Source organism: Pelobates fuscus, chromosome 1 (genome assembly GCF_036172605.1).
Source record: "Pelobates fuscus isolate aPelFus1 chromosome 1, aPelFus1.pri, whole genome shotgun sequence".
Lineage (NCBI taxonomy): Eukaryota > Metazoa > Chordata > Amphibia > Anura > Pelobatidae > Pelobates > Pelobates fuscus.
In genome coordinates this window covers 302,339,997-302,484,175 of record NC_086317.1, presented here as the reverse complement: position 1 = coordinate 302,484,175, position 144,179 = coordinate 302,339,997, and the positions used below count along the sequence as shown (strand labels likewise).

Sequence of the window (144,179 nt, the reverse complement as noted above, 5' to 3'; positions counted from 1 at the left end):
ACATGCACAGACACTCACAGACACACACTCAGATCACTCACTCACACACACACACAGTCACTCACAGACACACACGCTGTCACTCACAGACACACACACAGACTAACTAGAGTTGAGCGGACACCTGGATGTTCGGGTCCGGCGGGTTCGACCGAACTTTGAAAAAAAGTCCGTGTTCGGGCTCGAACTTGACCCCGAACTTGACCCCGAACCTAAACCCCATTGAAGTCAATGGGGACACAAGCTTTTGGCCACAAAAATGCCTCTAAAAAATTCCTGGAAAGAGCTAGAGAGCTGCAAAAGGAAGTAAAATGGGGGTAAGAGTAGGAAACAAATGTGGATAGGGAAATCACTTAACATAACATAAAAATTAAAAATACATCTTAGCCATAAAGTAGCACTAGATGGAATCTTTGATTTTAGCTTTGGAAGAACATAAATCAAAATCTAAAGCGTGGCTGTCAGGAGGATCAACAGAATTATCCATTTGAGAGAGGGTTGGAGTGCAGGGTATTCTCTTTCATTGTTCAAACTGAGCTCAACTCCTGATGCATGGAGAAAAGGCCTTCACAAGCCTCTCCTATTGTGTACAAAGTTTATACTAAGTGACCCATAGGTTGAGGAGGCAGTGACCGTAGCGGTGTAGGTGGAAGCAGCGGTGGAGGAGGAGGATGAAGTAGCCAACACTGTTTTTTTGTTTTTGTTTTGTTTTTCTAATTGTGGTAGCCCACAAAATATTGGGACATGCAACAAAAGAAACATTTGCGGCCTACGGTGCATTTCTTGCAGTCCTGATGCATGGAGAAATGCTCAACTCCTGATGCATGGAGAAAAGGCCTTCACAAGCCTCTGCTAATGTGTACCTAGTTTATACTAAGTGACCCATAGGTTGAGGAGTCGGTGACCGTGGCGGTGGAGGAGGAAGCAGCGGGTTCGCTCAAGTCTATTATGGATCCTTTGATCGCTACAATGGATCGACGAGCGCTAGGGAACGGCCGCTCCGCTTTTGCACCCTGCTCCCTCTTATGCTGTGCTGGTGCCTCTGTGCGACCAGCGCCTCTTCATCCAAACTGCACATGTCACTCACATGACCTTGATTCCATGTGGGGTCTAGGACCTCATCATCCTCCACAACATCTCCCACCCACTCCTCAACCCTGCCCTCCTTGCCAGTATGCACACTGCAGAAAGCTACAGCAGTTGGCACCTGTGTTTTTCCAGTATGTAAAGTCTGCAAAGGACAAATGGAAATTGTTTTAGAATTTCCTCCAGGCAACAGTTTTCCCTATAAACTGACCTCTCAGTTTGACTTGTGAGGGTATTGCCCCAGAATTACAATATTGTTGAAGTACCTCTTAGCTATTGATCACTGGTTTAAATATAGTAGCTTGTTATCTGGTAGTTTCTAGTGTTCAAAATATCAATCTGTTTTCTATCACTTAGATATGTGTAACAAGTGTTGTAGGTGTGAAACAATATTACAAGTGACCGATGTAGTAAATTCGAATCAAAGTTACGCTTCGATTTGACTCTCAGAAATGAAGTGAACACCCCAAATATACTATTTAGCACCAAAAAAATAATTGACTTTTTAAAACTCCAATGTAAGCAGCAGATTAGCAGCAAAACAATTAGAATGTCTACAACTGCGCAGTAAGCGCACTATTTGACGCTTCTGTTTGACTCTCAGATATGAAGTGAAGGCCCCAAAATGTACTATTTAGCAGATTAGCAGCAAAACAAATAGAATGTTTACAACTGCGCAGTAAGCACACTATTAGACGCTTCTATTCAGGGCCATCTTTAGTGCGTGGCAAACAGGGCAGCTGCCCCGGGCCCAGTTGCTCCTGGGGGGCCACAGAGAAGCTGCCCCATGGGCCCCGTGATTTGCGCTGCCCCCATGTACCCGGTGGTGCGGCTGCACAGAGCCGCACCGGCCCGCCAACTAAGGAGGCCCTCCGGGTGGCCCATGCACTAAGGGCCACCCGGTAAGCATGTGTGAGCAGGGGCCCGGTCGGGCGCTGTGAGGCTTAAACAGCACGACCGGGCCCCTTCCTGTACCGGCTGGGAGGAAGTGAGTGCCGCGCGTCACTTCCTCACACCTGAGATAATAGCCGCGTGGGAGGAGAAAGGCAGGAGGAGGGGAGTTCCAGAGGAGAATCTCAGTATGTCTGTATGTGTGTGTCAGTATGTCTGTGTGTGTATGTCAGTATGTCTGTTTGTGTGTATGTCAGTGTCTGTGTGTGTGTATGGCAGTATGTCTGTGTGTGTGTATGTCAGTATGTCTGTGTGTGTGTGTCAGTGTGTGTGTATGTCAGTATGTCTGTGTGTGTGTGTCAGTATGTTTGTGTGTGTGTGTATGTCAGTATGTTTGTGTGTGTGTATGTCAGTATGTCTGTGTGTGTGTATGTCAGTATGTCTGTGTGTGTGTGTGTGTGTATGTCAGTGTGTGTGTGTGTGTGTCAGCATGCCTGTCGGTGTGTGTCTGTGTGTGTGTCAGTATCCCTGTGTGTGTGTCAGAATGTCTGTGTGTGTCAATACATCTGTCAGTGTATGTGTCTGCGTGTGTTTCAGTATATCTGTCAGTGTATGTGTCTGTGTGTGTTTGTATGTATGTGTGTGTGTCAGTATGTCTGAATGTATATAAGTATATATTTGTGTGTCAGTGTATGTGTGTCAGTATGTATCTGCGAATGTTTTAATATATCTGTCTGTGTGTGTATGTGTTAGAACAGTGATGGCGACACTTTTTGAGCCCGAGTGCCCAAACCGCAATACATGCCAACTTTTCTTTCCTTAAAGTGCCAACACAGTGTGTGTGAGGGGTGCTGTGTAAGTGTGTGAGGGGTGCTGTGTAAGTGTGTGAGGGGTCCTGTGTAAGTGCGTGAGGGGTCCTGTGTAAGTGTGTGAGGGGTGCTGTGTGTGTGTGTATATGAGGGGTGCTGTGTGTGTGTATGAGGGGTGCTGTGTAAGTGTATGAGGGGTGCTGTGTGTGTGGGGTGCTGTGTGTGGGGGGGTGCTATGTGTGTGTGTGGGGTGCTGTGTGTGTGTGTGAGGGGTGCTGTGTGTGTGTGTGAGGGGTGCTGTGTGTGTGTGTGTGTGAGGGGTGCTGTGTGTGTGAGGGGTGCTGTGTGTGTGTGTGTGTGTGTGTGTTTGTGAGGGGTGCTGTGTGTGTGTGTGTGTGTGTGAGGGGTGCTGTGCTGTGGGGGGTAGGGGTGCTGTGTGTGTTGTGGGGGCGCTGTGTGTGGGGGTAGGGCTGCTGTGTGTGGGGGGTAGGGATGCTGTGTGTGTGAGGGATGTATGAGGGGTGCTGTATGTGTGTGTGAGAGGGGTGCTGTGCTGTGTGGGGAGGTAGGGGTGCTGGGCGGGGGTAGGGGTGCTGTGTGTGTAATGGGGGTGCTGTGTGTGGGGGTAGGGCTGCTGTGTGTGGGGGGTAGGGATGCTGTGTGTGAGGGGTGTATGAGGGGTGCTGTATGTGTGTGTATAAGTGGTGCTGTGTGTGAGAGGGGTGCTGTGCTGTGTGGGGAGGTAGGGGTGCTGTGCTGTGTTGGGAGTTAGGGGTGCTGGGCGGGGTTAAGGGTGCTGTGCTGTGGGGGGTAGGGGAGCTGTGTGTTGTGGGGCTGCTGTGTGAGGGGGTAGGGCTGCTGTGTGTGGGGGGTAGGGGTACTGTGTGGGGGGGTAGGGGTACTGTCTGGGGGGGTAGGGGTACTGTGTGTGGGGGGTAGGGGTACTGTGTGTGGGGTAGGGGTACTGTGTGTGTGGGGGGGTAGGGGTACTGTGTGTGGGGGGGGTAGGGGTACTGTGTGGGGGGGATAGGGGTACTGTGTGGGGGGATAGGGGTACTGTTTGGGGGGATAGGGGTACTGTGTGGGTTAGGGGTACTGTGGGGGGGAGTAGGTGCACTGTGTGGGGGGGGAGTAGGTGTACTGTGTGGGGGGGAGTAGGTGTACTGTGTGGGGGGAGTAGGGGTACTGTGCGTGGGGGGTAGGGGTACTGTGGGGGGGAGGGGTACTGTTTGTGAAGGGTACTGTGTGGGGGGAGCAGGGGTGCTGTGGGGGGAAGGGGTACTGTGTGTGGGGGGGTAGGGGTACTGCTGGGGGGAAACATGTTTTAATATACTTTTTTTTTATCAGTATCTTCCCTCTCCCCCCTCCCCCCCCTCCTCCTTCTTACCTTTAATGAAGGAGGGGGGGGGGACACACAGTCATCCCTGGTGGTCCGGGGACGGCAAGCACTGCTTCCAGGTCGGGAGGCAGGGGGAGTGATCTCTGAAGCAGCTCCCCTGTCCTCCCGCGCAATGCTGTGTGGAATGTTGCCATGGTAACGCGCGGCAACGCTCCACACAGCATCGCGCGGGAGGACAGGGGAGCTGCTTCACAGATCCCCCACCATGCCTCCCGACACGGAAGCAGAGTAGGCGCCTGCCGTTTCGGCCAGGCAGGTGCCTACTCTGCATTGATGGCGAACCTTTGGCTCGCCATCACTGTGTTAGAAGGTCTGTCAGTGTGATTGGGGGTTCGCCATCACTGTGTTAGAAGGTCTGTCAGTGTGATTGGGGGTTCGCCATCACTGTGTTAGAAGGTCTGTCAGTGTGATTGGGGGTTGGGAATAATTGGGGGGGGGAAGGGGCAGGGCCTAGGGGGCCCAAGAAAATGATTTGCCCAGGGTCCTATTCATATTATAGACGGCCATGCTTCTATTTGACTCTCAGATATGAAGTGCATGCCCCAAAATGTACTATTTAGCAGATTAGCACCCAGAAAATAAGAATGTTTACCACTGCGCTGTAAGTACACTATTAGACGCTTCTATTTGACTCTAAGATATGAAGTGCACCCCACTAAAATACTATTTAGCAGTTTAGGACCCCAAAAATTTAAAGTTTTAAAACTGCAATGTGACAGCAGTATTTGACGGTTCTATTTGACTCTCAGACATGAAGTCCACCCCACTAATGTACTATTTAGCACCAAAACAAATTTACTTTTTAAAACTCCAATGTAACCGCGGTATTTGAAGCTTCTATTTGAAGTATTTGAAGCTTCTATTTGACTCTCAGATATGAAGTGCACCCCACCCCACCAATGTACTAGTTTGCTGAATTCTTTCCTAAGCTGTCCCTATCAGCGGCAGCATACTCTCCCTACACTAATAAGACCGCATGTGCGTGCGGCACTACGCGACTCCAGCTTATATATAGAGGCTGGGTCACATGCTGCACTGGCCAATCACAGCCATGCCATTAGTAGGCATGGCTGTGATGGCTTCTAAGGGCACACAGCCTTTGAAAACGCTACAGTTATATGTCCGTGTTCGGGTCCGGGGTCCAAGAAACTTTACAGTTCGGGTTTGCTCAACTCTTATCATAACCATTGCTGAAGACATCCGTCTACTCCAGTGGCTCCCAAACTTTTTAGGTTCAAGGCGCCCTTAATATTTCAATATTTTTCAGTCAAAACTATTTTCAGTTTGACAACTTACCTGGGGTCTTCTAGGATAGGGGCTGTAGTGTGTGTGTGTGTGTGTGTCAGGGGTGCAATGTGCGTGTGAGGGATGCAGTGTGTTTACAGGGGTGCATTGTGTATGTGAAGGATGTAGTTTGTGTGTGTGTGTGAGGGGTGCAGTGTTTGTTCATGAGGGGTACAGTGTGTGTGTGTGGGGGGGGCAGGTTGTGTGAGGGGTACAGTGTGTGTGGGGGGTGTAGTGTGTGTGTGTGAAGGGGTGCAGTGAGTGTGAGGGGTACAGTGTGTGTAAATGGGGGCAGTGTGTATGAGGGGGGCAATGTGTGTGTATGGGGGCTAATTTTGTGTATGAGAGGGCAGTGTGTGTATGGGGGATACTTGTGTGTATGAGGAGGCAGTGTGTGTGTGTATGGGGGGGTAGTGTGTGTGTATAGGTGAGCTATTGTGTTGTGGGGTCTGTGGGAGTAGTAGGGCAAATTAATAAATATATACTTTATTTTATTTTTTTATTAAAAATAAAAATGATGCCCCCCCCCCCCCCCCTGCTTACCTTTGTCTGGGAAGGGGGACATTTCCTGCAATTCCTGGTGGTCCTGGTGGGGAAGCCCTGGTGGTGACAGCGAACTCTGGCAGCCTTAGGAGCTGCTGGAGTTCACGCTCTCAAGATTCGGAGCGTTGCCATGGTAACCGTGGCAACGCTCCAAGCTCGCGATCCGGGTACTCTCTCCCTCCCTTCCTGCCGGCTGTCAGCAAAGTGCTAGCGGGCCAGAGAGGGAGATCTCTGATGCTATGATGATAGCACCGGGAAAATAACTTGCGGCTCCCCTGTGTGCCCGGTGTGGCACTCCAAGGCGTCACAGCACACAGTTTGGGAACTGCTGGTCTACTCTATATCCTGGGGATTATACAGCTCACGGCTGATATCATAGAGCTTGTAATAATCTCTTTTGTCAAGTCACTTTACATTTTGTTTGGATACTACGTTACAAGACTGTTTTTTTTTTTTTTTTTTTTTTTTAAATATGTTTATTGGTATCGAGTCTTGAGTTCTCATATCAAATAGATTTTCATTAAAGCAAACAGTCGCCTACGCAGAGGCTTAAGTATCGGTTCATAAAAGTGAATGCGGAATATCGCCTGCGCAGAGGCGCTTTGATCAGAACATTTGAACGTATATACACTTTGCAGGAATGCATTTGCGTATGTTACAGCACCGACTGTACATAATGGACAAATGTAACATGTTATGCTAGCTGTATGCCTAGAGATTGCTTGTCCACAGTTAATTTTAGCAAAGCCAGTGTCCGCCTACGTAGGGGCGCAAAGTTTAGCACATAGAAAGGCATACCAAGATTTATCAAAGCATAAGCATTATGGCAGGTATACATGTTTTTGGTAGCGTGCATGTCATTGCGCTCGGTCGGGTCATGCACAGCCCTTATAATTTAATGATTAACAATAAACTTTGGCCCCTGCAGGAGCTTCGTAGCGGTTTTAAGCATAACGAGTCATGCATTAGCCGCTGGCAACTTGGCAACTTAGGCAATGTGTGTATTAGCCATCCAAGAGATCCTGAATGTTTCAAAGACATATATGTTTGTGTTAATGCAGCAATCAATGATTATGTATGCAGCCACACGTATCATCATTCTTATTGCATAGACCTCGTATTTTATATGATATAGTAACTAATGATTACATGTCTAAAAATGTATAGCATGAGCATATTATAGAAGCTTTTTAGTCCTCAAGAACCATTGAACATGTAACAGAAGCTTAACGTGCATAAGGCATGATGCTGTATATAGTGCTTTTCAAGTAAGAAGTAATGTCTCTCACTGGTTTTAGGTCTCATGCACTCCATGACAGGTGCGGGGCATTTTTCAATAGCTGTCCAATGAGGGCCTTCCCTGGTTTGGCCGCGGTGCGTCTCCCATGCTGCCGAGCCTCCATCCGTCCCCCCCGGGCTGGTCCCAGCCCAGCACCTGAGTCCTCCGCTGCGCTGTGGGCACTCGGGGGTTGAAGCAGACCACTCGACTCCCCACACCTAGAGTCCATGGGCCACCCACTCCCTGCACCTCCCCATCTCAACCTCAGACCCAGTAAAGCTCGTGTCCCTGTGTCTCTCCTGTGCCGGCCACATACTTAGGGCCGGTGCACGCCGCTCCCGGCCACCGGTCCGCCGGAAGGGCTGCGCTGTCCCGCCCCACCGGGCTCGCGGCAGCAGGGACATAGCTCTCTGGGGACCCCGCAAACCCAGAAGCTGGGGCACTCACTTTTCCTGCTGGCCAGAATCCGCCGCAGGGGGTCCATCCGGCGCCCTGCATCACCGGGTTCTGCTCGGGGCTTCCTGGTCGGCCTCCCATTGTGGGCAATCTTCATAGGGCCCCTTGCCCTGACCTTTCAATATTGTCTCGGTGCCCCCTCATATGTGGGCTTCATCTCCCTTGTTTGTTTTCTTTTCAGCTGGCTGGCCTGCCAGTACTTGGCCCTTGCCAGTTTAGGCAGTCGGCGGGGGCCCCCGCTGCGGCCCGTGTCGCCGCCATGTGGCCGGGGTAACCCCCGTCGGCCATGGGGGGGGGCAGGGCCGCGCCCCGGGCCCCCCCTGCCTGAAGTGCTCGTCATGTGGCGGGGTGGTGACGCGTCTTTCCGCGGTGCCATGCTGCTTGTAACGGCCGCCTATGTTCAGGTGCTGCGTGTAGGCCGGACTCGGTGCTCTCCGCCTGCTCTCAGGCAGTAAGGTACGTGTGAGTAACAGGCGCGTACCGGAGCCTCTCCTTCGTCGGGGGGCAATTCGGATTTTGATTTTTAATCAATCTGGGGCCGTATGAAGGGTTGTTTCTTGAGGTGTAGTGCCGGAGCCCATGTAGATGGCGGCCAGTCGGCCCGGCGGCCCGGCCCCGCCCCCCGACTGTTTGTTTTTTATGTCTTCTGGGTTATCACCCCTTGCTCTGTTTTGAAGATCTGTATACTTATGAAGACCTGTTTTACCAACATCTACTTCCCTGTGTGATCCTGTTACAAGTCCTCGGGGTCTACTATACACTAAGGTGAAGAACTGAAACCCAGGCCCCTCAATATAGATAGACTTTAAACCTCAGTTTTTGGGGGTGGATGGGTGGGGGGTTTGCTACAAGGACTTTTGATGAATGATTATTGTCTATTGTTTTTAAGCACAACTTCCACTGTTTATTTACTTATTCCCCATTTGGAATATTCTTAATGATGCCAAAAGCTGCTACAAAAGTTGACTACAGTCCCTCGAATGCTTGCACATGGTTGTGGATTCCTTATTTTATATACAGAAATGTTTCTATTATATTTAACCAGCATTGCTAATCTATTTATTGTTTAAAGTTATCATATGTCCATACTGTGTATGAGAAACAACAGCAATACCTGCTCAGAGAGAAAACAGCATAATTAAAAAAGACGTGTGGGAACTATTTTCACCAGATAGTTCCCAAGAAATGAATATCAACAACAATCAAGTGTTAGAGACGATTCCCCCCCCCCCCCCCCCCCCCCCCCCCCCCCCCCGAGGCATCAGATGTCATACAAGCTGCTATGAATGCAGACTGTAGATGTGTTGTTTCATGTTTCTGTCTCAAACGTAACATAACATAATGAAACAAGTAAAGTTTAGCCACAATAAAATGAGTGTGTGGGAGTTATCTCCATATAATTTCTATATATACTGCCAATATCTTCAAGAGTGCTAAATGCATCAGGTAATCTACATAACAAGACAAGGGTGACCAATGGAGTCAAATCAGAAGACGTTCTGCAAGCCTTTCCACAGACTTTAAAATCTAGAGATAGATGGGCCAAGTGGAACACAAGACACTGAAAAGTAGATAGAGAATACAAGTTTATTTGGTAATTTAAAAAAAAAAGATGAGTATTGGTGAATACTTGCAGAGTTATTTAGAAAACCTATAAAGTGGTGATTTCAAATCTGAGTTCTAAAATACCTGGCCTGAGTAATTCTTCACCTAAGCTATATTAACATCACAGATAATATAGAATTATCATATATGCATTATACATGTCAATTTTGTCAATATTCTTCAAACATACACAGTTAAAAGTGTGGTATGAGAAGAAACCTATTGAAAATGTGGTACGACTATACAAAATAAATATGTATGATGATGATTAGACGAAAAAAGAGCAAACTAATAGATACCTTGTGATATCTAGTGCCTTGCAAAAGTTTTCACCACCCGTGACTTTTTACCTATTTTGTTGCATTACAGCCTTAACTTCAATGTTTTATTAATCTGAATTTTATGTGATGGATCAGAACACAATAGTCTAAGTTGGTGAAGTGAAATGAGAAAAATATATACATACAATTATTTTTTAGAAATAGAAAACAGAAAATTGGCATGTGCGTATGTATTCACCCCCATTGTTATGAAGTCCATAAAAAGCTCTGGTGCAAACAATTACCTTCAGAAGTCACATAATTAGTGAAATATTGTCCACCTTTGTGCAATCTAAGTGTCACATGATCTGTCATTACATATACACACCTGTTTTGAAAGGCCCCAGAGGCTGCAACACCTAAGCAAAAGACACTACTAACCAAACACTGCCATTAAGACCAAGGAACTCTCCAAACAAGTAAGGGACAATGTTGTTGAGAAGTACAAGTCAGGGTTCGGTTATAAAAAAATATCCAAATCTTTCATGATCCCCAGGAGCACCATCAAATCTATCATAACCAAATGGAAAGAACATGGCACAACAGCAAACCTGTCAAGAGACGGCCGCCTACCAAAACTCACGGACCGGGCAAGGAGGGTATTAATCAGAGAGGCAGCACAGAGACCTAAGGTAACCCTGGAGGAGCTGCAGAGTTCCACAGCAGAGACTGGAGTATCTATCATAGGACTACAAGAAGCCGTACGCTCCATAGAGCTGGGCTTTATGGCAGAGTGGCCAGAAGAAAGCCATTACTTTCAGAAAAAAACAAAATGGCACGTTTTGAGTTTGCAAAAGGGCATGTGGGAGACTCCCAAAATGTATGGAGGAAGGTGCTCTGGTCTTATGAGAATAAAATGTAACTTTTTGGCCATCAAAGAAAATGCTATGTCTGGCGCAAACCCAACACATCACATCACCCCACGAACACCATTAGGGATGTGCATGGGGAAAATATTCGGTTCGGTTCGGTATTCCTAAATTCGGGACTTCAGCATTTTCAGAACTTTGGAATTTCGTGACTTCTCTTGCAGCCGCTTAGTAGATAACTCCCTAATTCCGATATGAGCCAAATTTACTAATACAAAGTAAAAATTACTTAGTATTAAGAAATAATCTGCCCCTACTCGCTATACCGCAAGTAGGTGCATGTCTATTAAAAAAAACAAAAAAACGGGGCCCCCCTCCCGAGTCCCCACCCATGCCACGCGAGTGGGGGCTTTTAAACTAAAGGGGACCTATTGCCCCCCCCCCCGTGGCCCCCAGCCCTGAATGGAGGGTGGGGGCCCTATATCAGAAAAACGGGCCGGAGGACCTATTGTCCTCCCCCCTGGCCCCCACCCCTGAGCGGCGAATGGGGGCCCTAAAGTAAAATAAGGGGGGGACCTATTGTCCTCCCCCCTGGCCCCCACCACCGAGGTGGGTGGGGGCTCTAAATTACTTCAAGGGGGGAATCTCTTGTCCTCCATAATAACCGTCGCACTTTGAATGAAAAAAAAAACCAGAGCGCAAAAAAAAATTATCCATCTTCACCCATGGAGGGCTCCGCGCAGACTGAGCTCTGCAGGGCTGGGAAGGCTTATAAAGCCTTGCCCCACCCTGTAATTAGGCTCAGAGCACTCTGGTTGGTTGGTTTAAGCCATCCAATCAGAGTGCTCTGATAGGTAAATGAAGAGACTGACAGGTAAGTCTCTATATTTACCTGTCACAGCACTCTGATTGGTTAGCTTGAAATCCAGCCAATCAGAGTTCTCTGTGTCATTTTACACAGCGTGGGAAAGTTCTTTGGGACACATGTTTTTTTTGTTTTGTTTTTTACAGTGAGCAGCCACAGTCTGCTCACTGTTTACTAGACATACCCCTACTCGTGGTATAGCGAGTAAGGGCATAATTTACTAATACTAAGTAATCTTTACCGTGGGAATTAGGGAGTTATCTACTCATTCATTCCTGTCATTCCATTGACGTGTTGCAAATGCTTACAGCTGAATCCTGGCTATGTTTGTATACTCTTTATATAAACTTGTATACAGTGTAACATTCTTCATTCTTCCACTGGGTAGGTATATTAGTACTTCAGCAATACTGTGCTTCGGAACTTCAGCAACTTCAGAACTTTGGAAATTCGGCACTTCGGAAGTCTATGAATGTCCAAATTGCCAGAAATTCGTCTGAATTGACATTCGGAACGAAACGAATTGCACATGTCTAAACACCATCCCCACAGTGAAACATGGTAGTGGCAGCATCATGCTGTGGGGATGTTTTTCAGCAGCCACGACTGGGAAACTGGTCAGAGTTGAGGGAAAGATGGATGGTACTAAATACAGGGATATTCTTGAGCAAAACCTGTACCACTCTGTGCGTGATTTGAGGCTAGGACGGAGGTTCACCTTCCAGCAGGACAATGACCCCAAACACACTGCTAAAGCAACACTTGAGTGGTTTAAGGGGAAACATATAAATGTGTTGAAATGGCCTAGTCAAAGGCCAGACCTCAATCCAATAGAAAATCTGTGGTCAGACTTAAAGATTGCTGTTCACAAGCGCAAACCATCCAGTTGGAGCAGTTTTGCAAGGAGGAATGGGCAAAAATCCCAGTGGTAAGATGTGGCAAGCTCATAGAGACTTATCCAAAGCGACTTGGAGCTGGGATTGCCGCAAAAGGTGGCTCTACAAAGTATTGACTTTAGGGGGGTGAATAGTTATGCACATTGACCTTTTCTGTTATTTTGTCCTATTTGTTGTTTTCTTCACAATAAAAACAAAAACAAAAAAAATCTTCAAAGTTGTGGGCATGTTCTGTAAATTAAATGATGCAAATCCTCAAGCAATCCATTTTAATTCCAGGTTGTGAGGCAGCAAAACACGAAAAATGCCAAGTGGGGTGAATACTTTTGCAAGGCACTGTATATATATAAAAGCAATTTTAGGTAAGTTAATTTTTTCACAACAGATTTACTTTAGCCCTCAAAAATGGCAATGTTTTACATTGCATCGTTAAAAGGTTAAGGGGACAAGGACAATGCACCCAGACCACTTCATTGAGATGGAAGTGAAAAAAAGGGAACGTGTGGTACTATCTGTGCAGGGTTGGGGAATCCCTGCTGGTTCACTGCTGCCCATTACTCTGTTATAGTGAGTGCCTATATTGGTTTTTTTTTTTTTTATATATATATATATTCAGATGAAGTGCTCTCGGTAACTATAGTGTCCCTTTAATAATATGTGCTTGTACTGTTGGTTCATGGCAGAGGTGGATCATTGAGAGTGGGCAGGATGTAACTAGTCTTCATTAATATATTAATGTAAGATTGCAAAGAAGTTGGGAACATTATGCAATGCTACAAATCTCGAGGAGGAAGTGAGTCTATCATACTAAATTGTTATTGTGGCTACCCTGTGTCTGAGTGTTGATTTCATTTCCCATAGAATGAGTTCTGCATATCATTGATTGAGATACATATTCCAGATGTGCACAGTGTGGAATTTGATTGGAGAAGGAAATGTCACCTGGATATTATTAGAACCATATTGCACACATTCCAACATTACATTTTACCAAAACACAGCATATATCCATATTTTGAGTTCAAATCCATTCAAACAAAAATAAATCTTTTTTTTTTTTTTAAATAAACCTTTTTGACCATTTAAAATGTTGGAGATTATGGTTTTGTGTCAAATAAACGGACACTCTAGTGGCATTTATGTATTTTTTATTTTGACCTAAATAATCATCTGTATTTGTTTCATACTCAGTTTTCTTTATTTTTTTTATTTTTTTTTCAAAGTAAACAAATGTTTTTTGCAACATTCTGAATCCTCCCTGCACCCTTTTTCTTGTTATTGCAGCTGGTATGTGATGTCATCTGGAAATATTCTCTAACCCAGCTCTAGTCACAGTTTGTTACAACTGGGAGTTTAGTGAACACAGCCCTCTGATAGGGTTGCTTTCTATAGTGTAAATATAGTGTAAATTGTCAGGAATTTAAAGTGATTTTCAAATTGTAGGCCACCAGCACAGGCATCAACCTACTCAGCACTGGACTAGCAAAGGACATCCATAACTCTTGCCTGTTGTCTCACTACTGTTGTATTGTGCCAACAGACATCCCAATGCAAATCCTGCTATTTTAACCCAAAGACAAAAGGTGCGAGGATGCAGGCCATATCTTAATAGTGCTCCCATGCTAGTGCCCATAAGAATTGCTATCATCTACCGAACCCCCGGTCATTCTAGGGAACTTATTGAGCACTTTTCTTCCTGGCTATCTCACTTCCTCTCCTCTAGCACTCCTCTTATACTTGAGGATTTCAATACCCCAATTAACAACCCCAACTGCACTGATGCCTCTCGTCTGCTCCCTGTAACCTCCTCCTTTGGCCTCACACAATGGTCTAATTCAGCAACCCATAAAGCGTGAAACACTTTAAATCTCACCTTCACAAACCTCTGTACCGCTCTATTCTATCCAATATTCATTTTCCTCTATCTGACCACCATCTACTGACTTTTGACATCAGCACACCCAGGACCCAACTGACACCACCCTCGACACATCAATATTACAGAAAACTCCAATGTCTTGACCTAGAGCACTTCTCCACTAACATCCAAACTCTCCTTTTACCTATCTCAAACCCCACCTGCCCTAGATCTGCAATCTCCTTCTACAATTCCACCCTCTCCTCTCAACTAGACATCATGGCACCTCCTATACTTAGACGCAGCAAGCACCCCAAACTACAACCTTGGCACACCAAGCTGACTTGATACCTCCCAAAATGCTCCAGAACTGCTAAACACTGCTGGAGAAAGTCTTACTCTGCATCTGACTTTCTCCACTATAAATGTATGCTACGCTCCTACATTCTGTCTCTTTCCTCTTCAAAAGTAAATTACGCTACTTCAATACCCTCATAACCACACTCTCCCGCGAACCCAAACGACTATTTCACACCTTTAACTATCTTCTTTGCCCTGTTGCTCCTACTTCTCCTACCGACTTAACTGCCACAAACCTTGCAACTCACATCACTGACAAGATATCCCATCTCTCTCCTTCCCCTTACAATACTTCCCCCCCACCTCACTCCCTCTGCTGTTCTATGTTCATTCGCACCCGCTACAGTGGAAGGGGTTCCTGATCTGCTTCGGTCCTCCCACCCCACCACCTGCTCCCTTTATCCTATTCCCTCGCATCTCATTCCGTACTCTTTCTCTTCCTTTTGCTTTGCCTCTCACTAAAATTCTCAATCTCTACCTCTCCTCTGGCTTATTTCAATTACCCTTCAAACATGCAACTGTAACCCCAATTCTTAAAAAGCCCAACCTTGACCCTAACTCACCGTCCAACTACCGCCCTATCTCACACTGCCTTTTGCGTCTAAGATCCTTGAAAGACTTGTGTATGTGAGATTGACAGACTTCCTCGAGTCCAATTCTCTGCTCGACTCACTTCAGTCTCGTTTCAGCGCTCAGCGCTCAGCACTCTGTAGAAACGACACTGACCAAAGTATCAAACGATCTACTCACTGCAAAATCTCGTGGTCACTACTCTATCCTAATTCTCCTTGACCTTTCCGCTGCTTTTGATACTGTTGATCATCAACAGCTTCTTCTCATCCTCCGTAATCTCTGTCTACGAGATATTGCTCTCTCCTAGTGCTCATCCTACCTCACCCAATGCTCTTTTAGTGTTTCTTTCTCTGGCTCTACCTCTTCCTTCCAATCTCTCTCTGTTGGTGTCCCCCAAGGTTCAGTCCTTGGTCCCCTACTGTTCTCAATCTATACTGTCTCCCTTGGTAAACTCATCAGCTCCTTTGGCTTCCAATATCTCTTTTATGTGGATGACATGCAAATATATCTGTCCTCCCCTGATCTTTCCCCACCCCTCTTGACTACTGTCTCTGACTGCCTCTCTGCTATTTCTTATTGGATGGCTGCCCACTTCCTTAAGCTCAACTTGTCCAAAACAGAACTTCTGGTCTTTCCTCCCTCTAGTGTTGCTACTCCTATTTCTGTCTCCCTCCATGTTAATGGTGCTACCATCAGCTCCACCAAGCAGGCTCGCTGCCTAGGTGTTCTCTTTGACTTCCGACCTCTCCTTCACCCCTCATGTCCAGTCGATCACCAAATCCTGCCGCTTCCATCTCAAAAACATTGCCCGCATCCGCCCCTACTTAATGCCAGATACGGCTAAGGTGCTGGTCCATGCCACTGTCCTCTCTTGCCTTGACTACTGCAATCCGTTTCTCAGTGGTCTTACGTGCTTCCAACTTGCCCCTTTGAAGTCTATAATGAATGCGGCGGCGAGGCTCATCTTCCTGTCCGTCCGCACCTCCCACGCCTCACCCCTCTGTCAGTCCCTGCATTGGTTTCCCGTAAGATATAGGGATCAATTTAAAATTCTGGTTCTTGCTTTCAAATCTCTGCATAATGCTGTTCCTATCTATCTATCCACCCTAATACACAAGTACCGTATATACTCGAGTATAAGCCGACCCGAATATAAGCCGAGGCCCCTAATTTTATCCCAAAAAACTGGGAAAACTTATTGACTCGAGTATAAGACTAGGGTGAGAAATGCAGCAGCTACTGGTAAATTCCTAAATAAAATTAGATCCTAAAAAAAATTACATTAATTGAATATTTATTTACAGTGTGTGTATATAATGAATGCAGTGTGTGTGTATGAGTGCAATGTGTGTGTATGAATGCAGTGTGTGTGTGAATGCAGTGCGAGTGCAGTGTGTGTATATGAGTGCAGTGTGTGTGTGTGTGATGCAGAGCCTTGGTGGGGGGTGGGCATTTTTTATTATTTTTTAATGATTTTAATATTATATACACACATCTGCAATTTAGGTGCAAGAGGGTGACTCAGATTGATGGGAGTCTGACTCCCTTTTCTGACTCCCTGTATATAATGCAGTGTGTGTGCATTATATACACACACACTCTGTATATAATGCAGAGTGTGTGTGTGTATATATATAATGCACACACTGCATTATATACAGGGAGTCAGAAATTGGAGTCAGACTCCCATCAATCTGAGTCACCCTCTTGCACCTAAAATGAGTGTGTGTGCATATAATGCAGAGTGTATGTGTATATAATGCACACACTCTACATTATATACACACACATCTGCATTTTAGGTGCAAGAGGGTGACTCAGATTGATGAGAGTCTGACTCCCTTTTCTGACTCCCTGTATTTAATACAGAGTGTGTGCATTAAATACACACACACTCTGCATTAAATACAGGGAGTTAGAAAAGGGAGTCAGACTCCCATCAATTGGGCATTATTATTATTTTTTTATTTGAATATTTGAATACTTTTTTTAATCATTTTTTTTGTCCCCCCCTCCCTACTTCATACTTGGCCAGGGAGGGGGGCTGTACAGGGGGAGGGGAGGCTGTCTAGGTGGAGGGGGGCTGTCCAGGGGTAGGGGGGGGCTGTCCAGGTGGATGGGGGGGGCTGTCCAGGGGGAGGGGGAGCTGTGAAGGGGGGTCCGGTACTTACTGCCAGTCTCGCGGTCTGCTCCCAGTGTAAATCTCGCGGCCCGCGTGTCTCGCGAGATTTACACTGGGAGCTTAACAGAGGAGCCGTGCGGACGTGCTGGGAGCTGACCGGAGCTGCTGTAAAGGTAAGTAACAGCTTCTCCGGCCCCCAACATGTCATGGTCTGTATTATGGTAATGTAAGTTGCCATAATACAGACCTAGACTCGAGTATAAGACGAGGGGGCTTTTTGAGCACAAAAATATGTGCCAAAAAACTCGTCTTATACTCGAGTATATACGGTATGTCCCGTCTAGGCCCCTACTCTCTGCCGTCGACCCGCGTCTTTCCTCTATTTGTACTCCCACCTCTGATTCTCACATTCAAGACTTCTCTAGGGCTGCACCTTTCCTGTGGAACTCCTTTCCCTTTCCCGTTAGATGCTCACCCAGTCTCCACTCCTTCAAAAAAATCATTAAAAACTCATTTTCACAAAAGCGTATCAATAAAACTGTTAATGGCTCCATAAAAAAACCCCACACTAAGTCTTCATTGTATGCTGTTCTACCTTGTATTCTATATCTACTTCCCTAATAATTCCCTTACCTTTTGTGTCACTTTACCCTACTCCCTCTAGCATTATTATTATTATTATGTTATTATTTATATAACGCCATCAAATTCCGCAGCGCTTTACAATGGGTGGACGAACAGACATGTAGTTGTGCAAACAAAACAGGGTAGTACTAGCGCTAATTTGCAAAAAGTGAATAACGTATGAGCAGCTTTAACACCAAGTTCTTATCTTTAAGAGTGAGTTCAGTGGTAGTGTACTGGTGAAGCGCTATAAGATATTGAATTATAACAATCGTGTTTTTTCCTATTTACAATTGGTGAATAAACTTTGACATGTGAATATATGCATAAACAGTACCTTTTAGGTATATACAAAGGTGTCCTAAGATGGTAATCAGTACCTTAAAAAGAAACAGAATATACCAAACATAGTGTAAACTGTGACAAAAATAAAAATAGATTTGAATAAAGAGGGAAAATTCCCACTCACACTTTGAAGAGCTAATATTGTATAGCTTAATTTGATCGCCTGTGGGGTCCGTGAAGGCGACCCTATCCCTTCTTTTTGCTGGATATTGTTGTCTTTAAAACTCTGAAACGTTAAAACATATATATGGTGCAGTACCGTATGGTTCCAAATGTGTGTGAAAAAGAACAGATTTGTACTCACAGGCACAGAGCCATCCACATCGGCTCTGATCACGGGTATATGTGGTTAAGGACCACACACCTTCTTTAAGAGCAGGAACAATGCCACCAGTGTTTGTAGAAATATAAGTATATTTATTACATAAAACTATTTATAACAATAAAAAAACTATATATAGCAATATAAAAACACTGTGTGGGCATAAAAAAGTCCAAATAAATAAAGACCGGTATTTTCCAAGTACCAGGACGCGTTTCGCTTCAACAGCTTCTTCAACTGGATAAAAAAGTCTCTATTTCTTCTTTGGGACCTGTTCCTGCTTTTATACATCTTTAAGAGTCCAATCCTTGATTAAGAGTCCGTGATTTCGCGGGCTATCTCCATGGGAACGGTGACGCCCTGCGATTCACGTCTCGTTTTCGTGTATTTCCGGGTTTCCGCATCACTTCCGGTCACGTGTCTCTCGGCCGTTACGTAATGCGTTCCACCTTGCGGTTCACTCGGCCGATACCCGGAAGTGTGTGGTACCATTCCACAATGATGGGGGATAGATGTAGGGATAAGAAAAGCATATACATTCTTAATGGCAAAGGTTCACATGAGGAGAAAGGTTGATTTTTCCTAAATCTTATACTTAAAAAGCGGGGGATAAATATATATGATTCTAAATGCATGGGGCCATAAATATATTGCAAAGAGACCAATAGTTTTATATAGAAACATTGTAGCAGCAGGGGAAATAAATCATATACATGTATAGATAACCAGGACCATAAAGTGCATAAATTTTTTCCATAGTGAATCCTTGCTATAGACGTCCAAACGGGGCGTTAATAGAGAGATCTAATGTGGCAACTAGGCAATTAATAGAAATGTATACATAACTGGGACCATACAGTGCATTGATTTAGTCTTAAGGGATCCTGGCTATAAGCAGCAAAAACGGGCATATATAAAAATATCCTATATATAAAAATAACAATATCAGAACTACAAAGGTATACAAAGACCTAATTAAAATCTATCATAAGAACGATAACCTCCTAAAATTGAAATAAAACATATATTTATCTTAAAAAGTGGCACATCTCAAAGTCCGTGTTAAGACCATATGGGATGAGCGTGTTTAGTTTAAAAATCCATTCCATCTCGTTCTTACTCATTCTTATGTCAAAATTTCCTCCTCTCCAATCTTTTTCTAGTTTTTTAATCGCAAAGAATTGGGTGCCGGCTGTTTCACAATTGTGGTGAATTTTGTAATGGGCCGAGACACTGTGGTTCTCAAACCCTTTAGATATATTCCTTCCATGTTCTTCAATTCTTATATGCAGTGCCCTTGTGGTTTTCCCTATATATTGTAAACCACAAGGGCATACCATGCAATAAATGAGATTATTGGAATGGCAAGTCAGGAGTTCTTTAATTTTATATTTAGTTCCGTCTTTGCTAAAAAAATGATTCAAATGTCTCTTTTTGCTGGTAGTTCTTTTGCATGCTAGACAGCTTCCGCATCCAAAAAAACCCTTTTCTAAATTTAAAAATGTGTCATTAGTTTTTCTTTCTTTTAGGAAGCTGGATGTAAGTGCCGTGCGTAAATTGTTTACTCCCCTATGTATAAATCTGGGTCTTTCAGGGAGGAAGGTTTGTGCTACCGGGTCTTGAAGGAGAATGGGCCAGAATTTGGAAATGATATTTCTGACTTTATGATTTTGCGTGCTGTAATTGCATATGAAGGGGATTTCTTTAAGTTCATTGTCCTTTTTTTCTTTGTATTTTAAGAGCTTTTCCCTCTCCATTATTTTTACCTCTTTCCTAGCTTCTTCCAATTTTATTTCCTCATATCCTTTCTCTATGAATTCTTGTTTGATCTTATTTGATTGGGTCTCAAAAGTAGTGAGATCTGTGCAGTTTCTGCGAATACGCAGGAATTGCCCTCTAGGGGCGTTCTCGAGCCAAGGGGCAAAATGACAGCTTTCTCTACCTATGAAACTAATAGCTTCTACCGTTTTGAAGTGATTTCTGGTCTTAATATTACCATCTTCTATATATATTTGTAGGTCCAGAAATATAATTTCTGATTTGCTCCAGTTGTTGGTGAGTGTTATCCCCCATGTGTTGTTATTGAGATAATTTAAAAATGTCATTAAATCTTCTTCCTCTCCTTCCCAAATAAAAAAGATGTCATCAATGTACCGGCCATAGGTGACCAAGTTCTGCCTCCAGCCATGCTGGCCGTAGATGAACTCTTCCTCCCAATGGGCCATAAATAGATTTGCATAGCTGGGGGCAAACTTGGTCCCCATGGCCGTACCATTGATCTGGAGATAGAACTCTTCTCCATACCAAAAAAAGTTATTTTTTAGGATTAAATCCATACCTTCCAAAATGTAATCTATTTTAGTGCTTGTTAAATCTGAGGTATTGGTTAAGAAAAACTTAGTGGCATTACACCCGTAACTATGTGGGATATTGCTATAGAGGGCCGTAACGTCACTAGTGACTAAAAAACAGTTTGGGTTCCAAGAACATTCTTTTAAAATATTTAAAATGGAAATGGTATCTTTAATGTATGAGGTAGTTTTCTTAACGAGGGGTTGAAGGTGAATATCTACATATTGGGATAACCTACTTGATATTGAGTCTATTCCTGCTACAATGGGTCTCCCCGGAGGATTATTTACATCTTTATGAATTTTCGGTAAAAAATAAAATACAGGAATTTTTGGATATTTGATATTTAAAAAGTCGAATTCTTTTTCATTTAATATTTGTAACTCCTTTCCCTTGTTAAAAAAATTTAAAAAGTTTTGATTCATGTTATTACTGGGGTTGTGATTGAGTTTTTGATATGTGTGTGCATCTGATAGTAGTCTTTCGGCCTCTTTGCAGTATAGCTCTTTTGACATTAAGACTATCCCCCCTCCCTTATCTGCCGGCTTAATAACCAGGTCAGTATCTGATTTTAAATCTTTCAGGGCTTGTCTCTCTTGCATGGTAAGATTATAGTTAAAATTATCTTTTTTCCCCAATTTTTTAATTTCCGTCATCACCATGGTTTCAAATGTGACCATTTTTTCAGAGATCATTTGTTTTGGATAAAATGTAGATTTTTCTTTCAATCTAGTGTGTCTTATTTCCTCCTCTTGATTATATTGTCGTTCTATAGGGTTCCTAGCAAAGTATTTTTTTAGGCACACATTTCTTTTAAATTTATTTAGATCTATATAAAATTCAAACTGGTTCAGAGGTCTATTTGGGGCAAATTTTAGGCCTTTTGTTAGCACTTTTTTATGATGTTCTGTTAGAATTTTCTGGCTTAAATTGAAGATCCCCTTTATGGGATCTAATTTCTTTGTGGCCTCTCTCGTTTTTCCTTTTTGGATATGTTTTCCTCCTCTGGTTCCTCTACACTCGAATTTCTTTGTCTTTTGTAAGGTGTTGTAATGTTTGTAGTGTCTTCCCTTTTGTGTCTCTCTTTTCCCCTGCTCCTCCAAAAATCCTGATCCTCAAATTCATCTAGGGTTAGGAATCTGTTATGTATGGGTAGGGGTTCTCTCCTTTTCAGGAAATGGGCCGGTTCTTGGTATGGGGACCCATTTTCAATCTCCCTCCTTCCATTTCTTTCCTTTGGTCTCACATCTTTATAAGGAGGTCTCCTTTCGTTTCTCTCCCTCGATCTTTCTTCATATACTGATCTTTTTCTATAGTTTACTCTTTCCCATGGTTTTACATCATATGTTACTCTCCTTTCATCCCTTTCTCTCCCATAGTCAACCCTTTTTTGATATCTTTCTTTATTCTGGGCATATCGTATTCTGGGTCTGTCCCAGTTGTTTAAACGGGTTTGTTCATAATGATCATTATATCTCTGATTATATGATTTATTTTCCCTATATTTCGGATATATTCTTCTCTCTTTATCATCTCTTTGATTATCCGAATTTAGTCTCTCATTTGGGTATTCGTTTGGATTTTTTAGATTATCTCTAGTTTCTGGGTCCTTGTTTGGATGGCTATATTTGGAAAATGTTCTAACTTGGTTTAGCTTGTAGTCTCTCGTGTCTCTTAAATATTTGTTCTTTTTTATATTTATGACTTCTTTTTCTAATTTGTCTAAACTTTCTTTAATTTCCAGTGTCATACAATCAAATTGTTCTTGATTTAGTTTATTAAGAATGGCATTTTGGCTTCTCTTTATCTCTAAGTCTAGTTCTTTAAGGTATTCTTTTCTTCTTTTTATAATGAGGTTCATAGAGGTTATCGAAAAGTTTTCAAGCATACTGTTCCATTCCTCCATGAAACTCGTAACGTCTTTATCGAATGTTGGAGTTTTAAAATATCTTAAGCCTCTTGGGGTGATGCCCTCTTTTAAATATTTTTCCAATGTTGCTATTTCCCATTTTATTTTTAATTCTTTCTGTAACAATTTTTCTAAATGTTCGTCATTGTTGTATGTTATTTTTTGTCTAATTGATTGTGAATCTGACCATTTGGCTATCTCTGTCTCCATTTCCATATATGTTTTATTTCTAGTATCAAATAGTGACATATTGAATATTGCAGCAGCTAAGTACAGTAGGTAAAAAGATAAGAAGAAATTACCAAAAATAGAAGTGCAAACAAAACAGGGTAGTACTAGCGCTAATTTGCAAAAAGTGAATAACGTATGAGCAGCTTTAACACCAAGTTCTTATCTTTAAGAGTGAGTTCAGTGGTAGTGTACTGGTGAAGCGCTATAAGATATTGAATTATAACAATCGTGTTTTTTCCTATTTACAATTGGTGAATAAACTTTGACATGTGAATATATGCATAAACAGTACCTTTTAGGTATATACAAAGGTGTCCTAAGATGGTAATCAGTACCTTAAAAAGAAACAGAATATACCAAACATAGTGTAAACTGTGACAAAAATAAAAATAGATTTGAATAAAGAGGGAAAATTCCCACTCACACTTTGAAGAGCTAATATTGTATAGCTCAATTTGATCGCCTGTGGGGTCCGTGAAGGCGACCCTATCCCTTCTTTTTGCTAGATATTGTTGTCTTTAAAACTCTGAAACGTTAAAACATATATATGGTGCAGTACCGTATGGTTCCAAATGTGTGTGAAAAAGAACAGATTTGTACTCACAGACACAGAGCCATCCACATCGGCTCTGATCACGGGTATATGTGGTTAAGGACCACACACCTTCTTTAAGAGCAGGAACAATGCCACCAGTGTTTGTAGAAATATAAGTATATTTATTACATAAAACTATTTATAACAATAAAAAAACTATATATAGCAATATAAAAACACTGTGTGGGCATAAAAAAGTCCAAATAAATAAAGACCGGTATTTTCCAAGTACCAGGACGCGTTTCGCTTCAACAGCTTCTTCAACTGGATAAAAAAGTCTCTATTTCTTCTTTGGGACCTGTTCCTGCTTTTATACGTCTTTAAGAGTCCAATCCTTGATTAAGAGTCCGTGATTTCGCGGGCTATCTCCATGGGAACGGTGACGCAAATATATATAGAAGATGGTAATATTAAGACCAGAAATCACTTCAAAACGGTAGAAGCTAATAGTTTCATAGGTAGAGAAAGCTGTCATTTTGCCCCTTGGCTCGAGAACGCCCCTAGAGGGCAATTCCTGCGTATTCGCAGAAACTGCACGGATCTCACTACTTTTGAGACCCAATCAAATAAGATCAAACAAGAATTCATAGAGAAAGGATATGAGGAAATAAAATTGGAAGAAGCTAGGAAAGAGGTAAAAATAATGGAGAGGGAAAAGCTCTTAAAATACAAAGAAAAAAAGGACAATGAACTTAAAGAAATCCCCTTCATATGCAATTACAGCACGCAAAATCATAAAGTCAGAAATATCATTTCCAAATTCTGGCCCATTCTCCTTCAAGACCCGGTAGCACAAACCTTCCTCCCTGAAAGACCCAGATTTATACATAGGGGAGTAAACAATTTACGCACGGCACTTACATCCAGCTTCCTAAAAGAAAGAAAAACTAATGACACATTTTTAAATTTAGAAAAGGGTTTTTTTGGATGCGGAAGCTGTCTAGCATGCAAAAGAACTACCAGCAAAAAGAGACATTTGAATCATTTTTTTAGCAAAGACGGAACTAAATATAAAATTAAAGAACTCCTGACTTGCCATTCCAATAATCTCATTTATTGCATGGTATGCCCTTGTGGTTTACAATATATAGGGAAAACCACAAGGGCACTGCATATAAGAATTGAAGAACATGGAAGGAATATATCTAAAGGGTTTGAGAACCACAGTGTCTCGGCCCATTACAAAATTCACCACAATTGTGAAACAGCCGGCACCCAATTCTTTGCGATTAAAAAACTAGAAAAAGATTGGAGAGGAGGAAATTTTGACATAAGAATGAGTAAGAACGAGATGGAATGGATTTTTAAACTAAACACGCTCATCCCATATGGTCTTAACACGGACTTTGAGATGTGCCACTTTTTAAGATAAATATATGTTTTATTTCAATTTTAGGAGGTTATCGTTCTTATGATAGATTTTAATTAGGTCTTTGTATACCTTTGTAGTTCTGATATTGTTATTTTTATATATAGGATATTTTTATATATGCCCGTTTTTGCTGCTTATAGCCAGGATCCCTTAAGACTAAATCAATGCACTGTATGGTCCCAGTTATGTATACATTTCTATTAATTGCCTAGTTGCCACATTAGATCTCTCTATTAACGCCCCGTTTGGACGTCTATAGCAAGGATTCACTATGGAAAAAATTTATGCACTTTATGGTCCTGGTTATCTATACATGTATATGATTTATTTCCCCTGCTGCTACAATGTTTCTATATAAAACTATTGGTCTCTTTGCAATATATTTATGGCCCCATGCATTTAGAATCATATATATTTATCCCCCGCTTTTTAAGTATAAGATTTAGGAAAAATCAACCTTTCTCCTCATGTGAACCTTTGCCATTAAGAATGTATATGCTTTTCTTATCCCTACATCTATCCCCCATCATTGTGGAATGGTACCACACACTTCCGGGTATCGGCCGAGTGACCCGCAAGGTGGAACGCATTACGTAACGGCCGAGAGACACGTGACCGGAAGTGATGCGGAAACCCGGAAATACACGAAAACGAGACGTGAATCGCAGGGCGTCACCGTTCCCATGGAGATAGCCCGCGAAATCACGGACTCTTAATCAAGGATTGGACTCTTAAAGACGTATAAAAGCAGGAACAGGTCCCAAAGAAGAAATAGAGACTTTTTTATCCAGTTGAAGAAGCTGTTGAAGCGAAACGCGTCCTGGTACTTGGAAAATACCGGTCTTTATTTATTTGGACTTTTTTATGCCCACACAGTGTTTTTATATTGCTATATATAGTTTTTTTATTGTTATAAATAGTTTTATGTAATAAATATACTTATATTTCTACAAACACTGGTGGCATTGTTCCTGCTCTTAAAGAAGGTGTGTGGTCCTTAACCACATATACCCGTGATCAGAGCCGATGTGGATGGCTCTGTGTCTGTGAGTACAAATCTGTTCTTTTTCACACACATTTGGAACCATACGGTACTGCACCATATATATGTTTTAACGTTTCAGAGTTTTAAAGACAACAATATCCAGCAAAAAGAAGGGATAGGGTCGCCTTCACGGACCCCACAGACATGTAGTTGTAACCAGACAAGTTGGACACACAGGAACAGAGGGATTGAGGGCCCTGCTCAATGAGCTTACATGCTAGAGGGAGTGGGGTAAAATGACACAAAAGGTAAGGATAGTATTAGACTAGTGACAGTTGCAGAAGAGGAATCAGTCAGGAGCTATTAACAGTTTAATTGATACGCTTTTATGAAGTGGGTTTTTAATGATTTTTTGAAGGAGTAGAGACTGGGTGAGCATGTAAGCTCATTGAGCAGGGCCCTAACCCCCACTGTGCATCAAACTTGTCTGGTTAAAATGATATGTTTGTTAGTCCACCCACTGTAAAGCGCTACGGAACTTGTTGGCGCTATATGAAAATAATAATAATAAAAAAAGGGCAATTATTTCCCTGCTGCTCTCACTATCCCTCCCATGAAACCTTAGATCTACCCCTAAACTAACAGAACTCAAAACACAAGTCCAACTGTTCCAACTCATCAACTCAAGCTTAACAACCAATTATAAGATATTTTCACACTACACACTCCTGTCTGATGATTGTCTCACAATGTCTCTGTGGGGGCTTGGGTTTTGGTATCCTAACATCCTCAGACCTGGACAGCAGGGAGCTAATACCAGATGATGGGACAGGATCCTGATTTGGGACTGTCCTGTTATATCTGGGACATGTAGAGGGCATACAGTTATTCCTGCCTACATTGTGCCATTTAGATTAGATAGTGAATAGCCCTGAGTCCCTCTCTGTGCTATGGCTGAGTACATACAAAGTGCTGACTATTAGTATGTAGGTGGATGGAATGTGATTACACTGTCCCTTTAAATCATGATGCCTTCTGAAAATGAGCTAGGAGGTATGACATCATCCTTTAGGGCGTGTCAGCGCAATGAACAGTCGTCAGCCCTTCAGGCTGTAGGCGGAGCCATCGTAACTTGCAAGAATTCCTCAGGCCCCGGATGCTCATCGTCTGCTTCACTCTCATTGGCTGCATCCTTAGCGGAGGGCGTGGCTAGCATCCTTTCCCCGCCTCCCCCTGTCGCCATGGTATCTCCTCCCGCCGGGGTGATTGGCAGCGGAAGGGGGCGGGAGATGAGTCAGAGCCGGGCGTGGCGCTGGCCCGGGTGGGAGGGGCTGTGTGGCGCTCCGGGGACTCTGCCCATCCCGCTCTCCAAGGCTCTCTCCCTCCTTCCTGCTGGAGCTGCCCGGGGGAGTCCGAGCGCTGTCGGCCGCCCTCATGCTTGGTGTGGCCGGAATGGCGAACAGGTAAGAGCTGAGCGCGGTGCCTGCTGGGAGTTAGTATGTTAGGGAATATTGGCTGAGGATGATGTGAGCAGCGGTCTGTGTGCGCCCGGTGTCCCCAGCTCTGCAATGTGTGAGTGTGAGTGTGTGCTCCTGGCAGCAGCTCTCCCAGCCGGCCAGATGTGCGGAGAGGAAAGCCGCGTCTGAGTGTTCCAGTGTTGGAGTTTGGGTATAACTTTCTATGGAGATCCCCACCATTGGGTGCATGCTGTTAACCTGCTCTGTGCCAGGAGCCTGCAGCTCTGCTCACATCACTGGCACTCAGGGGGTTAACCCCCCATGTGAGCTTGGAGAATGTGCCATAGGTTTCTGTGCTGTGGGTGGCTAACCTTTGGCACATTAATGATGCTGTGCCAGCCATTCACTAATAATGGCAAACCTCTGGCATTCCAGCTGTTCCAGACTGCTGTCTGTCTGATCAGCAGAGAAGCATGGTGCAGGGCATCTGGAGTGCTAGAAGTAAGTTACCCATCACTTCACTGGTGAATAGTGTCTGGCTGAGCACCATGGGAGGTGTGGTCTGCATTACATCTGGAGTAGCAAAGGTTAGCAGTCACTGCAGTAGAGATCCACATTGATATTTATATTACAACTTGCAGGGCATTGCTCTCAATATCTATTATATTATGAGTAATTTGTTGGAAATGTAAAAATAATTAATAGAACATTCTGTGTTCAAACTTCATGGAAAGATCAGCATTATGATGTTGTGCCATAGAATTGGTATGGAGCAGACGTGGTGCCCATATAAAAGCTTGATTACAGTCTTCTCCCATAACCACAGACTTGTAAAAGTTTTAGGATTGCATTCCATGAAACTGTGAGTAATTGTATAGATTGGGTCATGCAGTGCTTTTCTGCACTTTTTTTTTTTAACGTTCAAAATGAAAGGATTTTCTCACTGACCTGAGAATGAGGGGAAAAAAAGGAAAATTCTTCAGCTCTAAGTTTGCGATGGTCTGTTTTGGCCTACAAATTGCATTTCTCTTATCAGCTCTTTACAATGTTGAGTTTAGTTATTTAAACTCAACAGGTTTATGTGTAATGGACTTGCGTTGAAAATTATACCCTGTCTAAATCATGCCTCTCAAACTCTGGCCCTTTATTTATTTCTGATGTGCAACTGCCTTTTGTTTCTCTGGCCACCTAATGTATTCAAAGCATTCTGGGAGTAATAGGTCATTAACATCTGCAGGGCAGTGTTTCTGCCCTAAATGGTGCCTAGTTGGGTGGCATCAGTCTTTTCCGGGTGCAGAATCCCAATTAATTTATAGTGCATTGCAGGGCCATGCAGCACCTGGAGCGTATTAGTGTGGTCCTGCTTTGGCCATCCTTTATTCTACAGAAATATCCATCCAGGGACCGTGCTACAACAGTTCGACATCTTACAGTGGAACAGCACCAAGGCACTACTGACCAAAATTGCTACAGTGTTTATGGTGCTAGGAGTGTTCCTTTAACTACAAGTAAAATCCTATAATCTTGATTATGCATGCAAGAAAATGCTTCTTTGATTCTATAGAGCAGTGTATGGACGTTCAAGGTAAAACAAACTTTCTTTGGTGCCCTATTTATTAGACTTGAGTAAAGGAGATATCTTCTGCAATAGTAGCAGCAAGAACTGAGATATGAAATTTACCATAGTAGAGAGGTTGTGTTGTAGAATGAATAGGTGCCTTTGAAAATGTGCTGGATGACATTTTAGCCATTATTAATTGGTAGGACATGCAGAATAGTTGCTGGATAACATAATGTTTTATTTTTCTTCCACATTTTTTAAATGCCTATAAAAATCAAATCCCATGTGAAACTCCTGAAACTTGGTGCAACAATTGAAAACTGTTGTTCCATATATTTGCAACATAAAGGTCAGATGTCATATGGTCTGGTAACATCTTAGTTTTATAGACTAGTTACCAACAGTTTTCGAACATCTTCTTCAGAACCGCTCATTCCACAGATATGCTACTTGTTGTGTAAAGTACTGCCGTGACTTAGATGTTCATTGTTCTTATCACTAGGCCACCATATTGGATTGCGTAGTATTCTTCAAAATTTTATTTTCTATGAAACTGCTTGTGAGAACAGTGTAAAATTAGAAACCTGCAGCTAGGTGTTCTACCTCTGTGTCGTTCAAAGCAACAGAGGAACAATTCCCTGAGAACACCTAATCCACAATGCACAGAGTTTTAAAAAAGAAAACAAACAGATAAACCTAATGTAAAAATGATAAAAGCGCCAAAACCAACTCAAATATTGGTAATGAAATAAACACAAAAGTTAATTTAAAAATCTGCTAATGTCCCATTAAATAAAGATGGATTCTTAGTAACTGTTATGAGAATCACAAACACATAGTGCTCTTTGTACATTTAAAAGGACACTATAGGGCACCAAAATAACTTCATCTAATTGAAGTGGTTGAAATGCACTGTCCCTGTTCCCTTAAAGGGACACTATAGGCACCCACGCCACTTTAGTTCATTAAATTAGGCTGGGTGCAGTGTCCCTATTGCACTTAGAGCTGTAATGTTAAACATGGCAGTGTTAGAGAAACTGCACTGTTTACATTACAGCACTAAGTCTGCCTCCATTGGCTGTCTGGTAACTGATTTCTTCCCCCTCCTCCCCCCCGCTCTGCATGAGGACATCCAGCACCAGCTATTTCCCCATCGGAAAGCATTGATTCAATGCTTTCATATATGGAGGCATAATGCGTGGTCTGCACTCGCCGCGCATGTGCCTTAGCACCCGCTCTTTGGAGCAGGTGGAGCCATGACCCATTTTTTTTATATATATATATATATATATATATTTATTTTTTTTTATTCTTTTTTTTTTTTTTTTTTTTTTTTTTTTTATAACCCTTTATTTACCAGGGAGGAGAGGAGGTATAGTTCCAAGAATATAGCTTTGTATTCCTGGCACTATAGTATTACCTTTTTAAAGGAATTCTATAGTGTAAGGAATACAAAGTTCTCCATCGGCGCTGAGTTGGCAATCCACTTTCTCTGACGTCATCTGAGCTGGAGGGGGGTTTAATGTGCATGATTTCCTATGGGGATTTAACTGATGCTAGATGTCTTCATGTAGAACGTGTGGACGTCCAGGGTCAGTTAGGCAACCAAAAAGTCGATTAACCACCAGGAAGTGCCTCTAGTGGCTGCAAAAACTGCAGTGATTGACATTGCAGAGCTAAGAAGGACAGAGCCACTGCACCTAGACCACTTCAATGAACTGAAGTGGTATGAATGCCTACAGCAGGGGTCAGCAACCGATAGCACTCAGGGTGCCTTTGTACGGCACTCAAGGCTACTAGAGCTAAACAGGGGGGCGTATCAGGAGTCCTTAGTGTAAACCGGGTGGTGATTGCAGGCGGTGAAGGACAATCCTCAATTTACGCATTTCAGCATTTAGAGGAAGTGATGTCAGATCACTATATCCCAGCACTGCTGAACGAAACCCCCCAATGGAATAGAGTAACCTGCAGCGGCTATTGCAGCTCCTGCCCTTCACCTGTACCTTGCTAGCCCGGTCCCTACTGGACCCCCAGGAAATCACCCACAATGCTAGATAAACATAAAGCTGCAGAAATAGCCTCTCACTTATACAAATAATAGAAACAGTCCCCACAAACACAACACTATGGACTGTCCACATACGGGGACAAACACACACATACCCAAACCAAACACACAATGTGACATGTCATCCACACACAATTCCACAAGCAGCACCTATACATAGCCCACATTCATAGGTATCATACACAATGTCACAAACTACTCGTGAACGAATTCTATACAGTGTAACAGCCCACGTAGGCACAAATACAATGCTACAAAGCAACTGCAGCACCCACAAATAACACAAGTAGAATACGCCATCATACACTTTAACAAAAACAATACCGGCACTCCAATGGACTTCAAAATCTCCATTTAGCACAGTATTACTAAAAGGTTGCCTACCCCTGGCCTATAGTGTGTCTTTAACCCTGCAATCTGCCACTAGTGATGTTTCCTGCATTAAGCAGAGTTTAACTCCATGAAATGATGTCAAGTGTCTTCAAATATTGAGTCAATACATTCCTATGGGGAGGGCGTAATGTGCACCCCTTGAATGCGCATTAGGTCCCCCCTTAGCGCTGACATTGGAAGAGAGCGACGGAGCCAGCGCCAAGGTCCCTCAGTGCTGGCTCCGACTCCTCCGTGTAAGTGTTTAAAGGGTTTTTGACCCTGTAATAGCGTCGGGCTATGTTGGTGGGGGTGGCAGAGGGACACTATAGCCTAATAAATGTTTGTATTCCTAACACTATAGTAAGTTTCTTTAAGATTACTCACATTGCTTAAAAAAATTAAAAAACACTTGGTGTCATAAGCAATGACAATTACAATGCACCATACTCTACTTCTAAACACATTCAATGCTGGAACCTCCAACTGTATCTTATAGTTAGAAAATTACATTGTCCAGATCAGACCGGGTCAATATTGCAAATGAGGAGGAGAAAGTGAAACATTATTTAATTTGTCCTCTTCTTTATGTTGACTGCAAGGTTCAAAGGGCAGAGCTTTTAGTAATAATTGACAGGGAGCAAAGATGTAGGCAACCAATTGCAGGACAAAGAGGTGTGGATTTCTACATTTTTATTTTTCACACCTCACAAATACATATTTGTAAAACGTAGGGATAACATATCCTCTTTAATTATACAGAATTTTTTTTTTTTTTTTTTTTTTGGTATATGTTAATCATGCTAAATGACTTAACGTTGATTGCTTTGATGTAACTTTGCTTTTGTTACACTAATAAATATCTAATTGCCAAGTCCTGTAAGTGCACACATTACTCTAGTATGCCCATGTGTCAAACAACGGTTTTAAAACCCTTTTAAATACTTCCCTGATTAGCGCCAATGTCCCTTGGCACTGGGTTTGGCTTCTTTTCCTCTTGACGTCAGATGTACATTAGGCCTTCCCCATAGGAAAGTATTGACTCAATGATTTTCTATGGGCTTTTTGAAGGCGCCGGACATTGGTTCAGTCAGGTCAGGCAAAGAAAGCAAATTCCTCCTACATCTGGTTTTTATGTCTAAGTAGGCTGACCTGTGATGTCACTGCCAGAAGCACATGGCTTAAGGATTCCTACACACTGCCCCTAGTGGTGCCTCCAAAGCATTAACCTCATTATGCTTTATTTTATGACATAAATCATTATAACTACTATTACAGGAAGATACCAAATTCCCCGGTGGTCCAGGGGGCACAGCAAGTTCTATTGTAAAGAGGGGACCTAGGAGTCTAATCTTACACCTCCAGCAGCAGATGCTCTCCTCTTGCGAGCAGCATTGCATTGCCTTCTGTGTGGAGCTTTGCCATGGCAACCCACAGCAACACTCTCACGGTTCGTGAGAGGAGAGATGGTGTAAGATGATACTCTCCTTGGCCCCCTGTTCATTAAATAAAATGTATATACCATGAATGGTGCACTGGCTTTGTATCTCTTGTGTTTAATTAAAAGGTGGTGTGTGCGTGCCCTATGCCTCCTGGGTTACCTATACATGGGCTAGCCCTGTATGATAGCGACATTTTGCATTAGTACTGTAGATTACGGTTTGCAATTTTAGGGTATTGTCAAAAGTGCATTTATGTTATGGAGAATAATAGCTGTGCTGAGCTATAGATGAGGAAAATAGTCTCAAACCACACCCTTTGTGAAATCACACTCATGATGTAGTTTTCATTTTTTTCCTTTCTACAGATTTGTTTCTTAGCAGCATTTCTGATTTAGGGTGTGGACTATTCTAAATGAAGACCTGATATTCTGCCATATTATATAAAACTTTTCTTAATTGCCACATCTATCCCAGCTATAATTCCAAGCTAACAATAAAGGCTCCTTGTTCTCATTTTTATGCTTCTTTCTCTAGCATTGTTCCAAAGCATATCTTGTCCATACAAGGCATGAAGTAAAGTCCCAAACAGGAAGATACAGTGAATGTGTGGAATGTCTGTGATTCTCCTACTCTTTAGGTTTTGCAATGTGTGGTGTTACACCCCCAGGAATTGAGTAGAGTAATTGACCATATGGCCGATTTAAAGCAAATGGCTGTGGAGCAAATAACTGTTATGTTTTCCTCCCTCATAGTCCACCAGGCTTACCCAGTATACAGGCCAAACAACTGCAGATTACCCAATCTGGTCTATAGAAAGTGGAAAAACTATAGCTTAACATAAAGATTCCTTGTATCTTATCAATTACTGGACACTTTCCATTTGTAATGTGTTATATTGAGGGAAACCTGTATGCATTATTGTTTAGATTGTACTTTTCATGTGGGGAAAATATATTTTCTGACCATGCTCATATGAAGGGTTAAAGCAATTTTAACATGATCAAAATTGTTTGCTGTTTTTCAGTATGGATATGAGAGGCACAGTTAACTCCTTCAATGACCATATCGCAAAGTAAGTACTTCTGTTATTGAAAGATTAATGTAATGCTATAATCATATTAGTTTTCCATGTGCGATTTTATTAACTAAATAGTAAATTAATTCACCCCCACGTGTAAAATATACACTTGTCAACCGCAAGCAAAGATATTCTCTAAAATGGGAAAAAGTATCTCAAATTTCAGAGGAAAATGGAAAAGTTGAAGTCTTAAAATGCTTTTTCTAATGACATTTTTTTTTTTTTTAAATATTGTTTTTTTTTTTTTTACATTATTATTAGACTTCTTTAGTTTTAACCCCTTAAGGATTACAAATTACCCTTAATCATCATTACAGGCTGGTTCCAGAAAACCTCATGGAATGGTTTCCTTATTAACCCCTTAAGGACCAAACTTCTGGAATAAAAGGGAATCATGATGGAATATTTCCATCATGTGTCCTTAAGGGGCTAAAGCTGCCCTGTCATTTATTTATTCCCCCTGTGTCTTAATGATTATGCTTTCTCACTTGCCACTTGCATATATTAATATTTATTATCTTTTCTTCCTTGTGCTGGGTCAGCCATTTTGGTATCTTTTGCCCATGATGCCTGCTTCTTGCCCTTCAGTGGGATCATTTTACTGATGAATTTGTGGGTAAATTTGATTGGTAACTGAAACAGAACCTTGCTTTAAGCTCCACCCATTGTCGTGTTTTATCAACCTGACTGCTATACACAAGGGAAAAGCAGTCCTATTTTACTTTATCTATTTTATTAAAACTACAATACTCAGGATAACTATAAAAAAATAATATAGTTGTTCTGCGACAGAGCCACTTTAAGCTATGCCAACTGTTCTTTATAATAAAAACAAGTAAAAAGTTGAATATTCTAGAAGAGATTGTCATGTCAAACACTGATATTTTTTTTTAAAAATGTATGATTATGTGGATGTCTCCATAGACCAAATACAAAATACATAAAAATCACTGTTTAAAGGACCACTATAGGCACCCAGACCACTTCAGCTTAATGAAGTGGTCTGGGTGCCAGGTCCATCTAGGGTTAACCCTGCCTGCTGTATGTTTACATATGGGTTAATCCAGCCTCTAGTGGCTGTCTTATTGACAGCCGCTAGAGGCGCTTCCGCGCACAGTGAGAAGACGCCAGCGTCCATAGGAAAGCATTGAGACTGCTTTCCTATGGACTGACTGAATGCGCGTGCGGCTCTTGCTGTGCATGCGCATTCGGTCGAAGAGGGAGGAGAGTCCCCAGCGCCGAGGGAGCCCGGCGCTGGAGAAAGTTAAGTGTTTAACCCCTTCCTCCCCCTAGAGCCCTGCGGGAGGGGGGCCATGAGGGTGGGGGGACCTAAAATTGCTGCCACTTGAGTTTAGCTCCACTGTGCTAAACAACCAGGAAATAATATTGCCTGTTTTCTGTTTAAGTGCCAGGGGGTGTAGCCAGGTTCATTTATAAAATTTCTATTGAAATCTGCACTTTTTGTAAAATATATAAAAATAAATAAAGTACACACTCTTCACACACATAGGTTTACATCAAGCTGAAGTGCTTTAGGGATCTGGAGTGTCCCTTTAAGTGGTTAATAATAAAGTTGTTTTTCATGCTTCATTTCAGCCTGCGTTTTTCAATCCACTTTTCTGTTTGCCAAATTTAGCCATAAGGTGAATAAATAACACATGAATGTGATGCATTTGTAGTTGGTATCATGCACCACTCTAGCATGGTTAAGAATTTTGTCTTAAATGTTTTAAAGTTTGCTGCCAGTTGTTCAGTTGTTATTCATCTGAAAGGGTTTGTTTATCTACCCCAAAGTAGCATTTGTTCTTTTATAGTCTGTCTATGTTTTGAGACAATGAGAGAAACTGTCATAAACCAAAGGTTCCAGGAGCATAAGCTATACATGTTTAAATCAGCTGTCTTAATTATGGTTTCAAGAGACCTATATTGGCAAGAGGACAATAATGCTTGACCTCATTTATTTTGGTTGGTGAATATTCTATGAATTTATAAATGCCAGTTTGGGGATAACACCAACCACTTTTAAAGAGGTCCAACTCCACTTACTCGTGTTGTTATCCAATGACAATCCTCAAAGGCAGGACAACGTGCAGACCTGTCCAGGTTGGGATGCACCGTGCAAAACAAATGGCTGCCATCAGACATCTTGGTAATGGGTGTGGTGTTATGTTTTCTTCTTCAGAATTGTCTTGACCTGCTGTTAGTTGTTAATCCTCTCAGCAGCATCTCCAGTAATCCCTTAAGGGGAGAGATCGAAACTATTCATGACATACCCATATTTTTCTAACACACACTTTGTGTGCATTGTGATTGGCTGAGATAATTAATTCTGATGATGTTCCGCCAATGAGGCTGATCAGGGGCAGGCCTAGTGCCGGTTGCAGTCCCTATATTGTCTGCTAAGCCCCACTTGCTCATATTAATCAGCCTCCACTGCTGATCCTTCTGATTGGCAAATGTTTGACTGGTGCACTGTTTACAGATGTTACAAAGTACTAATTTCTTATATTTTCTTAACTTGATTTTTTTTTTCTTTTTGGTTTTTAATGTATTCATATTTTGCAGAGACAGGTAACAAAAACAGATTAGGCGATGTAGGATACAAGTGAACTATTTTGTGTCCTGTTTGATCATGTTGGTGTTTGTCTCTTTAGCTGAAACTGAGCTTTTAGTTGCTATCCAAGAAATGTAGATGCACACATGTGTAGCTACATCTTGTTTGTAATTGGTTTTGGTTCTCTTAATTAGAAATTCACAATTTCTAACTTGCTGTAGTGTCCTGTTTCACCATTTTTATTTTTGATTTATATATTTTTTTGGTAAGGTTTCAATTTGGTGCCTCTGCAAGGGTTAATTGAAATTTAAAAGTCCTCTTCTCTGCATCTCTGGCTTTCATTGGTTGCTTCAAATCTATAGTGGCTGAATTTACTTACCTAGTGCTGTTCCTGTTTTTTCCCAGTTGGACCACACAGTGAATATCATAAATCCTTACCTTGAATGCCTTCATGGAATATGTAATTCAGGACCCCCATACAATTTCTCTTATAAAAAAAGACTGAAACCCTTTCTTGAGCTAATAGTAGCCACAGCTTATCCATGACTTCACTGACTGAATATTCGGTTTATTGCATTATTTTTGTACATATCTACTGCTATAATTATAAAAATAAGCCAGAGCAGTGGACAGGGGCTCTCTTTGTTTCATAAACTGTACAAAGAGCATGGGTTATGCTGCTTTGAGTGTCTTGATTTTTAGTAGAGTGGATACACTTATTTTTCATGCTCTTTTAAAGATAAGATTTCATCTATACATTGTGCTACCCGGTAGTAGTTTTGGTAGCAAATCTATAGACTGAGGAAAAACCTATTAAAAAAAATATATATATTTATTTTATGCAATGCAGAGGCATTGACTGACAATGTAGAACAGTAAAGCTCTCACAAGCATAACACCCACAGCGCATGCTAGATATGGAAATAACCTAGCCCACTAGGGAGTGTAGAAATGGAGGGGCGTGATGTCACTCTGTTCAGATGATTGGAACGAAGCCAGCATGACGGTGTCATTGAGGAGGTTTGCCCTGCTTGTGGATGCGTCTCCCAAGAAGGGCAAATCAAAGAAGACAGCAGGTGGGCCAGAGGATAGCCCTCTGTTACTCTTACAAAAGAGTAACATCCACGAAGCGGCACTTGAATGGAGGAAAGGTATTGAATGCATCATGTATCTATGTATTAAAGGGACACTATAGTCACCAGAACAACTACAGCTTATTGAATTTGTTCTGGTGAGTAGAATCATTACCTTCAGGCTTTTTGCTGTAAAAACTGTCTTTTCAGAGAAAATGCAGTATTTACATTACAGCCTAGGAATAACTTCACTGGCCACTCCTCGGATGGCTGTTGGAGATCCTTCCTGGGTCATGGCTGCCTAAAATGCATCCAAACATTAAGTATCTCCTCCCTCTGCATGCAGATACTGAACTTTCCTCATAGAGATTCATTGATTCAATTCATCTCTATGAGGAGATGCTGATTGGCCAGGGCTGTGTTTGAATCATGCTGGCTCTGCCCCTGATCTGCCTCCTTGTCAGTCTCAGCCAATCCTATGGGGAAGCATTGTGATTGGATCAGGCTACCACTTCTGATGTCAGCAGACTGCTTGTTTTTCTGAGTCTAACAGCATGCAGAGTTACAGCTTCAGGCTTAAATACAGTAAGATTTTTACTATATTTATGGAGGGGCTTGATGGTGGTTTTAACACTATAGGGTCAGAAATACATGTTTGTGTTCCTGACCCTATAGTGATCCTTTAAAAAAAAAAATATTGGAGCAATTAACCCCTTAAGGACGGTGGCGCCCTTTTTTAGGCGGTCCTAAACGCAGGCGGCATAGAACATTCTGACGTCCTTTGTACTTACCGGGTCCCCACCACTCCCCCGACAGCGGTCGCGATCCTGGTGCCTGCCCGATTTGGCCCTCCCCCAGTTTTAATTTGTTCTAACTGTATTTTGATATGAATAAACATATATTAAATTCAAAATACATTTAGAATGATGTTATATAAATACATACATGTATCTATATCTAAATAAAAACAATTAAAAAAAATGTTTTATATATATTTTATGTTTATATACTACAATTATTAAAATATATTTATATAATATTTTTACGTAATCAAGAAATTTTGACTAATCTGAGGGACCTGCCCGACAACCCAGGCAGAAAGTCCAGAGAATTTGGCTTGCAAGCCCTATATTTAACCCTGTAACTTTCCAGGACACCGTAAAACCTGTACATGCGGGGGTACTGTTTTACTCTGGAGACTTAGCTGAACACAAATATTAGTGTTTCAAAACAGTAAAAGATATCACAACATTTTAAAAAAAAGTTTTCACACACAAATGGTACTTTCACTGACAATATAATTGTGATCCATTGTACGATTTTAAAACACTAATATTTGTGTTCAGCAAAGTCTCCAGAGTATAACAGTACCCCTCATGTACAGGTTTTATGGTGTTTTCAAAAGTTACTGAGTCAAATATAAGGCTTGAATTTCCTTTTTTCACATTAAAAATTGCCTGATTGGTTATGTTGCCTTTGAGACCATATGGTAGCCCAGAAATAAGCCATATGTCCAGTTTTTTTTTTTTTTTTAGTAACCACTTAGTCACAAACACTGGGCAAAATTAGCGTTAAATTCGTTTTTTGCCTTTTTTCACATACAAACAAATATGAACGCTAACTTTGGCCAGTGTTTGTGACTAAGTGGCTATCAAAAAAGACTGGACATACCCCATTTGTAATACATTGGGTTGTCTACTTTTGCAAATGGTATGCCATCATGGGGGTCATTTTTATTCCTGGGCTACCATTAGATCTCAAAGGCAACATAACCAGTCTGGCACATTTCACGGTGTATAAACTATGAAATGTAATGTGCTATATTTGACCTTGTAACCTACCAAAACACCATCAAACATGTACATTGGGGTACTGTTTAACCCGCGAGACATCGCTGAATACAAATATGTGTACTTTATTGCAGTAACAGCTAACAGTATTGTGACATTCACAGTTAAAATACCATGCAGAACTAAACAATTCTTAATTTCTCATTTTTAAAAATATTTTATTCATATTAAATTATATTTAACCTCCCTGGCAGTCTGATTATGTCAGTATTTTTTAATGTTAAAGCGGTACATTCTTTTTACAATGTATTGTGTGTATTTTGTTACACCAGGGGCTCGTAGGGGCAAGGTAAGTGATATACAGTGTAATCCCAAGCCACGCTCTAGATTACCGCCAGGGAGGTTGATGTGACATAAAAACCCTGTTTCTCCTGAAGAAAATTATATACCGGTATAATAAGTGTAGGTGCACACAATATGAAAGAGGTGAATTACGCCTGAACAGACATAATATAGCGCAGATGCCAAGTTTTTTTTTTTAAATCACAATTTGTACAATTGGCTCAGTCCTTATGGGGTTAAGGCAAGTTTATCTTTATTTTTCATTACAGAGTCATTTTAAGTTAAAAATATGTATAGTAAAGGATATGCATGGTTTTGGAAATGCATATTCAAAATAATTGTGTCTCGGTCAGTGAAGCAAACATGGAAGTATTTTAGTATATTGAGTATTTCTTTACTTTTTATTTTTTATATAAAGGTAGCTTGTGTAGGTAAACCTTGTTCAGTCTAATATATTATTCACAGGTTTGAATACTGAGCAATCATTTTGATTTATGTTTCCTTATGTGTGATTTTATTGTTAAATTGTTAGTTAATGTTTTCTGGGGCACCTTTGTCCCAAAGCAGATTTAGCAGTTTGTAGACACTTATTTAAATTCTTGTAAATATAGCACTTTGTAACTGTTGCAATAATGGTATGAGGCAGTATGTTATGTTGAAGACTTTATTAGTCACCACAGTTTGATTAAAAACAGCACATAGAGAGATAATACTGTTGAGCATCACCTGCATATCACAAGGTGGACTTTGGAAATTGCTGCAGATATCAGTTACCAATGGATTTAAAAAAATAAATGTTTTAAACCCCTGTTTTAAAAAATAAAAATATAAAAAATTATAATAATGCACGGGTTGTGATCCAGAAGTAACAGTGTCTAGAAAGCTTTGTAACACACAAACGCACACAATTTAATGAAAGGTGTGGAAGAGGTAACCAGTCTGTGGTACATGTTCTCCTTTTTCGTGGGGCATGTGTACGACTAGTAGTGTATTCTGGTAGGCATGACAACCCGGGCACCCCCCTCCAAATTTCTCTTCCTGATACTCTAGCCCTCACTAATGCATACACTGACATTCACTTACAGATACAGTCATTGTCACACACACTGCTTAACCAACACATACTTTCACTGAAACATACACACTCACTCATTCACGGTTACAGACACACATATACACTAACTGACAGACACGCATTCACCAACAGACACATACACACTCACTGACCGTAATGCATACATACTCACTCAGTGTCAGACACGCACACTGGGACATACTCACTGACAGATACACACTGACACATATACAATACTCACTGACAGACACACATAAACAATCATTGACACACACACACACAATTTAAAATAAAATTAAAATTCAAGTTCAATCCACCCAACCTCCCTGCCTTTTGGATTTCTGGAGTGGAGTTTTCACTGTGGTCCAGTGGGGTTGGCTGCAGCTTGGCAGGCAGGCGCAGAGTGGAGGTGGGCGGCGAAATAAACTCTGATCCTCCTGCTCAGCTCCTTTGTGCGACTCTGTGTTGCCAGGGCCAGAGTGATGTCATATTCTGGGCTCCGGCATCACTGCGGGAGAGTGGTCACTCGCCGCCCGCAACATCAGGAGATGCCAGCCTCGGAGGGGCTCTAAGGTGGCCAGCCGGCCTGCTCTTCGGTTGTCCAGAACAAGAAGCTGGCAAGGCATCTGCCAGAGTGATTGGGGGCAGCTTTTTTTGCCGCCCCCTGAAATTGACGCCTAAGGCAAATGCCTTGTCAGCCTCGCGCTAGATACAGCACTGTGTACGACACTAATTGTTCTATTTTGCATAAATGTAACCGTGTAAAATAAAACTGCACATTATTACTTGTGATGGAGATTAAAGCTGCATGTACCCACCATTTGATCAATCTGTGCATTGTTCTCATTTTGAATGTTTATAGTTGTGGTTTTGTTTGTGGATTGGAGTTTTCTTTTTTGTATTTTGAGGATGAATCATTATAGTAAATTAAAATGATAGTACAGTTGCCTAGTTATGGCAGACTAATGCCAGTGTAAGACCTCTGGGTGTGGTATATTTAAGACCCAAAATAAATTCCAAGACTTTCCCAATGTCTATAGCAGTGTCTGCATGTTTTATGCTTAATTTTATTAAATTGATGCATGCAATAGACAGTTCACCAACCCGGACCTTTCACAAAATGAGAAATTCTGGGCAGAGTTTGAAATGTGAAGACATGAGCAGAGGCATGTACACTGATTTCCAATGGGATTACTCTACATTTAGAACTTTTGACCCCAAATCGTTCTTTATAGACCTCACTTTAACTTATGTACTAGAAACCAAGGTAAAGGCTACAGACCTCATCCGCTAAGAATCAAATTGATATTATCACTTGGTTTAGAACTAACATTACATACAGTTGGAAATGAATACCGGTATCTGTTGATGGCATTTTCTTAAATTTGGGTGGGTATGTTTAAAACAAGTGCACAGCCAATGGAAAAACAAATAATGTGACTGGTGTCTAGATTAAGCAGTTACTGCAGTCATCCTGAAATGGTTTGAAATGTAATTTTAGTTATAAACACAGGTCTCCCTTCTAATGCAAGAAAGGGACCCTGGCCAGTGGCCAGGCATCTTATCAGAAGCCCTAATTCCAGAAAGCTCACATCTCTATAGATATTGCATATACTATTATGAGAAATTTGATGGCTTTGTTAATCAAGCCAGTACATGACATTCCGCTTTCAATTTGTCTTATCTAATATGCTGCTGTCTGGCAGACCTACTTACTGTTACTGAAAGAGCACTGGATAGCCTGGCCTGGGATAGTTCCATAGACTATCTGTGACTACACAGACCTCAAGGTGTGGTAGGCTACCCCAGCATAGCACAAAATGGCCACCTCTGATGACATAATTTATTTACTAAGCTTGGTGTATCGCACAATTATTTTAGCAGATTTTACATGTTCAGTTTCCATTTAAGGTAAAGCAAGCAATGCCTGACTTAAAATGTAATGTGTAGATTTTTAGCAAGTGATGGATTTGTTGGAGAAAGCTATCCTCCAGTGTTTCACGGCTTGCATAGAAGTAACTCTTTTGGATGGCTTTGCCTTTACTGCAGATGTGTTTCAGGGAGTGTTTAATTGACTCCGTTCCAGTGGTGCAATTACTCACTTGGCCTTTACTTCTTTGTATAGTCACAAGCACTCCTACAAAGCCACAATATGAAATAGAATTAGATTATGTCCAATAAACAACAGCCTCTGTTAAAGCAATGACCCTAAAAAGTATTTTGCTTTTGATTGCAGAAAAAAAATATATAGCTTGTGTGTTTGGATTGTTTAAAGTATTTATGGAATTTTTCCTAACTGGATCAATAAAAATCAGAAGGTCTTTGAAGTCTTAAATTACTGTGACAGTTCATCACTGTCTCTGGTTTTGTGCTACAGGGACTGTTGATTCACCAGATAGAAACCTGGAGGTATGTAGGCTGTAGCAGTTCCCAGTAAAATCAGAAGTTGGTGTTGGCAGCTTACAGAGTTGGTCAGTTTTGGCATGCAGACGTCGCTGTGGGTAACTCTGATTCACATATGTGGTCAGAAGCTGAGTAACCATTTACCTCATTATTTCTACTGCGCCTTTCTCAGTCACTACACCTATCTCCTGCCTGACCTTTGCAATTGTCCGTCATGCTGGCATTTTACTTCTGAAGCTGTGTCATAGGGGGGTTAATAAATACTTCAACATCTAATGCATACCAAGGAATAGTCAATGTTGTGTTTTAAAAAAAAAAAATATTATTTTTTTTGGTGGGGTTGGGTGTGAGAGTGTGTGTGTGTGTGTGTGTGTGTGTGTATGTATGTAAATATGTGTATGTGTTAGTGAAAGAGAGAATCACATTTTTGCCTCATTCTGTTTTAAACATGGATTCTTTGGAGTTTGTGGTTGCCGTATACAACAGCTTTGAAACACAACTCAGGAAGAGATGCAGAGCCATTGAACCACTCCTCAGCAAGAGGTTGGTTACTGGATGGATGTGTATGTATGTGTATTTGTATATCTAATCTATCCATCTAGTAAATCATCTATTTGGAATGGAAGTGGATAGAAGTGATGTCTATACATATGTGCACTCAGAATTACTTCATAAAAATATAAACATAATAAACTCTAGATGTTTGGTACTTTTATTTAGATAATGGCTCTGCCATGTTGACAACATTTGGACCCCACAGACCACTTACCTTGGATGCTGAAAGGGTACCTTAAAGCACAAAATATGCATCAGATTTAAAATCTGACAAAAAATGATGCCAAGTGCATTATTTTATTTTTTACAAACCCGTGTTAAAGGACCACTATAGTGCCAGGAAAACTTACTCGTTTTTCTGGCACTATAGTGCTCTGAGGGTGCCCCCACCCTCAGGGTCCCACTCCCGTGGCGCTGAAGGGGGAGGAAGGGGTTAGTCCCTTACCTTTTTTCCAGCGCCGGGCTCCCTCCGCGCTGGGACTCTCCTCCCGCGCGCGCATTCAGACAGTCTCCTAGGAAAGCATTCTCAATGCTTTCCTATGGACGCTGGCGTCTTTTCACTGTGAAAATCACAGTGAGAAGCGCCTCTAGCGGCTGTCAATGAGACAGCCACTAGAGGCTGGATTAACCCTTAGTGAAACATATCAGTTTCTCTGAAAGGGTTAATCCTAGATGGACCTGGCACCCAGACCACTTCATTAAGCTGAAGTTGGTCTGGGTGCCTATAGTGGTCCTTTAAGTAGAGATTGTCAGGTGAAAATATATACAAGTAGACACATTAGACCTAGTTTGCTTATTAAACTCTCCTGCTTATATTAGTTCAGCGTTTGTGGTAAGTGGGCATTTTTAAACCTTGTTTATATCACAAAATACAAATCTTGGCGAATATAAATTTTAGCTCTATTGAGTAGAAATTCAGTGCTGATAAGTGTGTCATAGACCCTCCAGGCTGGCGTTGTAGAATAACTTTAAATTCCTGACTAGTAGTGTAAGACTTGAAACTTTTATCTCTGATATAAATAATATTAATTTATTTTTTAAGTATTTGATCTTTTTCATTACAAACTGTTTCACAAACTCTCATCATGGTTGAGTAACTTTTAAGAGTCATGCTTGTTGTAGGCATTATTTAAACTAGCTGTCTGAAAAAAAATGTCAGGGTTCACTTGCCATTCAATTCTGTAGATTTCCTGCTCTTTTATGCATCAATGTATAAACCACTCTTCCTGTGGAGCATAGTTTGTTTTTGTTACCTCATCAGTTGTACAATAAGCCAAACATATATGACAAAAGAATTACAGCAATGCGTGATGGCTCTTTCTAAAGTTATTTCATTGTTTTCCACGCATGATATTTCACTAGCAATGCACATCTAAGGTTTTAAGTTGGCATAGGTGTGTTCAGATCTGCAAATAGCCCATCTGAAATTTGGTGATGTACATGCAAATGACATTCTGTAGGATCTTGTGTGTGTGTGTGTATATGTGTGTATATATATATATATATATATATAAAATACACAAGATCCAGCGCACTCTCCTATCTACTAAACAGCAACTTCAATGTTGACAGATTTTATTAGTTTGTAAAAGTTTTTTTTAAAAACACCTAATCTAGGCAAAAAAATGGGGATTTAGTTACATTATATGATCATACATTGCATAAGCCTGCCACAACGTCAATGTACCCCATCTTTGGCAGGTCCTACTCTCACAGTCTAATGTCTGCTCTTATGAGATTAACCACTTACTTGGGAAAAAAATCCATCTGAGGCTCTCTGCAGTACAAGGCTAAATAGGGACCTGAGATGAGGCACCTGTAACAGGGAGGGGTGCAGAACCAAGGAGTTGGCTAGACTCCCAAATATATATATAGGAAACATGGGGGGATGGTTGCACTAGTGCAACTATCCCCCCATGTTTCATATATATATATATATATATATATATATATATATATATATATATATATATATATATATATATATATATATATTAATACAATATTTTTATTATTAACCCCTTCTGTCACTTACCTGGGTCCGGCACCAATGTCCCATGGCGCTGGCTCAGCTCCTCCCTGCCGACATCCACTTTTTATTATGAATGATATGACAAGTCCACTGATTAAAAATAAACTAAACTGATCTTTATAATAGTGGACAGCAAGCATTGCATGCACCCGTCTCTGCTGGTAAACCAATCTGACCTCTGGTATAATTATGCATGCATTAAGTTGTCTTTGTGTGTTTTAAAAATTTTTTTATTTCATAGTTTGTTTCAAAATACCACAGCAAGCTCAATGAGCATTGTAAATGATTTTAATTAGAAACATGGATCTTCACTTTTATTGTTGAAAGCTGCTGTGTACTTTTACAAGAACATTTTGCGGTCACAAGGATGGAAAATCAATGCTTTTTACTTAAGTATGTGATGTTAAGACGAAAGAATGATTCATTGTGCATTATTAATGATAATATGCCCTTGGAGCTAAAACTATTGTTCATATTATGCTATGTCTGCAGATACTGGTAGTTATGACATTTATTAAGAGCTTATCATTAACTAATAGTTTCTTTATTTACAGTAAAAGAAAAAACGGTAATGCATTTTTTTTTCCTCTGGTCTATTCAAAGTGTTTATTATGTAAAAAGTCTATATAATAAAAAGCTCTGCTGTAATATAGTCGTGACAGGAGCTGGGAGTGGCAAAGCATGTAAAATTATACAGGGGGGGAGGTCCAGATTAGAAAATGTTATTTGTTTATTATATTTGCTTTACCTCTCATAATGGATGTATCTGTTTGAAGTTACACTTTTAAGAGAACCATTAATCTTTGAAATTATGTCCCTGCATTCATAACATCTAAAACTGTGTTCTTTCTGGAAGTGAGATTGCTATACAGTAGCAGTTTTTCATTATTAAATGTTAATTTTCATTTTAGAAAGAATTGTTTTGTGAAATGTTTTACTTAAAGGGACACTCCAAACCCGTAAAACATTTTAGCTTGCTGAAAAGCTTTGTGAAAACAGTGTCTCTTTTTTTATTTTTTTTATTTACATTTTGGAAAAAGTGCAGATTTCAGTAGAAATGTACACTTTTATAAATTTATACTGGTTACACCCCCTGACTTTTCAAGCAGACAACATGTTTTGTTACTCCCTTGTTTGGTTAGCTTATTTTAATTGAACTCAAGTGGCAGCAATTGTCCAAAGCACCTGCCTTGCAAAGACGTCTCATTGAGCTGCATTGGGAAGTCTATGTTTGGACAACCGCAGAAAGTATGGGTAGGATTTAAAGGGGAGGGCTTTCAAAGGCAGCAGACAAGAGATCTGCAGTTTTTACATATACCTCAATGAAAAAATGCATTCTTTAATACAAGATTTAAATTGGTGTGTATCTACTAAACTGATTTTTATTTGGGTAGTGGAGTGCCACTTTAAGGTACAATCACATACACCTGCTTTTTTTTTTATTTGTATTTTTTTTATTATTGTATTATTGGCCTACTTACCATACTTTCATATAATATCGTTTTTTTTGCATCTTTGCTCCCAATTTTTGTCATTTACAGCAATGGCATAGGTGTAAAAACTAAGGAGGTCTAAAATGCTTAGTGAAATAACTTCTTATATATACTTTTGTTAGCAAGTTGGATCGCACAATGTATGTAAAATGTTATACTAAATAGAAGCGGTCTTGGTGCCCAATATGTCAGAGACCACACTTCTATAGCAGTCCGCCTGGCAAACTTCGCTGCGATGCATTCCCACAAAGGAAAGCGGCCGGGTACAACTCGCATCGGTAGCAACTATGTCTAAAAGCATATGAGATGCTAGCCGCTGCGTGCTAGAGCCTCTTATGGCTCATCTACTCTGTGCCCATAAATCTCTTGCGGACCTGTGTGCGATGGCACGCACGCCCTTCCAAACTTTATGCAGCCACTAGTGTATCAGAATAGCTTCTAGTCTATCAGAATGCTTATTATGGTATTTAAAATCATTTTGTTTTATTTTCATTGCCCTGTTGTGATTTCTAGTCTGGTTATCCGAGAGCGCATGGTTTCAATTTATTCTTGTGTATTGTGACTTTGGAATGTTTTTTTACTATTTTCACTATCCCTTCATTTTATTTATTTATTTTATTTTTTTGCTTGTTTGTTATTTACGTACCTTCTTTTTCTGTAACCTCTGTCTGTTCTGTTTGTGAAGCCCAGGTGCGATGTAAAGTTAGGTAGTAATAACCTCCTCAGGATATAAACTAGTTAAATGGTCTATTTGTACCATGTACAAGTGTAGAATATTTTTTAAATTTTTTTTAAATTGGCAAATAATTACTTATACTAGCAAATTCTAGTTTAATGCATATATTAAACTCCCATGTTCCTGATTCTTGTTGGAAACTGATGCACAGAAACATGTCAAGCTGTACCAGAAGGTAGATCGCTAGGAATGGCAGGTAAGGCTGACTTGGCTGTAAACTAGCGTAGGGCAGACTGATTAGCCACAACATTAAAATCACCTGCCATATATTGTGTAGGTCCCCCTGCCAAAACGGTTCTGATCCGTTGAGGCATAGACTCCGCAAGACCTCCTACTGTGCCCTTTTGGTATTGGGTACCAAGACCTCAGCAGCAGACCCTTTAAGTCCTGCAAGTTGTGAGATGGGGCCTCTATGGAACAGATTTGTTGTTCCTGCACATCCAATAGATGATCTCGGATTGAGATCTGCTGAATTTGGAGGCCAAGGCAGCAGCAACGAAAACAAACCAACCACAACCAAAAAGAACGTAAGTCATCAGACCAGGAAACCATCTTCCATTGCTCTGTGGCCAAGTTTGGATGCTCACGTCCCCATTGGAGGCGCTTGTGATGTGGACAGGGGTCATCATGGGCATTCTGCTCGGTCTGTGGCTATGCAGCCCTTTACCCAGATAACTGAGATGCACTGTTTGTTCTGACACCTTTCTATTGTAGCCAGTGTTACGTTTTTCAGCAATTTGAGCTACAGTATCCCTTCTACGTGATTGGACCAGACGGGCTAGCCTACGCTCCCCACGTGCATCAATGAACCTCTGGCACCATGACACTGATGCTGGTTCATCGGATGTTCTTCCTTGCACCACTTTCGATAGGTACTAACCACTTCATACCAAGAACATACAACGGACAAGACTTGCCATTTTAGAGATGCTTGTCTAGCCATAACTATTGTTATTGTGAAAGTCATTTTAGATCTTTTCACTTTCCCATTTTTCCTACTTCCTAAACATGAAATTCAAGAACTAACTTGCTACCTAATAGATCCCACTCATTAACAGGTGCCATTGTAACAATATAATCACTGCTGTTCTTAACCTCACATGTCAGTGGTTTTATTGTTGTGGCTTTTCAGTTATGTAACTTTCAATTTATAAATATCTATCACATATGTAGCACAGTGCATAGATAAAACTGATTTCACTTACAAACTTGCCTTACCTTACTTAAACTTACCTTATTCCTCTTCTCTTCCTCTCTCAGAATGTTTTCTTCTTTTCTTTATTTCTGTTCTAGTGTTCTATAAAACAAAGTAGGGACTACACCTGACTTTCTTTGATCCAAGGATGAGTTTAAGTCCGCTTCGCCCACGCTCCTCCCCCACTGATGTCAGCCGGCTGGGGAGAACTAATGCGCAAGTATTGGACCTCCCCATAGGAAAGCATTATTCAATACGGAAGCGCCCCCAGTGACTGTCTGGTGGACAGCCACTGAGGGCAGATTTAGACCTGCAATGTAAACATTGCAGTTCTTTGGAACTGTTATATTTTACATTGCAGCACTAGGTGCAAAAGGGACACAGCACCCAGACCACTTCAATGAGCTGAAGTGGTCTGGGTGCCTACAGTGTCCCTTTAAAAAGTGTAAAGTATGTATACAGTGCCCCCTAGAATCAGCTGGTACCAATCATACCAGTGCCCTGTGGATCTGTAGCAAGAATTATTGAATACATTTTGTCATAGACAGCCTTTCATTAAGGGCCTGAAGATAAATTTCAGATTCTAATTAGCTAATTAGTAAGGTGATTAAATTTAAGCAAAAACTAAACACATACTTTTCTTGGAAATCGAAAACTCAAAACTTCTATCTCCCAGTAGAGATGGAATTTCATTTTTTTTGGGCTAGAGACACTATTGCAGATGTTGTTTCATTTGGCAATAAGTGTACAGAATAGACTACATTTGAAGTGTTTAGCTGCCAAGAACACAGGAACAAACTATCTCTTCTAAAACTAGAAAGGTTTAAAAATAGCTTTAGAATCAAACAATATGCTTAATACACTGATTTTTATTTTTTTATTTTTCTTATAAATAAAACTCTATGTGGTTCTTAAACTTTATTTTCATTTGTGTGTTTTTTTTTTCCTTTGTTTTTTCCTCTTTCCCTGACTGGTTCACTGTAGATCAGCTCGGTTGCTGCATTTACTGCAGTCATTAATACAACCAGTTGTTACCCTTATTTCACATGATTTGGAGCTGCTGTGTATATTTCTGTTTTGTCAGCATGTCAATAATGTATTTCATTGCCAGAATCAGGATCATGTGTATTAGCCATGTTTCTCCTACACTTACAAAGTAACTTGTACAAAGAAAATGGAATAGTTGTATGCTGGGCCTAGTTACACCCCTTGCACACGTGACTTAGGAAGCAAAGACTTGCAAATGCTTTTTGCTCAGAATTGATATTGGAGCTGGCTGTTGTCAGCGTGCTCGCAACAGACGTGGTCTGCTTCATCTTCCCTCCCTCTATGCAGTCCCAGTCCTCACTGCCTCCCTCAATTTGTAAAAATTTAACTAATTCCCCTGTCTCCCTTGTTCATAATTCCCTCTCCTGGCTTTGAGCATGTGCTCGGAGCCATTGAGAAAGTTTCAATCAAATGCTATTTGAATAGATCATCTGAGGGAGCCTATGATTTCATCTGATGCTGAATTCAAGGTAAGTTTAACGCTTCACTGTTGCATTTTAAGTGGGTGGATTAATAGTACTGCCCAATACAGCATTTCAAGCAAAATTGTGTTTTTAAAAAGGGTAACCATTTAGGGATTTTGCTACTAAAAAAAAAAAAACATAACTTGTTACTTCTGTTGAATTCGGAATTAGTTGGCGCTATACTGTATAAATACCAATAATAATTCTGCTCTATTGCGAGCTTCTTATAAGTCATCAGCCAGTGCAGGGACTGGCAAATATTTCAAGAGGTAAACCAATTTGCTTTTTTTTTGAGAAAGTAAAACACCTGTAGAAAATGCAGTATTGTATTACTTTCTCTACAATTTTAGTACTAGTTGCCTATTTAAGTCATTTAAGCACCAATTGATAAAGGTGATGCAATGTATACTTGTCATGCTTCAGGAATGCCAGTGCTGTACTCACACAGTCTTCCCCTGAAGTTTTGTGTTTATAGCCCACATATCAGGATTTTGTGTGTGCTTATGTGCAAGCTTGGGCTAAATATTTGCTGTTTTACTTGTAGTCTAATTGTTTGGCCCTGGGTGATTACCTTCTGTCTATCTGCCTTTTTCCGACTACATTGTTGTCTTCAGTATATATTAATTTCTTTCCTTTTAGTTAGTTGATAGATTTGATTTGACATAGGCTTGTATTCACTAAACTACGAACTGCAGTGAATTGAAAAACAAATGGCAAAATAGCCTATTTTGGACAAATTGTGCATCTTGTGTGTAGTCCATTCTTGGCATTTCTAGCCTAAATTTAGCAATTTTGTTTTTGAATTCCCTAAAATCCTGTGTTTGGTGAGCAAATCTCCGGTGCTTATGAAGTAGTAGCAACAAAATCTTGCACTGCTGAATTAATTTAATGTAGGGAATAACTACAGTTTTATAGAAAGAAAGTATTGTGATTAAGTTTTGAGTGCCATGCCTGCACACTTACAAGACGCAGAGCAGACTTATTTACTTTACATTGTAAGTAAGGCTTTTTTAGAATTTTCTCATTAACACAAGTGGCTTGTTCAAAGGCACAGGTATATACATAATTTGCCTTGAACAGCATTTGACACCAGTACCATTGTAGTTTCACCAGCATGTTGTCTTCTTACTCTTATAGTATACTGCATGCAATTATGAGATGAGGTGCCAATGTTACTCCAATATGAATGTGATCTGTCTTGCACTATCTTGGTGTTTATAACTCTGATCTCTTTGTAAGTTGCAGCAACACACCAATTAAAAAACAAGTTCATTGTGGATAGGTCTTCATTAAAAGTTCAATTCCTTAAAGGGACAATATAGTCACCAGAACAATTATTGAATTTGTTCTGTCGAGAAGAATCCTTCCTGGGTCATGGCTGCCTAAAATGCATCCAAACATTCAGTGTCTCCTCCCACTGCATGCAGACACTGAACTTTCCTCATAGATTCATTGATTCAATTAATCTCTATGAGGAGATGCTGATTGGCCAGGGCTGTGTTTGAATCATGCTGGTGGCTCTGCCTCCTTGTCAGTCTCAGCCAATCCTATGGGGAAGCATTGTGATTGGATCAGGCTACCATTTCTGATGATGTCAGCAGACTGCTTGTTTTTCTGAGTCTAACAGCATGCAGAGTTACAGCTTCAGGCTTGAATACAGTAAGATTTTTACTATATTGATGGAGGCATGAGGGGCCCAGAGGGGCTAGATGATGGGGTTTAACACTATATAGGGTCAGGAATACATGTTTGTGTTCCTGACCCTATAGTGATCCTTAAAGTAGGAATTTTGATATTTAAAGTGTTAGTCTAGTCCAACCAAAAACACTGTTTTAGTTGGTTATCCTTACTTGCATAGGCATCTTTGTAGAGTCAAATCCATGAGAATTGAAGAAATATCACATCATTGGCAAACAAGGAATAAAAAAGTGGAGATATAGAAGATTAGAGTACACGAACTATGATATACAAAATATATCTTTCCTGCTCACACTTGGTACAATATAAACGTGTGAATGAATGTGCTGGCTAATAACATAACACCAGAGAAGCCTTTTCAAGGTGGACCATTGAGGGGGGGGTGGGTTACTAACGGAGTCTTCTAGTTAAATGCGGATTTGTATATTGTGGTAGGCAACAAAGTGCACAGTAACTCATGTTCCTGTTCTTCTATTAGTATATTTAAATGTAAATGGAAACCTTTTTATTACTGATATGCAAGCTGTGTAAAATGTCTGAAATATGACCGTGATCTCATTACACTTGACCCATTTTTTATTTCTTGGTGCCTCTATAGTTTATAGTGAATGTGCCTTATTTAAATATAAATTCTGTTTCCTGTCCTGTGTCTGGGCCAAAAAGGAGTGGTTTGTGTAATTTAGATGGTGTTTGTGATCTAGAAGTGCCAATTTGACTGTTCTGAATATAACACCCTCTTTTCTGAAGAGTTGGCTACGTTCCGTAATTCAGACACCAGAGCCCAGGCTGAACAATTCACATCCTGTCCTAAAGAATACCTCTTTCTAGTAATGGCCTCTGTCAGTGTTCCCAAAAGGCTTTAATATTAACTTTCCTAAGTACCAGGCTGCGTTTTACAGAGGATAATGGCATCTGTATTGCTTTTTGCAAACCGTTGCCAGCATATATGATCTTTTCTAAATATAAATGCTAGAATACTATGAGGTACAGTTATCCTAACAGAGTGAGGTAATGGCAGATAACCTGCAAAATATTTGTACATTGCTTAATTAATCACAAAATTGGCAATAATATGCCACCAAGACTGTTTTAGAAAATGTATATTTGACAAAATGAAAGGGAAAATATAGTCACCAGAACAACTACTGATTAATGTAGTTGTTCTGGCAAGTATAGCCTGTCTTTGCAGGCTTTTCATAGAAAAGGCAGTGTTTACATTACAGCCTAGTGACACCTCCAGTGGACACTCCTCAGATGGCTACTAGAGTTGCTTCCTGGGGCAGTGCTGCACACTGTGATTCAATGCATCTCGAAGAGTAGATTCTTATGGCCAGAGTGGGGTTTTGGTTCCACCCCCCAGGCCATGTCTTTCGCTAAAATCATCAAAATTGACCATCTCAGCCAATCCAATGCTTTTCTATGGGAAAAGCTAAGATGTCAGCTAAGAAGGCAGATCAAGGGCATAGCTAGCACCAGTAGACTGGAATAAATGTAAGATTTTACTATGTTTAGAGGGGCTAAATAGTATTTTTAACTGTTTGTGTTCCTGACCCTATAGTGTAGCTGCTGACCCTATAGTGTAGCTGCTAATTTAGTGTTGTGACCACTACAAATATAAATTATTCAGTATATGTACTCTAAAAGCAAAACAATTCAGCTAACAAGATGTGAAACAGTAGGTTTGCTTGTGTAATGTTTCACCCCCCCAAAATGAAATCGTTTACTGTGTCAAGGGGAAGTCTTAAAAATGAAAGCATATGCTACATGTGGACTCATTACACTAAGAGGAGCAGTGGCTGAAAGTTGTTTGGACATATGTGATTGAGGTTTTAATTATTATCCACAGCATGTGTTTACTTCATTTATTGATGCTTGCGGTGGACTCCTTTTAGGCATATGACTTGCAGGATGGAGTACTCTTGACCGCACAAGTGCATGCATGCCTTGAGAAATGCCAAAAGCCAAAATGTTGGGGTATCTTACTGCCAGTTGATACATTCTAGATAGTACATTTCTTTGATGTGCACTTACTGTACATTTAAAGGGACTCTCCAGTGCCAGGAAAATGGATATGTTAAAACCCCTTCAGTGACTCACCTGAATTCCGTGCCGATGTCCCGCGGCGCTGAGTCAGGCTCCGCCCATGCTCCTCCGCGGGGAAGACCTAATGCATGGCAATGGCTGCGCATGTGCATTAGACCTCCCCATAGAAAAGCATTATTCAATGCTTTCCTATGGGGATTCTGGCAACGCTGGTGGTACTCATGCATAGCGTGAGGACGTCCAGTGTTGTTTAAAACACTTTTCGTGTTCTAAGAACCTGGAAGTCCCTCTAGGAGGAGTTAACCCTGCAAGGTAATAATTGCAGTTCATAAAAACTGCAAAAATGTAATTTGCAGGATTAAGGGTGGTGGGAGTTCGCACCCAGACCTCTCCAATGGCAGAAGTGGTCTGGGTGCCTGGAGTGTCCCTTTAATTACCATTTTGATGTATTTTAGATACATTTTTTTTGTTCTTGTTTTATTGAAGTAATGTTAAAGCGGCACTGTCATGCCGAACTTACCTTTCCTCAATCTCTTCCTCTTCTCCCCCTCTCTCAGGATCTGTTATTCTTTTCTTCCATTCTTCTTTAGTTTTCTTTAAAATCATAAGACAAAGTAGGGACTCTGTCTTATGGAGGATTCCTCCGCTTGACCAGCTCTGACCAGCGGAGGAGCAAAGTGTGCTTCATTTCCGCTGGTCAGAGCAATTTTCCCATGATCCCTAGCTTTCCTCCCAGTTCCCACAATGCTTCCTGTCAGTATTGCCGAAAGTCCTGTCACTTAGACAGAACGCCGGCAAAACTGCCGAATTGCATCCTAACAGAATGAGAAGAGTTTCTCCATTGGTGTTAGGATGCAATTCGGTACTTTGTACGTATCGGAATTTCATTCTAATGAATGAAACTCCGATCCTATTCATTGCTGTGGCTGCATCTTGCAGCCGCTTAGTAGATAACTCCCTAATTCCCACGGTATCAGGGAGCTATCTACTAAAAGGCTGAAAGACCTAAACTGGTCTTTCAGCCAACTTTACTAATACTAAGTAAAGATGACTTAGTATTAGTAAATAATATGCCCCTACTCGCTATACCGCGAGTAGGGGCATGTCTAGTAAGCAGTGAGCTTACTAGCGAGTAGGGGCATTGGGGAGATTTTAATCTCCCTTGTGCTATTATGGGGGTCATATTGACCCCCATAGAGTGAGGGGGGGACCTGGGGGGGCTTATGAAGTGGTGGGGAGCACTGCTCCCTGCCGCTTCTGTCTTTACATATTACAAGGAGGGAGCTGCACGCCGGTAGCTCCCTCCTTGTAATAAACTGATCGAACAAACGAACACTGATACTCAGTGTTAGTTTGTTCGTCTGATTTTTTCTATTCATTCATTCGTCTGTCTGATGAATGAATGAATAGGTGAAATTCCCGTTCGCATGTCCAGATGTTTCACTGGGCATGTGCGGGAATCTCAGGGCTATCTAGTGTGGGCAGATGACGTGTCCCACAGGGACTTCACCTACCCACACAAAGATGGCGGCGCCCTGAATAAAGATCGGGGCAGAAGATACAGATTTAAAAATAGGTAATCTGGGGGGCTTAGGGGCATTTGGGGGTGACTAGGGGGTCAATTGGATGTAGTGGAGGCGGGAGGGAGGTTAAAAAAAAAACGGGATTCGGCATGACAGTGCCGCTTTAAGTAATTTTCTGTTACCGTATATACTAAAGTATAAGCAGAGTTTTTCACCACATTTTTTGTGCTGAAAAAACCCCACTCGACTTATACTCGAGTCAATGTCTGTATTATGGCAACTTACATTGCCATAATACAGACCAGGACCGCCGGGCTCATTAAAAGCCTGGCGGTCCTGTTGGGGGCTGGCAGCGAGCTGTACTTACCTTTCCTGCAGCTCCTGTCAGCTCCCTTCACCTCCATTCCGGTCAGCTCCCCTGTCAGCTCCACTGTAAATCTTGCGAGAGCCGCGGGGTCTGAGCTCCGCGCGGCAGTCAGACCGCGAGACTTACAGTGGGAGCTGACAGGAGCTGACCGGAACGGAGGTGAAGGGAGCTGACAGGAGCTGCAGGAAAGGTAAGTTACAGCTCGCTGCCAGCCCCCCTCCTACACAGCTCATGCCACTGGACCACCAGGGAATGAGAGTCCCCGGCCAGCTAACCAGCAGGGAGGGGGGGACGAAAATAAATAAATAATATTAAAATAAAATAAAAATATTAATATAAAAAATAAATAAATAATAATAAATAAATAATAAAAATGCCCACCCCCCCACCAAGGCTCTGCATCACATATACATATACACACACACACACACACACTGCATTCATTATATACATACACTGTAAATAAATATTCAATTAATATAATTTTTTGGGGATCTAATTTTATTTAGAAATTTACCAGTAGCTGCTGCATTTCCCACACTAGTCTTATACTCGAGTCAAGTTTTCCCAGTTTTTTGGGGTAAAATTAGGGGTCTTGACTTATATTCGGGTCGACTTATACTCGAGTGTATATACGGTATATTGAATAAATATTTATGTATTTCAATTTACATTGTTGTGTACTGCTGTGGTTATATTTGTGAATATTGAAGCTCACCAACCGAAACAGGATAGTTCCTAAGGGTCTCAAAAATGAAATCAAATTGAGCCAGTTTATCTATGACCCTGTCTCAGAAAAAAATACATTTAAAGGAACACTTTAAGCTCCGTTTTTGAGGTTTGGGCCTCAATGTGCTCTCTATTTACTTATTTTTCATGCTCAAATCTTCTTTTAAAAAAAATAGTTCATGCACAAAGACATGTTTCACAGAATGCGGCATGATGAGCCTTCACTCTTAGCCTCGCCCCCTCACTCCAGAAAAAAAAAAATCCTTATCAAATGTTTGCGCTTATTGTAAGGATATTACTACCTGTTTGTCGTTTCTCTGTCTTCCTGCAGCCAGAATTGAAAATTAAAAGCCGTTCACTCTTGGGGCAGAGACTGTGTGAAGACATTGATAAGGAAATCTTTATGGCATGAGGGGACGTGGCTATGGAGGCAGGCTTATAGTGCAGAAATCTGCAAAACCTATACAGTATATGTGTGTGCATGCAAAAACTATAAACTTTTAAACAAGAAAAGTAAGTCTGAGTGTGTTTATATTGGGAGAATACTAAAGGATATCTAAAGTACACCGTGGACAGCAACCGTTAACCCTGTGCCATGTGACATACATTGTATAGTGGACATTTACAGTTCCCTGATCCACTCTCACCATTGATAATGATACTGAGCTGTTAATGGTTCCCTCATGAGGGGGGAACATCAGCAGTAACCATCTGCTCCTCCCCCAAACCTGCCCAGGCACATAAGTACTGTAAATCATCTTAAAGGGATACTATTGGGGTACTATGTTTACATTGCTGCCTAGGGACACCTCCAGTGGCCACTAGAGGGCTTCCTGTGTCAGTGCTCTGCATGGAGATGCTGAACACTCCCAATAAAGAAGCACTGGTCAAATACATCTCTGAGGAGATGCTGATTGGCCAGCATGTCGTTTTGCTCCACCCTTGCCCCATATCCTTGTCTGAGATTACTTAGCCAGTCCAATGCTTTCTCTTAGTGTTCGTTTTAATTTTGCATTGTTCTACAAAGATTTTATGGTTTAAAAAAAAAAAATGTAAGCGAAATACATGTAGAGTTTTCAGACCGTTATAAGCGTTAGCTTTACAGTATTATATGTAATCTGGAGGAAGGAAAAACCTGAACATTTGCTTTCTTGGGTTAAAGCCCCACATCTTGTGCTTGGCTTGACATTTCATATAGCACAATTGTATATAATCTCTACAAAAAAAGAATGCTTTTTAAAATATTTTTTTTAGCGGTGTTTTACCTCTGTAGTTTATCTTACAGAGCTTTCTTGATTGTGTCTTTGAAATAAGGTCTGCACTATCTCAGTCTTGTAGCCTGTGCAGACTTACAAGAACTGCACAGTGAATTATCCTTGGATACCTCGCTCTCACTTTGTTAAAGAGGCAGTGTGAGCAATTTCACAGTTTCTTTACACTAAGATTGTGTATGTGTGTCACACTACCTACCTCATGTTGATTTGATTAAGAATTGTTGACAACGAAGCATGCCCTGCCCCAGCTAATCTATTACATATTACATACTGCATGTAAACTCTTCAATGCCTGAAGAAAGGGCTTGTCCCCAAGAATTGCATACCTTGCATTTCAATTTTTTAAGACATTATTACAAAGAAATCTTGGGTTACTTATTTTGTAGAGCTTTCTGAAAATCTGCCTGTATCGCTTGGTTCCAGTTTTATTTTATTTTTGTGTGTGTATAATTTATAGTATTATAGTCCTAATCGTACTGCAGTCAATACACACATGCTGTGGCATAATGTATGGTGTGTTGTTTTTTTCCCCCTTCTTTTCTTTCTTTCTTTTTTTTTTTTTTATGAACTGCAGCAAGCTTTCACTGCTAAAGCAGCCAGAGCTGCATCATCAGATCCAAATGAAAGCAAAAGCATCACACCACACCTATACTAATTTGGTAATGGTCCCGTGGGGGCAATTGGGGTATATAAAGGAATATGCCCTTTTATACTAGAATCCAGTCTTCTTTGGACTAGTAACTACTGCACTGCTGGCATTGAGACTTGAGGTAAGATTGGGGTATTGTCACTATATTGTATCTATATCACTGTAGCTATATATTATCTTTGAATCATATATCTGATTTTATTTAATTTATTTTTTATGTATTGGTTAATATTTCATATTTTTGTTCTTCCAATTAAATGTCTGCTGTTCCAGTAAATGACTGTGACATTTTCTTCTATTCTATTTGAAGCATTATTGATAATTATATATATATATATATATATATATATATATATATATATATATATATATATATATATATATATGTGTATATGTATATGTATATGTATATATATATATATACCTACCTACCTACCGGTGGGGTAGAAGGCATCACATAAAGGCCATAAAAACTTTACACACCTTACTTTCTTTAGTACTACTTTGAAGTGCAGAATAGTTCTAATGCAGGTATGTTCAAAAGGAAACTTTTAACAATATTTATTACACAAGCAGTGGGAAATATTGTAACTGGCAGAGCACATTAGAGAACTCATTGTGTAAAAGTGGATGCAAATGTGAGGATTTAAATGTTGAAACTGTTACCCTATCATCCATAGAATATTTTCATTTACCTCCTGTGATTTAAAAAAAATAATAATAATAATTTTCACTAATTTAATGTTGAATCTGCTGAATGTGTTGGAGTTTCATGAATAAATGGGGGGAAAACCCTCAAACCAGCAGTTTTCAATAGCTTAATGCATAATGCAGTGTTTTCGCCACCTAGTGGCAATTATGTAAAACTTTCATAGGCAGGGTCATAGTGAATGTTCACATAGCTTTTCTCCTTTTGAGAATTATTATATATATTTTTTTTTTCGTGGAAAGTAGTATTCACTTTCCATTAATCTGTATTTGATATCATGTTATTTTTAGCAGCTGAGACTGGTAAATGTGATATGTTTACTGGTTAAGTAGATATAGTGCATAATAACTAGTATATCCTTCATGTAATTTGAAGCATCTCCTTTTATATAGTTTAACACTACTTTGTTTAAGTAAATAACCGATAATCTGAAAAGAGAAAAAAACGTGCTTTAATCAACCATTTGAAGGGTACACTATAGGCACCAAAGCAACTTTAGCCTAATGAAGCAGTTCCGGTGTATAGAGCATGCTGCTGCAACTTCACTGCTCAATTTTCTGCCATTTAAGAGTTAAATCACTTTGTTTATGCAGCCCTAGTCACACCTCCCTGAATGTGACTTACACAGCCTTCCTAACACTTCCTGTAAAACGAGATATAATCTTTGCACTTTTTTGTACATTGTGTTTAATTTAAAGTTTATAATGCTCTGTTAATAGCCTTCTGATGTGTGTGATTAAACTTCAGTTTACAGAGCAGGTGATTAAAAACTCATAAAGTAAGTTAACATCTAAATGAAACCATTTTGTTTTCATGCAGGCTGTGTCAGTCACAGCTGCTTCTACAGAAACAAAAGTGATGTAACTCCTAAATAGCAGCGTTTTGAGCAGTGAGACTGCAAGGACATGATCTGTACACCAAAATCACTTAATTAAGCTAAAGTTGTTGTTTTGATGCTTATAGTATCTGTAAGTTATTTGTGGCAGTAATTTGAAATCTCTTATTTAACATTTTGTCTTGGTAATTCATTGCACTTACCTGTTCCCACTTTCCCTCTCTTCAAATATCTGCATGCATTCTATTTAATGCAGCCTGAAAGTAGAGATCCAACCCAGGCAACTGTCACGTAAAGGGATCCTATAGTGCCAGGAAAACAAAGCAGTTTTCCTGGCACTATCGGGTTAATAGGTCGCCCCCTCCCGCAGGGCTGAAGTGGTTAAAAGCACTTACCTGAATCCAGCGCCGATGTCCCTCGGAGTTGGGTCAGGCTCCGCCCACATTCATGTCAGGAAATTTCCCCGAACATAGATTAGAGGGATTCCCTGCTCTGGTGCGTTCGTCTATGTTCGTGGGAAATTTCCCCAAACATAGCAAAGTGCACCAGAGCAGGGAATCCCTTAACTCCTCACTCCTATTCATTCTAAGACCGGATCGTAGGAACGGAACCCGGTCGGTAAGTGAGGAGTACCTGTATTAAAAATGAAAATATGCATAATCTTGAAACAAATAGATACTAATGGAGCAATATGTGAAAAGCCTTGCAAATGCCCTCTGTACAGCTGAGACCATTCAGGGAACAACATCTCAAAATAATGCACTCTGTCAAAAAGGAACAATACCCCGGAGTAAATTAAACAATTAATTCCATTCTTCATTAACGATGCAAAAAAAATGTATTAAGGACATAAAACATGGCAGATGAATAGCACTTTATTTCATAAACATTTTATGCGGCTATCCGTGCATGGGGAGGGGATAGAAACACATGCCATGCACCAAGATGGGCACCTTACTAACCACTACCAGGATACTAATGGACCTGTAGGTCTGAAACCCTGCATTTGCCCTCTGCTCTGATGAGGCTGTAGAAAAATCTGAGACCGGTTACACAGTGACACCTAGTGTAGGTACGGTGTAATAGACTAAAGTAAACATTACAGAAAGGAGCAAGTAACTGTGACAAGGGATTCAATATTAGAAAGTCAATTTAAAGTGGTGCTGTAAGCACCATCTTCAGTACAGCTCATTGTGGCTATTGTACTCATATTCTTTTGGTGTACGTCACACTATATTGTCGTCTTTCTACATTTGACATTATAGTTGATTTTTATCTCTGGTGGTAATCGGGATCCTCAGAACAGTATACTACAGTAAGCCTACACACTCTGCAAGAATCTGTCATTTTAACAAATGTGCCTTTGTTGCTCCCACTATGTTGAGTTTAAAAAAAAAAATAAAAAAAATCTATTTTATAGCTATACTGTATGTCCATCAATCACTAGGTTAGTGTGGGTTGCTTTCTGAGAAATTACCTATTTCAATGTCTTTCCATGCCTAGTAGAATGAGGAAGAATGATTTTAAACATGCAGAAACTAAAGCGTGCTGGAAAGACTGCCTGTAAATGCTTGCTCTGAAATATTTCTTGTTTTGTTGAATAGGTGAGTTTTCTTGCCTGTAAAGGCAATAATGGATGATTTACAACCTCTATCTTTTACGTAATGTCAGCTCTGCCACATAATCATTTCCTGCTCACCCTGCGTTCGTATGGTCAGCTCTTTTCTTCTTCTTCATCAAAAGGGATGTGAAGTGACGTGATATGGCTCCTATATTTCTGAGGATCCCATAATAATCACTGCTATATTTCTTTGCTCCCTTCCTTGTAAGGGTAGTAATTTAGCTATGACATTGAATGCATGTAGTCCATGTGTTAAACAGCTAGATCAGAAGACCATTTTTATATGTGTTTGTAATGGAAATTGTAATTTGAAATCAGTTTTTTTTTTCGTGTTTTTTTTTTTTCCTCCAGTATTAGGGCAATAATTACGACCGCTTTTAGGCTCTTAGTTGTGCACATGTGCTATGGTTGTGAAACGTGCAGAAATCTGATAGAAAATACCCTATTGGGACACCTGACCATTACACCAACAAGGGCTTTTATGAGATTGCATTCTAAATACAAGGATATTAATATGTAGCTGGTCAAGGTCCCCCTCTTTGCAGCTCTAATTGCTTCCACTCTCCTGGAAAGGCTTTCCTACAAGATTTTGGAGTGTGCCTATGGAAATTCCCATTCATTTAATAGAGCAAGTGTGAGGTCAGGCACTGATGTTGTACAAGAAGGCCTGGCTCGCAATTTCTGTTCCAGTTTATCCCAAAGGTGTCCAATGGTGTTGAGGTCAGTGATCTGTATAGTCCAGTCAAGTTGTTCCACACCAAACTTTTCCAACAATGTCTTTATGGACCTTGCTTTGTGCACTGGGGCACAGTCATGTTGGAATAGATAAGGGCCACCCCCAAACTGTTCTGACAAAGTTGGAAGCACAGCATTTTCAAAAATGTCTTGGTATGCTGAATCCTTAAGATCTCTCTTCACTAAAAGTAAGGGACCTAGCTCAGCCTCTAAAAAAAAAAAACAGCCCTGTACCATTATCCCTCCTCCATCAAACTATACAGTTAACTCAATGCAGTCATCCAAGTATAGTTCTCCTGGCCTCTGCCAAACCCTTACTAGCCCATCTGACTGCCAGACAGAGAAGCCTGATTCGTTATTCTACAGAACATGTTCCCACTGCTACAGAGTCCAGTGATGGCATGCTTTGCTCCTCAGGACATGATCTTACGTTTCATGATTGAGTTGCAACTGTTCCTAAATGCCTCTACTTTCCAATAATACCACTTACAGTTAACCATGGAATATCTATATGGGTAAAATTTCACTATCTGACTTATTGCAACTGTGGCATCCTATCACAGTACCACGCTTGAATTCACTTAGATCTTTATTTATTTTTTTATAAATGTTTGTAAATGCAGGCTGCATGGCTAGGTGCTTTATTTTATACACCTGCAGCAATGGGTCTGATTAAAACACCTGAATTCAATAAGCAAGAGGTGTGTCCCAATAAATTTGTCCATATAGTGTATGTCGTGTGCTGAAACTGTTTTTTAAATGTTCCTGTTATGTCGCTTTTTGTGGGACAAGAGTCTGTCTGTAAAGAGTTCAAGGTCATCGGCTAAATACAGCCACAACACAGATTGTGGAGAATCCATTTAATTCAACTGATCAATGGTAATGCTCATTTGGGCCTAATGTTATTGTCAACCTACAGGATTTCTCCATTTTATTTACTAGCATGGATAATTGCATGTTCTCATTTAAAACCGGGTTGAATGACCTACATCATTGAAAGGGGGATCAGAGTAAATAGCTTTAAAGTTTCTTGTAAATTTATTTGTTTTTGGGCTGATTGTTTGGGAAGTGTAATTTCCGGAGAATATGCCACAATTTAATTTCATGCCTTCTAATATCTAAGTACATGACTGGTCACTGTGTGGTCCTATATCTTAACCCTTCATGTATCATAGGAAATAGGTAACATATATTGCATTTTTATCAGGCTCATGTAGCTGCTCTTATATCTACTTTACCAAAATTTGGTTATATGTGCAGTTTCCTTTCAAACGGTTCTATGTGCGCATTTGTATCTACAGCAGGTGAAATATTGCTAGCTTATAATACTTAAAAATATCAGAAAGTGCTAGGTTTGAAATATAAATCTCTATGTGAAAGTGCATTTAATGTATGTGTAGCTGAATGCACATGCCAATAAATTGCAAAGAGAATACCAACACACATGGTATTGTGCTACTTTGTTAATACATATAAATTCAAGAGCACCTCCAGTTTAAATATCCAACAGGTAAAAGCTTGTTTATCCCAGGCTATAGTGTTTTAAGATCTCCTTTTAAGGATGCTGATATATTAGAGAAACTTGTACAAGTTTCCCTGTGGCCAGAAGAGGGCAGCCTTTTATTGAGAAAAAACAAAACATTTGGACTTGAAATAACGAGGAGGGAGTTTCATATTGTACATCAAATACAGTGCTTTGTTTATGAATGGTTTGCTATAAAAAAAAAACAACAATTAAAAAAACCCATCCTATGTATCCTTAATGTCTCCTAAGATGTATTTGTCTTTATAAAAATAAAATGTAACTGCATGACGGCACAGACTGTAAATCCTTTCTGCCACTATCTGGGGTTGTCATAATTTCAAAGGCCCCCGACAGTTACAACATTAATGCAAAAGCAGAAGTAGTTCCCCCCCCCCTTTCCCCATTCAAGGGCTAGACTTCAACTTTGTAGGTTCAGTCCATAAGGATCTAATTTGTTTCTATAAATTTGTAAAGGCTTAAACGGGAAGTGCTGTACAGGAAACAGATGTGTTTGCCGATGGTTAGTTTATATATCGGCCTTTGGAAACCCTTCCGGATTTACAATATTTTCCTCTGCTAGCAGATTAAGAATGCAGACCTGATCATGCTGTCCTCTCCATAAGCGATCAATTGCTATAACCCATTAGTAAACTTTAGCAGGTGAGTTGGTAGTGATGACTACTTTATTAAAACTGATGACTGTTGACTCATTTCTATTACTGAGTTTTTGTTAGATTCTGCACATGCATATTTGACTTGGCAGGCACCATAATGACTACTGCTACTCTCTTTACTGCTCTTAAGTTGATGTTAACACAGTTGGTGTTCCACTGTTGCTTAGGAGCTGTTTAGAAAGTGGCTGTCATGTCATGCTGTTGTGGTGGTGATGGTGTGTGTGTGTGTGTGTGCGCCCATGGGTATATAGTAGAATGTTTTCTTCATGGGAAAAATAAATTGGCATGTTTTTTGAGTGGAAGAAGTGCCTGCACTGGACACTTGCTTGTTAATGTCGTTCATTGACTGACACTGAGGACACGTTTTTACCATTTTGTAGTAAGCCTATCAATCCTTGGTGTGTGTGTGTGTGTTTATATACACATGTTTTTCATAAAAAAAGATATACAGTGGTACCTCGGTTTGCAATCGCCTCAGTTAACATAATTTTCGGTTTACAAATGAAAATCCATTGAAAATAATGTGTCAGATTACAATTTTTTTTTTTTCTCAATACAAAGCAAGTTTCCCCAGAAGGGGTTGTGCCTGGAAGAATTATAGTGCTGCTCCCGTACATGCTGGAGTCTGTGGGTAGCACGTGACGTTGAGTGTGGAGGTGTTGGAGGGGTTTTTGCATTGAGTTTTGGAGCCATTCTGGACATAGTTTGCAGCGGTTTTGGAACTTTTTTGGTGCATTTCTCAAGCTGTGGAAAGGTAGGGAGCTGAGCTTTGTCATTTGCATGCCTTTTACGGTGTGTTCTGCATTGTGGGTTGGTTTCCATGCCAGCTCATTTTGACTTTTTTCTGACCTCCGGAACGGATTAATTGGTTTTAAATGCATTCCTATGGGAAACCATGTTTTGGTTTACAATTTTTCGCAATACAAAACTTCCCGGAGAACGCATTAAATTCGTAAACCAAGGTACCACTGTATATGTAATCATACACTTGCCTTCTGCAAAGTTCAGTGCCCCAGTACAAACTCCAGCCCAGTGTACTGAATAAGGAGCTTAAGCTTTGAACTTGAGAAAGTGGTTTTATTTAATTCTAAGCCAACGGTTATTTTATGTCTGTGTCTTATTATATTATGTGCCGAATTTGTCTAGGATTCCTTTTATTAGTCGTATAACTTTCAAATCCCAATTTTTTTTTTTTTTTTGGCTTAGTTAAGCAAGTGAGCTAAAAGGGCAACCCAACATGTGAGCATATATTCCCAAACGATATGATCAGGTGTTGATGGCAGGGAACCGTGCTTAGCTAGGCTTTCTAAAATAATTGAATACTCCATATTGATACAAGTACGTCTCTTCCAACACCTCCAGTGAGAAACTCTGTGATCCTAAAATGAAGGAAACAAGCCTAATCACTTTTTTTTTTCTTTTTTGTAAAGCGGCACTGTCATGCCGAACTTGCCCTTCCCCAATCGATTCCTCTTCTCTCCCTCTGTCAGAATCTGTTCTTCATTTCTTCCTGTCTGCTCTAGTTTTATTTTAAAACTTGAGACAAAGTAGGGACTACTTTGTTTTATGGAGGTTTCCTACACCTGACCAGCTTTGACCAGTGGAGGAGCAAAGTGTGCTTTGTTTCCGGTGATCAAAGCAATTTTCCCACAATTCTCACAGAGAACAGAGCTTTGAAGTGCTGGAAACCATAGGTCCTGTGTCCAACATGGTTCCTCATGGCCAGAGGGAAACTTGAAATGATTACAAAATGTGCTTAATTGGCAAGGGGGTGACTACTTCATCAGATGCCTCAAGAGACACAATTGCAGTTACTTGGAACCAGGCTGCTAGAGCACCAAGTTTATTTAAAGACCCGGAACCTCGTATTTTGATTTAGGTTCATTTTACAATTGATTTTTCTCTGCTTTCTTGGGGTCTTTATTTCAATTCCTCAAGTGTTTACTTGAATGTGCCCTGGTCTTAATTCTCTTATGCAGGGTCTGATTAAGATTTGTTTTGCCGAGAGCACTGTCGTAGAATATCAGAATAAATCTGTTCCTGTTTTTGCAAACCCGTAACCAAGCTTACTTTATCATATAGTAATATACTGTGCACAGTCTGCTTGTGAAGGAATGGGGAACTGCACCATATAAGGCAACAAAAGGCTCAACTATGGAGTGATCACGTAGCTTTTAAAGGGAAAATGGTCCATGCTGCTTTTGGCGGAACACTTGATCTGACCGCATGGTTGGCAAGTGGAGTTGAGCAATGTATTGTTCATCTTTGCAACGTTGCTGTAAGAGTCCTAATAATAAATACACAGTGCAGAGCTGTACACAAGTCCCAAGTAGACTAAGCACAACCAATGCGCACACACCCTTGTTTTTTTAGGGAGGGATATGTGTTGCATCATTAGTGCTGCTTTATGAAGAAATACATATGATTTTGTTGCAGTTTTGTGAATCTTGCTTCCAAACATTTGTGGGTTTATTCACAAAACTGGATGTAAAAAAACCAAGATAATTGTATTTTTCAGGTCGATATCAGTGATCTAGGGAAAATTTAACCCCTTAAGGACACATGACGGAACACCCTCCCCCCATAAACAAATTGAAATTCCTTTGTCTAGTCTCCTTACCTCCCACTTTAACTCTTGTAATTTTTTTTGTAACTACACAGTGAGTGGTTTCACTATTAATAGACTGTTGTATTTTGCACCAATACCTTTCATCTTGAAGTCCAGCCCGAGTGAAAGAGGATCACTATACACCATAACCACTACACAAACCAAAGATCCTTCCCAGACGATCATATCACTACAGAAATTCCACTTCCTTAACAGTAATATTAATTTGTCCAAATATGGCAGAATGTGTCACGTACAGTTTTTTGTGCTATTTATAGTACTATAGAACAAACTAGCCCCAATACATAAAAAACAAAACTAACACCAAAAAACATGCAAAGCCCTGAGCACAGAACATACCCCTTTGTCTCATTAGAGATTTTACCTTTTAGCTGAAAGCGGCAAGATGAATTGTTAGAGGTTTTGCTTTTACTTGGCAGGTCAACTTACACTTCAATTACCATTGGAGTGATACTAAAAAAAAAACAAAAAACTTCCAGTTATTTATATATAAATACTTCTAGTGGCCGTGCGAGTGACTGCCATTAGAAGCAGCAATGTAAACCATGCCTTTTGTCTGAAAAGGCAGTGTTTACACTAAAATGCTTGCAGGGACATTCTATAGACCCCAGAACAGCTACATTAAGATGTAGTTGATCTGGTTATTGTAGTGTCCCTTTGCTTCTACACTATCCCTAACTCAGTGGGATGAATATCGGCAGAGTGCTTTTCCAGCTCTCACAGCAGAGTGCTGTGTGATTGCAGCATGTAAGGGAGATCACCTTCTCAGGCTGCAGTTCTGTCATGCTATCATGGGCAGCTGAGTGATCATAATTGGCATGGGGGCAATATCAAAGTCTTTTCAGACCCTGTCTCCCAAACACTAGGCTAGGCACAGTATAACTGCGACTAAGTGTTAATGCTCAGCTACAGGGATTATTTTTTTTAAAAAAAAACTCTGCATCACTGCCTATAGCTAATCTGCCAGTCTGGGGCCACTATAAAAGTATTGATTCAGATTGGGAATTAATTGTATATATTTATTTTGAGTACGTTTAAGGTTTAACATTATATTTGCCTCATGTCTGAAATAAAAATTGGAAATCATATATATATATATATATATATATATACTCCTAAATTATAAAAATATTTATGCATAATCGGGAAGATTATCTTGAGACTATTTGAGAACTATGGTAGATAGGTTTAACCCCTTAAGGACACGTGACATGTCATGATTCCCTTCTATTCCAGAGGTTTGGTCCTTAAGGGGTTAAAGGGACACGATAGTCACCAGAACAACTACAGCTTATTGAATTTGTTCTGGTGAGTAGAATCATTACCTTCAGGCTTTTTGCTGTAAACACTCTTTTCAGAGAAAATGCAGTGTTTACATTACAGCCTAGTGATAACTTCACTGGCCACTCCTTAGATGGCTGTTAGAGATCCTTCCTGGGTCATGGCTGCCTAAAATGCATCCAAACATTCAGTATCTCCTCCCTCTGCATGCAGATACTGAACTTTCCTCATAGAGATTCATTGATTTTATTAAAGGACACAGTGACTCTTATTAGGCTTATCTCTTTATTTTATTCCTCAGCAGCAAAGAAAAGCTAAGGTGTTTATTTGTAGAAAAAAAAGACACGGTACATAGCGGCCAGAATCCGTAAGCCCTTGGATAAAGCCACCAGGCAAAAACTGCAGGCAGAAAGCCCACGCCCAACAGTGCCCAATATGGCCTGCGCCACGCCAGACAGATCCCAAAATAGCGCAATTCCTAGGTAAATCTGTCTGGAAAGCAAAAAACTTGATTACTCCCTACGCCATTGCCGGGATAAAGTGCTGGATACACTAGGCCCTAGTGCCAAGATTTTTGAATTGGTCGAGGCGGCCTTAAATGAGGGGACACCTCTTGACTTATTAGCCATTAGAGGCTGGGCCCAGAGATCTATATGCCTCATCGGCAACGCAAATGCTGCGCTAGCCACCGAAAGGCGCAAAACTATATTGATGAAAATCGAGCCCAAGCTCGTTAACATGGCCCTCACCGAACCGGGACCGCAAGCCAAGGGTCTCCTGTTCGGAGACCGTTTTGTTAAGGAACTGGGAACTTACGTGAGCACATTTACGGCCCTAGACAAGGCACAGACGCACATAAAACGAGTGTTCTCCCGCAGAGTTTTTGGTGGGGCCGGCAGACACTGGGGCCGTCTGCCCGGCCGTTCTTCCCGCGGTTCATACCGGGGATACAGAGGTCCCATCACGACTAGATTTCAGCCTCCAGAAACGAGAGCACCCTCACCCTTCTTTCTGATCAGGGCCAGACCATGGCAACCTCGAGGACCCAGAGGCAACTCATACAGCCGACGACCTTATGGTGAGTGTACTGCCTTTCCCCTCCCCGGGTATGCTGACTGTGGGGGGCAGACTTGCGCTTTATAGGGACCTGGCAACAACTGACTGCGGACATATGGGTCCTCAATACTGTTGTGGGGTATCACATAGAGTTTGTACAAACCCCTGTCCAAACAATCATGCCGCACCGAATAGCATTCTCCGCACGAGACAAGAGCTTAGTGAGCAAAGAGATTCTCACCCTACAAGAAAAAGGCGCCATATATCGGGTCCCGTCACCCTCCCCTTGGTTCATGAGCAACCTATTCCTGGTACCCAAGAAGGGCGGCGGGGTCCGCCCAGTCATCAACTTGCGGCCACTAAACGCATTTGTACGGTACCACCATTTCAAAATGGAGGGTATCCACTGTCTGCGAGACCTACTCAGATTAGAGGACTGGATGGTCAAACTGGACCTACAAGATGCTATCTCACGATCCCTATTGCGGAAGAGTGTCACCACCTGCTCCAATTCCAATTGGAAAAGGCGACGTGGAGATTCCGGTGCCTTCCTTTTGGACTCTCGTCGGCTCCTTGGTGGTTCACCAAACTGCTGAAGCAGGTGGTTGCCTTGCTACGCAGCAGAGGCATACGAATGAGCATTTATATAGACTATATGCTGATCATGGCACAAGAGGTTCGCCAACTTCGACAACACCTATCATGGGCACTGACGTTTCTACAAAACTTAGGATTTCTCATCAATTGGGAAAAATCGGTACTTACCCCATCCCAAAACATAGAATTCCTTGGTTTCCACATAGACGCAATTACCGGAACACTCAGCCTACCGACAGAGAAAGTCAAACGCATCAAAAAGGAGATCTGCAGAACACTTGCAAGACCAGTGTTAAAGGACCACTCTAGTGCCAGGAAAACATACTCGTTTTCCTGGCACTAGAGTGCCCTGAGGGTGCCCCCACCCTCAGGGACCCCCTCCCGCCTGGCTCTGGAAAGGGGAAAAAGGTTAAAACGTACCTTTTTCCAGCGCTGGGCGGGGAGCTCTCCTCCTCCTCTCCGCCTCCATTCCGCCCCGTCGGCTGAATGCGCACGCGCGGCAAGAGCTGCGCGCGCATTCAGCCGGTCGCATAGGAAAGCATTTACAATGCTTTCCTATGGACGCTTGCGTGCTCTCACTGTGATTTTCACAGTGAGAATCACGCAAGCGCCTCTAGCGGCTGTCAGTGAGACAGCCACTAGAGGATTAGGGGGAAGGCTTAACCCATTAATAAACATAGCAGTTTCTCTGAAACTGCTATGTTTATAAAAAAAAATGGGTTAACCCTAGCTGGACCTGGCACTCAGACCACTTCATTAAGCTGAAGTCGTCTGGGTGCCTAGAGTGGTCCTTTAACACTACGACAACTAACCAGAATAATCGGACTCCTCTCAGCCTCCATCCAGGCAATCTTCCCCGGGCCACTACACTACAGGGCCCTGCAATGACTAAAAGCCACACAACTACGCTCAGGGCACTCATACTCAGATTCTGTGCCACTCGACTACGCAGCCAAGCAAGAATTCACATGGTGGCTACAACACATGGAGGCATGGAACGGCAGGGCAATCTTCGGGACTGCCCCGGATTTCTTCATAGAGTCCGATGCGAGCACACACGGTTGGGGAGCGCGCTGCGGGCCTACCTCCACCGGAGGAATTTGGTCCTGCTCCGAGAAACTCCTACACATCAACGGTTTAGAACTAATGGCGGGATCATTTGCCCTGAAGAGCCTCCTCGGTGGCGCAACCAATTGCTCCATTGTCCTACGAATGGACAACATTTCAGCGGTCCACTACATCAACCTGGATCGCAATATTTCAGTCCAAGCGGAGTACATCCCGGGCATGTCCAACGTAATAGCGGACTGGCACTCCAGACATCTGCACGACGCCGGCGACTGGACCGCAGTGTGTTCTTACGACTCCAGATGCTCTGGGGCCCGATGCAAATCGACCTATTCGCATCTCGGTTGAACTCCCAACTCCCAACATTCTTCAGCTGGAGACCAGACCCAGACGCACTGGCAGCTGATGCTTTTCTCCAACGATGGCCTAACAACCGATTGTATGCCTTTCCTCCGTTCTCCCTCATAGCTCGAACACTGGTGCATCTCAGACGTACCCAAGCGTCACTGGTCCTCGTAACACCGTTCTGGACAGCTCAACCGTGGTTCCCAACACTCATGGAGATGTCCATAGACCTCCCCGAGATTGCTTCCAGATGCCTTATTCCTTTTATCAGACCCAGAGTTTACTGTGCAGCCCTGAGCCAGGAAGCCCCTCCAGTGGCCATCTAAGGAGTGACCACTTGTAGGTGTCCCTTTTCTCTGAAAAGGCAGTGTTTACATGAAAGTGCCTGAAAGGAGCCATTATACTCACCAGAACAACTACATTAAACTGTAGTTGTTCTGGTGACTATAGTGTCCCTTTAACGGGTCAGAATCTTTGCACCATACCCACTGACTTTTGTTATAGTGTCAATACGTATGGTGCCAAAAGTGTCCTGGCACCTCCCACCTCGCCTCCCCCCCCCCCCCCCCAATGTTAATAGTTTATTGATTTCTTACCTGGGCTCCACCAGATGCCTTCCATTAAGAGAGTGTCCGCTGTGCTGGGAGTGTCTGCGGTTCAGCCAATCCCCCGGATCGGGAAGTCCGCTGTACATGGAAAACGGTAAGTTGGGTAAGAGCGATCATAGGTGGGCCTTCCCGGCTGGCCTTGTCGGATCCTTTTCGCTGCCTGTGTAAACCCGTGTAGGTAAGGACGTTGGTTCTTCGGGGGGGGGGGGGGGGGGGAACGGTGGCTCAGAGACTTGTCCTCCGATGTCGGCAGCAGGATAGCAGCCGCCTCTCCTGCTCCCATTAGGTCAGTAGGCCTCACCGGGGTGTACGGTGTAGATCGGGTTGATTGTCGCTTGAGTTGCATCTTTTTGTTTGTCCCGACTTCCCCCAGCACCCGGTGGCCCTTGTCTGGCTTTTAAGCGCCGTTTCAGTAGGGTTTTAACGATTATTCAGTCGCTGTGTGCAGGAGCTGATGAAGGTTGCTGCCGCTCAGCTCAGCGGTTCGGCCCCGCCCCCCAGGCAAACTTTTCTTAACTGGATTTTACTACCTACGTTGGGCATGCCTGGCACCATAAGCACTACAGCATACTGTAGTAATTATGGTGCTTGGAGTGTTCCTTCAAGATGTATCTTAAAAAACATGGCAGTCTAGGGACTCTACATACTCTGTGTAGTTGGTCACGTTTCAGTCACGGATGTATAATCAGTCAGTGTTTCTAACTAGTAACTAACTAAAATGATTTAACCTGTTGTCCTTGCATTAGTAAACCGGACTATTAGAAGTGTTCTTCATAGGTTTCAGGATGAAAGCTGATGTGAGGAGATAAGGCATAGACGGTCGACGTATCTGCTTGTGTGGGATTATATCTGTATACTTGTTGAGAAAATGTCATAAAACATGCATATCAAGCTGGAAGTTCTGACAGCAACATTGTCTGCCAGAATCCATGTAAATTAAGAAAAAATCCCCCAGGCAATGATTTTTGAAGAGTTAAGTAATTTGAGCCCTCTAGATATGCACAGACTGTCAGCATACCTTGCATGCTTTAAATAAGCAAGGTGGGAAGGGTGAGTTGTATAAACTTTATTTCTTTTTTTTGTTTTTTCTTATTCTCCCCTTTCTTCTTCTTGTGGTCCCCATTTACTGTACATTCAGAACTCTAAATTAAAGCATTGCCAGCATCCTCCATTATTGATTGTAATGCAGTTAGTTAAGTATTACTTTGTGATTATGAAATAATACTTAGTGCCATATATTATTATTTTAGAAAAGTATATGTAGCCTGTATTATTATTATTTCAAATTTGACTCGGTATTTCCTACTTTTAAGGAAGATGCTGCACAGGAAGTGATTAAAATGTGGATCTTCTGTTAGGAGAAAAAAGCTATTTCCAGCTACATGTCATTATGAGACAATCACTTTGAAGAATTAACATTCATCTATTAGGGGTTTATTCACTAAACAGTCTATTGTGGATCACAGATTATTGCCATCTAAATAAATTTGGCAACAAAATTCTTACCATGGCACTGTGTAAAGCTAACTTGGTCCAACCCAATTACAATGAAGTATAGCAGATAAAATTGTCCATTTAAAAAAAAAATATATATATATATTTTTTTTTAAGTCTGTTGCTTCCTATATGACTTGTAGAAAACTGACCAGGGAGCTGCCAATTCTAAGACAAAATATCCAAGCTAGAAGGAAACCGCTGGAGAATATTTCCAATTTAGACTTTATTGACCTAACCTACACAATTCATTGATCAGCTCTTACCTAGTTAAAGTACCAAATCCCTAAATATTCCTGTCTGTTGCTCCATTATTAGTCATCTGTCAGGGTTTTCAAAGTTATAAAGATGGCTTCTTAAAATCTGGTGATGCGTGGTCACCCAGGGTACCCAGTTATATTGTTAAACATTGCTAATATGGTGCCAGGGCACTCATGGCATCCTAACCAATACAGTGGGTTGTAATAGTTATGATGCTTGGGGTGTTTTATTTTTATTATATTTAAGTGCGAGGGGCAGCAATGACACTTTTTTTTTTTTACCACCTGTTTGTGTTCAGAAGTGTTAGAGTTAAAAGAACACTGTGGAGTTAGGAATACAAATGTGCCTTAGTCACTGTTTAGAGGACTGGGTCAGTGCAGCCATGGTGAAAAAATGTGATTTACCATTTAACCCTCACAGTGCAGGTTTCTTCTAGATAGCTTCGCCTCTTTGGCTGAGATCATCATTGCTGATGACCTCAGCCAAGTCAATGCTTTCCCATAGGAAAAAATTGGGAGGCTAGTGCCGCATGTCACACTGTGCCAATCAGTCTCCTGAGACCACCTGATTAAAACAGCAGAGTTAAACTCTATTTTACAGAAGCTCCTCTAGTGGCTATCATATTGAAAGCCAGCAGAAGCAGGCGATCCCTGCAATGTAAACATTGTCATTCTGGCAAAAGGATAATATTTTCAACTGCAGGGTTAAAAGGAAGGGGGAGGGGCACATGGCTTCTAGACCAATTTACTGATATGAAGTGATCTGATCATTTAAGTTTATCACAGGTGGTTAAAGAGTTAATTATACTTTTTTTTTTATTTTTTCTTTACAGTAGAGGGCAGTCTTGAGTGAGATCAGCATAATTTCTTGTCTGAATTGGCACATATCACACATTTATAGTTTGTCATTGATATGTATCAAATATTTGTTACTGCTTACTGAAGCAAGGTTATTTAATGATATTTTATATTGGGACAGTAATGGCTAACTTTTGCATGGGAGTGTTTTATGAGTTTAAGCTCTCACAATTTTCATTCTGACTGTTTTTTGTTTTTTTTCAGGGCATAAATGGAAACCTTTGTTAAATGCTGTGACAGAAAAAAAATTCCAGTTTTATGCTAAGATTTTATCTGTTTCCATACCTCCGCTACCTTGACCTAAAAATTCAATTTTCCTTTCTGTACATTCACCATAATTTCTGATTTATTGTAAAACCCCAGATATTGTGGTTACATAATATTCCTTTTATTAAGGAATATGTTGTACTTTACCACTCATCCTCTTGTCTACAAGCCTGTGCTGTGTGTTTTGTATCCTGATCAGTCTTGACTGTTGTTTTGCTACTCTGTGATGCAAAGATTTGTAATTGAATGTGTGGGTGACTGTCCTTTTAGCACAACAGTAAGTGATTATCTGTGTGTACTGTTCTGAGGACAAAAGATCTAGCAGGCCCGCCTCCAGCCTGCTTTTCAAACAGTATTAATGGGACGTCCCATAGGTGTGCGAGTTTTGTGATAAGGGGAACATACCGGAGTGGCCTTGTTTAAAGGGTGTGTTCAAGTGAGAAACAGGAAGCGGCTGAGTTACTGCTTCTTCTGGCAAAGAATTCTCAGCTTGAACTACTGCAGGTGTGCAGGCACACGACACTGCTGCTGCCTCTACAGGGCTACTTGGCAGGCCTGCTTTTCTATACCAATAGTGTACTAAGCAATATGAGCGCATTGCAGCTGAAAGAATTGTCACAGTCAGACTTGTACAGGAGAAGGAAAGAGCGTCCTGACAGTTTCGGACTTAATGGCATACATGAAGGCAAGCTTGGGTAAGCCCACTTGACAATTTAAAAAAAAAAAAAAAAAATGTTTTTTTGATTACTTTTGTTTTCTGAAATTACTGATGCTTTTACACTGTGGGGTTTAAATCACTAAACTGTAAATTGTAGTGAATCAAAACTCCAAATTGCAAAATTATAGTTAAAATGGCCTGTTTTGTGACTATAGCTGTGTTGGAGAAATTTGATAAGCGTGCCTTTTATATCTTTTGGGTTTCTAAATTCTACGACATCTGTAAGTGATGCAGTGAGGCATTGTACCTGCAGAAGCCTATTCTGTCTGTTTACCTCTTAACAGTTCACTGTGACGGTGCTGGGACATAATTCTGCAAATCTGTTTAAGAAACCCTATTATATTTAACACTGACTCCAGCTATTGTGAGAGAGTTCTCCTAAATCTATTCCGGTCACTAAAAAGTACATATTTATGGGAAATAGGGTCCAGTAGAACTGTCAGACAGCTAAATGTGTCAACCTCAAGTTAAAAGCGTGGTTTCCTGTGCCTAGAGAGGGCATCACCTCCCCCTCTCCCCCCCTCCTCTCCCCCCCCATGCACACTTGATCATTATATGTTAAGGAAGTATAAGGGTTAATGGTTAGTGTTTGGGGTTTATCTGTTGTTTGGGATTTTAATAATGGTGAAGTGTATAAAGGCACTGTAGGGGTTAACATATATATAATGCCAGGCTTAAAGGGAAGCTTTTACTGTAAGGGCAGCAATTGAACATACATTTTCCAGTGCTGCCTGAGATTAGTGGCAGTAACAGTCCAGGATGGCAGCTGTTTCGGCTGCTATTAAAAATGGCCATCGGTTGCAACGTACAAATTTCAACACAGTTCGATTGCAATTACCCTTTTAACACTATACTTTAACCCCTTAAGGACACACGACATGTGTGACATGTCATGATTCCCTTTTATTCCAGAAGTTTGGTCCTTAAGGGGTTAAACACTTTACTTTAAAAAATAATAATTTGAATTTAGTTACAGTATATGATTGATTATACCTTGCATAAGCCTGTCACACCATTGTACCCCATTTTTGGCAGTTAAATGAATATAATGCTGAGGTAAGAATTTAGTATGTTTGTTTCATAGCCTTCAAGCAGAGTTTGTTAATAATGCGTTAATTTTTTTTGTTTTTGTTTTAAAAAAATCAAAAAATCTTTTCATTTTAGTATTCTGCCTGTATTGAAGCTTTGCACGCGTGCAGACACACGCCAAATGCCCAGTATTCTGGTGTTAGTGGGACGTTAGGAATGCTCTGTTTCTGACCCTGCTTCAGTTTCTTGGCCTGCCTCTTTGTGCATTGAAATCCTTAGTGCATGTCAGATCCTGCTTGTCCCATCTGCACATAGGGAGCATGTACTTGCTGATTGAAGGGGCTGTAGACACAAGAATGTGGTAGAACTGCTTGTGACATCCCATGGGCGAGGGCAGTTCCTGTAACTTCCTTAGCGAAGGCCTGTTTTAAGAGACACATTTGATTAATGTGCTCGGTAAATGTTAGAAAACTAAGCTGCTGGGCATATAATCTAGTTTACACTCAATAATTACCTATAATTGCTTATGAGTATTCATGGTCTTTCAATAAGGTGTCACACATTCCACCGTACAGAACAATTTGTGTCAAATTCATGCTGATTTATGTGTAATTTTGCTGTATTTTTTTTCTTTTAGATTGTAGGTTATCATAAAATTGTAAACTCTGTATTTTGTGTGTGTGTGTATATTTTTTCTGTGTGTGTGTATATATATATATATACACACACACATACATATATATACACACACACAGAAAAAATATTGTATATTTTTATTATTTAATTCCAATGAACAATATGCCATGTTCCAAATAGTTATTGATAAGAATTAAGTAACTGACTTTCTGTAGGATGTAGAGCTTTACCAAGGCAATGCTTGTTGAGTGTGATGGGATTTCTTTCACCCGCCTTATTGTAGGATTAAAAAAAAATTCTGGTTATATTTTGCTTAATTAGTCATCAGAAGCTCAACCAGTTTCCTCACCTATAAAATAAATACGATAAAAATATGTGCAGGCAACTTACAATTTATTTAGGAAATGATTACGTGACACATAAGTATACAATTTTTCATTTTTATTTTTTTGTTTGAAAGGTGAATGAATCTATGTAGCGAATATTGTAAGGGCCATTAATCTTTTAGAGCAGATTATCTGTTTTAGTATTGGCCTTATCTTGTTTACTTTTGAAAGTGCCTTTTTCTATTTTTTGTTTTGTTAGAGAAACACTGCATGCCTAGATTGCATCTATGATCTCAAACTACATGGATTTAAAACATGTGCTGTTATGTCTGCATAACTGTTAGTTCTTGTAAAGCTTACTGTTGACTTCTAGCTATAGATTTAACTCCTAGTCAGTGGATGAAGATGATTGTAGTATCAGTTCAACAACTGTTGTGGAGTATTATTGGGTATTGAGTATTATGTGTGACATGTCATGATTCCCTTTAATTTCAGAAGTTTGGTCCTTAAGGGGTTAAAGGAGCACTATAGTCCCAAAAACATTAGCGTAACCCCTTAAGGACCGGTCTGTTTTTGCGATGTTTGTACGTTAAGCACCAGAGCAGTTTTAACACTTTTGTGGTGTTTGTGTTTAGCTGAAATTTTCCGCTCTCTCATTTACGGTTCCCATACAAGTTATATATTGTTTTTTTCAGGACAAAAGGGGCTTTCTTTACATACCATTATTTGTATTATGTCATATATTGTATTTAAAAAAAATAATAAAATATGGTGAAAAATTAAAAAAAGAAAACATGTTTTTGGACTTTTACTTGAAAAATCTTTTACTTATCTACAAAAGCTAATGAAAAAAACTGCTAAATAGATTCAAAATTTTGTCCCGAGTTTAAAAACACCCAGTGTTTACATGCTTTATTGCTTTTTTTTGCAAGTTATAGGCCTATAAATACAAGTAGGAAATTGCTGTTTCAATATATATATATATATATATATATTAAATGTATCAATAGTGACCTTGTAACACCGTTATCTGTCATAAATCCCCGAAACACACCTAACATGTACATATTTTTTTTAAAGTAGACAACCCAGGGTATTCAAAATTGGGTATGTCCAGTTTTTTTTAGTAGCCACCTAGTCACAAACACTGGCCAAAGTTAGCATTTATATTTGTTTGTGTGTTAAAAATGCAAGAAACGCTAACTTTGGCCGGTGTTTGTGACTAAGTGGCTACTAAAAAAGGCTGAACATACCCCATTTGCAATACCTTGGGTTGTCTTCTTTTGCAAATGGTATGCCATCATGGGGCTAATTCTCATTCCTTGGCTACCATACGCTCTAAAAGGCAACCTAACCAATCCGACAAATTTCAATTAAAAAAAAAAGTAAAATCAAGCCTTATATTTGACCCTGTAACTTTCACAAACACTATAAAACCTCTACATGTGGGGTACTGTTATACTCAGGAGACTTCGCTGAACACAAATATTAGTGTATCAGAACAGTAAAATGTATCACAGCAATAATATCCTCAGTGAAAGTGCTGTTTGTGTGTGAAAAATGCAAAAAACTTCACTTTCACTGACAATATCATCGCTTTACTGTTTTGAAACACTAATATTTGTGTTCAGCGAAGTCTCCCGAGTAAAACAGTACCCCCATGTACAGGTTTTAGGGTGTCATAGAAAGTTACAGGGTTAAACACAGTGCTAGCAAATTAAATTATCTGGACTTTCGGCCTGGGTTGGCAGGCAGGTCCCTCAAATTGCAATCATTAAAATTACTTAATTAGGTAAAAATATTACATAAATACACATGTAGAATTTTAATATATATACATATTTATATATTTGACGTCTACGTGTATATTTATGAAATTATTTATGTAATTATGTATATGGACATATGTATATTTCGTATTGTTTTTATTTATTTATACATAGATATATATATCATTACATTCTAAGTGTATTTTTATATATATATATATATCAAAATACTGTTAGAATAAAATTGCATATATAAATATTTTTTATATAATTATTAAAAATTATTTTTATTTTTTGTTATTTATTTTTATTAACATATTATTTGTATTTTATAATAATATATATATATATATTGTATATATTCGTGTGTAATTTAAATATAAGTGTATTTTTATATTAATATACGTATATATAAATATAAAAATACACTTAATATGACATTATATATATATATATGATACATATACATATACATATATTATATATTATATATAGATATAATACATATTATTTATTTATTTTTTTTTTTACAGTTTTTTTTTTTTTACTTTATTTTTTTTATTTTTCACTTGCAGGGAGACTGCCTGTCAGCACAGACAGTCCCCCTGCAGGCAGATACACAGACACCTATTGCGGTCATGTGATCGAGTGATCACATGGCCGTGGGGTCCTGATCTGCCGAGGGGGGGCTGCCCGGGCAGACAGGCAACCCCCCTGGACCGGGTGGAGCACTGATCGCCGCCGTGGGACCGACGGCGATCAGGTAAGTAGCCCCAGACCGTTATGACGGTTCAGGACCGTCAGCGGTCCAAACGCACGTTTTACCGCTGACGGTCCTGAACCGTCAGCGGTCCTGAAGGGGTTAATGAAGCAGTTTTTGTGTATAGATCATGCCTCTGAAGTTTCACTGCATGATTCTCTGCCATTTAGGAATTAAATGTTTCGGTTCATGCAGTCTTGCGCACCCACCTTCTCTCCTGTCTATGACTGACAACGTCTGCATGAAAACAAAATGGTTTCATTTTAAAACAGATGTAACTTACTTTAAAAGCACATTGTTGTTTTTTTGTTGTTTCTTTAACTGCTGCTCTGTAAATTTAACTTGAATTGGAACGAAGTGTTTAGGGAGGCTGTGTAAGTCACTTGCAGGGAGATGTTACAGGCTGCATAAACTGGTGTATAACTCTTAAATGGCAAATAATTGAGCAGTAATACTGCAGGGACGTGATCTATGCACCAAAACTGCTTAATTATGCTAACTATAGTGTCCCTTTTAAGGTACACAATCTAATCAATTACAGCAAAAATACTATAGGGAAATGATCTTAAAAGGTTGGTTTGTTATGCTGCATGGAAGCATTCTTTCCTCAAGGGGTTAAACCATTCTCGAACTGTTTAACCCTTAAGTTGCCTTCAGCTCTGGTCTCCCCTGACGGCATCCTGCATCGGAATTTTAACTTACAGGAAGTGCGGAGTGCCACAGGGCAGGGGTGCCGCTGATTGCAAGCCAGTTTTGTAAAGTTGCAGATGAAGTTGTTTTGGTGCCTGGAGTGTTCCTTTAAATTAAACTTTTTTTTTTTATAGACACAGGTGCTTCTGGTACGGTTTATGTTCACTAAAAAGTATATTTCCTATTGGGTAACAACTGTGCCTATTATGGCGGCTACAAATTTCCTCTGATGCATTAATTGATTAGTACAAAAAAAAAAGAAAGAAAAGAAAGAAAGAAATTGCAAAATGGCTTAAATTGAATATACCTGAGCTGGAAAAAATGCTACTTTTGGTTATTTTCATCTAATTTCTTTGCATTTTATATTTTTTGTTCTCCACAGTTCCCAGTTTAGGCCTTGATTTTATATTGTTGGGTAAACTTTTCAAATTGCGTATTTGTTTTTTTAAATGATTTTATATTATGAAAAATATTTAGTGTGTGTGTATATATATCATATGTATGTGCATATGCACAGGAGAAGGAATAGTAACCCTGTGGAACAGTTTTATTATGTTTATTGGTCTACTGTTGTCATCTTACAGCTCTGCTGTTTACTTTCTAACACTTGGGTGACACTGTAATGCTCTACAGATTCCACATTTGACACCCTACATGCACATGGCTTGATAAATATTTTCACTTTGTAGAAGCCAGCAGTTAAACCACCGATCTGCCATCAAGTTTATAATGGTAGTTATTGACTTACAGTAGAGATAAATTACCACTGCAATTTGAATAAAAAGCCAAACCTGTTATACAGAATGGATTAGGAATTTGCTATATACAACTTAATTACAACCTAGGAGCATAACACTTACTGCAACTAGACAACTCAAAGATCCTTCAAAAATCATTATTTTTATTTATTGTTTTGTGCAACAAAAGCTTCCTTTCTAATTATCACTTTTATTTCCTTTGTCCAAATTTGTTCAACTTGTCTGTTCATCATGTACACGCTTTGCTGTTCTTTTACAGCTCTGTGAATAATGTGTGCTATCTGTGAACTGGTTAGTATCCGCCTATTCAAGTGTTTGGCTTCTCAGATCTCCTGAGGGGAATTGGATTGGGAGTTAGCTACTAGTCTCGTACTCCTGAACTAGACAAGAGTTTATGGGATAAAATCAAACCCCAATTACCCAAATAAGAGACTCCTGATTGGAGCGCCCTCTTCTTGATCAGGGTAAGGACTTCTTTTGCAGCAGCTTGCTTGTTTTGCATTTGTTTTTGCTTCTTCACAGTTAACATTCTATTTATTAAGTATATGTTGCCAAACGAATCTTATTTTGCAGTAGCTAATAAAGAGACAAGAACCTAGGAACCAAGAGGTGCCCTGAAGATTACTACAAATTTGTACAGAAAAAAGTCCAAGTAATGTGTTAAAATGGTGAAGGCTTTCAGCCTCTATTGTCTTTAATTGTGCAACTAAGTTAGCAGAACGAATCCAGTTCCTGGATGTTGCTGGAGCATCTCTAGCTTACCATTGCACAGTGTAAAGAAAATCCCACGCACCTGGCCATGTACCTCTGATGAAAAGACTGTGCATCTCAGGATAAGCATGCTATTTTTTTTCCCTGCTGGCCAGTGTCCTCCTTTAGTGCTATACAGTATGACCCTTCCCAATCTTGAGGATCGCTAACCACTTTCTATTGTAGCAGACCCTAGAAATAGTCACCAGTGAGCTGAAGTTAGCGCCTAAATATCCACAGTTCACATCCCATACTTTCAATAAGTGCCAGCCATTGTAGAAACTATTTTTACCCCATGTATAGTGGCATTATTTATGGGGATGCTCTAAATCATAGAGAGGACTCGTCGAAATACATTTAAAATAATAAATCAAGCTCCCTCTCCTACCATTTTCTTAAAAAGGATGGAGCACCCCAGTTTTTAATTGTCCTGCAAGCGAGACAGACAGATGTTCCTTAAACAGAAGATCGTGAAGCACACTGGCTGATGCTTGGGCGCGTGCGGACTAATAGCTCCCCAGGTGGTAAGCAGCATGTTGTCAATCTCTAGATTGTCCAGCATCATAGAGTGCCGGAATCAGTCCTGATTTATAGGTATACCTGGCAGAGGATGTAAAGAGGCGTTCCAGGGTGGCACTCCATCATCTGAGTGACCTGGAGTCAGTGAACAATAGTGAAACGCATGCTTAGGCGGCGTTGGATTCCACTGAAATTCCAATTGTGCCACTGATCACGTCTCAAACTACCTCTTCCGGTGAAGACTAACTTAAAGCTAAAGCTACATCCCAGAGGTACTGCTACTGTATGTGGGGAAATACCGAAATTGTAATTATCGTAAATACATTTTTTTTCCCTTCGTATAATGGCAGTACAGATTTTACTCTTTTTTTTTTTTTTTTTTTTTTTATGTTTAAATGTTGATATTTTTTTGCAGCAGTTGTTTTACATATAGTTTCTGCTATTACTCTGCTGCTGGGACAACCTCTTTAAAGATATGAGAGGGAGGGGGAGGAGCTTGATTTATTATTTGAACTATATTTCTAGGAGTACTTGTTCACCATAATTAAGAGCATGCAACAGGTACTGCCACTACATTAAGGAAATTATTTTTTACTGTAAGTAAAATTTTTGTTACTCTGAAAATCCAGCTCTGGTGGCGTGCTCAGCTTTTTGACTTTAATTTTTAAATGAAACGGGTGGCTATCAACTTTTTAGTGTCAGAATTGAACCTTTTCTATTCTAATATAACCCTTAAAGGAAAACTCCAGTGCCAGGAAAACAATCCGTTTTCCTGGCACTGCAGGTTCCCTCTCCCTCCCACCCCCCAATCCCCAGTTGCTGATGGGGTGAAAACCCCTTCAGTCACTTACCTGAGGCAGCGACGATGTCCCTCGTCGCTGCCTCCTCCTCCGCGCCGCTCCTCCTACTGACTCCGACGGTCGGTGGGCGAGACTGATCTCGCCCACCGGCCGAGGAGACCTAATGCACATTAGGTCTCCCCATAGAAAAGCATTGAAAACGATTTTCAATGCTTTCCTATGGGGAATTGAGCGACGCTGGAGGTCCTCACACAGCGTGAGGACGTCCAGCGACGCTCTAGCACAGAGATAATCTGTGCTATGATTCAGGAAGTTCCCTCTAGGCCTAACCGGAATCTCGCTGCTGATCACATGGGTCCATAATTAACCATGCATAACTGTAGTAATTCTCATAGTAGAATGTGGAATGTTGCTTCTTTTCTCCACCTTTTGTACTTTGCCAACAAATATCTTTAATATGGAGTTGTTACTGTTCACATTTTATCATACTTGGGGGGAGAAATATCAAAGTATTGTGGTAATAAAATATATCAGACTTGTGATATTAAAAGAGGTGAAATGTGTAGTGTTGTGATGAAAAAGTTATGCCACATTGTGAGACATTCACTCTGTTCAGAAAAGGGCAATTTATGCACACGTCACAATTTACCAATTGTATCTTTCATAGTTTAAATATATCTTTATCTACCGAGTTGCATACTTCTAGTTTTTGATTATAGGATTAGTCACCGCTTTGTAAACATGTGTAATGGTTTTATAGTGGGAAATGGCATGCCAGTCACTGGAAAACAGGATATTGAATGGGCTGTGTGTGTGACTCTGTGCTTAATCATTCTTCACATCAGATCCAGTATCTTTGTGTCATGATTTTCTTTAATCCATTTTTGTCGAAAGTATAAAATGTCACCAAGAAGCGTTGCTTTATACAACTTTGACATTTCAGATGATCTGCTTTTTCTACCATTAAACTATTTACCCTTTATATGTATAATGCCAACCATGGCTTCCAAATACATGGTGGAATTCTGTTTTCAGCACTTTCAGCCAATAGGACTACTGCTGAATAAATGTTTGTGTGGTCAGTCACTAGAGAGATTAGAGCTGGAATTTTGTTTAGCTTTGGTATCTTCTTCCAAAAATAGTACTTTTAAAATGTTACTTGGCATTTTGTAGTTCATATCTCTACAGTCCATTTGTTATGTATTTCAGGGAACAGAGTGGTCTGTTTTTAATGTCATCATTTGAAAACGTGTAACTATTGTACTGTTTGTATGGGGAAAAATGGCCAATTCTCAAAATGTATCCATGAGTTATCTTGATGATCAATAATATTGTTATTTAGCAGAACATGTTAAGCACTACTCTGTGCCTCACACTCTCCTGCTGATCTTATCTGAGGGATTAGTGGATATGGGTGCATACATCTTTTCCTGGTATCCGATTCTATGTTTAAAGGAACGCTATATCGCTAGAAATACAAACTTATATTCCTCACGCAATGGTGTTCTCCCACATATGTAGGTGTCTTCTCCCCCCAAGTTAGTTTTACTTGTTTTACATCTGGAGAGTGTTAGTCTCCGTATGGGTACTCCACCTTTCCTGGCTAAGACTCGTAAAATCCATTGGAGGCATGTTATGCATTCAATGTAAACATTGCCTTTCCTGCAAAATATAGTTGCAGGGTTAAACAGACAGGGACATGGGACCCAGACTGCCTAATTGAGATGAAGTGAAGTTCACTTTTTCTAGTGATGATATATAGACATGATAACAGATTGGGAAAAATGTAGCAAGAATAATTTCTTCCTTTTTTAGGAACAAACCTATATAGGCAGGTAAAGGCAAACCTTTGTAATCTTTGTGTTTATGGACTTCAAGCAAACTAAGCATTTTATATAAGGGGTGCTGATTTGAACAATTGATCACCTTGTTTGAAAGTGAGCAATGTTAAAATTGAACCATACTCTTTGACTGCAGTTGCAAACCTCCTGACTAAGGAAAGTTGCACATCATGGGTAGGCTTTTTATGTAGACCTCAATGTTATCAGTTAATCCCAAATCAGAAAATCCATGCGCGCCAATAATCAACTGTTGCCAAGTTATGTTTGCTGTTCACACAATTCCTTTCAGAGAAGGGATTTACCTTCTCTATACACTTAAACTGTTTACGTAAGGGACTTTACCTTTCATGCCAAATAATAATTCAGCAAGTGACAGAGAAGCGGCTCCATCTAGTACCCTACTGGCTGATGTCTCTAGCCATTCTCAAAATATTTGGCAAAGGCTAAACACAGTAGATTTAAATTGCTATAGCTCGATGCGGGATATGGGAGGTTTTAGACTGTGAAGTGGAAACGGGGAGAAGATGTTTCCTTCTAGATAATGCATTAAAGATACAGAAAAATACTGGGATTTAAAATTCTGTGTCTTAGTCTATGTAATAGATTAGAACAGGGTGCTCCCTATTAAAGAGTCCTGCAGGAAGTTAAAAAAAAATATATTTTCCTCATATTTCCACTTCATGTTTCAAAAGAACATTGCTCCATATTAAGTAATTGTGTTTAAAAAGGCTAAATGCAGTTAAGGTCTACTAGCCATTGTCATACGACAAGCCCTGACTAATGGAAATGCATTGTGAGACTGCCATAGACACTCCAGGCTTGCAGTTGAAAGTAACTTTTAGATCTACCTAGTTAAAATATTGAGCCCTGTTCTGTGAGGTCTGTTTTTATCATATAAACTATGCCCATCTGAGGTTTTAGGGACAATTTAGTCTCTCCCTTCATGGACCATTAAATCCACTTAATCTCAAAGATCTGGTCTGAGTGCAGTGGCCATGGTGCTTCCTGTGCAACAACAGAGCGCAGTAGCCACTGGAGCACTTACTGTATAACAACCCAGGGAAACTCTGTCATGTGGCCTTCTGCAGCTAGTTTGAAAGCATTGGACGCATCTTGTCTCCAATACACCTCTATAAGGAGCTTTGGATTGGACAATTGCAGAGGAAGCAATGCCTACACAGTGACATGGTGGGAGGCAGGGAAGGCAACCGCAACAAGAGTCACTGTGTTGGGGGGAAAAAAGTCAACTTTTTATTTTATTTTATTTTTGGTTTCTAATTCTATAGTGTTCCTTTTAAGATCTCCATATAGTAGATGCTAGCACATGACATATACTTTTGTTATGTGTGTGCTGATGGACCCAGTGGTGTTGTCCTTGCATGTATGGTTTGCTGAGCTCCCTCCCAGAACAAAGTGTTCTGGGTTTCTTGATTGAGTGTTAATGCTGCAGCAGCTTTTTTACAAACTGCTGCTTTGCAAGCCAGTCTGAACTGCATAGTTTCTGTGCCATAAACTTCACTATTATCCAGCAACTCGGTTGTGCCTCTCAGTGTACACTGCCCCGGCAAACATGTGCTGGACTGTCCCTGTAGAGCACAGTAGATCCTGTGTTTTTGCACAGTCTGCACATTGGATCCTGTCTCGTGTTTTAGACCTCTGCTTCTATTGATCTGATGGGGCGGGGGGGTCTGTAAAATTTTGTAATGGTCTTATTGTTAAATTTCCCTCTTTATAATAGTGTAAAGCACTGCGTAATACGTTGGCGCTATGTAAGGAACAGTAATAGTCTGGATACCTGTTGCTAAATGCCCGGTCACAAATTTAGGTACCGTATATACTCGAGTATAAGCCGAGTTTTTCAGAACGTTTTTTGTGCTGAAAAACCCCAACTCGGCTTATACTCGAGTCAATTGTCTGTATTATGTCAATTTGCATTGCCATAATACAGACTGGGGGCTGTGGGGGCTGCAGAGAGATGTTACTTACCTTTCCTGCAGCTCCTGTCAGCTCTCTCCTCCTCCACCGCTCCGTTCAGCACCTCGGTCAGCTCCCAGTGTAAGTCTCGCGAGAGCCGCGGCTCTTGCGAGATTTACACTGGGAGCTGACCGAGGTGCTGAACGGACCGGCGGAGGAGGAGAGAGCTGACAGGAGCTGCAGGAAAGGTAAGTAACATCTCTCTGCAGCCCCCACAGCCCCCTCCTACACAGTGCCCATCCACTGGACCACCAGGGAAGGAGAGCCCCCCTCCCTGGCCAGCTAGCAAGCAGGGAGGGGGGACGAAAAAATTTATATATATTAATAATAATAAAAAAAATAAAAATAATAAAATAAAAATAATAATTAAATAAAAAATAATAATAAAATAAAAAAATAATAATAATAAAACATGTAATGAAACAAAAAAAAAATATTAAAATAATAATTAAAAAATAAAAATGCCCACCCCCCACCAAGGCTCTGCATCACACTCTGCATTACACACACACATACACACACTGCATTCATACACACACACTGCATTCATACACACACACACTGCACTCATACACACACACACTGCATTCATGCACACACACTGCATTCATGCACACACACTGCATTCATGCACACACACTGCATTCATGCACACACACTGCACTCATACACACAGCATTCTCATACACACACACTGCACTCATACACACAGCATTCATGCACACACACTGCATTCATACACACACACTGTACTCATACACACACACTGCATTCATACACACACTGCATTCATACACACACTGCATTCATACACACACACTGCACTCACGCACACACACTGCACTCACGCACACACACTGCACTCACGCACACACACTGCATTCATGCACACACACTGCATTCATACACACACACTGCATTCATACACACACACTGCACTCATACACACACTGCACTCATACACACACTGCACTCATACACACAGCATTCATACACACACACAGCATTCATACACACACACAGCACTCATACACACACACTGCACTCATACACACACACTGCACTCATACACACACACTGCACTCATGCACACACTGCATTCATACACACACACTGCATTCATACACACAGCATTCTCATACACACACACTGCACTCATACACACACACTGCACTCATACACACACACACTGCACTCATACACACACACTGCACTCATACACACAGCATTCATATACACACACTGCATTCTCATACACACACACTGCATTCTCATACACACACTGCATTCTCATACACACACACACTGCATTCATTATATACACACACTGTAAATAAATATTCAATTAATATAATTTTTTAAGGATCTAATTTTATTTAGAAATTTACCAGCAGCTGCTGCATTTCCCACCCTAGTCTTATTCTCGAGTCAATAAGTTTTCCCAGTTTTTTGGGGTAAAATTAGGGGCCTCGGCTTATATTCGGGTCGGCTTATACTAGAGTATATACGGTAGATTGGAAAGCGCTCACTGGACTGCAGAAAGTTATAGCTGTTTTTATTATAGCCTTGCCAGGCAAATTGGCATACAACTGATCGAAGTTTCAGTTCTATTTCAGTCTTGAGAAAACTCTGAACTATGACTAAAGTGGGCGAATGTTGTATGGAAATTTGACTGTTCTTAATAATAGTAAAATAGTACATTATGCAAATATTGATCAACTTATAAATATATATATATATATTTGACCAAGAGGACTGCACTCACTTGAACATGCATGAGTTATAATGGTGCTGCTGGGGCCAAGTCAGACAACTTAAAAGATCAGCGCACTCACTCCTTCACTAAACAGCGATTTCAAAATTCACATAATGTAATAGTTTTTTTTTTTTTTTTAAACCTATAAATCTAAGCATAAATAGTGGTTTAGTGACCGTATATGCTCATACATTGTATAAACCTGCCACAATGCCAATATACCCCAAACTTTGCAGGTTCTATCCTAGCAACCCAATGCCTGCTTTTATTAGATCGGATTTGGAAATACCTACCCCTAGAACTCTTTGCAGTTCAAGGTTAAACAGGGCCCTGGAATGAGGCACATGTGGCAAGGTGTGCAAAATCAGGGATATAAATGAGTGTGTGTGTGTGTGTGTGTGTACAGTGAATGAACTGTAAATAAAAATGAAATAAACACTTATATGCTTTCTTGATCCACAACAAACAAAAATAAAGTAAAAATAAAAAAACAATTAGATGTGGCCATCACACACAAATAGCAATGTGATGTAGCACTAGCAATTGAAGCAATTTGCCACATAGGGTTAAGTTGCAAATAAATACATGATATGCTGCATTGAGAAATGGCTTTAAAATCTGGGATTTCAAAGTGCTGGCATCTCAAAATATTGCTGAGATGGCCACTAAAACCTATACTGTATGTCATAAAACACCACACTTGCCTCGGTGATGTCTCGCTTCCTGTTTCCGACATATGTTCTCAACTGGCACCTGAGGGTTTCAGCGCAGGAAACATACTGTCTTCTGAACTTTTGAGCTTTCTTGAGCAGCATCAAGTGTTCTAGGAACGAATAAAAAAGGAAAGTAAAATTGCCAAGCATTACAACCTTTTCAAATGCGCAGTTGGCTCTCCCTCCTCCCTTCCTGTCAAATGAATGTGAGAAGGACTGCCTGCTATGACCTCAACATATGTAACTGTCAAACATTACTTTATCAGATTACATTGGATGCCTTTCATCCATTGCTGGCAAGCTACTTTGCATAGACTGCTTTAAATAATATATTGTTAAAGCCCTGTCTTTGAACCTGTATTTATTGTGTGTACCTGGTTATCCAAACACTACCCAGTGTTCCTCTGAATGTTGGATGATTGCTCTCAACTGGAAGCCAGGCAATCTGAGTATGACAATGATAGGCGTTCGTTCACTTCGTTCTGGATGGCTGTATGGATTTAAGTACACTCTGTTAGAACACCTATTTTCCTTTGAAAAGATGGACCTTCTTATACGCGCAAGAGACAGGGTTATCGCTTCAAGTGTGTGTTTTTTGTTTTTGTTTTTTAATACAAATTGCTTGGTCAATCAGAATGCAGAGCAGAATTGTTGATTTGTACTATCAGTACAGGTATTTATCTTCATATTGACCTCCATATTCTCGTGGCATGACTTTATTGTGATAATCCGTACTTTTTGGAATTTGCTGGAGCTGTATAAATAATAATAATCTTAAACTTCAGCCAATCTTGAGCTGAGATAGTATGATATATATTTTTTTTATTTCATATTCTGCAAATGGCATTTCTTGACACATTTTGTAATTTCTTGCATAAGCTTTTGTTAGCAGTTTTAGAGCTTTGATTCGGTCATTGAAGAGACTCCATGAAATAAACTATTATTACACATGAAAGTGTAAACTTCCCTAGCCTCAGCTACACACCATTTCTTTTAAAGGTCAGACCTGAAGGTTACATTTGTGCAGTCATTCCTATAAAAAGCAAGCTGTTCAGTGCCAAAGAGTCTGAGAATCCTTATAGGGTTGAATACTTTGTTGACACCAGACATGTAAAGAGGATTTCCAAGAGAGGGATTTGATTTGTTATAAAATAGTTAAAGGCAATGTCTGCTTTTCCTCTGCACGTCGTACTGTTAATACACACAATACCTCTGGATGTGAAAGCAGCCTTAAAGCGGCACTGTCATGCTGAACTTACCTTTCTTTAATTCATTCCTCTTCTCCCCATCTGTCAGGATCTGGTTTTCATTTCTTCCCATCTGCTCTAGTTTTCTTTAAAACTTAAGACAAAGTAGGGACTACTTTGTCTTATGGAGGTTTCCTACGCTTGACCAGCGGGGACCAGCGTGGTTTCCTACGCTTGAAGTGTGCTCAGTTTCCTGTGGTCAAAGCAATTTTCCCAAAATTCCTCCGTGATCTCGCGATGCTTCCTGTCAGTATTACCGAACATCCTGTCACTTAGACAACACGCCTTCAAAACTACCGAATTTCGTCCTAACCGAATGAGAGCGCATGGTTCATTCATGTTAGGACGCAATTCGGGACTTTGTTCTGATCGGAATTTCATTCAAATGAATGAAATAACGATCCGATTTTCCTATTGTGATTGGCTGAGGTCAACATTACTGATGATGTCAGCCAATGTGGCAAATTAGGGGCAAAGCTAGAACCAGCAGACTTGAATAAAAGTAAGACTTTACTATATTTAGGAGGGCAAGGTAGTGTTTTAACACTATACAGTCAAGAATACATATTAGGGTTCCTGACCCTATAGTGTTTCTTTAAGTGGATCTAAACTCAAGAGGCAACAATTGCTCATTTATTTACAGTATTTATAAAATATTTTACCAGGAAAGATACATTGAGATTTCTCTCGTTTTCAGTTATGTCCTGGACATGACATGCTCATGAACACCTGCCTTGCAAAGACTTCTTATAGAGTTGCATTGGGAAATCTGTAATTGGGCAATGAAGTATCCCTTTTAAGATGTTTCTAGAGATGATTTGCTATTCTCAAATACACTATATGGAAAAAAAGCATTGATACACCTGACAGTTACACCAACAGGGAGTTTTATGACATTACATCCTAAATACATAGGCATAAATATGTAGCTGGTGCCCCCTTTGCAGCTATAGCCACTTCCACTCTTTTGGGAAAGACTTTCCACAAGATTTTGGAGTAGCCCATTCATCCAGTAAAAAATTTGTGAGGTCAGGCACTGGTGTCGGACAAGTAGCCCAATCTTGCCATTTACATTCCAGTTCATACCAGAAGTGTCTGATGGGGATGAGACCAGTTCTCTTTATAGGTCAGTCAAGTTCTTCCACACCAAACACATCCAACCATGTCCTTATGGACCTTGCTTTGTGCAGTTTCGCACAGTCATGCTGGAATAGAAAAGGGCCTTCCCCAAACTGTTCTGACAATGATGGAAGCATAGAATTGTCCAAAATGTCTTGGTATGCTGACACATTAAGACTTCCCATCATTGGAAGTAAGGGGCCTAGACCAGCCCCTGAAAAACAGCGCCTTACCATGATCCCTCCTCCATTAAACTTTACAGTTGGCGCAATGCAGCTAGGCAGGTAACGTTCTCATGGCATCTGCCAAACTTAGACTTGCCCATCAGACTGCCAAACAGAGAAGCATGATTCACCACTACACAGAGCATGTTCCCACTGCTCCAGTGGCGGTGTGCTTTATGCCACTGGATCAGACGTTTGGCATTGTACTTGGTGATGTGAGACCATGCATGCAACTGTTCAGCCGTGGAAACCCATTCCATGAAGCTCCCGACACTGATTTTTTTTGCTGGTATTAATGCTGGTATTAATTTTTATAAACCATGCGCCTCAGCACTCTGTGATCACGATCTGTGACTTTATGTGGTCTTCTGCTTTGTAGTTGAGTTGTTGCTGTTCCTAAGTGCTTCCACTTATCAATAATACCCCTTGCAGTTGACCATGGAATACCTAGCAGGAGTTGAATTTTAACAAATGGACATATTGCAAAGCTTGGCACCGTATCACAGTACCAAGCTTGAAATTACTCAGATTTATTTATGAATACACACTGCATGGCTAGGTGCTTGATTTTATACACCTTTGGCAATGGGTCTGATTTAAAACACCTGAATTCAATAAGTAAGAAGTGTACCCCCCAATACTTTTGTCCATATAGTGTATGTCGTGTGCTGAAAGAGTTCACATATCTCTCAAACTAGATGCATGGAGGTAATTGACTGCTGTTTTCATTTTGATTCAATATAGTATTTACAGGTTTGTTTTTTTATGTTCCTGTTATGTAGCTTAGAGTATATTCAAAGGCATTGTGCTTTCTGTATATAATTATGCACACAAGGGTTGACCGCGGAACGAAGCAGGCGCCATTTTCCACAGCTCCAACGGCGCTCTGCACAATCCACCGAATATCACAAAATATCCAGCCCATCCAATCAAGCCAACATAAACATCCACACACTGACGTCCTCCGGTGTCGGCACATGCCGTTCTTTGCAAACCCCGGACAAAACCGTCGACGGAAAAAGACCGCGGCCTACCATCTCCCTGCACGCCTGGAAGACCTGTTGGGGCGCATCCCCCTCCAGAGAGAGTGGGACTGGAGCACAGAACACCCCTCACCAGCAAATCAACCCTCAGCCATGGGGAGACGCTCCCAGAAACCTCAGCAAGGTACAACAAGCGATTCCCAAGACATTGGGGCTCTTTTGCAACGCCAGGCCCAGCCCAAAATGGCGGCCCCATTATCCCAGGAGGTCCCTGTCGACCCTCATACCCAAACACCTGACCCCCCCCCAAGCTCACACCCTACCACAAACAGCAGAGATAACAGCTGCAGGCTTCCCTGATCTAACAGCCCTGGCTACCAAGCAGGACATTAAAAACTACCTCATCGAATTTCGCCAGACACTAGCCACGGACATATCAGTCATCCAGGCTGACCTACAGGTGGTTACAGACAGGGTCAGAGCCACTGAAGAGGACATCATGGATGTAAGGCAGGAAGTGTCCAATGTGAAGGACTCACTGCAAAAGGTCCAAAAGACACAACAAGCTTTCACCGCGCACCTTGCCACGATGGAGGACCGCTCCAGACGTAACAACCTGAAGATAAGGGGGGTGCCTGAGTCTGTCACCATGGCAGAATTGCCCCACTACCTGAGACGACTAACAGCCTCACTACTGCCACCACAACAAGCCAAAAAGCTTGCATTTGATAGCATGTTTCGCCTACCAAAATCACCAAGGGCCCCAACAACTGCAGTAAGTGACATCATAGTCCGCTGCGCTTTAGCCCAAGACAAACAGGCACTCTTCTCAGCCCTACGTAAATTGTCCTTCTACCAGGACCTATCCAGGTCCACCCTGCAATGGCGCAGAACACTCCTCCAAACTACGAGCCAACTGAGAAACGCGGGAATACTATACCAATGGACCACACCACAAGCTCTTACGGTGAGCCACAATGGGACCAGTCACAAGATCACCTCAGCTGAAGAGGCACCGGCATTGCTGCGGGCACTGGGACTGTCCGCCCCTGGCGAGGAGTCAAGAAACCGGAGGGGAACACCAACCTGGGACCCAGCCACAGTAATCGCCTTCACCCCACGAGACCGCACGACTACAGGAACTGGGACATGACTGGGCTCAGAACCCAACAGGCAAAGGGCAGCTATGGACTGCACCCATTCCATGATGTTTTTTCCTTGTTTTGTTAGCTCTTTCTGCTTTTTGTTCAGCCTCTGGCTAGCCATGGCTACCAAACCCAAAAAACCCTCCTTGCTTAACAACTGTCAAAGGTCTGTCCTCCATATGAGGCCCTACAAAGAGGGGTAACAACACACAAGATAGACATAGGGCAAGATACCCACCATGACTCCCCCCCCCCCCCCCCCCCCCCGCAGCCCCCTTGGTTAGGGGCACTAATAGCTAAAACAAGGCCCAACCTCTATTAGCCGCAACTATTATATACACTAAACCAGAACACCTGCTCAGCACCTGAGGCACTAGCTGACACTCATACTCATGTACTTCAGCTCACGGCAAACTACACAACACCTGAATGCCAGTAGCAATTCCAATTGTTCTAGCATAGAGTTGTTCAACTCAGCTCTCAGACACGCCTGCCTAGCTCCCATACAGGCAGCACGCACCGACAAGCACAGGTTGCAGGGTCTGGATAGTGACGCTCTTGCAGCACCCACTAGATTGAAACACAAATCCCAGGGTGGTACCTAAACCTAATCTTACATGCTATAGCATACTATATCACAGCACGGGATACCCTCGATAAAAGCTAAACGTTTACTATTGTTATATTTGTGAAATGTATGGTTCAAGCCAGGATTCCTGGCCTACTGTTTTAGAAGAAAAAAAAAATGGTGCAAATTTTTCAACATGCTCTGTACACGCAAACTACTTTTATTGCATTATCTGTCAATGCCACGTCTTTACCTGCATATGTTCTTCTCCTTGCACCACAAAAATAAAGAATTACAAAAAAAAATAATTATGCACACAAAAAATAAAATCTATTGTCATTTTACCCCTATGTTTTTTTTTTTGTTTTTTTATTTTAAACATTATTAAAAATAACATTATTAGAAAGTTAATAATTAGAAAATTAAACAATAGAAGTGGGTGAGAAAACAATGTAAATGAAATGCCATATTTGTTCTCAAGTGGATAGGCAGCACTTTGAGCCCTAAAATTTGAATTGTAATTAGGAAGCACCTCCTTGGACTCTTCCATTCTTGGTATAAGATCCAACACAACTCCTATAGAATAAGCTTGTTTGAGCAGGGTCCTCTTCAACCTATTGTTCCTTTAAGTTTCCTTGTAATTGTCCTATTTATAGTTAAATCCCCCCCCCCCTTATAATATTGTAGAGCGCTATGGAATCTGTTGACGCTATATAAATGGCGATAACGCTCAAGACCCTGGTGTGGAGACAGATTGTGTTGGCATTTTGTCCCAATTTTAGATTTACCTAGAGCTAGGTCCTTTTACCTAGGTTTTTCTTGCAGGTTTCCAATGTACCTGGTGTCCGTTTCTGTGAAAGACAGATGCCCAACATAAGATCCATCAACGCATGTCTGTCTTTTCTCCCATTAGAATTGCTGTGTGCTTAAAATGGGAGGAAGTATATGTGAGTGCCAGTAAAGTGCTACTTGGCATTGGAAGGCACACATGAGCTGTATTGCATTCCTCTGCGATAGTAAGGTGCATAAATCATGCACAATACAGTCATGTAGGCTTTGTGGCAAAATTTAGTTTGGAGTTATGCTGTAAATGTATTTACAGCCCCCTGGTGTAGTCTAAACCTTCTTTTGAGTGCCATTACTTTGGCCCTATGCACTAAATGTGGCGTTTCTGTGTGACTATTTTCTCGAGTTACATAATATTGATTAATTACAAAGGGAGCCTACTGACTTGTTTCATTAGTGCCAAATTTGTAGTTCAAGATAAGTACATGAAAGTAAAAACCGTGTTAGTTGGATATTATACCATAGAACACTCAATTTGTCCAGCTATTCCCAATGGGCAATGATTCTATCCACAGATTATTTGGCAAAACAGAGCAATCTACTCTGGAATATGTGAGTGAAATGAAAAGTATCGTAATATTGAATTCAGTTCTTGTTTGTAACACACAGTGCTGGGTTATTGTTAAAATGCTGCTTGATAAGGTAAATGCAAATGGAAGAACAACATAATCTCCAGAAAGAAATGTAAATATAGTGTTTGTAGTTTCCACAAAGTATATGTTTGCACTTGTTCGTCTGGCAGCTAGTAGGCAGTAGGAAGAAAGCTTGCGGCATTTGGAGCATTGCATTTGGAATATTGCAGATCTTTGGTTTTCAAAAATGAATGTACATAGTTCTCAGTGTTTCCATAGCCTGGCTGTTTGCGTTTTTTAATGTAAATAAACCGGAAGATTAGCTGTATCAATACCACCTGGAAATTAAAACGCTGTATGCCAGCCATATGTCAATTCCAATTGTAACAAACTTCATAAACTTTAATGAAATAAACAAATAATATTACATCATGGAAGAAAGATTGTACAATCTCAGTGCAAATATTCACTTTGGGGCACTGATTTGAGGTCAAAATTATATTGGTTGCCTCAGCAGGACATATATGTTGTTTGTATAATTGCCTAATAACTTATTTTTTTTTTTTCAAATTCTTTATTTTTGAAGTGACATTGGTATTTCTGCGTATAACACATCATCAGTTACAATACAAGTTCCTTTGTTGACAATGGTATTGGTACAGTTAACACTGGAACATGCCGCATCCGCGGTTTAGGTATATTTTCTGAGTTGTTAGTGTTAGCCAATTGGTGTCACAATTATACATTATATACATTGTACATAGAAATCGTACAATGAGAAACGATAATAAACATAAAGGGATAACAACAAAAAGAAGGAAAGAACATATTAGAGGTGCACGCTATATAGGTATCTAAGTATAATCGGGGGGGGGGAGGGGGGGGGGGGGGGGAGGGGGGGGGGGGGGGAGGGAGGGAGGGGGGAGGGGAGGGGGGGGGAGGGGGGGGGGAGGGGGGGGGGGGGGGAGAGGGGGGGGGGGGGGGGAGGGAGGGAGGGGGGAGGGGAGGGGGGGGGAGGGGGAGGGGGGAGGGAGGGGGGAGGGGAGGGGGGGGGAGGGGGAGGGGGGAGGGAGGGGGGAGGGGAGGGGGGGAGGGGGAGGGAGGGGGGGAGGGGGAGGGAGGGGGGAGGGGGGGGGGAGGGGGGGGAGGGGGGAGGGAGGGGGGAGGGGAGGGGGGGGGAGGGGGAGGGAGGGGGGGAGGGGGAGGGAGGGGGGAGGGGGGAGGGGGGGGGGAGGGGGGGGAGGGGGGAGGGAGGGGGGGGAGGGGGGAGGGAGGGGGGGGGGGGGAGGGAGGGAGGGGGGGGGGAGGGGGAGGGAGGGGGAGGGGGGGGGGAGGGGGAGGGAGGGGGAGGGGGGGAGGGGGGGAGGGGGAGGGGGAGGGGGGGGGGAGGGGGGGAGGGGGGGGGGAGGGAGGGAGGGGGGGGGGAGGGGGAGGGAGGGGGAGGGGGGGAGGGGGGGAGGGGGAGGGGGAGGGGGGGGATCCCCATGGTGAGCGTCGGAGCGCCGTACAGGAGGAGATTCACTTATTACCAGTCAAGTGTGGTAGCGGTGTAAGGCAGTGTATCAGTGGAGTGGTCTTAGTGTGGTCTGCTCATGAACCCCAGTCACCCGCCATCCACATCTCCCAGGTTTTTTCGTATGTTTTTATGTTACCCCTCACTCGTGCTGTGAGGTCGTCCATGACCCGTATGTCCTTTATTTTAGGAATTACTGCAGTCACCTGGGGGATTTCTGGTTTAAGCCATGCCTGTGCCATGGTAAGTCTGGCCGCTAAAGTGATTTTATGAAGCAGTTTTTGGTGCTTCCTAGGCCAATCGTCTAGAGTTCTCGAAAGTAAAAATACCCATGGATCTATAGTTATGTGCCTGTGGAATACTTGTTGTAGTAGGGTCCCTACATCTCGCCAGAAGGCCTGTGCTTTAGGGCATTCCCACCACATATGGATGTAGGTCCCCTTATGGCCGCACCCTCTCCAGCACAGGTCGTCTGGGGTTTTCCCCATGCGATACAGTTTTGTTGGGGTTGTATACCACCTCAGCATGGTCTTGTAGGCCTGCTCTTGTTGGGTGACGCATATCGAGATAGATTTGTTCACTTCCCAGATCTCCCTCCAATCTGTACCCTCTAGAGTCTCATTTAGGTCCGTTTCCCACTGTGTGGTGTAGGGGAGGCTACCCCAATCTGAGCTGTTTGTGCATAAGTGCGCGTATAGGTTGGATATCAACCCCTTTGGGGGGTTTTCTTTGAGGCACATTCACTCGAAGCCTGTGAGTGCGGTAGTTGCTGCCGTTTTTGCTAATTTATGTTGTGCGAAATCTCTTATTTGCAAGTATCTGAAGAAGTCTGGGGGGCCCAGCCTGGTCCTTTCCGTCAACCTGTCGAACGTCACTAATTGGTTCCCTTCATATAAGTGTAGCGCCCTCTGTATCCCTGCCTCCTCTATGTTTTTAAAATCTTGGGCCCTCATACCCGGTAAGAACGCTCTATTTCGTAGCAGGGGCATCATTGGGGAAGGGGCCGAGGTTAGTTTGAATTTTATGGCCGTGGAGTCCCATACCCGTAGGGAGTTTAGTATGGCTGGGCAGCCTGTGCGTAGAATCGCCCTATGTTCTCTGGGTACCCATATGTAGAATTGGGGCAAGTCGGCTCCTGTGAAGCCTGCTTCAAGGTCAGCCCATCTGCGGGTTCCCGGCGTTGAATGCCACAAGGCCACTTGTGTCAATTGTGCCGCTAGGTAATAGTTGTACAGATGGGGTAACCCTAACCCCCCTCCATCTTTGGGTCTGTATAGGACGTTGCGGGCCACTCTGTGCCGTTTGCGCTGCCATATAAAGTCTCCGATAGCTCTCTGTAAGGGGGCCAGGTCTTTTTTGGTGATGGGGATGGGGAGGGCTTGGAAGAGGAAGAGGAGCCTGGGGAGTATATTCATTTTGATTGTGTGCACTCTCCCTATCCAGGATATGGGCTTATCTGTCCATTTGTCAAGGTCCGCGTCCAAAGTCTTGATAAGGGGGGTGTAGTTAGCTCCGTACAGCTTTCGGGGATCAGCCGTCAAATGTATCCCTAAATATTTAATCGCGGTGTGTGTTATGGGTATGTGGTGGTGATTCCTAATGTGCATCGTGTCGTTTGCCGTCATGGCTATTGGGAGGGCAGTGGATTTCGACAAGTTGACTTTATATCCCGAGAGGGCTCCATATTCTGCTAGGTCCCTGTCTAGAGCCGTCATCGAGGATTTTGGGTTCGTAAGGGTGAGGAGGACGTCGTCCGCATATCCCGAAACTTTATACGTTTGGTCGCCCACAGTTATTCCCTCTATGGCCTTGTTCGTTCTGATTGCTTGTAGCAAGGGTTCTAACGTGAGTACGAATAGGAGGGGGGATAATGGGCAGCCTTGGCGTGTGCCGTTATGCAGGGTGATAGGGGATGTCTTGGCACCAGGGATCCTTATGAGTGCCTTGACGTCGGTGTACATGGCTTGGATCGTTTGTATATATGTATCTGGGAATTGGAGATGTCGTAGAAGTTCAAACAGATATACCCAGTTAACTCTATCGAACGCCTTTTCGGCGTCAAGAGAGAGAACGAGCGTAGGAGTTTGTGCAGTCGTCTGTGTCCATATAAGGTTGATGTTACGTCTGGTATTTTCGAACAGTTGGCGGTCGGGGATGAATCCTACTTGGTCGGGATGTACTAATCTAGGTATGTGTGGGGCCAGTCTGTCTGCCAGTATCTTAGCTAATAGTTTTACGTCGTGGTTGATCAATGATATGGGTCTGTAATGTTCCGGGTATGACGTGTCTTTTCCCGGTTTAGGAATTAATACTATGTGGGCTGTTGACATATCTGGGTCGGGACGTCCGCCCCGCATCAGGTGATTAAACCATTCTAGCAGGTGGGGTATTAGTTCCTCCCTATACGTCTTGTAATAGCTGCCCTCATAGCCGTCTGGGCCCGGGGCTTTATGTCCTTTAAGTCTCGTGATGGCTCTGTCAATTTCGTCTGCTGTAAATTCGTCCCCTAGGGTTTCCGTGAGTGCAGGGGTCAGTTTCGGAAGGTTGAGTTTCTGTAGAAATTGCCTAATCTCGTCTTGCATATGCGGGGTCTTGTCTGCGTCTGTGGGTGTGTGGTTGTATAAAGTTTTATAGAATTCTGTGAATATTTGAGCTATGTCTGTGGGTGCTGTCTTTGTCTGACCTTTGCGGTCTCTAATTGCCGTGATATGATTTTGTTTTGGCCTTGGGCGGAGGGTGCGCGCTAAGAGCGTGTGCATCTTGTTGGCTTGTTCATAGAAATTTCTCTTGGACCAGGTCATTGCTTTAGCTACGTCATCTAGTAGGGTTTCCCTGATGTGGCGCCTTGTAATTTGTAGGGCAGTGAGTCCTTCGGGGGAGGGGTTGGTTTTGTGTCTCTGTTCTTGGGTGTGGAGGTCGTGTAATAAGGATTTTAAGCGCGTCGTTTTTCTTAACTTTTTTCTGGTCGCCTCTCTAATTATGACACCTCTGATGACCGATTTATGAGCGGCCCATATGGTTGCCGGGGTCAGGTCATGAGTGGTGTTTAACTGGAAATATTCTACTATTTCTTTGCGAACCGTCTCTTTGATATCTGGGTCCTGTAGAAGGGAGGTGTTTAGTTTCCAGTTCCATTGGGTTCCCGCGCACAGACTGCCCAGTTCTATGGAAATGTCTGCATGGTCAGACCAGGTTATAGATCCTATTGATGTCTTGGTGGTTCTTTGGATGGTTTGGCCATTAACTAGAAAAAAGTCTATTCGGGAGTAAGAGTCGTGGGGCGTTGAGTAGAAAGTATAGTCAACCTCCCCTGGGTGTTGGGCTCTCCACGCGTCTATCAGACCTGATGAGTTTATGAAGTCATGTACCAGTCTATCTTGTCTCCCTCTACCGTGTGAGCGTGGTAGGCCCCTTATGGTCCCCCTATCTGTAGCTGGGCACGGAGCAGCATTAAAGTCCCCTCCCATGATAATCATGCCGTGCTGTAGGGCTCGTAACTTGTCAGACATTTGGTCCCAGAATTCTTTGGTTGGTTCGTTAGGTGCGTATATATTTATCAGGTGTATGGTGTGTGCATACAATGTCCCGGATAGTATTATGTATCTCCCGTCTGAATCTAGATTGACTCCCGTGACCCGTAGTGGGCAGCGTTTGTGTATCAGTATCGCAACACCGTTGCGTTTGGAGTGTGCTCTAGCCTCATAACCCGTGTTGTAAATGTGATCTTTGAGTGAAAACCCTAGAGATTTTGGGAGGTGAGTTTCTTGTAAGAAGGCTATATCTGGGCCTAGTCGTTTAAGTTCCCTGTAAAGGAGTCTGCGTTTTTTAGGGGCGTTCAACCCTTTAACGTTTAGGGAGTTAATTCGTGTAGTCATGTTGGTGGGTGGGTTGCGTGTATGCGAGCTGACTTACGGGTGTTGCCTTCCAGCCGTGTCTTTGGGGTGTCCCAACTTCTAGTTGCCTTGACCTCTTAGCCTGAGACGCTCCGGTCACCATGAGGGGGGAGAGGGGGGGGAGGGAGAGAGAGAGGTTATTTAAATTGCTGCGCACATATTTACCAGAGCAAATACAAATACAAATACAAGTAACGTAAAATAAACAAAGTAGAGAGATAAACCGTCTGGTCTTATCCTTTGCCAGACTCGTGTGGGGCGTCTGCATCGGTGCTGCTGGCCCAAAGAAAGAAAATGGGTCCATAGCACCGAAGCAAGGTCCCGAACTGGTACCAATTTGGCCTATAGGCCCTGTGATACATGCATGAGCGTGGCTGCTGGGCTGTCTCGTCACCCTGGCAGACTTGCCCGCTGGTCCGTGAGTTGCTCTTGTGGACTTTCCGCTTTCCGCCTCTGATATGTCTGGGCAATGTTCTTTCGGGGCATCTCAAACACTCTAGAGACTCCTTGCGTCTGGAAGAGGGGCAGTGAGCCTCTCAGCTCACAAGTGTATGCAAGCCCTGTCTTCGATCACAATTCCCCTTGTCCCCCCCATACCCCCCACTCCCCACCCCAACTCGGCTGGGATCAAGTGTCCGGTAGGTCTGCTGTCTTTAACAATAAAGCTGTGGATCGCCTCTGCCATTTGTCTGGGTATTCTATCTCAGTTCGGTAGTTTTGTTGCAGAAAGTGAGTTCGTGGATGTGGGCAGGATCTTGAATGGTTCCATCTTTCTCCATGATCAACTTTCAATATATTTTCGCTTGTTCCCTAGATTATTTTTGTTATTTTTGTTTGTTTTTGTTAATTTTTCAATTTTCCTTTTTTTTTATTGTTTTTTTAAATTTTTAAGGTTGTTAATTAATGAGGAGGCTATCATTTGGCATCCGTTGAAGACTTATTGCCTGTTTAAGTACATTCTTGAGAGAGTAATGTCCCATTTTTTTTTTTTAAACGGTGTTTTTCGTATAATACTAACAATTTCGGGGTGCGTTAGGGGGGAGAGAAGGGGGTGATCCAGGGGGGGGGGGGGATGGGGGGCAGGATCGTCCATTGAGTCTCTGTGTACCTCACCCTTCCAAGTATGCGCGTCCATGCGGGGTAATTCTCAATGGCAGGGAGCAAGATTAAGGGCGGTCAGAGCCGAGGGCTGCCTTCCTCATTCTCCGGCTGTATACCACTCCCTGGGTAACTGCTGTAAGTCCGTCGGGATTGCGGTCTGCCATTGTAGATTTTGCGGGGCCTGTATATCTAGTGCGTGGAGGAAGGCTGTTGCGTCCCCATCAGGCGCCAACGTCTTCGGTCTTCCATTTTTGAAGGCCATGAGCTTAAACGGGTGTCCCCATGCATATTTTATGTTGTGGTTTCTGAGCAAGTCCGTGATCGGTCGCCATTCCTTGCGTCTCTGGAGAGTCTCTGGGGCCAGGTCCTGGAATAAGAGAATTTTAGTCCCCTTATAAGAGACTGGGCCTTCCCTGCTGCACTTCATTACGGCTTCTTTTGTTTGAAAGTTTTGGAAGCGCATTATGACATCTCTCGGCTGTCTAGTGTCAATTTTCCTGGCGCCCAGAGCTCTATGTACCCGGTCTAGATGCCATAGTTGGTCGGGGATGTTAGGTGCAAGGGGTTTTAAGATTGCGAGCACTATGTCCTGTAGGCTCCCCTCCCCCTCACCTTCAGGTAGGCCTCTCAGCCTAATGTTATTTCGGCGTGAGCGGTTTGCTAGGTCCTCCAGCGCGGCTTCAGCAGCTCTCAGCCTCGTGGTGAGGGAGTTTACCTGGCAGGTAACCTCGTTATGTGCTCTGACGGTGGTCTCCTGCCTCTGCTCCAGGATGGCCGTGCGGTGCCCCAGTGCCGCGATCTCGGCTTTTACTTCTGCCGTGGTCCTATTGATCTCGCCCGCCAGGAAAGATTTTACCTCTAGCAGTTGAGCGATGATCTGGGAGGTGTCCCCTTTCGGTGAGCTGGGACTCCGCGGGGACTCCGGTCGTACCGGTGCCGACGGGGTCTTAGGGCTGTGTCGGCCGCCATCTTGCTGCTCCGGCTGTGCCGCACGGGAGGCCGCGAACATGTCTGCCACAGACGTACCCGTTTCTGTCAGCTTCTTGTTTATTTTCCGCTGGACCCTTCTATCCATGCCGGTGCCCAGGGTGAGTTTTGCGGTGATTTTTGCTCGTTTGTTAGCTTTTGTGTGCTTTGGGGCCTAATGTCGGCGGGAGCTTAGCTTACATGCGACCGCTCGGCTTCGTGGTCAGGCCACCCTAATAACTTATTAAAGCTTGCAGACATTCTTTTTAACCCCTTAAGGACACATGACATGTGTGACATGTCATAATTCCCTTTTATTCCAGAAGTTTGGTCCTTAAGGGGTTAAAGGACCACACCACACTCCAAAAGCACTTCAGCTTTTGGTGTGTGGAATGGTATGTATAGAAAGATATATAGGTATATGGAATTGTCATTTAATATATATATATTATTCTATATATTCCATTTTTATTTTTTTTACATTATGTGAGTATATTTTTGGGGGGGACCTACCGGACAACCCAAGCAGAAAGCCCAGATAATTTAATTTGCAAGTCTTATATATCAGTGCTCCTCAAGGCACACCTAACAGGATTTAGGTATTCTTCAGGTGTGTCTATGGTATTTAAAAAAAAAAAGGAAAAAATGTAAAACACCTTGGACGCACACCCAGGTAATCCCTAAATCCTGGACTATTAGGTGTACATTGAGGAGATGGTTGAGGAACACTGCTATATACGACCCTGTAACTTTCCAAAACCCCATGAAATGTGGACACTGTCGCTGAACACAAGGAGGGGGGGAGGGGAGGAGGCACTTCTTAATTGCTCAAACATTTTTTGATTTTATTCATATTAAATAGTTTCATATATAAATATTTTATGTGAAATTAAAGCCCTATTTCTCGTGAACAAAAACAAACCGACATAGCTCAAATTTTAGTTTGAGCTAATAGCCTCTGCACTTAGGGGTTAAAAAGCCTAAAAGAACAGGCAGTAGACACCAAAACCATTGCATTGAGCTGTAGTTGTTCTGTTGACTATAGAGTCCCTTTTAGAACACTTACTCTATCTCTCTCCCAATTCCAGCGCTGCATCCCTCAGCACTGGGTCGGCGCTCCACCCCCTCTGACATCACCTGACGTGGGGGTGCTAATGTGCAACAAGTGCATTAATCCCCAACTATTAGAAAGCATTACTTTAGGGGAATTTACTAACGCTGGATGTGTTCCTGCAGAGCGTGAAGATGCCCAGCGTTGGTAAAGCGACCAAAAGTCTCTCAATCACCCAGAAGTGCCACTATTGGCTGTCTGACATCTACTAGAGGCAGTCTTAACCCTGCAAGGTAATTATTGTAGTTTCTCTGAAATTTTCATTACCATTGCAGGGTTAAGAGGACAGGGAGAGTGCACTTAGACCTCCTCAATAAGTTGAAGTGGTCTGGGTGGCTATAGTGCCCTTTTAATAATTAAAGATGTAAATTAATGGTTGAACAAACATATAGCCCAAATGCTAAGTTTTGTTTTGGTCAGAACTTGTAATAGGATTAAAAGTATATATTTTGAAAACTTCAGGAGAAATTTGCAAATTTACTATTGCATCTCATTGTGCAAATACTAGTGAAGAAAATACGTAGTAATAAAGATGTTTGCACTTCTACAAATCCGTTTAGGTAATATTAAAATGAACACTCCAAACATCTTAACCACTACAGCCTGTTTCAGGGGCGGACTGAGAACCCTCAGGGCCCCCAGGCAAAATAAATCAAGGGCCCCCTTACAGGCCCCACCCATACTCCGCAGCAAGCGCCACCCATGTCCCGCCTCCATGCACCACCCCAGCCACACCCTACACCAGGGGTAGGCAACCTACGGCACTAGTGCCATGCACGGCACTCAAGGTGCCTTTGCACGGCACTCAAGGCTGCTAGAGCCAAACAGGCTCTGGCCTATCAGGCGTCTCAGTGAAACTTCAGATACCTGCTAATACAAAAAGGTGGTGAAAGACAATCCTCAATTTATGCATTGCAGCACATAGAGGAAGTGATCTCAGATCACTTCCTCCCAGCACTTGTGAATGGTAATCCACACAGTAGTAGAGCAGCCTGCAACTGCTGTTGCAGCTCCTGTCCTCGACCTGTACCTGGCCAGCCTGGTCCCCACTGGAACCAAGGGAAGCCACACACACTGCTAAATATACACATAAATGCACAATAACCCTCCCCTCATACAAATAATACGAACAGCCCACAAACATACTCACAATCCGCAGAAACGTAACCTGCTAACAATCCACATACATGCACACAACCCCACATGCAGTCTCTCACATGCAATACCCCAAACAGCCCCCACACATACACACACTACCAAATACACAACTTGACATATACATCCACACACACACAATTCCACATGCAGCCCCCATACACAGCCCACATTCATATGTATCATACACGATACCACAAACTACTCCTGTGAACATACACATTATAATAGCTCATATACGCACAAATATTCAGCGATACAAAGCAATTACCGTATAAATAACACAAGCAGAATACGGCAGCATACACACCTCAATTTAAAAAAATAGGACCGGCCCGCTACGGGACATCACAATCCTATATCGGCACAGTGCTGCTACAAGGTTGCCTACCCCTGCCCTACACAATCTTTAGACACAAGGAACAAAAGTGCAATAATCCCTTCGAGGCCCCAGTAGAGACTACAACTGAGGGCTAATGGGCCATGGAGGGGGGTCTTTCTAGCAGAGGCTATCTCAGTGTCCTTTAGAGAGTGTGTTAAAAAGAATTTCCTCCAGGTCCCATTAGAGACTATAATGGAGTCTAATGGGGCCTGGAGGGGGGTCTCTCCAACACTCTGGTTCCTATTCACAATATAGCAACACAACATAGCTTGCTGATACCTAGGCCAAGTTAGCTCCTCTTACCTTAATTACTGTTGCTGGCTGGCAGTCTGTGGGCTTGCTGGAAGGCTGTGGGCTTACTGGCTGCGGCTGGCAGGCTGTGGGCTTGCTGGCAGGCTGTGGGCTTGCTGGCAGGCTGTGGGCTTGCTGGCTACTGCCGGCAGCCTGATGGCTTGCTGGCTGCGGCTGGCAGGCTGTTGGCTTGCTGGCTGTGGCTTGCTGGCTGCGGTTGGCAGACTGCGGGCCTGCTGGCTTTAAGCCTAACTGGTGGCCTGTGGGCTGGCTGGCCGGCCTGTGGGCTGGCTGGCTGGCCGGCCTGTGGGCTGGCTGGCTTGCTGGCTACTGGGGCACTTGTAGATTATTTAAAGAAATAATCCATGCACAATAACCACTACTGCTCTGTGTAGTCGTTATGGTGCCAGGAGGGCCGGACCCCCCTTTCAGAGTAAGTAGTCAAACCGTTTAAGAACAGTTTGACAACTTACCTGGGGTCTGCTGGGATATGAGGCTGTAGTAGGGTATAGGAGCAGTGGTGCAATGTGTAAGGGGTGCAGTGTGTGTGAGGGGGTGCAGTGTGTGAATGTGTAGGGTGTGTGGGGAAATGTGTGTATGAGGGGGCTGTGTATGTGTGTGGCAATGTTAGTATTGGGGTGCTGTGTGTGTATGGGTGGGCAGTGTATGTGTGTGTGTGGCAATGTGTGTAAATGTGTATGGTGTGTGTGGGTGTATGGTGGGCAGTGTGTGAATGTGTATGGTGTGTGGGGGCAGTGTGTTTATGGGGCTAGAGTTCATTCTCACCACTGCGACCACCAGGAATCCCTGGTGGTCACAGTGTTGAGAGTGAACTCTAGCCCGTAGCTCCAGGGCTAGAGTTTACTCTCGCAAGAGCCGTAACGTTGCCGTGGTAACCGCGGCAACGATCTGTGCTCGTGCAAGAAGGACCCAGAGGAGCTGCAGGCTGAGCTCCCGGGTCCTCTCTTCCTCCCTCCCCTGCCGGCTGCCCGCACGGTGCCTGCGGACAGGGGAGGGGGCAATTGCCCTCCTCTTACTCCCCCCCTCCCCCTCTTCTTACTCCCCCCTCACTCTCTTCTTACTACCCCCTCCCCCTCTTCTTACTCCCACCTCTTCTTACTCCTCCCTCTTCCTACCCCCCCTCTTCTTACCCCCTTCTCTCTCTTCTTACCCCCTTCTCTCTCTTCTTACCCCCTCCCTCTCTTCTCCTAACCCCCCTCTCTCTTCATACGCCCCTCCCTCTTCTTACCCCCCCTCCCTCTTTCTTCTTACCCCCCCCTCCCTCTTTCTTCTTACCCACCCCCTCCCTTTCTTCTTACCCCCCTCCTCTCCCTCTCTGTTCATTTCCCCCCCTCCCTGTTCATCCCCCCTCCCTGTTATTTCCCCCCTTCCCTGTTATTTCCCCCCTTCCCTGTTATTTCCCCCCCTCCCTGTTATTTCCCCCCCTCCCTGTTCATCCCCCCCTCTGTTCATTTCCCCCCCTGTTCATTCCCCCCTCTCTGTTCATGCCCCCCCACCCCCTCCGTTAATTTCCCCCCACCCCCTCCGTTCATTTCACCCCCCCACCCCCTCCGTTAATTCCCCCCCCACCCCATACACACACTACCAAATACACAACTTGACATATACATCCACACACACACAATTCCACATGCAGCCCCCATACACAGCCCACATTCATATGTATCATACACGATACCACAAACTACTCCTGTGAACATACACATTATAATAGCTCATATACGCACAAATATTCAGCGATACAAAGCAATTACCGTATAAATAACACAAGCAGAATACGGCAGCATACACACCTCCCCCCCTCCCCCTCCCCTCTCCCCCCCTCCCCTCTCCCCCCCCTCTCCCCCTCTCCCCCCCTTCCCCTCCCCTCTCCCCCCCTCCCCCTCCCCTCTCCCCCCCTCCCCCTCCCCTCTCCCCCCCTCCCCCTCCCCTCTCCCCCCCTCCCCCTCCCCTCTCCCCCCCTCCCCCCCCCCTCTCCCCCCCTCTCCCCCCCTCCCCCTCCCCCTCTCCCCCCCTCCCCCTCCCCCTCTCCCCCCCTCCCCCTCTGTAGCGTGGCCGAGCTGCTGTCCGGTCAGATGCCCGGCCGGAGTGATAGGAAGGTGCACACTCAGTGTGCACCTTCCTATCACTCCGGCCGGGCACCGCGGACCGGCGAGCGCTACAGAGGAGGGGAGGTGAGAAGCTGCAGCCGCCTGAGCGCTCTTAAGAGAGCGCTCAGGCGGCTGCAGCATTTAAAGGGGCGGCCGGGCGGGCCCCCCTCCCGGCCGGGCCCTCGGACCATGTCCGAAGTGCCCGACCGGTCAGTCCGCCCCTGGCCTGTTTCTACTAAGTGCCCTTGCGCTGTCCCATCATTATCTGTTTTGGCACATACTGACACTTTCCTGGGTGCTGGCAAGCATCTGCCCTGAGTTTGGTCTTGGTGAGCAGAAAAGACTTGATGCATATTTCATTCAGCTAATTAATGAGTCTAGTTCTTCCATTAATATTCTACTTCTCCAGCAAGCCTGGGTGCAGATAGGGAACCTGGTGGGAACCAGATTGTCAAACCATGCTAAAATGGTTTGAAAGATTACGTTGTGACAGCACTAAGGCACTCCTGGTACCATAATCACTACAGCAGCCTTTATTATTTTATAATTATTAATATAGCGCCAACATATCCCTCATCACTGTACAATAGGCAAAGCAATCCAAGCCATTCTAACAAAACACGCTTTACATACAGCAAAATTAGGTGAAGCTAGCCCTGCCCAAACAAGCCTAAAATCTAGTGTATTTTTAAATAGAAAATATTGCTTTTGTGTTTTGTTTCTGTTGTTTTTGTTTCCTTTTTGTTTCTGTAGAAATGTCTTACAAGAGTTATTTAATTACAGGACAGTGAATATTTGATCTCGTGCCAGACGTTCTTATCAAAGCCTAGGGAATAGCTAAAACATCCAACACAGCAGCAATGAATATTACTTGTTAAAAATAAATCCATATATGGTTTGTACATACAAGGAGAGACCCATGGTTACTTATGCGTTGTAAAACATAATTGAATGCTTTGAATCAAACTCGAATGCTGTGTTGTAATTTCACTTACACAAAATTATGCTAGCGTTTGCATATACGAGTACAGGCTACACCTGTTTTTTTTTTTTTTTTAGTTTATTTATTTTCCTGAATATGGTCATTAATTGCCAACAACTGGGAAAAAAAATAAATAGAAAACATCAAGAACTTAATTCTCCACGGACCAGCATAATTACTGCAACTGCTGAGCAGTAAGCAACTCTGGGCCAAATTTTACAGTGCAGTTTCCACTCTGGATGGAATGGAATTCTTAACATCAACAGCTACGAGCAGCTGAGTCCCACCTATCCTAAGTGACGTTTTATCCTCCATAGCCTTAGTTGGAATATGTGCTGTGGAATGTGGGCAGCACTGAAGTGAATCCCAGTATGAGTCAGTCGAAATCCGCTTTAGTCCTGGGTGTAGTTTGGAACACTGATTTCATCTTTCATGCAGCCTGGCAGAACCCTGCTACACCTTGCTGGAGACATTAAGATATTTGTCTATTAAGAAGGATCTAAAGGGGCAACAAGAATGGAATTTCAAACCAGGATCCATCCAGATATTCCAGAAAACGGGGAAATACCTGTTATGGAAGTTACCAACAATTGTGTTCCCCGAGAAAGTGGGGCAGAAGAAGAAAAACCTGTATCAAATTTGCAACGGAGACGCAGTGATGTGAAGGTGTACAAGGAAATCTGCGATTTCTATGCTAGATTGTAAGTGGATATAGGTATATAGTTTAATGTTAGAGCAGGATTCTGGGACTTACATTGGATACAATTTGTAAAACCGTTACAATTGAATTATTACATCAAATACTTTTCTCTTTATTTTTCATGAGATTATATTTATTACCATTACCATTGCATCTTTTTAATGTGTACTTTGTTTTATGCTGGCTATTCCACACATTTACATTTATAAACACCATTTTTGTATGCGGTCAGTTGATCTACTGACATGTTTTGTCTGTCACCCCCACCCCCACCCTTGTGTGTGGTTAAATTAGCAATTGCTCATCTCCCCAGTCTTCACAATTGAGTTTCACTTTTCCATAAACTTTATTTACTGGGCGAATGATAAAATACAAAATGGGTGCTATTTTTAGAATAACTATTTAGCGATCACATTCACGAGCAATATTCTAAAAGTTAGAAACTGGTAGGATCCTTACTATTGTTTGCCTATTGATAGTTTTGGCAACATAACTTTGTCCTGATTTGCCCTTTTAAGATAACCCCAGTTCATCTGTGTGCTTGAACTATTCTTTATCGAATTATATATATATATATATATTTTTCAGTTGGTGCATTCTTTTCTGTTTGAAGGAACATGATAGCCATTCTGGGAACCAGATGAATTCATGTTTGTCACTGGCCAACAGGTGTTCAAGAATATTTGCAAATGACTCTGTAGTTTATGGGCAGTAAAACATGGTCAGCATAGAAATCTGAAGGGAAGAAATGTCTGCCGCTAGAGCTTACAATCAAAATAATACAAGAATTCTTTGCATTCTTTTTACATGTATATAATTACATACATGATCTGCTTGTATTTTCTCAAATGTTAGTGCATTTACAGGTCACCAGTGTACTGATCTGAAACACCATTTCAAGATGTGAAAAATTAACTGATTCCACACTAAATTGAGACACTTTTTAGATGTGAGGAAATGCATAGAGTTTGTTTAAGTCTCCTTTCTATAACTGTGAGAATTTGTATACATGCGGTGATGATGTGCGTAGACTGGTATAGAGATAAGACAGCCTGGAAGAAAAGAAAATATCTCCATGTACTATACTTGGGCAAAACATATATTGCTGTTCTGGTGCCATATTAGATAGAATAGTTGTAGAACTGGTCCTTCTCCTAATAGAGGAAAATATGGTGCCTGCAGACATCATACATTAATTTGTGTTCGGAACACATTTCAGTTGCCCCAATAGATGTTTGATCTCTAAAGGGGTGTGTGTGCGTGTGTGTCTCCGTCTTCCGCCCAGATCAAGCACATACTTCTGAAACTTGGCAAGATCACATATCATCTTTGTCCCGTATGATGACTTAATTCAACCTTTGTATTGCTTACATATATGTGCAAATATTTTAGTTGACACAGATTTTCATAATGGACTTTTTATTTAAAGTGGCACTCAAAGCTACACAATCACTACAGCTCAATGTTGCTTGGTGTCCTGGCACGGCCCACAGCTTAATGACAAATAGTTTTAGGAATGGTTTGACAGTGGCTCAGGGTGCAATCTCCAAAATGTTACTGGAAACTGTCTTCTACCTGACTGTCTTGAGAATTTGGAATTAACACTTCCAATCGAAATGTCTGTTTAATCTCACCAGGATGGAGAGATTAAACTGAGTGCTTGTCCCACAGCACTCTCAACCAATCACCGCCATGATTGCAGAAATTGATGATGCTAAGGTATTAATTCCTCACTACCAAGGCAACCGAGGAGAGAGCAGTCTCCATCCAGATCCCAGGAATGTACCCATTACTTCACACTATAGGCAAATGTCTGTCTGTCCTCACAATGGAAACATTTGGATCATGCTGGCCACTCACATTATGTCTATGCTAAAAATGTTGCACTTAGAGGAAGTTCTACAATTGCAACACCTGCTAATTCACTCAGTGAATCCATTCCACTGTCCTTTCTCGCCTTGACTACTGTAATCCGCTTTTCAGTGGTCTTACGTGCTCCCAACTTGCGCCATTACAGTCCATAATGAATGCGGCGGCGAGGCTCATCTTCCTGTCCGCCCGCACCTCCCACGTCTCACCCTTCTGTCAGTCCCTACATTGGCTTCCTATAATATATAGAGCTCAATTTAAAATTCTGGTTCTTGCTTTCAAATCTCTACATAATGTTGCTCCCACCTATCTATCCTCCCTTTTACACAAGTATGTCCCGTCTAGGCCCTTATGATCTGCTGAAGACTTACATCTATCTTCTGTCCGTACTCCCACCTCTGATGCTCGCCTTCAAGATTTCTCAAGGGCGGCACCATTTCTGTGGAACTCGCTTCCCTCCTCCGTTAGATGCTCACCCAGTCTCCACTCCTTCAAAAAATCGTTAAAAACCCACTTCTTTATAAAAGCGTATCAATTAAACTGTTAATAGCTCCCAACTGATTCCTCTTCTGCAACTGTCACTAGTCTAATACTATCCTTACCTTTTGTATCATTTTAACCCACTCCCTCTAGCATGTAAGCTCATTGAGCAGGGCCCTCAACCCCTCTGTTCCTGTGTGTCCAACTTGTCTGGTTACAACTACATGTCTGTTCGTCCACCCATTGTAAAGCGCTGCGGAATTTGACGGCGTTCTATAAATATCATAATAATAATGAGTGTGTGTGTGTGTTGACATGTCATAGCTTATCTGCAAGTATGGTGGCAAAAAGTTTGTAACCCGTGAGACAGTCTGCTTTATAAAGTTGAAATCATAATATAAATCCATGATTCAATTATTGCTAGCTTTTAACTCCAAAAGTTTGAAGAGGTTAAATGACCATGGTTCTACTGCAATGATATTCTTCACACCAGGTTCAGCAAGACTGTCCAAATGCTTTGAAAGGTTAGGTCTAATGGATTGGTAAATAGAGTAGCTTTGGCAGATCTTTGTTGTAGAGTCAAATTAAGTCTGTATAATGATTTGTAAGTTTACATTGGATTATATTGGCATTCATTGCATATTACCTTTGCCTCTGTTGTCATATTCACAGGTGTTCTAAGGGCTCTTACCATGCAAGTTACTATGTTAGGAACGGTTGAGCATGCAATAGTTAAAGCGTTATAAGCAGATGTAAGTGTATGAATTACACAGGAAGAAAAACTTTTTGTAGAGTTTAAAAGTATGGGGTGAAGAGAATTGTCAATATAAGAAACTGACAGTTTCTAATATTTTTACAGAATAATCATGTTTCTCAATAGTATTAGTATATTGTACCGTGTTTTCAACCATTCAAGTTACACCATAATTTCTGGAAAAGGTCTGTTAATAATTTTTAGTGACCAATCTTATTCAGTGTTCATTCACCCAATATTTTTTTTGTTTTGTCTGTTCCTTTAATAATCAAGAAATAATTGACAAATCTTATGTCCTGGCCATACAATAACCGTTCTTCTTCTCGAGAACATGGTAGATTGGCATAGTGTAATAAAAGAGAATGTCATATCTAGTGAAGATGGCCTTGGCTACCCTGATGCTTGTTTATAGGCTAAAGATTTTGTTTATGAACCTAAACCGGGAACTTGCAAGAAACATGTTGAAGGCCAGATAGAAATGCTTTCGTTAATCAATGTAGTATATTTCCATTGTATTTATAAAACTTTATTTCTATAGAACAGTAAAAGAAATCTAGTGACACGATTTAGTCTGTCTCTGTACTCCAGTTCATTGGATTTAAAACTGTTATTTAACGGGTTATGTGGTGATTCACAGCTTTCATTTAATATCTGTAACATTATATTGGTGGATACTCTTTAGACGTCATCCCCTGAGTTTAGGTAACAAAATATGATTGGACGAATTAACAGACTGTTCTCCTCAGTAGTGATATTTAGTTATTTGTCAAAGATTGTTTGATAGCTGCCTGAAGTTTGTAACTCCTACCTAGACCAAGGAATTGTAAGCATGAACACCTTAACATCAGTGCTGTAATAGGTTGGATGCAGTGCTTAATTTACTGTATGTATATAATATATGTATGTATGTTTTTTAACATTTTTTTTATTTAACTTCAAAATGGAGCCAAATTGAGAAATCTGTCTGATAATCAAAAAAGTAAATTTGGCTACAAATATGCGCTCTAATAAGGCTTCTAGTAAATATGACATTTATAAGCTGCCGATGAAGGAAAATCGTAGATGGCCTTGGGAAATGGTCTCTGACACTTGCCTTATTTTTTTTTTTTATTTACAACAATCTTGTTGTAAGAATTTAAATGTGTGAGTGGTGGAGAATTAACTCAAGCTTGACAAAGATCTCATGTGAGGTCGAAACGTTGCAGTGTTCCACATGTTTTCCAACACTTTCCAACATGTGGTGACAGAGCCCCTTCAATATACTCAGTTGCATTAAAGGCAGAAAAGTCTCTAAATATGGGATTAATTATGACAATTTTCAAAGTGTAAAATCGATGGTAGTCACAGTAGTTAACTCTCCTCCAACCATTACCATTTTTTATGGAACTCCTTGGCTAGAATGGAATGTTTCTTACCTACTGCAATCCATCCTGTCTTCTCAAAACGTGATTAAATTGTGGCTTTGCATAAGAGCATTTCTTGTTGAGTTAAAGGAGCGCTTGACTCCATATGTTTACTTTACTTATCTTTTATATATTTTTTCAAAGTTTACAACGCTTACAGTTACAGAAGATCCCTCAAGTTGAACCACTAGTTCATTTATCCTCTAATCTTTGTAACTATGTAACAACCACATAAAAACTGGTTGATCATTTATTAAATCCCAAACCGAGCTGTAATTTGAATTAATGTTCATTCTTTCAATGGTACCACAGTGTTTTAGACAGAAATACCATATCATTTCTGCATTTACCCCTTAAATTGAAGGTGGCATCCAAGTCGGATTGGCTTCCATGCTGTAAAATGTTGCATATGTACATGTATACCAGTTCAACAGTAGTTTTATATTATTGTTGCTTGAACACATGCTGGGCTTTATTGTTTTCCACCAAGCTTGCTATATTGCAGACAGATTTAGTTTTGATCAGTTATTTCATTGATGGATTTTCATGTAACCTTCTTGTTCTGTTTTTGCAGCAACATGGCGAATGCTCTTGCAAATGCGATGTGTGAACGCTGCCATGCCGGCTTTGCCCCTGCAGAGAAGATTGTGAACAGCAATGGAGAGCTGTACCATGAGCAATGCTTTGTGTGTGCTCAGTGCTTTCAGCAATTCCCAGAGGGACTCTTCTATGAGGTAACAATGCTTTTTCATTCTCACCCCTCCCTAACTAGAGTTACACATGTTTAGTTTCACGTGTTTTAAATGAGCAAATGTAAATTTTGCTTATTGACTTTTCTTTCAAGACTAAAATCAGTATATATCATGGCCTAGGGTGTTTGCAGCAGAGCCGGTTCTTTCAATGTTTAACTACCTTTTTTTAAAACCACTTTACTCCCAGAGTCAAGTATAAAAGTTTTTACTTTCATATATTGTGCAAAAAGAAATTAATTCCTAAAACCTCACTTACCGGTACATTTTTGCTCTTCGAATAATAAACCGCCTGTAAAGGAACATTTCTCTACTAGAAGCCACCATTCACTTATTGAATGACTGCAAGTGTACAAAAAGGTGCAGCTCATCGCAATTTACTAACAGAAAAATGGTGGAGCTAATTTGCTACTTGCCCCTCCCTCATTGTAGGATTGATACAACCCATTGAAACTTCCTTTGCTGTTTTGAAAAGAGAAGATGAGCGGACATTTAATGCACACTTACAGGCATTCAATGAGCGTGATGTAGAATTCCATAGAGTAGTAGAGAAGATTGATATATATGCGTTTTAAATACCTTTTTATATTAGAACTCTAATTTAACTGTATTTACCTTGTCAAGTCTCTGATCAAATGCAGACGTTTTTTTACATATTCTGTTGACGTTTTTTCGTACACTGTACTGCTTCTCTATTTGTATTACACCTACTGTATGTGAGAAAAAAAATATATATTGTTGCTTTTATACTAACGTTTTAAGAATTTAAATTGCTGTTTTGCATATGTTTATATATCCACCGGCATCCTTTGCTTCAAATAAATGTTATACTATTATTTATTTTTTCATCAAAAAGAAGTAAAGGGGTTAATACCAGTAACAAAATATGAAAGCTAAATACATCCATCATGGTTAAGTGTGTCCTGTAATATTCAGATAACCTTGCTAAAGTGCTTTAGGGGCTAACAAAGGGTCCTCCTTTTGTTGGAGACTTTGTGAAACAAAGTTTAAAAAAAAAAAAAAAAAAAATACACTTTCCAAAACCGCATTAGACTCTTCACAGGATCAAGACGTGCCTCAGGGCATTGAATTAAATACCCTCCTTTTTTATTTTAGTCCTTTGCAGGGTCTCAGCTCCTATATGGTCACAGGACGTTTTACGCAGTGGTGGAGCTAATGTAGTGTGGGCCGTGGCGCAATAATTTTTTTTTGGACCCCTAAACTGCATAAGGGTGGCCAAAAGGTAGATCCCCGTTTGTCATAGAACTCCTACAATGCTATGCCGATAGTTGCCGGGTTGTATTTATGTGCAGTGTTTGTGCGTTCAAATTTTATCATGTTTTTGTATAAAGTATATGTGTGCATGTAGGGGTGTATTTTAAGTACTATTGTTACTGGAATGCAGTGTTGTACTTCTGGGTAATATTTGCGATTGAACGCAGGGGTGTGTTTTAGGGATCGACCGATTATCGTCTGGCTGTTATCAGCCGATATTCCGCATTTTCAGCAATATTGGTATTGGCGTACGCTATCTGCAGCGCCTCTCTGCAACTCTTGTGAGCCCCCCTGGGGTTTACCACAGAAATGCTCCACTCTGCACAGTTTGCTCAAGAGAGTTGGAGAAAGGACAGAAGATGGCGTGCACTGGATCCTAATCGCCCCCTCTACAATGTGAGACCCCTGGCAACCTGCACAAAGCCACTGGAAGCCACAGAATCCTACCCAAATATATATATACACACACACTGCATTCACTACATAAACACAAAAATATTCTTGAAAACAGAAAACAATCTGACTGGTATCTATATTTTGTGCATTTAACACTTAATAATAGAAATATTTGCAAAAAAAAATTAAATAAATAAGCATGTTCAGTTAAGTTCAGATTTGTGTAGAAATATTTATTTTCTCTAAATGGTAAATGTACAAGCTATCTGCCTAAAAGGTCACATATTATTGGTATCTGTATCTGCCAATCCCTAGTGTGTTTGTAGTGTAAACCTTTACATGCAGGTGCAGTGATGGTGTTTGAATGAAGGGTGTTTGCATACAATTTTGGCATTTTATGTGGGTTTGTGCTGCTAAAGGGCCACTGTGCCAGACGAGGCCCCGGTTTAGAAATGCCATCCAAGCTTTTCTGTGTGGACTTCATTACTTGTTAGCAGTAAAGGGTAGGTGAATTATGAGCTGCTAGTGTGAGTACTGTTGTGCATCATGCACGTTACCACCATATTAATACAAAATGTAGATGCAGATTATTAAACCAGTCTTCTAGATCCTGAGGAAAACAAACAAAAAACCTGGTAGATACTGTTTCACAGGTAGAAAAAAAACAATTCCTTTCTAACCCCATTTATACCCTGGACTCGTTTACATGTTTATTATTGGCTATATTGCACTAATATGCTAATAGAAAGGATGCAATTCAGAGAAGGAAGTCTCTTCTCGGAGAACTTACAGCAAGCATGTCAAACTCAAAGGACAACACGGCCAAATAAACCAGGTTTAAGTTTATGTGGGCTGGAAAAAAACGAATACTTCAATTTTCAGAGAAAAGTAGGTTTATTTAGAAAAGTACAGTATAAAAAAAAAGTTGCCTAACTGACACTGGACGTCCTCACGCTTGTAGGGCTTCAAAGTAAACAAAAGAGCAAATTTATTTTAAGGAGACATGCATTTCCAAATAACCAATGTTTCAGTCCAACTACCTTGACATATTAAGAAAAGTTTGGTAATGGGACTAAAATGGTGAATGTCTGCTGTTGCACAGTTGTGAAAACCAAATGACGTACTCTTGTTGATTTTGAAGTCCTATGAGTGTGTTCTTCACTTTGGCTGAGATCATCACACTTGATGATCTCAGCCAATCCAATGTTTTGCCATAGGAAAGCATTGGGAGGCTATTGTGCATGTGTGGCAAAAAGCTGCTCGGCCAATCAGCATCTCCATGGGGTGTGTTCAGCGCCTTCGTGCAGACCCAACCTAACACACTGCCCCTCTTCCCACTCTAATACATTGCCCACAAATCCAATACACTGTCCCTCCTCCCTCCACTCTTATTGAATACACTGCCCCTCCTACCAGCACTCTAATTTAATACACTGCCCTCCCTCCCCCAATTTAACACTGTCCCTCTCCCTCCCCAAATGTAATACACTGCCCTCCCTCCAATTTAACACACTGCCCCACCCACTCTACTACCCTGCCCCACTCCCTCCTTCCCCCAAATTAATACACTGCCTCCCCTCCCAAATTTAATACACTTCCCCCTCCCTCAAATTAATACAATGCCCCTCCTCCCCAATCTAACACACTACACAGGAAACCCATCTTCCCCTACCTTAAGATGAGCCACCCGTCCTCCAGTTCCAGCCCTGCTTTTCTCTGTTCAAGCAGGCCAGACACTCCTCTGACACTGTGAGCAGGAATGGGGAAGAATGGGGAAGAAAAAGCAATATGTATATATATGATACCTCAAATTGTATTGCAATGGTATCTAGATATACTTATCTGATATATTCAAAACAGCCTCTCAAGGTCGTGGCCCAGTTCCTGACCTTTTACAACATATATATAGACACAGAGGGAAATGAGATTCGGCTGTACATAATCTAAAACAGGAACAGAAAAAGATACATAGTGTGATACAGCAAAATGAATAATAATGCGCTGATATAATAATGCACTTACAAGATCAAAATGAATAATGCGCCAAAAAAGGTGCCTGCCCCGATGAACTTAGGCGGCTGAACGCCTCCACTCTCCACTGGAACTCCAAGCGGACCAAAATATGGAATGAGACTCCAATATAGGTAGGGTAAAATAAATATGCAGATATATTATAGAAAAAAGGCTATATACATTAGCCACATTAAATAAAACAAAAGGAGGTCCTACGCATTTCGTTCCTATAAAAAAGGAACTTCCTCAGGGACCAAAGGCAAATGATATGACAATTAAAAACAGTCAATACAAAAATGCATACAACCATAAATATCTTTCCTGGCTTGTCTGGTTGCAGCCACAACACAAAGTGGCCCCAGGGCAGGTGGGCCCCAAATATATCCATTGTGGGCCACAAGTTTCACGTGCTTGGCTTACAGTCCAATATGAATGGTGTAATACAGAAATGGAAGAAGTCCCTACTCCGAATTACAGACTGTGTGATTTACTGAGAATGGATGTTGCTGCTCAGAAACCTTACCTTGTTAATATGATGGACACAATACAGAGAGAGGTTGCTACTCTGAAAGCTTTCATATTGATACGATTTGTGCACTATAGTAGAAGATAGTTGCTTTCCTACTAGATGATTAGTACAATTTTAGAGAGCGGTATTTGCTCACAGAGCTTTCATATTAAGATGAATGGTGGAACAGAGAGAACTGATCGCTCAGTGCTTTCAAATTTAAAATTAATGGTACAGCACAGGGAAGGTTTGCTCAGAGTTTTCATATTTGTACAAATGGGCAACAGATGGAAAGATAATTGTTCACAAATCTTTGATCTTAATATGAATGGTTAAATACAGAGATTTTTCCTTGCAAAGCTTTCATTTTACAGGCATGCTAATATTTATTGCTTAAACAAGGAGCACAACCACAAAAGTATATAGAAAAAGGTGTTTTTGACCCATGTAATAAACATCTTTTTCTATATACTTTTGTGGTTGTGCTCCTTGTTTAAGCAATAAATGTAACTCTTTTGGCCTGTTTGGAATACGGCCTTATACGAGTGAGCACCCGAGTTTAGTTATTTTCTGTTCTTTATTAACATATTAAGTGTGCCTACCTGTTCTAATTGTGAATACCTCGCTAATATGGCAGGTTAGGTTCTAGACCAGCATTGTAAAGTACCGTATTTATCGGCGTATAACACGCACCGGCGTATAACATGCACCTCATTTTAAGAAGGAAATTCCAGGAAATCCCCCCCCCCCTTTCCATAGTATTCTCCCCCCCTTTCCATAGTATTCTCCCCCCCTTTCCATAGTATTCTCCCCCCCTTTCCATAGTATTCTCCCCCCCTTTCCATAGTATTCTCCCCCCCTTTCCATAGTATTCTCCCCCCCTTTCCATAGTATTCTCCCCCCCTTTCCATAGTATTCTCCCCCCCTTTCCATAGTATTCTCCCCCCCTTTCCATAGTATTCTCCCCCCCCCCATAGTATTCTCCCCCCCCATAGTATTCTCCCCCCCCTCCCGTAGTATTCTCCCCTCCCCTCCCGTAGTATTCTCCCCTCCCCTCCCGTAGTATTCTCCCCTCCCCTCCCCTCCCGTAGTATTCTCCCCTCCCCTCCCCTCCCGTAGTATTCTCCCCTCCCCTCCCCTCCCGTAGTATTCTCCCCTCCCCTCCCGTAGTATTCTCCCCTCCCCTCCCATAGTATTCTCCCCTCCCCTCCCGTAGTATTCTCCCCTCCCGTAGTACTCCCCCCCCCCCCCCCTCCCATAGTGTCCTCTAGTGCACTTTCCCTTGTCCCATAATTACTTGTCTTGAAGCGTGGGCCGGCTTCACAGCGCGCACCGCGGTACAGGAACTTCAATTTCAGGTTCCGGTTTCCGGCGGGACTGAAAGGAAGTGTGCACACTTCCTTTCAGTCCCGCCGGAAACTGGAACCTGAAATTGAAGTTCCAGTACCGCGGTGCGCGCTGAACACCGGCCCACGCTTCAAGACAGGTAAGTAAATATGGTATATCGGCGTATAACACGCACCCATCATTTTCCCCCTATTTTCAGGGAGAAAAAGTGCCTGTTATACGCCGATAAATACGGTATATCTTTTAACCATGTTAACATTGCAGGGTACATCGTGCACAGTGTACATTAGCGCTAGATGACGAGACAAAAAAGCCTGAAACAAAAAGCTATATAAACCACCCCTCCCCCCCCCCCCCCACCTCTCTTTGAGTAAAAAAATACAGTATACTGTATTGTAGTCCTGTACAAAGCATAAATACCTGCCCTAAATGTACTAGAGTGGAAATTCTGAGCGATTGGGCATTTTTTCCTTGCATGTGCAATAGCCTCACAATGCTTCCTATGAGAAAGCATTGGATTGGCTGAGATCATAAAGATTGTTTTCAGCCAAGGATTGTTTTCAGTCACATACAGGCCGGCGTGGCGATGGAGAAAGGGTAAATAAAACAACCTTTTAACTCCACAAAGAGGGGCTAGATACCTAAACAGCTAATTTAACACTGGTGTGTGGAATACATGTGTTATCCTAACACTATAGTGTTACTTTAAAGTCAGACAACAGTGAGGTTTAACTCCTTGACTGACTCTTCCTTTTACCAATATTTCTCTGTAGAATGCTATACTGGTTCTAAGATTTTGCCCACTGTAGAACATCACATTTAACATAAAAATATGTGAAAACAAAATCAGAATCTACTTGAAAATTTCACATTGAAAGAGGAAGTAAGATCTGTGCAACTCTTAATTCTTTTTAATTTGATAAGGGGAACATAAAAATCAGTCAATTCGTAGTACAGTAGTTTGTAAAGTTAAAGGAAAATTGATTTGACAACTCTGTATGGAGTGTGGACACATCGTTTTTAAGGGAGGTGAACTTAAATGCATGCAGTATTGAGAAGCATAAGTAGTTACTCTGTCATTATTGTATCGGTACCGAGAGACCATTGACAGTTTAAAGTATCTATTTCTGTATCTGATTCCCGACTGCTTTATAGAATTTTACACTTCTCATTCTCCAACTCTAATTTGTGTTAGTGTGATAATATCTCTAGTTGTTGAAACAATCAAGAGTGTTTAGGTAGCACAAGAATGATTTTAATAAAACGTTTTGCAAGTTCTTGAAGGGATGACTACACACAAGCAATTTAGATGCTGATTCCCATCAGCTGTCACTTGTTCTTGCCTTGTCAGAATTGTCAAGATATGGTGGAAGATGCTTTTGTAAGCTTAATTGATATTGTGTATAGCTTCAATGAAACTCCAGTCCTGTCTTATATTTATATTTATGGTAAAAAAATAAAATAAACCTCATGAGGAAAACCTTAAATAAAAACGACTGTGTTGGGTAAGTGTAAAAAGAGTACAGTTTTGTATTCCTGATTCCAGCGTCAAGGGACGTGGGTGCAGGGTTCCACTCCTCCGCCACTCACTTCAGCCAATGGGGGATACCTAATGCGCATGCGCGGCAAGTTCCTCAAAAACTGTAATGTTTGACATTGCAGGGTTAAGTGAACAGAGACTCTGCAACCAGACCACTTTAATAAGATAAAGTGGCATGGGTTCCTACAGTGTCTCTTTAAGTGACAGGGCTGCGTTAAAGGAGCACTCCAGGCACCATAGCAGCTTCATTGAAATTCAGTTGTTATGGTACTAGAAGGTCCCTGGTGCTTCCTTACCATTAGGGATTAAACTGTTCATGAATTTAACCCCAGAGTTCATGTTCCAGCTGGAATGGTCCTCCTCTCTGCCCATATGCTTTTTTTTAATGAGGTTATTATGGTTCCTAGAGTGTTCATTTAAGCTTCAGCTACAGAATTGGAAACCTAGTGAACCATCCTTCCTACCTTATGGGGATATTTTGTTGGTATAATGACTTACTCTCTAAGAAAGCGGACAGATAAAGATTAAGGGCTAACCTATGTTATATCGATTGGAAAAACATAACCGTGCATATGCAACAAAGGTGTGATTTATTTCATTTTCTAACCATTTTAAGAGTGGTAATGCAGGCACAAGCATACAAAATACATATGTGAGGTGTAAGTGATAAGGGAAAACAAATCTGAATAATAAATTCATGATGATAAAATGTTTTATAGTTAAAGAACTGTTGTATCCCTCATGTGTATTTGAATGTGATATGCAAAGGGGATTGAACTTGGACTGGTGCTAGTTCAGTGAAAATTGTCAGTAGATCATTAACTCTCCTTTCCTCTGAGTTGTCAGTGGGTCTCTGTCTTGTTCAGTTGCTGTCATAGTTCTTATACCACACTAACCGAGAGAGATGCTGCCTGTTACACAAAAGAGTAGATGTATAAATATAGAAAAAAATTGTGTGCGTTTTGTTTATTTTAAGGCAGAGCCTGGAATTTAAACACAGGACTATTATTTTTGCCATTTATATAGCGTCAACAGATTCCGTTGCGCTTTACAATATTATGAGAGGGAGAATTTAACTATAAATAGAACAATTACAAGAAAACTTACAGGAACGATAGGTTGAAGAGGAGCCTGCTCAAACGAACTTACAGTATATAGGAGGTGGGGTATAAAACACATTAGGACAGGAAATAGCAATCAAAAAAGATGGGAGTGAAGCAGAGCTGGAGGAGAGAGTAGGGTGCTGCCCTTTAGGAGAGAGCAAGAGACAGATGTAAGCTAGAGGTTAGTCTGGGAGGCCATAAGCTAGTAGCTGTTGCGCTGTATTCTTTGTTAGTCAATCATTGATTTGGTTGCCTTTCTGAAGATACCTTAAAGCAGGGCTCCACAAATCCCAGGTCGCCACAGTGACCAGGAAATTTGTCCTGGCACCTGGGATTTGGAGCCTCTTCAGCCCCCGAGGTGACCAGCTGCCTGAGAGCAGAGGTGGGCAGTCGGATCACGGGGGCTGAGGGAGGCGGCCGGCTGGCTCATTGAGGCGTAAGGGAGGGAGATCAGCTCATGAAGAGCTGTGAGAGGGAGGCAGGCAGCTGACAGAGGGAGTGGGGAGGCCGGCTCATTTATTGCTGAGGCAGTGGGGCGGTCAGCCCATGGAGAGCTGAGGGAGGAGAACGGCTGACAGAGGGGGCACTGGTTGTATAAATTAAATTAGATTAAGGGCACTATGCCCATGAGTAGTAGCATGCTTATGCTAACAGGAGAGTATAGAGCAAAAACGATAAAAAAAAAAAGTACATAATACCACTGGGAGTGGAGACATATAAAAGAGTGAAAATACAATTCTGTCGTCAGGCTAGTAAAAACTCTGCACGGTGCCTGCACCCTATGCCACATATGGGCCTCAGCAAAGCGTCTTTGGCAGTACTGATTACTCAGTCTGGGATTTCATTGAGCGGATGCCTGTCATGGGGTACCTCACATTCCTGCAACATAGCGTGATATTGCGAGTCTCTGGGCCTGAGTCCTGACAGATGGAGCTGACCTGCTTGCCCAGTCAGTATCTGGAACATAGTGAGGTGCTGCAGTCCTCTGAACCCAGGAACTGTCAGGTGTCCAGTAATTTTTTTTTTTTTTAATTCTTTATTTTTGTTGTGCTTAAGTGAACAGTTTGTCCTGCATCGTCACAACAACGAATGCAAGATCATGCATGAATTACAATGAAACAGAATACATAAGATGTTTATCCTCCTGAGTTATCCCTTGCTTCAGAAAACAAGAGTGAAAGGCACAGCAGGGTCATGTGAGTGTACGTCATAAAAACACGATTGGTCTATATATGCCTATGGGTCTGGCCTGTCAACAACAAAAGAAACAAGTGATGATCCTTTACCAGCTAAAACATTGCAGCACCTACGAAATTAAAGATTAAAGTTTAGTGTTGCCATAGGTTTGACATAGCTGTTATGCCTGGTTGTTTAAACTATTGATGTCTATACGATTATTCAGTTCTAAAACATGTTAAGTATACTAGGTTAGCAGTTATATGTAACAGGTGCAGTCGTGGTATTTATCTAATATTGCTTGGTAGTGATCCGGTTAACATAAAGGTCTAAAGCATAGGGTTAACACAAAACAAGTGAAACATAGATAAAGCGTCTCATGAGTGTCTGCCAGGTAACTTGCATGGAGACATAGGAAAGAAAAAAAAAAAGGAACAAAAGGGTCTCTACGGTATTAGCAGGGCCGTGGGCTGTGGGCTTCTCCGTGAGTCAGTCCATGGTGTTTTAGCCGATGCCCGATCTGGAGGCGTTGTGTGCCTGCTTAGGACGGAGGTGGAGGCCGCCGCCGCTTGGTAGCCAGAGTCCAGTAAGCCTCTTGCCCACCGTCCCTCGGTTCAGGGTGCTGAGTACCTTGTCCGCCTCTGTTCTATGCCGGGAGTCAGCGATTTGAGGACGGGGCGATGTCGCAGATGCTGAGATCCGCAAGAGAAGATGTGGCTTTGTCTGTCTCTCGGGTGTTGTGGTGCGGCGTACCTTTCGCGACTGACCTGTTCGTACCGGTCGGTTGCTGGGTGCATGCAGGGAAAGTGCCTCCTTGTGTTTTCCTCGGCGTGTACGGCATCCTTTTGGGTGGTGCCGTGGAGACAAGGTGTCCAGTATTTTATATAGTGACTAAATGTGCACAAATTGGCTTCAAGCCATTAGTCTGAATAAGATTCCAGGCAATCGATAGATTCCAGAAATTTGAATCTTCCATAAATGAACCAAATATTCTGAATGTCTTTTTTTTTTTTTTCCTCTCTATGAATTTCTTCGATGATTACCAGGAATTTTATTCAGACGAATGGCTTAAAACCAGATTTTGCACGTTTACTATCAATAGTTTTTACTTTTGTGTTTTTCTACCCCATTGTACATTTCAGGTTAAAAACAGCCATCCATTTATACAATTTACTATACAACTCCTATATCTGTTTTTCTTACATTACAAAGTAAAAGCCATATTTTGCATTGTGTTTACTCTTGATAAACTATATTTAGAGTGCAATGTGTATTGTGATCCCAGTCCATCCTGTCCACCATTGAGCAACTTATTAAAAAATTAGATCTTGCATGACGAATGTGGGCAAGTAATGTCAAAGTTCAAAATTAAAGGCTGTATTAGATCTACTTTTTAATGGTATGGGCAGATCCTTTCACTGTTGCAAAAATGGCATTTATTCAATATACTGGCCATCAAGCATTTTACATTATGTGGGGTTATTTTTTTTGTTCATGTCAATTGATGTAATATCTGTAATGCCTGATTGATTTTATTACTAGCAGCTCGATCTAGCCAGTCAGGAGTCATTTGCAAATTAGGACACATTAATCATCGCCGTGACGAGCCTTTTATGTGCTACAGTTGACTGTGATGTTCAAAGCAGAGATCACTTAAAGGGGCACTCTCAGCACCATAACAACTTAATCTCATTAAAGTGATTATAGCTTATGGCAGAACAATTCACAACCTCAGGTCACTCTGTGTCACAAAGCTCTCCTGTTGTCAGAATGTAAGTGGATACTAACAATTATTGCCATTAGTGATTGACCAATTATTGGTTCTACTAATTCTTATAGCCAATATTCTGCATATATCTGATGATCTGTTTTGGCCCGATCATTTAATGAATAATTAACAATAAATATTCGCCATACCCAGTCAATGCATGCCATTTTCTGCATCCGGAAACTCCAGATGCCAGCCAATGAGTGGCCATGTGACCTCGCATCACCCCTCCCTGTGAGTCTCCACATGCGGAGCTCTGCTGAAGGCAGGGAGGTGAGATAGTGACTAATCTAAGGCAATATACTGGGCTGGTTATCTGATAATGATAGGAGTGTGATGACGGCAATCACACTCCTATTATTAACAGCTCTGTACATGTATTGGCCGCTTGAGAGTGATTGTGTGATGGCTGTCAACATGCCCACTTAATGGCAGATTTCTGTAGAAATTGTGCTGCTTTTTTTTGAAAACATTAAATGGACAGAATATCCACACTGGTTATCAGCTCAAAAGACAAAAGAGGACAACTAATAATCTTTATCAGCTTTGGATCTGGAAAAGGATCGGTTAATGCCTATTTGGGTACCCTTTTATGTAATCAAAACCAGCCCAGCACTCCCCTTTCAAGTATTAAAACTGATGGTGCTTTCAACCACCCTTGACTTTGCATGACTTAATTTCCTGTGCGTTTGTTTTTGCTTTAGGTACTTTTTTGTTCCCCATCAGAGTGCTGCAGAAGTTGGTGGTATTTCAATGTAATAATCGTGCTGTAGATAATTATGAGTATTGTGTCCAGGGAGTGCCATACTGTTCAGCAACGTTCTATTATTAACTGTTTAAATGGAATGTGGAGCACAGTCACGTAGATACATGTGCTCACCGTAGTAGAATTAGATATGGTTTCAAGCCGTAACTAGATCAACACACTTTCGACTTCTCAATGAACTATGTTTGTGAAACCTCCCATAAAATATCGGAAGGATCAACAGCATTGAATATATTTTATTGCAAAACACATATTGAAGGTGTTGGAGAGATCATAAGTTATGTTCCTAATTTGTTATGAGTGAAGCTCATTTGATTGCTGACCAGCCTTTCTTTCTAACATTTCAGTACTTGCCATGGACCTTTGTAAAAGTGAAGTGCTTGTTTCTATGTATGTGTCATGTATATTTGCATCTATAAAACACTTCAAAGTGTAAATGTCACTTCTCTGGAAAGTACACAATTGAATAAAACATTGGAAATCACCTGTAACTTGTGTTACATTTTTTTTCCATGTGATGGCTTTTTTTCTTTGAAAACACACACAAATGATTTAGCAAATGACTATCCAGACCGATGAGGCGTATAGAAACATTGTTTTGGTTTCTTATGTATTACTATGTTCAATGGCAAAATTAAGCATTTTAAAACATTTATAACAAAGTTTGACAGGGAACCAAGATGGAGATGCTCGGTACAAGTAAGAGGTATGGATTTCTATGCAGTGTTTACAGGATAATTAAACATCTTAAAAACCCTTGGAAGTGACAATCCCCTTTAAATTGTTATTAAGTTGGAATACTTTCAACAAATGCTAAACATTATTCGTTTAGTAACCAAATCTGATATTCAGAGTGAAGTGTTTATGGATTTCAGTTTATTAAATAATGTGTATATATATTTTACTTTGTTAAATTTTATTTTATCAAAATTATAATTTTTATATTTTTCTTTTATTTCAGTTTGAGGGAAGGAAATATTGTGAACATGACTTCCAAATGCTGTTTGCCCCCTGCTGCCATCAGTGTGGTGAGTATATTTACAGGGAACTAATAATAAAACATCACAATAAAATTACATAACCCCTTATTTACTTGAAGACATTGCTCAGTAACTTTATATCATTTAAGTGCTTGCCTATAAAGTGGCACCAGGATCGGCACATTTTAATCTCTTAAAGACCAGTGACATTCGATGTAGAACACAATTTAATACCGTTAATAATTACTAAATAGTAAGTATGTCCTGCCAACTGCAAGGAACTACAGTCTTGTTTCTCTGACTAATATTTGTTTCCACGTAGGCCATATTTTTTCACAGAATCACATGGCTCACTATAAGCACATGCAATCTGTCATAAGGTTTCTTATTCTGTATATAAATCACCAGCCTACAAGACAGTCATATAAATGGTTAGATTGATCACACAAATAATAAAATGACACCTTATTACTTTGACCCATTTCTCTCCGATAATTTTCACTATACATCAGCTTGTTTTGTATGTATTTATTTTTCTCCTGTTACACATTTTGTATTCCTTCTCACCTCTCTATTTTCCCTGCTTATGCCCCTGTATTTAAAATAGAAAAGAAAAAGTTGTGTGAGTGCCTTTAGCTGTAGTTTGAGGCTTTCTGGCTCCAATGATGTTTTAATTCCTTGCAGTCTGTACTAAATAAGCATAGTGATTTTACCAATGATTGGCATGTTTGTCTCCAGGTGAATTCATAATTGGTCGTGTTATTAAGGCAATGAACAATAGCTGGCACCCAGAATGCTTTCGCTGTGATCTATGTGAGCAGGTCTTGGCAGATATTGGATTTGTTAAGAATGCAGGCAGGTAAGATCTCTTTGTATATTTAATTATTTACAAATTTTCAATAATTTGCAAACAAACAATTTGCTCTATCTCATGTATGATCCATTTTGGAGAGTGTTGTTTTTGCAGTTTGTTTTTCAAAATATTTAAAGGGACACTATAGTCACCCAGACCACTTAGCTCAATGAAGTGGCCTGGGTGCCAGGTCCCCCAGGTTTTAATCATTCAGATGTAAACATAGCCATTTCAGAGAAACGGCTATGTTTACATTGCAGGGTTAACCCAGCCTCTAGTGGCTGTCTTCCTGACAGCCGCTAGAGGCACTTCTGCGACGCTGGATGCGAAAATCGCATTCGGCGTGCAGAACGTCCATAGGAAAGCATTGAGAAATGTTTTCCTATGGACTGTTTGAATGCGCGCGTGGCTGTTGCCGTGCATGCACATTCTTCTCCACTTGGGAGCTGACGTCAGCGAGGGAGCCTGTTGCTGTATTATGGTAAGTGACCGAAGGGGGACGCTGAGGGTGGGGGGGGGGGGGACCTAAGGGTTAGATAGTGTCAGGAAAAGGATGTCTAAATATGATAATACATGCCTTATTCTGCATCTTGATTTTCTTTTTTTTCTCTTTCTTTACTCCCAGACACCTGTGCCGTCCTTGTCACAACAGAGAGAAAGCCAGAGGACTGGGCAAATACATCTGCCAAAAGTGCCATGCCATTATTGAGGAACATCCTCTTATATTCAAGAATGATCCCTACCACCCAGATCACTTTAATTGTGCCAATTGTGGGTAAGCTTCACATATTGTGGATCTTTTGCAAAAATGGAGCAAGTCAGATATAACCTGCCATCTTTCTGAGTGCCATGTTTAGGCTTCTATTTTTGGTATGGTATGACTAGAATAATATGAGATGTATAGTTTTTTTTTTTTTTTCTCTTCCTTCATATTCTATGTGTGTGGTTGTAATCCTATACGTATGGTTAATCTTACATGCTTTACTTGTAATAGCATTTAGTCTCCTGAAAGGCATGTCTGGTGACAGCATGTTATTTATAGATTTATTCCTACTGTCTGTACTCAGCCACTGTTTGAGTCTGCAATGCCTCTATTGGAGAGACATGTCTGTATATTATTTCATATGCTGATGTAATAGTGTGCAGAGCCATATTAGAAAATAATATGAACAGGAATGCAGCTCTAATAATCAACTTGTCTAATCCGCAATCAAACATTTCTTCTTCTAACACAATTACACAGATAGAATTCCCATTAGGGAGAAAAGGCGCCTGACCACTAGGGGTGCCTGTTTTCAACATTTATGATGTTCCTTTTTGAGCTAAAATAAGATGGTATGGAGAGCTAAGTAAAAGGTGCCTTGGCCAGTGTCTCCTGCAGTCCAGTTAGCCACAATGACAGAGCTGCATGACCAGTTATAGAGGAGGTAAAACTTGGTGCTATCCCAGCTCCTCCAGTGTCATTTCCCATCTGCTACTACTAACCTCTCACACAGGAAATGCTTTGGAGGAGGAGCAGGTGCACACTAATGCACTCTGTATAATTACTCCTGCAGCTCTAATATCATTAATCTGACTGGTTTATAGACTAAATACCAGAGTGAGTACTTTGCAAATAACTCCAGCGCTCAAAGCTTAAACCTTTACCTTAAAGGGACACTATAGTCACCAGAACAACTACAGCTTATTGATTTTCAGAGAAAATGCAGTGTTTACATTACAGCCTAGTGATAACTTCACTGGCCACTCCTCAGACAGCTGTTAGAGATCCTTCCTGTGTCATGGCTGCCTAAAATGCATCCAAACATTCAGTGTCTCCTCCCTCTGCATGCAGACACTGAACTTTCCTCATAGAGATTCATTGATTCAATTCATCTCTATGAGGAGATGCTGATTGGCCAGGGCTGTGTTTGAATCATGCTGGCTCTGCCCCTGATCTGCCTCTTTGTCAGTCTCAGCCAATCCTATGGGGAAGCATTGTGATTGGATAAGGATACCACTTCTGATATCATCATCAGACTGCTTGTTTTTTCAGGCAAACAGCATGCAGAGTTACAGCTTCAGGCTTGAATACAGTAAGATTTTGCGGAGGCATGAGGGACACAGGGGGGGCTAGATGGTGGTTTTAACACTATAGGGTCAGGAATACATCCTTTAAAGAGACACTATAGTCACCAGAACAACTTTGTTCTGGTGAGCACAAAGTCAGGCTTTTTGCAGTAGACACTGTATTTTCAGAGAGAAGGCAGTGTTTACAATACAGCCCAGGGATCCCTTCACTGGCCACTCCTCGGATGGCTACTAGAGGTGCTTCCTGGGGCATTGCTGTACAGTGTGCAGCACTGACATGCAGTGTCTCTACTTTCTGCATCGAGACACTGAAGTTTGCTTATGGAGATGCATTGATTCAATGCATCTCTGAGGAGATGCTGATTGGCCAAGGATGTGTTTGACTCTGCCCCATATCTGCCTTTTTGACACGATCAGCCAATCCAGTGCTTTCCTATGGGAAAAAATGGTGATTGGGTCAGATCACCACTTCTGGTTATGTCAGCCAAGCAGGCAGATCAGGGACAGAGCCAGCAGCAGACTGGAATAAAAGTAAGATTCCAATATATATTAGAGGACACTATAGTGATCCTTTAACCTCTCTAGTGAAATCAAGAGGTCAAATTACATGCAAATAGCTACCCATTGATATTTCATTTGTCTTGCAGCCCTCTGGGTATCTACTTCGCATTTTTGATAATCAACATATGTATAACATAATCTCTCGGAACAGTGTATTACTTTCTTTTCCATCCATAGCATTTTTCATTCCTTTTTTAAATAATGTTGGTTTTGAAATGGCCTTTTTGTTAATAATTTAGAAAAGAGCTGACGTCTGATGCCCGTGAGCTGAAAGGGGAGCTGTACTGTCTACCTTGCCATGATAAGATGGGTGTCCCTATCTGTGGAGCCTGCAGGAGACCAATTGAAGGGCGGGTTGTTAATGCTATGGGCAAACAATGGCACGTTGAGGTATGGGACTGTGATGATTTAGGTTTATGTGCAAAGTAAAATGTCTGTGCAAATATGCACTTTTTAAAAATGTTTCTTATGACGATCATGTCTTATCAAATTACTATATAGAGCTATATTATTGTAGGCACATTGCTGTCAAACACTTTCTGATGTTTTATATGTATTTAGTGTGTCCAACACGAAAATTACAAATATTTGTAGCTACTAAGCTACTTTTCAAACTGTGGTCTGAAATTTTTTTTACTTTTCATTTTTTGATAACTGTTTAGTAATATTTTTAGAACCTACAATGGAGTTTTGCAACAACAGAAAAATTGCTGTGAGTGGGTATCTGATGTTGATGATGTTCTCATAGGGGATACACCAGCTACAGATAACCATGATCACACATTGCAACTGCTAGTTAGATTTAATTAATTGTGTTGCTAATGAGAAATGTACTGCCGGGCTTTTATACAGATTTACATAAAAGCTAAATTATTTACTTTCAGATATAATACCAGAATCATAAATGTACAGGTGATAGTCGAAAAATTAGAATATTGTGCAAAAGTTCATTTATTTCAGTAATGTAATGTAAAAGGGGAAACTAATATATGAGATAGACACATTACATGCAAAGCAGGATAGTCCAAGCTGTAAATGGTCATAAGTGCGATGATTATGGCTTACAGCTCATGAAAACCCCAAATCCACAATCTCAGTAAATTAGAGTATTTTGTGAAAAGGTGCAATAGTCTAGGCTCACAGTGTCCCACTCTAATCAGCTAAGTAAGCCATAACACCTGCAAAGGATTTCTGAGCCTTTAAATGGTCTCTGTCTGGTTCAGTAGGAATCACAATCATGGGGAAGACTGCTGACCTGACAGTTGTGCTGAAAACCATCATTGACACCCTCCATAAAGAGGGAAAGCCTCAAAAGGTAATTGCGAAGGAAGTTGGAGGTTCCCAAAGTGCTGTATCAAAGCACATTAATAGAAAAGTGTGGAAGAAAAAGGTGCACAAGCTGCAGGGATGACTGCAGCCTGGAGAGGATTGTCAGCAAAAGGCCATTCAAATGTGTTGGGGACTTTCACAAGGAGTGGACTGAGGCTGGAGTCCGTGCATCAAGAGCCACCACACAAAGACGGATCCTGGACATGGGCTTCAGATGTCGTATTCCTCTTGTCAAGCCTCTTCTGAACAACAAACCACAACAGAAACGTCTTACCTGGGCGAAAGAAAAACAGACCTGGTCTGTTGCTCAGTGGTCCAAAGTACTATTTTCTGATGAGAGCAACTTTTGCATCTCATTTGGAAACCAAGGACCCAGAGTCTGGAGGAAGAAAGGAGAGGAACATACTGCAAGATGCTTGAAGTCCAGTGTGAGGTTTCCACAGTCTGTGTTGATTTGGGGAGCCATGTTATCTGCTGGTGTTGGTCCACTGTGCTTCATTAATTCCAGGGTCAACGCAGCCGTCTACCAGCAGATTTTGGAGTACTTCGTGCTTCCTTCCGCAGACGAGCTTTATGGGGATGCTGACTTCATTCTCCAGCAGGACCTGCCCACACTGCCAAAAGCACCAAAGCCTGGTTCAATGACCGTGGGATTACTGTGCTTGACTGGCCAGCAAACTAGCCTGTCCTGAACCCCATAGAGAATCTATGGGGCATTGCCAAGAGAAAGATGAGACCTGAGACCGAACAATGCAGAAGAGCTGAAGTTCGCCATTGAAGCATCCTGGTCTTCCATAACACCTCAGCAGTGCCACAGGGTGATAGCTTCCATGCCACGCCGCATTGAGGCAGTAATTGCTGCAAAGAGGGCCCAAACCAAGAACTGATTCCATATGCATGCTTATACTTTTCAAAGGTATATAAAGAGGTATGTACACGCTTTGTTTTATTGATTGCATGTAATATTCTAATTTACTGAGATTGTGGATTTGGGGTTTTCATGAGCTGTAAGCCATAATCATCGCACTTATGAAAAATCACGGCTTGAACCATCTTGCTTTGCATGTAATGCGTCTATCTCATATATTAGTTTCCCCTTTTACGTTGCATTACTGAAATAAATGAACTTTTGCACAATATTAAAATTTTTCGAGTATCACCTGTATAGTTGAAATAGCATAACATTCTCCGTTATATTTATAGCTGTATGTGAGTCTACTGATAACAAAGCAAATCAAAACATGTTATTATTCCGACACGGCCAGCCAGCCTTTGCTGAAGGTCAGTTTCATGAAAACGTATTCACACACTGTATGACTGACAGAACTTTTTTTGTTTAGTTACAAAATTGAGAATAGTTTAAATAAATAAATAAATATATATATATATATATATATATATATATATATATATATATATATATAGATATAAAAATCTGTTGAATATGATTAGATGTATTATAAGTATTTATTAAGGATACTGTATGTTGCAATCCATCCATCTCAACAAAGTTATTTCCATTATAGAAGGGTGCTTTTTCTTGTAAAATTGTGTGAATATGAGGTGTGTGTTTGTTGTTTTGTTTTGTTTTAATATTTTTATTTGATATTGTAATTTATGGTTTATCTGTAATTCCAGCATTTTGTGTGTGCAAAGTGCGAAAAGCCCTTCCTTGGCCATCGTCATTATGAGAGAAAGGGGCTGGCTTATTGTGAGACACATTACAACCAGGTCAGTGGCTCAGAACATGCAGTGCCTTTGTGTAAAGTTGCGGTTTCAATACGTGGTCTAAGCTGTTCCAATATCCAGGTCTTTGTTTTTTTTTTTGTTTTTTTAAAAGCACATTCTTTACCCTTGTGATATTGGGTCAAATTTTAAGAAGTTGCAACACTAAACTGCCAGCATGTCAAACACATTATCATTTATGTAATAACATATTTCACAGCATTTTGCTATTGCACAGTGGGGATATAGAAGACCAAGCAATTGACAGATTTAAGTAAAAATTGTATATGAGACAGAGCTGCATGATAGGCAAAAATATTAGCAGGGTTTTAGGATAATGGTGCCAGTAAAATGCTACTCATAAAGAAACATTAAAACCCATTAAAGGCTGGCCTTGTGTGAACACTCAGATCTGACTAGCAAGATGGTGCAACCTTGGAGCTTTATAAAAACATTTATTTTGCATGGAAAAAAGTTAGTAACTAAAGACCGAGGGGACACTCTCTAAGCCTTAAAGTTAGCTGGAATGCTTTAGGGGTTTGGAGTAAAGAAAAAGCTAGTTCTCATGTGATAGCTCATATACACTAAAGATGGTCATCTTGATTTAAACTTTTTTTTTTTTTTTTTTAGAATAATATGATTAGAATTGTTGCATACACATTTTAGACATAGAATAGAAATTAAAGCATAACCATTAAAATATATTGGAATAAATAAAGTAGTTACAAGAAAAATCTAAAATAATTATTGAACCTTGTTTACAAGAGTCTGTTGTAAATCAGTACTATTTTGTGTCTTGTAGTGAATCTTTGTTATATTTTGTTACTGTGTAGCTCTCGCGTAAACTAAATGCTTTGTGCACTGACATTTGATACAATGTTGCAAGTGGTAAGCAAACAACAATTTTAGCTTCCCTAAAATAGTTAACCACCAGGTGTCAGTATATTTACACTCTCTTCCTGACATCATTAGAACTTCAAGATCAACCTTGTATAGGAAATTATCATTCTTTTTATTCAGGTTGAATTAATCTGCTTATATCCCCTATAAAAGCAGAAAGAAAAGCTAAAGAAAAGGGTTGTCTATAGAAACTAATATAACAAAAGTGGTCATAACTGCCTTGACCCCGTCAGTGTAGGAACCAAAAAATCTGAGAGCCTTAATTAAACCATGCTGTTTTGTGGTAATTATACATGCAGGGTTATCTCGAGAGGGGAACTGGATGGGTATGAACCCCATATATGATTCTAATAAAGCCACAGATCTCACTGGGAGAGTGGACGATACAGACCTTGCCGTCTCAGCTCCTTGCCCGGTATTTTTGCGAAGTGTCAGAAGAATATGGGAATATGATGCTCTGTCTACATTGAGCACTCCAGTTCTGACTGATACTCTGTATTTGGCTAGCCACCAAAGCTTAGCTCAGACAGCCAAAAGGATCTGGCTAGAGCTAAGGAGACCCACACCTACAGCCCAGAAGGCAGTTAGGGAGTCACATGGGAAAGTGGGGCAAAAGCTACAAAGGGAAATGGAACGCAGAGACAAGTGAGAAAATATGGGAGAGAGACATTGGGTGAAGGACGATTCGGGTGAGTGGGAAAACTGGGTAATAGGCCCTGGCTATTTTTCTACCTAGCAACCTATCTCTACCTATTCTTCTTTTTCTTCTATACACTAATGGTATGTTTGTCTTTTTCTCTTAGCTTTTTGGCGATGTTTGTTTCCATTGCAACCGTGTAATTGAAGGAGATGGTAAGTATCCATGGTGTTTTTTGTTTTTGCTTCAGATAATGTATTTCTTGAAATGCAACAGAAAAGGGCATGTTAATTTGTCCATTGTGAAATAAAAGAAACTGGTAATACACACACACAAAAGTGCAATGGCACTCTAGGTAACTAGATATGGAGTTTATTTAAAAATGAATAAGCAACTTGTGAACAAAATATCATCATTAATATAGTTTAGGCCCGCCTAATCCACTCAGTCCTTTTAAATTGTGATATTTGTGTTTCTGTGTGTGACAACAGTTTATATATCCTAAAAAGTAAAATAAAAAAAATAAATAATAAAAAAAATCATCATTGCATCCTCCTGAAAGCCTCAACAAATATCTGGCACATTAAGACCTGGATGTCGTACTCAGCCCTGATGGTAGGGATGCCATACTGCACAGTAACTGTTAAGCTGTGTATTGCGGAGTATATCTGCGGTTTTGATGTTTAATAGATCTGTGTTTTGTGATTTTATCTCGTACATCCAGTTGTATCTGCCCTGAACAAAGCTTGGTGCGTGAACTGTTTTGCCTGTTCCACCTGCAATACGAAGTTAACCCTCAAGTAAGTAGCTTTTTCACTAGAAGTAAATGGTAAAGGAAAGCACAACCAGTCACAAAATTGGATGAAACCATATAATTTATTTAACTTCTACTTTCTATAACTGCACAAAACCAGTGCTTAAAACACAATGTAATGCTATGCCCATAAATATCTTCTAGGCAATGCTATCATTGCTTGGTTTTAGGTCATAATAAAGATCGTTGTTAATGTATACTTTCGCAAAGTGGGAATTATACTGTAACTGGTTACACTTGTAGTGAACCTATTGGCACAATGACCACATTGACAGGGCATGGCTACTTGCATACCAAGGACATGTTTATTATCAAGTTACAGTGCTCCTTTATATTGTGAGCTCATTTGAACAGGGCCCACTTTACCTACTGTTCCTGCACGTCATACATATTTTATTTTTTTAGAAATAAATGTTTGTCTTGATTCCTATTGAATAGCATTTATGTATATGTTGGTGCTATATAAATCATTGTAATTGCTCCTGAAATTCTAAACATACTGGCCTCAAGTAGAGCCTATAAAGTGTACGTGTTAACTCCCATTTTTAAGTATGTGTCCGATTTAAATCAATGTTAGGTGTGATTGATTCTTATGGTTGTTTAGAAGTTGACATAACACTGTTTCTTTGCTCTCCTTCCGGAAAACCTATTCTGTTCCTTCTTTCCTTCTGCACCACAAAGGCATAGGTTTGTTGAGATAGATCTAAAACCAGCCTGCAAGCACTGTTATGAAAAAATGCCAGATGAGTTTAAACGCCGCCTTTCCAAGCAAGCAAAGGAGGCTAAAGACAGAAAGAAAAAGGGATCCTGTCTATGAACTCTTACTTTCCTCTCTCTTTTATTTCTTGGGTTAGTGGCATGCATTTGTGTGTGTTTGATCACATTGTATGCTTACTAATTGGGTGAAATGACAAATCATATAGCAGTTTTGTCCCAATTTATAAGAAGAATGCATACCAGATGGATGTCCTGAATGTTGTACCTGTGTGCAGAATAAACTGTACATATGTTTAGAAAAGTAAAGCATGTGGCTTATGATCATCATCATGTAGTTCTGCATGACACCACTTCTCTACAGCAATATCATAAAAATCAAGTAAGAGAAGAATGAATCGTGGTGACAGCCATAACATTTTTTTATTTAATGGTAAAATTGCCTAAAAGTGGTGGTTATTTTCTTTTTGGAATGGCTCTATATGCCCTTTAAAATATAGATTTTTTTCTTTCGAGCTTAGAAGTAGGACCTGTGTTTATATGTAATTAATTTATGAGGGGCACATATAGGAAAATAATACCAGCTGTTATTTCGAAATCCCATCTTTCCTACATGAATGAGTAGTTAGAAACCTTTTCATGCACAGAGCTTTACACCTAACATTGGGTTTAAGAGACCAGCTGTATTTAGAATGCCAATCAATTTTAATTAATTGGTTAATGTTTTCAATGTTTAAGTAAACACTCTAATATATGTTATATTATTCACAATCTAAAATTAGGTAGAAAAACACTGAGAAATGTTTCATTATTTCAGGGCTTGACAAATGTGCTTTAAATCTAGGAGCCAGCAAAAAAAAAAAAGTTAGGAGACCGTTTTAAAAAAATAAATAAATAACAAAGCTTTATTTTCAGCGATCAAAATACAATTCTTAAAGGAACACTATAGTCATCAGAACCACTATAGTTTAATGTAGCTGTTCTAGTGTCTATAGCCTGTCTCTGCAGCCTTTTCAATGTAAACACTGCTTTTTCAGAGAAAAGGCAGTGCTTACATGCTGCCTAGTAACACCTCTAGTTGCAGTCACTCAGGCGACCACTAGAGGTAATTCATAATCCAGTACTTCACAGTGTGTAGTACCTACGTTCAGCATCTTCACGCTCTGCATGGATGTGTGGAATGTTCCCCCTAGAGATTGTCTGCATTGATTCAATGCATTTCTATGAGGAGATGCTGATTGGCGTACACGCAATGGCCTGCCAATTCATGATTGATTGATTATCTCGGCCATGGAGGCAAGTAAAACCACCTTTACCATGTGATCAGAGGGGGGCGCTCACCTATACAGACAGTCACTGACAGATACTGACTAATTCGACACACACTGACTGACACACTCAGAAATTATAATTTATTTATTTTTTACTTTATTTTAATTTAAATCCACCTAACCTCCTTATCGTTGGATATTTCCGTGGGGCTGCTGTAATCTTCCTGCTCTGCTCTCTGTTTAGTGATGCTGAGGTAGGATTAATTCTCCCTTGCCGCCTCTACTGTACAGGCTGACAAATCGCAGGCTCCGGGACAAAATTCCTAGTCGTCATGGTGACCTGGCATCTGGGATTTGTCAAGCCCCTCATTATTTGCTGTTAAATTTTTTTTAAAATGCCTATGTCAACATATCATATATACCATTTTTTAAATTCACTAAAAGAATAATCTGTCGCTGCATAGCTGCCATAATGTTACATGTATAAAGATGTTGGGTATACCCTGGCCACACTTGGCTTTGCGTGTTAGGTTGGGCAGTTGTTCCTTTGGTACACATGGCATATTCACTGAGCTGGTTCCAGTTATATGAACCACTATGTGTCCCAATTAATGTGTTGGGTTGTCACAGGTTGAGGTACTCTGTGCCTCTCACACATGATGCAGCTGTCTATGTGATGTGCTGTAAAATGCTGGATTCAGCTCAGCAGATACCAACAGAGTTAAATTTAGTATATAACTGAGGTATTAAATCTCGGTTATTTTTATCTAGTGCTCTTGACCTGTATGATGCCCGCTACTTTAGACTAACCTAAGCATATTCTGCAGGGTAGTGACACCCTGCAAACATTTAACCTTGCATGATAAAAACAAGCACCGAGCTTTGTGAATTTGAAGATGTATATGTGTATATTCTTGGCTTAATAACATTTAAGAAGGTATGGTTTATAAATGTTTTTTTATTCTACTATTTGTATTAGTTCTGTTTTAGAAAGTATATTATAGAACACAATAGAACTCTATTAATGGCTGAATAAATATGCTTGTTTTTTTTTCTTCTTTTTAAAGGAACAAATTTGTGGAATTTGACATGAAGCCTGTCTGTAAGAAATGCTATGAGAAATTCCCTCTGGAGTTGAAGAAAAGGCTTAAGAAGCTCTCGGAAACCTTAGCAAGAAAATAGATCCCAATGTCCCCTGTGGCCTAGAAGAACTGTGGCAGCATACAGAATGCTTACTGAAAGAGAAATGATCACAGATTCTACCTGACTTTGTTCTGTTCACTGAGGCTGTTACCTGCACTAACCTTCACAGCAACATATGTATCTGCATGAATACTGCATTAAATTACCATGCACAGGCTATTTATTCTCACCTCTTTTGGTTGCTTTTGTGGTACTTGCCTTACTTTATCCTGTCTGAGGATTCACTGTGTGTGCCAATAATTCAGTGGGCAAAGACAGTTCATATAGATAAAACACAAATATACCTGGACTTCCTGCTAGGAATTCAGTGCACTTGTAACATTTTATCACATAGAATTCTATAAACAAATTTACATCACAGTGAGTCTCTTCCACAACAAATAGTATATCTGCTTCAGGAGAAAATAAACTAACGATTTAATGTACTTTTAGAATGTAAGCTGGTGCATTTCAGCTAGATGGACAACAGAGATATTTGTCAAGCACTATTGCTGCTATAGAAGGATAATTGTTTTGTAAATTCTGTACCACCGGAACAAGTAAAGTAGAATTTACACTGTGATGGGTTTGGACAAGAATCAAAGGCCGTTTAACTAGCAGTTAATAGGAGTGATAATCCAGCAACTGCTTAATGGTTTCAGGTGGCCCAATCATTTCATAGAAAGTGCAGGTTACAATAATCATTTCAAGTGCAATGGCATATTAGGACTACAATGCTACCTAATTGGATGCTGTTCACCATATGTATTAAGTTTCTGGTCTACTGGACAAACAGTAGCCATGCTACCACTCTGCAGAATTTATTTTTATTGGTTTATCTTTCATATTTGTCCCTGTGAATGTGCTATAGGGACTTATCCAAAACAAAATGACATGTCCAAATCTCTCAGTTAAACCAAACTGCCAGTCAGTCACTTAAAGTGGTTCTGTCACCACTTGCATTTCTTATATGTTTATCCTCTTTCAGTGTCCTTTTATTATTTTCCTTATTTCTCTTTAAAACTTTTTTAAAATCTCCTTGGTCCTATGTATTTTCTCTGCATTTGACAATTTTGACAAAAGAAGTGGAGTTTGCTTTATGCCTTAAGCTGCACCCTTTAACCGGAATGCCAAAGCAAAACAGATAAAATTTCGTATTATGTTTTAAAGAGAAATAGATAAGAGATGTCAAAAAGAAGAACAGATTCTGAAAGAGGAAGAGAAGAAGAAACAATAGGATAAAGGTCACATTTGAGCTGACAGAGCCACTTTATTTAAGAAGCATAGTGTTCAATTGTGTTTTGGACTTAACTTGCACAACCAATGCAGAACTAGTGCCTTGACCCACATAATGTGGACAGTTAACACATCTCGAATCATAAGCAGAGTAATATCTCAAAAGGGAATAATAGAATGCAATTAATTCAGAGCATTTTGACAACTACTTGAATTCTAATGATCTGCTCTTCAATGTTTCTTACTGTGCATGCGTCTTATCTTCATTGCTTAATGTGTTTGTTTTTTGTGCCATATCCTGTATTTCAATCTAACAGACATATAGTCGTTATTATGTATTTAAACATGTATGGGAACTTGTGCTCCCCCCACCCCCTCCTCCTTATTCTATGCAGTAAACACATGCTGTGCATTCCCAAAAGACAGTATGCTTTTACCTTGAACATATGAAGTATTTTTAATGCAAGTTATCATATTTACAGTTATATAATCATGAGTTTATATCAATGCCTATTCTCTACTTTAATGTGTAAGATGAATATTTTATTTTTTACATACATACCTACATTGTCACTTGTGAAAGATATTGAGTTGAAATTAAAGATATATCAATAGCTTTATGGTTAGTTCATATTTTCTTTAGCATTTTCAGAAGCCTATCTGTTAAATGTTGCACAGGAATACAACAAATGGACAACTTTATACCTTGCCCTTTAAAATAATATTTGTTCTCAGGTTGTAAAACCATGTTGTCTGAACATTTTTACAAAACGGTTAATAAATTCTTTACACTTAAAGCGAACTAGCTTCTCTCTTCTGTCTTGCAAACATTACCATATTTTTGTCGTTCTAAGCAGCCTGCAATGTCAAAGGAGTTAATCCTTAATCCTGCATTTCCGTCTTGCATGCAGACGGTGAGGGGAATGTGTGCTAATAACTTTGCCTGCATCAGACGCAGCTCCAGGGTTGGACACACGAAAGGTATGCCCTCTCACCGCACTGTTGATCCAAAGCATGTCTGGTATCGAGCTGTAAAGTCTGGACACAACCATTCCCTTTAACAATGGCTGCCTTGCATACAAATGTTACTCTGTCTTTAGCTGTCACTACACTGGTAAAGAATGAGGAGGAAAAACAAGAGGGAATACATGGATTTTTGGCACTGCAGAGGCAATTTTGAGGGGGATGAGAACTGAAGCTTGTGATGATGTATTTACAAGTTTCTACTTTTGTGGTTGTAGTGAGCGTTTGAATGTATAGATTAATAAGCCTATACAATTACTAGTGCTTCCCATTCAGTCTTGCGCTCTGTATATTTTACTCAGTGTGTGTATAAAGGCATA

General features: G+C 41.1%; 1 protein-coding gene across 6 annotated transcripts; it reads left to right on the top strand.

Moving 5' to 3' along the window:
• Nucleotides 1-27,190: 27,190 nt before the first annotated feature.
• On the top strand, nucleotides 27,191-143,633 carry LIMS1 (LIM zinc finger domain containing 1). 6 transcript variants are annotated; one of them, XM_063458139.1, is made up of 12 exons: nucleotides 27,191-27,353; nucleotides 33,812-33,859; nucleotides 116,498-116,657; nucleotides 129,526-129,592; nucleotides 130,283-130,403; nucleotides 131,023-131,172; nucleotides 133,268-133,418; nucleotides 135,996-136,088; nucleotides 137,786-137,834; nucleotides 138,344-138,419; nucleotides 139,115-139,282; nucleotides 141,486-141,572. In XM_063458139.1, the coding sequence occupies exons 1-11, from the start codon at nucleotides 27,325-27,327 to the stop codon at nucleotides 139,248-139,250; spliced, it is 1,080 nt and encodes a 359-aa protein (XP_063314209.1). In that variant the 5' UTR covers nucleotides 27,191-27,324; the 3' UTR covers nucleotides 139,251-139,282; nucleotides 141,486-141,572. The 6 variants fall into 6 exon arrangements, with proteins under 6 accessions (XP_063314209.1, XP_063314218.1, XP_063314191.1 ...); XM_063458148.1 differs by lacking the exons at nucleotides 27,191-27,353; nucleotides 33,812-33,859 and adding an exon at nucleotides 64,903-64,992; XM_063458121.1 differs by lacking the exons at nucleotides 27,191-27,353; nucleotides 33,812-33,859 and adding an exon at nucleotides 75,957-76,164.
• Nucleotides 143,634-144,179: the final 546 nt, after the last annotated feature.

Coding starts and splice junctions, on each gene's coding strand:
- LIMS1 (XM_063458100.1), top strand. CDS start 111,234: ATGGAATTTCAAACCAGGATCCATCCAGATATTCCAGAAAACGGGGAA. Junction 116,658..129,525: donor CAGAGGGACTCTTCTATGAG/GTAACAATGCTT, acceptor CTTTTATTTCAG/TTTGAGGGAAGGAAATATTG. Junction 138,420..139,114: donor AATACGAAGTTAACCCTCAA/GTAAGTAGCTTT, acceptor TGCACCACAAAG/GCATAGGTTTGTTGAGATAG.